Source organism: Meles meles, chromosome 3 (assembly GCF_922984935.1).
Source record: "Meles meles chromosome 3, mMelMel3.1 paternal haplotype, whole genome shotgun sequence".
Taxonomy (NCBI): Eukaryota; Metazoa; Chordata; class Mammalia; order Carnivora; family Mustelidae; genus Meles; species Meles meles.
The window spans coordinates 59305943-59450121 of NC_060068.1; the positions used below are offsets into that span (position 1 = coordinate 59305943).

The following is a 144179-nucleotide window of genomic DNA, read 5'->3' on the forward strand; positions in this document are numbered from 1 at the left end:
TGGGCCCTCTACTCAGCAGGGAGCCTGCTTCACCGCCCCCTGCCCCCCGCCCAGCCCATCTGCCTCTCTGCCTACTTGTGATCTCTCTCAAATAAATAAATAAAATCTTTAAAAAAGGAGGAGGAGGAGGAGGTGGTGAAGGAAGAGGAGGAGGACACTCTAACCTTCTTTGTTCCCCTGAAAGCAAGAAGTGAATCTCCCCTGTGAAAGGTACCCTGCCTGTATTAGGAGTTAGAAGACAATCTTACCATCAGAGTTAGTGATGTCAAGGCCTAGCAGGCTATATAAATAAATCTTGTTATTTCCTCACTAATTTACTATCCAAAGCTCAAAATTCTTTGTCTTGTCAATTTATCACAAATTTATTTTTTCTTTATCTAAAAGTATAAAAGCTATTTGCTTTGGTCATTTCTTTGAGTCTCATATTTTTACAAGCTCCTCTATGTATAAAATTAAGTTTGTTTTTCTCCTGTTAATCTGTCTTATGTCTTTAATTATTAGATCAAGCAAAGAATCTAGAAGGAAAGAAAAGTTTTCCTCCTCTACAAATCAATACTTTATGCAAATGACTTGAAAACATATTAACTTATTTTGTTTTAATCTATAAAGTAAGAAGATAATAATAATACAAGGTTTCCAAAGTCTCCCTCTTTAACTCCTTGACTAGAGGTTGTGAATAGCTGTACCATGATATGAAGTGGGTAGTTGAATCAACTCATTGTTTAAAGTATGTTTTTGCATTTGTTCTACCATTTGTCAACAGAGAACCAATGATATAAGGCTAGTTTTGATGCTTCCTGTGGGTAACTGCATCTTCAGAGGGATCTCAACATTCATGGATAAGAATTATATAAAAAATTATATTCTATTATAAATTATAAAAAACTGCCCAAACATCTCTGCTCACCTCAACAGACATATGGAAGATATCTATAATACCAAGGACACACATTCAAAACCTTCATGCATTCTATGATAGTCTCCGAAAGAATTCTATACATTAGAAATGTTATTTAAAAAAGAAATGTTATGAGAATGAATGAGAATGAAGACAATATCGGTCCAAAACCTATGGGATACAGCAAAGGTGGTCCTAAGGGGGAAATACATAGCCATCCACGCCTCCCTCAAAAAAATTAAAAAATCCAGAATAAACCAGCTCTCTTTATACCTTAAAGAACTGGAGAATAGACAACAAATTAAGCCAGCCCCACACACAAGAGGGGAAATAATCAAGATTACAGCAGAAATCAAATGGCCAAGCTAATCCAAAAGAAAAGAGAGAAGACCCAAATTAACAAAATTATGAATGAAAAGGGAGAGATCACAACTAACACCAAGGAAATAGAAACAATCATCAGAAATTACTATCAACAGTTATATGCCAATAAGTTAAGCAGCCTAGATGAAATGGATGCATTCCTAGAAAACTATAAACTTCCAAAACTGAACCAGGAAGAAATTGACAACCTGAATAGACCAATATCTAGTAATGAGACTGAAGCAGTGACCAAAAACCTCCCAAAAAACAAGAGTTCAGGACCTGATGGATTCCCTAGGGAATTCTACCAAACTTTCAAAGAAGAAATAATACCTATTCTTCTGAAGCTGTTTTAAAAAACTGAAGCAGAAGGAAAACTTCCAGATTCTTTTTATGAAGCCAGCATTACCCTGATCCCCAAACCAGGCAAAGACCCCATCAGAAAGGAGAATTTCAGACCAAAATCCCTGATGAATATGGATTCTCAACTAGATCCTAGCTAATAGGATCCAACAGTACATTAAAAAGCCACCATGACCAGGTGGGATTTATCCATGGGATGCAAGAGTGGTTCAACATTCGCAAATCAATCAATTCGCAAATCAATAATAAACTTTGACAAAGCAGGAAAATATACAGTGGGAAAAAGACAGTCTCTTCAATAAATGGTGCTGGGAAAATTGGACAGCTATCTGTGGAAGAATGAAACTCGACCATTCTCTTACACCGTACACAAAGATAAACTCGAAATGTATAAAAGACCTCAATGTGATGCAGGAATCCATCAGAATCCTAGAAGAGAACATAGGCAGTAACCTCTTCGACATCAGCCACAACAACTTCTTTCAAAATATGTCTCCAAAAGCAAAGGAAACAAAAGCGAAAATGAATTTTGGGGACTTCATCAAGATCAAAATCTTCTGCAGAGCAAAGGAAACAGTCAACAAAACAAAGAGGCAACCCACGGAATAGGAGAAGATATTCGCAAATGACAATATAGACAAAGGGCTGATATCCAGGATCTATAAAGAACTCCTCAAACTCAACACACACAAAACAGATAATCATGTCAAAAAACGGGCAGAAGACATGAACAGAAATTTCTCTAATGAAGACATACAAATGGCTAACAGACACATGAAAAACTGTTCATCATCGCTAGTCATCAGGGAGATTCAAATCAAAACCACATTGAGATACCACCTTACACCAGTTGGAATGGCCAAAATCAACAAGACAGTAAACCTGTGTTGGAGAGGATGTGGAGAAAGGGGAACCCTCTTACACTGTTTGTGGGAATGCAAGTTGGTGCAGCCACTTTGGAAAACAGTGTGGAGATTCCTTAAGAAATTAAAAATAGCGCTTCCCTATGACCCTGCCATTGCACCACTGGGTATTTACCCCAAAGATACAGATGTAGTGAAAAGAAGGGCCATCTATACCCCAATGTTCATAGCAGCAATGGCCACAGTCACCAAACTGTGGAAGGAACAAAGATGCCCTTCAACAGATGAATGGAAACGGAAGATGTGGTCCATATATACTATGGAGTATTATGCCTCCATCAGAAAGGATGAATACCCAACTTTTGTTATCAACATGGACATGACTGGAGGAGATTATGCTGAGTGAAATAAATCAAGAAGAGAGAGTCAATTGTCATATGGTTTCGCTTATTTGTGGAGCATAAGGAATAACACGGAAGACATGGGGATTTGGAGAGAAGGGAGTTTGGGGAAATTGGAGGGGGAGAGGAACCACGAGAGACTGTGGACTCTGAGAAACAATCTGAGGGTTTTGGAGGGGATTCGGGTGGGAGGTTTAGTGGGCCTGGTGGTGGGTATTATGGAGGGCACAGATTGCATGGAGCGCTGGGTGTGGTGCATAAACAGGGAATTCTGGAACTGAGAAGAAATTTAAAAAATAAATAAAAATTAAAAAAATAAATGGGAAAAATGTCATAATAATCCATTCACCCCTGAGAGTTCCTATAAGTTCATTTCTCTATCAAAAAAAAATCATCGGTGAATAAACCCAATAAATACAATCTACTCTCTTCTTCATATCTCCATCTAACACATGTGGTCAAAGGTAAATAGTTTTACATCCAGGTCATACAAGAGGTGTAAAATTCCCAGACATGTGGATCTTCCCAGTAGAATTTTAAAATGTATTTCTTGGTTTTTCTAATGATAGGAACATAATCATAACCAATATAAGTTATCATAATTTTCATAAACTATGTATTTGTAAAATGTGTTTAGCTGTAATACCTACGTTATCCATAGGTATTTACATAAATTTTTCCAGTGAAATGCTGGAAGTAGGATTGCGGTAATGCAGAAGACAGATTAATTATTTATATTATGAAGTACAGGTCAGATGTGAACTAGACTCATTATTATTCCTTTATTCCCACAGGCTCCCTCCAATAAGTATCTATTGATTCATTCTCCCAGAGCAACTTTGTCCAGCTGGCACAGTCAGCAGGCATTGCTAGACTCAGCAATCAAAACTTTAGTTCATAAGGGCTTTATTTAGTTATTTGCTCAACTATTTACTTTATAAAAGCCAAGATTATAAAAATTTCAGTTCATTAAACAGGTAAATCATGAAATGTATATCCTTAATAGAATTGTTTACTTGAAGTATTACAAGCTCAAATACATATGGAGACCGAGTAGATAAAATAAGTTAATAAATTCTGGAATGAACAAAAATTAGAGGGAGAGATGAAACAGCTATTTAATCCCACTGAATTGTTACCACTAGAGTAGGTGAGTCTGGTATTAACAACTCTTACAACATTTTTGAGAATAAATTTAAAATATTGCCAATTCATTGTGTATGTGTTTGTGTGTATTTAATTTACTTTATGAGAAAACGAAAGTCTTCTATGGGCTTTACCTGTTAATAATGTTTACCAGTTAAAGTTAATAATGAGTTCAAAAGTATTTTTCTTTAGAATTTTGAAATAATAAACAATAATGAATCATTTAAAATGTCTGCATCACAATATTTGATTTACATAGGACTGTTCCTTATTATAATTCTGTACATTGAAATGATATTTTCCAGAGATACTCCTTGTATACTATTATAACTATAAAAGCAATTACAGAGATGTGTATATGTATATATACATACATTCACACACACATCTATATATCTAGAAAAAGATAGACCTATAAAAATAATTTAACAATTTGAACATTCTCTTTTTCTTTCATTATGATGAATTGAAAGTAATATAAAAGGAAGGTGCATTACATTAAAGAGGAAATTAAGTGGGTGACTGCACTGGGCAAGAGAAGAAAAGAAAGATAGTAAGAGAGGAGGAAGAAATTGCATCTAATTCAGATATAAGGGAGACATTTAGAAAGCTCACAAAGATTAAAGAAATTACAAGCCCAAATAATAAACTCTCTAGATAGCAACATAGAAAACTATCAAGTAAGTGATCAGTATGCAGTAGGAAAGCTGTTTGGGTAGTTTTTAGCCCAAGTTACTCTTTTCCTTCCATTCTGTTCCTCCCATCACCAATGAGCACAGTAAACACAGCAAAAAGAGAACACAGAAAAAATATTTCTAGATAATAATGTAGATCAGTGAAGATTTCCCAAAAGATGTATAGGATAGTGTATCTGTTTATTTTAACATTTCAGGGATCTGTGCAATACAAAATAAAACAGCAAGAGCTAGGATTATAGAAATAAAGAGTTAAGAGTCTATAAACAACTAAAATGTGGACTATGAGCACATGAAGCGTCCATTCCCAATTGGGGTATATTCGACTAGCGGTAGTTAAAAGATGTCTCAGAACATTTCAAATGAATATTGCAAATTAAAGAATATTTGATTAACAGTAGTTAAGAATTGTCTCTTCTATGGATATTCATGATTAAATAGAGATCAAGTATTAAATGCAAAGGATAATATAAGTACCATGGGTTACATAAAGGGGAAGAACTGAGAATGGTAATGATGGGATTTATCCTGTTCCAGAAATTACACTAGATTCATCATTTTATCTTGCACTTAAAGTCAAGGTCATCCTTCTGTTGTAAACTTATTATATTTGGTTATTAAGGATGAAAACAAAACATAAGTAACAGAAAGACAATGAATATATACATACAGAAAAACATTTGTGAAACTTTTATGGCTATTTACATAGGTAAAATAAATTAATTTAGAATAATTTTTTAAACTAGATGTTTTGTCCAGAAAAATATAAAAGAGATTGAGCTGTCTAGTGGTGAAAAGCTGAATTTTCTCATTAATATGCTCCTTGCTTTTCTTGATCATTGATTCATAGGTAAAAGTGTTTGCATGGATAATTCTCACTATATTTTAAGAGAATAAGGCCATTCAATAAACTGAAGGCCTTAAGAAAAAAACAGACTGAGTTTCCCCAAGCAGGAGGGATGTCTGCCTCCAGATGTTCTCAGACTTAAGCTACAGCATCAATTCTTCCCTCTTCTCAGGTCTCAAGCCTACCAGCCTCCTCCACAGTTCTGGGAATTATCAACATCTACAATCACATGATCAATTCCTTAAAATAATCTCTTTCTTTCTGAGGAGACAGACTTGGTTCTGTTTCTCTGGAGATTATTGACTAATAAGCCAACATTCCCATTATTAAAATGTCATAGGCAGGGGTGCCTGCGTGGCTCAGTGGGTTAAGCCTCTGCCTTCGGCTCAGGTCATGATCCCAGGGTCCTGGGATCGAGCCCCGCATCGGGCTCTCTGCTCCGCAGGGAGACTGCTTCCTCCTCTCTCTCTGCCTGCCTCTCTGCCTAGTTGTGATTTCTCTCTGTCAAATAAATAAAAAATATTTTAAAAAAATGTCATAGGCACTACTAGCAAAGAACAATTGGAATTTGAAATGAAAAAAAAACATATTTATATTTGCATTTGGAAAAATGCAATAGGTATAAATATAACTAGATGTGTACAGAAATATGCCAAATTCTGAATCAAAGAATGAAAAAAGGAATGAATCAAGGGAAAGTTAATCCATGTTCATGTATAGCAGACTCAATATTGTCAAGATGCCAATTCTTTCTAACTTGTTCTCTAGATTTAATGTAATTCCAATCAAAATACGAGCAAGCTATTTTGAGGATATTGCCAAAGTGATTCTAAAATTTATATTGGGAAACAAAAGACTCACAATAATCAACGCAATTGCAGGACACCAACAGAGGATTGACATTATGAACCTTCAAGACTTACTATAAAGGTACAATAATCAAGAAAATGTGATATTGGTGAAAGAACAGACAAATAGATCAATGGAACAGATAAGTGCTCAGAAATAGGCACAAGTATATTCAACTGATCTTTGACAAAGGAGCAAAGGAAACAACAATGCAGAAAAGACAGTCTTTCAGCAAATCGTGCTGAAACAGATAGACATTCACATACCAAAAAAAAAAAAAAAAGAAAGAAAGAAAGAAAGAAAAGAAATTGGAGGGGCGCCTGGGTGGCTCAGTGGATTAAGCCGCTGCCTTCGGCTCAGGTCATGATCCCAGGGTCCTGGGTTCGAGCCCCGCATCGGGCTCTCTGCTCCGCAGGGAGCCTGCTTCCTCCTCTCTCTCTGCCAGCCTCTCTGCCTACTTGTGATCTCTCTCTGTCAAACAAATAAATAAAATCTTAAAAAAAAAAAAAAGAAAAGAAAAGAAATTGGAGCTATACCCTACACCCCTCACAAAAAATAACTCAAAAGATAACAGACATAGCTATAAAATGGGAAACTATAAAAGTCCCAGAAGATGACACATGAAAAAATCTAGATGACCTTAAATTTGACAATGACTTTATAGATACATTAAAAGAATGATCAATGTAGGAACTAATTGATAAACCAATCAAACTTAAATAAACTTAATCAAAATTTAAAATTTCTGCTCTATGAAAGACACTGTCAAGGTAATGAGAAGACAAGCCATGAAGTAGAAGAAAATATTTGCAAAAAGAAATATGTGATAAATTATCTAAAATACACAAAGAACTCTTAAATTCAGCAGTAAGAACAATCCAATTTTAAAAAGGACAAAAGATCTGAACAGACATCTCGCTAAAGAAGATATACAGATGGCAAATAAGCATATGAAAAGATGTTCCACATCACATGTCATGAGGAAAACACAAATTAAAACTACAATGAGATACCACTACACACCTATTAGAATGCCCCAAATCCAAAACACTTAAAACACCAAATGCTGATGAAGATGTGGAGCAACACAAATTCTCACTTATTGCTGGTAGTTTGGAAAACAGTACAGCCACTTGGAAGACAATTCAGCCGTAAAAACAAGTTCCTTATAAAGCTAACAACTATCTTACCATCTAGCTCCTTGGTATATACCCAAACTGCACATGGATGTTTATAGCAGCTTTACTCATAATTGCCCAAACTTGGAAGCAACCAAGATGTCCTTCAACAGGTACTCAAATAAAGTGTGATATATCCAGACAATGGAATTTTACTTGATGTTGAGAGAGACAGAGAGAGAGATTTTAAGCTGTGAAAAAACATGGTGGAAACTTTAAAGCATATTGCTAAGTAAAAGAAGCAAATATGAAAGAGCTACATCCTGTGTAATTCCAACTATATGACTTCTGGAAAAGGCAAAGCTATGGAGACAATAAAAATCAGTGATTGCCTGGGGCTGGGGGATCTTGGGGGAGGTAGGCATGAATAGCCAGGACACAGAGGATTTTTAGGGCAGGGAAACTGTATGACACCGTAATGGTGGACATAGGTCATTATACATCTGTCAAAGCTCATAGAATGTACAATACCAAGCTTGAAGCCTAATGTAAACTATGAACTGTGAATGACAACGATATGTCAATGTAGTTTCATTGATTTTAACAAATATACAACTCTAGTGTGGGATGTTGATAGTAGGGTAGGCTATGCATGTTTGGAGGAGAGGGTATAAGGAAAGTCTTTATACTGCTTGCTCAATATTGTTATAAACCTATTCTAAAAAATGACTGATTAAAAAAATATCATGGGCCATTATAACTATGAGACTGCAAGTGTCTTCCCATTTCTTTCCAGCTAAAGTAGACGGCACAGCCGGCAATCAAAACATGATTTACATGAAGTTAAAAGATACAGTAACATTTTAAAACCAGCTGCCATTACTTGCATTATTTATTCATCAGGTGCTGTGTAATTGCATAATTGTGCTGAATAAAGAAAAATGTGTTCTCTTTATTGAAGAACTTATAGACCAAAGATAGAATGGAAATTTAGAAACAACTTTAATTTCTTAGGATCAACAAAAGGGGGCACTTTAATGGAAGGACTTGAGTCCAAAAGACTCTTACATTGATAAGGCTTCTTACACAATATTTAGGTTTATGTTGTTTTGTTTTTTGTTTTTTTGTTTTTTTGTTTTTTTTTTTTTTAGATTTTTATTTATTTGACAGAGAGAGACACAGAGAGAGAGGGAACACAAGCAGGGGGAGTGGGAGAGGTTGAAGCACACTTTCCGTCTAGCAGGGAGCTCTATGTGGGGCTGGAGCTCAGGATCCTGGGATCATGACCTGAGCTGAAGGCAGATGCTTAACAAATGAGCCACCCAGGTGCCCCTAGATTTATGGTTCTTAAACCTAGTTGAATATTGAGAAGAATCAGACTATCCTTTGTTTGGTCTAAGTGTTGGTCTATACGTTTTTGTTTTTTGTTTTTTTTTAACCTTGCATATTGTTGTGGATGCATATTTCATGAATCTAATCATATTAAACAAATGACACTATATTACTCTCTAAACTCAAAATTGCTTAACTATGGGAAAGGGGAATCTCTTGAGTCTCACTAAACCATTATCAGTCATTCAGAAGTGTTCACCTTGATATAGAAGGTGTTATGCTTAATGAATACAGAAATAGCAGCATTCTACAGCTAGAGAGTCCATTTTTCTTCTCTTTTATCAGTGTTTAAATTTCTTATGTATACACGTAACTAGTTCTTGGTGTGCTTTGGTTTTGCTATTGGTGGGTTTATTTTGGTCTGCTTGGGCCAGAGGAACAGTTCCCCCTAATTTAACTTGAAGTTAATACATGAATTAAAGTAAATACATGAATTAAACACATAAAGTAAAAACATGAATTAAACCCACTTTCCTCTTGAAGATTTTCTTGTTGCAACTTCCCCATTACAGAAGACAATCTGACATTACAAAGCTATAGAATATTATGATCCCACTAAAACTTATGTCCTACTCTTTCTTCTCTTTTCCCACTTTGTGTTCTAACAGTACTGAACTACTTCAAAGTTTCCCAAAGCATCAGCTTTCTCTTCCTCTCTAGGGTGCACATAATCTTTCCTCTGATTCCTTTGCCCAGTTTACTCCTTAATTTGCATACCCCAGTTGATGTGTGCCTTCTCCCAGGAAGATCACTTTCCTTGCTCCCAACAACTTAAACATTCCATCTGCTTCTACCCTGTAGTGTACCCAGACAGGAGACACATACTTAAAATGCTGGTGTTAGTTCATGGTGCCACATTGCAAATTAAATCTTTTACAATCTGTCTTCCCCACCATCATCCCACAGTGAGTGAACGTCCTCCCTAGTTAGATGCTGTATTTTATTCATCTTTGTGTTCTTAAGTCCTTACATATTGCCTGGACCATATTAACTTCTCAAAATATGTTGTATGAATTTAATTAAGTGATGCATATTACTCCATCCCTACCAGCAAGTATTTTATTTAGAAACAAAGTATCTTGTTTACTGTTTAAAAATCAAATGTTAACCTAAAGAATTTAATTAATTAACCTAAAGAATCCTAATCATGCATTGCCCACCCTCTCCCTGCCCCAATTCCCTTTTAACTTAAATGAGAAGCTGTTTTATTCTTGCAGTTTCTGTTAGTTGAGAAGTCAGTGTGATAGAGATGCTAGCGGGATTTGCCCAGACATCAATAAACTCCAAAGGCTCCCAGAGGGCCACTTGTAGTGTCAATAAAAGCTCATAATTACTTGCTCCTTTGAGCATTTTAGACGCAACCCCCCAGTTCACTCAGCTGCGAAGATGAAGCTTGAGAACTGAGAGGTTCTTAACTTCTTAAACCCTAGACAAGGAAAGGCAAACATTAGCAGGGACCTCAGGATCTTACGCAAAGGTGCTGGCTGTTCAGTTGTTATCTTAAGCCCTCAGGGGGCTAGTAAATCAGAACTCCCCTTTTTGCCCAAGGAGTGGTGGTGGGCCTCATCATTTACGGGCTTCCAGGAAGTATAAACCCCCAGGGCCCAAGAGTGGATGGCAGCTGGAGCCTCTGCACAACCTGAAGGAACAAGTAATTCAATTGAGAGAAGCTGTTGGAAATATGGGAAAGGGGTAGAGAGGGGAGAAGGGGGGGAACTTGGTAGATGGGGGAAATTCCCGGCTTCCAGACAAGATTTCACACTAGGGGTGCCTCCCCACCACCGATTACCACCTGCCAAACCAAGGCATAGGTACAACCAGAGCAGCAAGCTTCTCTCTCAGTGAGGGCAAGACCACAGAACAGTAAAGAAGTACTCAGTCTGAGGGTTAACCAGGACTTGAAAGTACTCCTGCCACACAATACAACAGGAGTAAGAAAAACAGTAGGAGGTGAGGAGACTGGTGAAAACCCGAAGTTAAATGCACATCACTGAGACTTTTGAGGAAGAACTTGCCCTTCCTTCTTTCCTTTCTTATCTTCCTACCCCCCCCCCCCCCACCCTTTCTTTCTCCTGTGTCTGGATGTACTTGTATTTTAAAAGGATGTCCTTGGTGGCTGCTTTTTCTCAGAATTCTGTTTCTCCGCAGTGAAGTTTAAGGAGGATTGGAGTTTCCTTGACTCCTGCGTGAGGAGTTTCCAAATGGCAATGAAAAAGAGTCACACAAATATCCACAAAGCGCCTGACACCTCTGTCATCACTTGTTTCCTGCTAGGTCCTGAATCGGGGTGGTCATCCACCACCCACCCCGAGTGGGCGATCGGCTAATTGGTTCGTGTGTGCATTTGTACTTTCCAGATTGAGCTGTGCACTGAATACAAAACGTCCTCCTCCTTCTTCCCTCTCCCTACCCCGATTCACTCTACTTGGGAGGGCGTGTATATGCGCGTTCACGTGTGTATGTCCGAATGTGTATGTTCAGCAAAGGCGCCAGGAAGAAGCTACCCCTTCTGCACACACACCCCCACCTCCACTGTATACGAAAACGAAAATGAAGCATCTCTCCAGCAAGCTGCGTTTCTCATCTGTCCCCAGCTGAGATGTCCTCGCCACGCGGATAAGGACAGACCATCTTGGCGCTCGTCCGGAGAGATGATGCTTTGGTTTCCCCGAAAGGCGACCTGAATTCCTTCTGGCGCGCTGCATTCTCCCCTTGGTGTGCGAGTGCTGGTGCGTGCGTGCGGGCGAGTGTGTGTGTGTGTGTGTGTGTGTGTGTGTGTACACGACTGCGAGCTTGTAAGCTTCCTCTCCCGGCACTGTGCAGTCAGCGCCGGCGACGTTACTCTCCAAGCAGCCGACAGCAGGCGAGGCAACCGCAGCCTCCGCCCCCTCAGTCTGGTGATTGGCTGGTTTTGCTCATCATTTCCCTGCTAGGAAAAGGGAAGGGCCAGTGACGCCCCCGAACCCAGCTGCAGAAGCGGCCGCCACCTCCAATGTACAAGGTGTCTCATCTGAGAAGAAACCTGAGCCCCAGGGAGGCGGCGCGGAGCGACCGGGGCAGGGCTGGCGGGAACCCGGAGGGAGAGCGCTGGGCAGCGCTCAAGGACCAGCGGGAGCTCGGACGCAGAGGACCCCTGCGACCTGTTCCTGAGATCCCGGCTCCACGTTCTCCTCGAATTTTACAGATTTTCCCCCGCGACTGTTTCTCCCCAAAACGGAGCCTTTCTATGAAGAGAAGGTGAGGGAGCTGGGGCAACCAGGACTTTCCCGGGCACCCAAGATGCGCTCCATTAGGAAGAGGTGGACGATCTGCACGATAAGTCTGCTCCTGATCTTTTATAAGACAAAAGAAATAGCAAGAACTGAGGAGCACCAGGAGACGCAACTCATCGGGTAAATGCAAAGCTTCATTTCAGGATATAACAAAACAAAACAAAAAAAGTCAAGCCATAATTGAAATGGGAATATAGTCCGTAGAGTGAGGGTTGGGATAGCATGTGTGTTGGGATGAGCTTTTGTGTGTTGAGTCTCATGAATTAAATAACAAAGGCTGTTGTCGAGGTGTGTGTGCTTCTCCAGGGCATGTTCCCAGTGTGAGTTCAACTTGCCCTGTGTGGTGGTAGTGACAGTTTTGCTGGCGCTGGGGTTCGCACGCCCAAGGAGAAGTCACTGCAGAAGTGTCAACAAAGAACGTGTGCCCTTGTCCTTTTAAGCCCTGGGCAGAACTCAGGAGAGATGTCTTCATTGCCCATGTGGTTGTGCTTCCTTCTTTCTCTGCCCTATCGCTCTAAGGAGATAGTAGAGAGAGCCAGCTTCCTAAAAGGCTGAAGTTAAAGCCCAGAAAGCAGAAATGTGTCTCCTCTGTTTCTTACCTCTTCTTTGGCGTTGGGTAGATCTGTGTATCATTTGAATTAGAAACTCCAATACAAGCAAGGATTCTTCCCTATTTGCTCTTCTGTGGGTAAAACGCATGGGCGTCATGGTTACAGTTTTAGAAACCGGGTACTGTAGCTTCACACAGACTATATTTCTGCTATTTCTACAGTTTGTCTAAATGAGTTCAGAAGCTTCCCCCACCCAGTAAGTTCTCTAAATATCGCACTTCCTTCCTCCCTTCCCCTGGCCTCTGTTGCTTTGAAGTTTACCCGGGAGGTGGCTGCAACTTTGTGTTGCTTACATAGCTTGGAAGCGTTTTCTGAGGATGTGAACCTGGTTGTCAACTCTGTTCAAAGTCCTGTTTCGGAAATCCTCCCTTATCCGGAGGCGTCCGCTATCGGAAACTCCACGCTGGCCGATGCCAGCCTGGTTTTTATGTTCCCTGACATTTATCAAAACGAAGATAGAGCCCTTGCCAGTGTGTGTGTGCGCGCGCGCGTGTGTATGTGCATGTAAGGACTGGTAAAACGTGCACGCGTGCACACACACACACACAAACTTCAAGCACTCCATTTAATATTCCTGCTGCTCCCTAAGTAATGAGTATTTAGGTGAGCAAGACGGAAGCTTATACTTAAAGGATTTGCTGTTTTATAGAAAACTAAGATAGCAGAAGTACAGTCGAAAGGGACTGGAAGGGAATGAAAAAGCTAATAAAGAATGAGAGGGATGGTCGTTATGCATCGACAAATCTACAAACGGTCTATTCTGGAAAAGGAAAAAAAAAAAAAAAAGAAAAAGAAAAGCCTAACTGTATGAGGTCGTGTACACAGAGAGTGGGTGGCTTGAAAACGCAGCCGAGCTCAATTGTCAGCAAAGCAGGACTTTGGGCGGGGGCGTGGGTATCCACGGCAGACCTGCGCTTCCCAGGCAGACAAAGGGGTCTCGGGGAAGGCGATAAAGCGGCGCGTGGGGGAGAGGCGGAGGTTGGGCGTGGGGGGTCGAGGCTCTTTGTTCCCTTCCGGGCTGGTGGGCTCCGAACGGAACGCGAGCGTGAGCCCAGACAAAGCCGCCAAGCCCGGCCAGAACTCCGAGGGTTCGGGCCCTCTGCTAGCTAAGGAGCAGGAGTGGGCGGACCAGTGAGCGACAGGAGGCGCCCCATGCAGTCCAGGAGCCCTCTCCGGGCCTCCCCAAACCGCCGCCAGGAAGCGCACCCCGGGTCCCTCCCAGGGGAACAACCGACCTGGGACGCTCCACGTTTCCCGGGCAACATTTGTCCTGCGGCCCTTCCCTGGACGCCGCGGGCGGGCGGGCGCAGACGAGGAGCGGGCGGCGCAGGCACGCGCCGCGGTCGGGCTAGCGCGGCTGGGTTCCGCTCGCCCCCTCTCGGGGCTGCGCTGCTGTTGCTCCCCTGCTCCTCGGAGAAAGAAGGAGGCGGGTGCGTGCGTTAATCAAACAGGAAGCGAGGTGCGCACGCACCGGCTATCTCCGCTCCTCCGCGAGAGCTGGCCGCGAGGGTGGGAGATCGAGTGCGGGGACAGGTTAGAGTCTATTTCGGAAGTCAGGTCCCCGCTTTAAAAAAAAAAAATCACTTCTACGTCTCAGTCGGCAGCCGGGCTCCTCCTCCTTAATTAAAGCCCGCAATTACGGTGGTGCGGGGGAAGGGCTGAGAGCCGCCTGCGGGCGCCGCGCTTCTGGCGCCCTGCAGCTCCCGGGCCCCGGCGGCCCCGCGCCCGCCTCTGCCCTCCCTTGGCGGACTTGGCGCTGCTCGGAGACTGCGGACCCAGCCAGTCCCCGGAGCGCTCTTTCCGTTTTCCCTCCAGAGGAAACGTTCGCTTCGTGATTTCGTTTCAACTTCCAAATAGTGCTTCTGGTGGAGTTGACTCAACCAACGACCCAGTGATCTCTTTGACTTTATGTCAACCCCAGGCCGTTTAGAGGGGCTCGTTCTGAGATGAGTAAGTGGAGCTTGGGCCCCAGAGCCCTGGTCTGATATTCAGAAGTGAGGTAACAGGCAGCCTCTGACCTTTGGGAGGCACTGCGCGACTTGAGAGTGGGCAATAGGTTCAGTCCTTGTACCTTAGAATCCTCCCCCCACCCCCGCCAAGAAAAACCCCCCTCATATTTAGTTTCCCTGCTACCATTTCCAATAGGCACCCCCGCCCCCCCCCCCCCTTTAACTGGAGGTCCCATCTAGAGTCAGTGCAGCGTTGTTCTTATATACAATATGGAACAGTCATTCCACGCAGAGGAAAAGAGAACACCGGCACAACTTTCCTGCGTTCCATCCACATTCTCATACCTGCAGAGAAATACTAAAAGCATTTTTTAAAAGATTTTATTTATTTGTTTAACAGAGAGAGAGAGAGAGTACAAACAGGGGGAGCAGCAGAGGTAGAGGCAGACTCCCCGCTGAGCAGGGAGCTGATGTGGGACCCAATCCCAAAACCCTGGGATCATGACCTGAGCCAAAGGCAGACACTTAAGTGACTGAGCCACACAGGCACCCTAAAAACATGGTTTTTCTAAGGAATTGAGAATGGGTCAAGTAATTATTGAAAATGTATCCTTTCATGCAACCCTATTAATTGCCTGGTATGATTACTAGTTAATAAAGTTTTAACTCAAAAGGCATGGGGCTATAATGTGGTTTATTCTTGACATACATACATATATACATATATATGTATATTTTTTTCCATAATGGGAAAAATGACACTTGCCTCACCATTGGCCCATGAGTTCACTGACTTTGTGCACTCTTTGGGTATAATGGTGTTAACTTAAGGGTCCTACAAATAAAAACATGTGGGTGTGCTCGTTTAATAAGGTAGTGTATTTGAGAGTGTGGCATAAACTTTAATATCACACAACTATTTGTTTTAATTGCAAGTCTTTAAAACTTGACACATACTGTGCTCTTTGATCACAAATGAAACTAATTTTCTTATCATTTAGAGATTTCCTTTTTAATTTAACTGTGTTCTTTTTCTCACTGAATAATTGTCCATATTAATTCTGAAACTTATACTACTGACAGTAGATATAAGCATTCATAGTTAGAATACTGCCATTGTCAGCAAAGTTAGTTCCAGTTGACGCTAGGGTAGAGCACACTTTTACCAATCAGGAAACCCAGGATCTTCACTTTGTATGCTTCATTTGGAATTCTACTGAAAACTGTAGGCAGTAGGTTAAGGTAATACATCTCATCTTTATTTTTAGTTTTTTGACACGTAGGGAATGAAATCACCAAATTGCCTGCCATTGGCACTCAGACTTAGTTTTCTTTTGAATGACTTTCATAATTTTATAATAAGGAGGAAATTTAACCTAGTCCATGGGGATCACATTCATTCCAAAGCCAAGTTATGAAGAATTTTTAGTGGGGTTGAATGCAGGGCTTTTGGGACCTAATCTCAAGAAACACAGGTAATTATATTTGTTACATACTCCAGAATTAATAGAATAAGTTGTAGTAATGCCTGGCAACTCATATTTCAAAGAGAAAAATATTTGTAAAAACTAGCATAACTAATGATTAATTTGTGTCACTACTATCATTGTAAGTAGGTTTTCTTAGCTCAACATAAGCAGGAATACTTTATAAGATATCCTGCTTTATGCTGCCTTATTTCCCTGATGCGCTTTGTGATTTTCTGCTTAGAAGTGTATGTGGGATCTTCCTGTGTATAGCCCCTGTGCAAGAAATGTTTTCAGGGCAGCTGTTTAGTAATTGTGTTTGATCTGGAATGAAAAAGTACCGGGGGGTGGCAACATCCTTCATGCCTTGCATTGAAGGAAAACCCTTTCTAAGTCAGAATACTACCAAGGTCACAAATGGAAACATCCCATGAGACCCATTTAACTTTATGCAAAGAAATTTGCTCCAGAGACTCTGACAGCACTAAGCCTAGCCTTCTTACATAGGAATTCCATCTACTTCAAGAAGTGGCGCTAGTGGTAGCTATTTTTGTTCAAAGTTCTTTCCAGGAATGAAACTGAATTTTGGTTTGTTGTCAGTTCAATGAAAATGGTTCAAAGAGTGGAGTAATATGGTAGTATTTCATTAATATGAAACTGATTTAGACGTTTAAAGCACTCTTTTTTTTAAGCCTTGGAGGTTCTGAAAAGCCTCCATATAACTAAGTATATCACAGCAATTATTTTGCCATGCAAAATGTGCCATTAGCTGTATGTAAGTGAAACAATCTTCCACAGATATTTAAAAATGCCAGCCCATGTGTATTTTTACTTCTATGAGAAGTTTATTGGGGTAAAAAATAATTGTTATAATTATGACACTCTGTGGTTAGAAAAAGATGGTATTAACAATCCAGTTAACAAGATGAAGATAGGAAAAAAATCTCTACCCTTAGAAATGGTGAGAGTTTGTACCCATATTCTTGAAGGCATCTCCAAAAGTGTGAAGGTTAGCTTCTGCATATATTCATGTTCTCATTCATATCTAGTTATTACCATTAAACACGTAATATAAAAATTGACTTCTGGGCCACTGAGTAATAAATTGCAGCCTATGCTTCCTAGCATCTTAAATGACCTCTATAAGATGATGATTATTGACCATGCATAGGCATGCAAATGTATCCTTTTCATCAGTCGGATAGTTTAAAATACTGATTTTTATAGAGTTCTAAATTTCACAAGGAGTAGTTGCATATGATGCTTTGAGTGCTTCACATTGGAACTACATGTTTAAAAAAGAATGCAAACCAAAATACCAAACTATAAGCCTCTAATTACAGAATTCATCTAACAGCTGTTACACAGGCAATGTTTCCATTGATAGTAGGAGAGGATTGCCTACATAATAAACACAGTTTTAGACTTTGTGACTGAGCAAATAGTCGTATTACTTTTTAACTCTATTTCTGAGATTTAAAAAAAGAGGTAACATGTAAAGAAATAAATACATGTACTGGAAGGGCTGTACCATAAACGGGTAGCATTTTGTTTCTGTGAGTCTGGATTTGTGGCTAAAATTACTAAGAAAATAGTCTATTGAACAATAAACTGGTTTCGCTGTAACTGTCCTGGTGATACAAATGCTATCATAGGTTATCTGTCACTATCATCAACATGACCAGCACCACCATGCCACCTATATGCTTGCCTGACAGCATTGATTGAAAAGGATGGCACAGTTGATTTTGTGTATGTGATGTAATAGAAAATACCATTAAAAATGACTACTGAATGAGTTTTCTTTCTCCTCATTACAGTCTCTGTCTTCCCACCACCAACTGTCAGGAAAGTGTCTCATTGTTGAGATGATTTGAGACTCAGTGTAATTTTGGGAATTAGCACTTCTATAGTGCTTTATAAATTACTTTCCCATACAGACTCCTGCTGAATTCTCACAAAGTCATTGCATGGCAGATAATGTTATTGCAATTTTCAAGATAAGGCAAGGCCACTGTGGCCTAGAAAGAGAATATTATCCAAGGACATATAGGTTAGCAAGTGAAAGAATCACCAGCATGCCCAGATCACCTGATACTCCAAAACAAAATCTCTTTTCATTGTAAAAATAAAATTGCAATCTTGGGAGTCACAATTATACAGATGCAAGAGAAGTGGCCAAACTTCCTGTCTCTATTGTCTAAGCACAACAGGGAGGGAGGATAGAGTTTGAAGACAATTTTTTTTTTCTTTAAATACCACAAAGGCTTTTCTTTATGTAAAAAGTGTTTTTATTTCAAAGAGAGTAAGTGTAAAGATATCCTGATAAAGTCATAGTCTCTTACTTCTCATAATACCTTTCCTCAATCTCATACCTCTTCTAACCATGTAGAAAAAGTTGTCACGAGTAATCCAAATCAAATTATGTATTATGCTACTTAGCTAAAATGCTTCTTTCTTTCACAGAGCTGGCATTTTTGTTTTGTTTCAGAGATGGTGAACTGTGTTTGAGTCGATCCCTTGTCAACAGTTCTGATAAAATCATTCGAAAGGCTGGCTCTTCAATCTTCCAGCACTCTGTAGAAGGTTGGAAAATCAATTCCTCTTTGGTCCTGGAAATAAGGTGAGTTTCTCTAATAAGCTGTAATAAATTTCACATCATGTTCTCAAATACATTGGGCTTGGCAAACTTATGTTGAATGCTTGATTTATAGTTTAGGTATGAATCCTTTAATAAAAAGAGTGAACCAGCTCTACTTAATGTTGATCAATGAAGGATATGAAACCATAAAACTGAAATCATTATGCAGTCAGAAATTTAAGGAAGAATATGTGAGTTTTGAATATACTGTCTTTATTCTAATAGAATAAAATATTCAACAGAATACTAACATTTAATAGACTTTTTATTCTATTCCTCAGGATGGACATATATTCTGAGAATTATCTTTAACTTCTTTATTAAATCTTCATAACTATCTGTGTCTTTTCGTACTGGATGAAAGTAGAACCTGTTCAACTCCTATTTTGCTGACTATTCAAATAAATTTTATTTACTCTATAAATGTGTATTTCCATGTGAGTTTCTGTAATAAAAGTCTCAATAATTATATCCTAAATTGGCAAAAGTCAGAAAATAAATTTTCTTGAGTACTGCTTTATTCTTTGTAAGATTTTGGCATTTTGCCTGAAACAAGCTCTTGAAATCAAACTCCATGCCTGCATGTATCTATTATATCTTATTTTCTTCTAGCACAATTCTACAACAAATAAGTTTAGGGTCAGACCTTCCTGAGCATGGAGGATGCAAACACATCATGTTTTCCTATACCTACAGTGCTATATTGGTTGATATGTTGAAATCAGAGTAAATCAAACTCAGAGAACGATCCTTTATATAATAAAATCATTGCAATTTCATATTGGCAAAAGGCTACTTATTCAGTGAACAAACATTACCGCCCAGATTTTGTAAGTGGTTATGAGGATAAGCTGTTGATCTGTTTGTCTGTGTTTCTGTCTACTCATTTCTTGGATCATACCTCCATGTAATGTAGATCATGAGCAACTTGCAGGAAGAGTCTGCTAATACTCATCTTCACAGTATGCACTGCAGTTCCTAAAATGCACTGTGGCAAAGACACTCACTCCCTGTGGAAATACACTTGAAAGACTGGAAATTTTTTTAAAAAGATGGGTGCCAGGGAAATGCAGGAATTCATTTGTTTTGAAGCTTTGGAAGTGGCTGGAATGGGAAACAGGAATTAGACCATGGCAATGTCAAATAGTGTGTACTTGGTTGCTTTTAATTATAGGAAATTTTGTGTATTTGTAGGCAGAGTACAAGAATGAGGAGATGAGTAAGGTCTAAAGACAGAGTTTATAAATTGGTGTCTTTGGTGTAGAAAATGGTCAGTAAACAAGATTTATTTCAACTGGATAAATAAAAACCCTTAAAACCAGGATTAAAATTAAAATTAGGAGATTCCTTATAAAAGAAAACTTTCTCTATACTCTTAAGAAAATGAAAAATTTGACAACTCTGGACCTGTATGCCTTCTGAGAACTAGTTGGCTGAGGTCAGCTCTACCCATGATCCCTCCAGCTTAACATTTTTCCACCTGGGGTTCCCTTCTTTCTTGACACATATTATCTTCCTCACTATCTCACTTCCCTAAATACACATTTGAATTTAGAAACCCTAAAAGAGATAATTATGAGAGAAAAGCTACAGAATATGGGAGTACATGAGGTCATAAGTACAGGCTTGGTTTACTTTAGAACAGAATAAGGATTCACATTTCTTGGAGGTAGATATTGGAAAGAGAGAAATATGGGTGATTTAAAGGGAAATTTTTGATCTATAAGGCTGTCTCAAAAGGAACTTTCAAACTGAAAGATTTGGCAAGAAGTGAGCCAATTAGGTAAGGCAGTATAGATCAGGTAAAGGAAAGTAATGGAAGAAAGTAAAGTAAATTAAGAAATGTTAATAGTTTAATATATCTAAATATTAGATAAGGTAAAGTCTAATAAGTAAACTCAAAAAGTAATTAGCAATAATTTAATTAACATATATGGCCATGCCTTCCTAGTATCTATACAAAAATGAGGCTACAGAGGTACATTCTGCTATTTTTAATATATTCAAGTTAAGGGTATTAAACATGTATTGAGCCAAGCAAATCATTATTGCAGTTTTACAAATTAATGAAGATTGCATTCATATCTGTGAAGGTGATCTGTTTTCAATTATAACAGATGATAATATATATGAAATGTTAGTACTCTCGTCACATGATTCTTCTTAAGAGAGAAAGAAGTAAACAATAAAACATTGAGCAAACATTGAATTATACATATAAAATTTGTCACTTCCTTACAAGGAAATAATAAATTTGTAAAACTCTTATTCTACAACATGAAAACAGTTCATAAAAATTAAAATTGCCTATAGCATTAGTGACTTGTATTTAACAGCTTGACACCTGTTATAAAAAATTTAGTATATGAAAATGTCTGATTGTTAGCTTAGCTCTTGTTTTTCATGCCAGAAACTTACCATAAACTAATTTGGATTATTATCTTTCTTTATTTCTTCCCCACATCTATAACATTTATGAAGAACCACATTACTCGGTCTCTGTGAGTGGATGTCAGCATATTTTATAAGTTTTTTTTTAAATTCTACTTTGAAGTTTTGATTAAGATACTACAACTAATCAATTTTGATCTTACATGATTAAACCATGCTTACAAATCTTGCTCATTTTAAAAATCTCATTAAACTTATAATGCTCTTGTGACATTCTTAATAAATTATTTATCTATTTGCATTAACATGTGAAACAGTCACTGATGATAAGTTGTTTTTCCCTACATTTGTAGAAATGATTTTTTTCTTATTACTAATTTTTTCAGCCCTATATATACTCTGGTACTTTCGTAAACACATCAAGAATTAATTCATGTATGTTCATCAAGCAACCGTACCTCTGGGGAGTTTTTTGAGAGAGGTGGTTCCACCTTCATTGTGCTTTGGAAATTCATCAGTGATTTAGAAGAGTTTATCCATTCCACAGCCAACTTCACAATTAAAATAATTACCTTGGTTAAGGACTTGATTTTACTGCTAGTAGTTTGTTCTTTGTTACTGTAAGCTAAGAAATGGCACACCTGTGGCTTCTGGGTGGCTCAGTCAGTTGAATATTTGCCTTTGATTCAAGTCATGATCCCAAGGTCCTGAGATCTAGCCCCCAGATCCGGCTTCCCACCCAGCGGGAAGCCTTCTTCTCCCTCTTCTGCTCCCCCTGCTTGTGCTCTCTCTCTTTTTCTGTCAGATAAATAAATAAAATTTAAAAAAAAAAAGAACATATTTAAGATGCATCAGATGTTTGTGAGTAAATCTATAAACATTGTACAAAGAGAGTATTTGGTCTTGCCCAGCACTTGTGACTTCACCCTTTCTTCCCCATCTTTAGGTTGTTTCTTATCTTTTTCCCCCCTCATTCTTCATATGTTGAATAGAAACCCAAGGAATCAAAATACCAAATATGCTCCAAAGTTCATTGTTTCTTTGGAACACTGAAAAAAGTTAAATTAAATTAAAAAAATTTTAAAAAATACCAAATGTGGACACATAGAGATGTATGAGCTCAGCTACGCATCAACACACATCATAATTAGAGTATTTTCGAGTCAATGTCATCACCTGTGAAGGTTTTCAAACAGATCAAACTTGCAGGTTGACTAAACATAATCGCAAATTTATATATGCTTTTCTACCAAAAAGAACTTGCTGTTGCAGGTATGGATTTACTTTAAAGAAAGGTCCACATGCAGTTCTTCTACTTACTTTGTTAATAAGTAGCCAGAGGAGAACATCGTGGGTCACAGAATTTGTTAGTGGCAGAGTCAAGCTTCAAAGCTAGGCCTAACTAGAACCAAAGCTCTTATCATGAAACAAATTTCTTGGAGGATTCTATGTTAATCCTAAAACTGTAGCCTTATGAAGTACACAGAGTGGAGAGTTTTTCTGCTCCAAAATAATAAAATATATTATTCATCCAGTACTACTAAATTCTGGGTCAAATAATCAAATGGCCTTCTGCGGAGCAAATTAAACTAAAAGAAATGCTTTTCTCCAAGCATTTTGAGACCATTTTGCCTTTTCATTTGGCTGCGTAGGATTTTTCTTTGATACTAGAATATCTTTTCGTAACAGCTGGGACCCTAAGCTCAGAAGCCCTAACAAGCTACAGGTTACGTTCTTCCACTGCTTTGAAGACTGTTGCCTTGCGAAAGTAATCTTTGAGACAAAAAATTGTGTGTCCTCTCTGCTTTTTTGTAGGTATAATGAAACACTCGGTGCTTCTTAAACCTTTTAAAATTTCTTTTTAGTAAATCACGTTAGTAACAATTGCATTGATTTGGGGATTTTTGTCTAAAGTCCAAAGTTTGCAAAACCTGATTCCTAATAGATGTATCATAACCCAATTTGCTTCTCAACTTGTGATGCATTCCAGCTGTAAGATTTGTCTTAACAATGCTCGCTGATGGAGTCAACAGTGTCATTTAGATTAAATTTTAGTTGCCGCAGCACGTATGCTCGTTGTTGACAAGAAACCTACAGAGAAGAAAGAGTGGCACCTGGTGATAGGTTAGCTATATTTAACATTTCACAAGTGAAAACAATGTTTAGTAAATTAATTCTCTGGAACTCTGCAGCTGCTATTTCAAGTGATGTGTGATGTTGAAAGGGAAGTTCTAGTTGAAAATTCAGTTGAAAAGTTTCTGTATAGAATCTGTTCCTGTTAGTTGAACAGTCTCAACCAGCCTTTCAGTTTAAACCAGCATTGGCTAACAAAAAATAATCTTTATGACTAAGATTTTTAGTCTCACTGAAAGTGAAACATATTTTCAGATTCTTTCAGTTATCGTTAACCTTAAAACAGTTGCTGAATTTAGATTTTTGCTTATTAATAGGGTTTCAAAAGTTACCTTATGCCCACAGAATGACAGTTAAAGACCGATAACGGATCCTTGTTGTTGTTGTTGCTCTTTCAGTCACACACAGAAAACACAACCCCTTGCTTTAAATATCTGGTAACGATTTGATCACTTAGCAGGAAAACTAGTATTGAGACAGCCTGAATATTAAATTTTAGCTTTGGTTGATTCATGTTTCTTTAGAACCCAGAAATTAAACTGAATTTCCTTTCTATCTCTCATTTTGAAATAATTTTGTTAACTCTCTTCACTTACGTCAGTTATCTGAGCAAAAGCATATATGTTCTTCTTGGTGATAATGAAAATATTCAGTTCACTCAAAGTTTTTCATGCTTCCAATGACATTTAGTTAATTATATTTAAGACTAGTTTTCTTTTATTCATATACCTACAGTGTGAATAACAACTAGACTTAGCAAATCCACAGAAATTTTTATACTCCATTACATCTATAATCCAAAACATGCGATCCCTCAGTGGCTCAGTTCATTAGGTGTCTGCCTTGGGCTCAGGTCATGATCCCAGGGTTCCTAGGATCTAGCCTGAGTTGGGCTCTGTGCTCAGCAAGAAGTCTGCTTGTCCCTCTCCCTCTTCCTCTCCCATTCCCCACGCTTGTGCATGTTTTCTGTCTCTTAATTTAATAATTAAAATTCTTTTTTTTTTAAAGATTATTTATTTATTTATTTGACAGACAGAGATCACAAGTAGGCAAAGAGAGATGCGGGGCTCGATCCCAGGACCCTGGGATCATGACCTGAGCCGAAGGCAGAGGCTTTAACCCACTGAGTCACCCACGTGCCCCAATAACTAAAATTCTTTAAAAAATAAAATAAAAAATTACTACAGCTTGCTAGGGAGGAAAAAAAAAGACCCTAACCTTTCCTTACTGTTTTCAAAAAAATGTTAAGCATTGAAGCCACAATATTGCTCACTCATTGTAATTATTTTCAGTTTTTCTTGAATCCTACACCAGGAATCTTAGCTCAAATAATATTCCATGCATAGATGTAAGCCCTAACATGGAAACTAAAAGTTTAGTTCAGTATAAGAAAAAAAACATACTGGAGACATTCAGGATTTCCTTTCACCCTTCTTTCAGTTTAAAAATGCAAATACTGCTCTAACAGAATAAATAATCATTGAGCCTATAAAACAATATTGGAAGAACACATAGTCTTATCTGCATTTAATAATTATGTAATTTATCTCAAGAGTTAGGCAATGTGGTACCCTTAGAAATTTTGCTGAACTTCTTTTTTTCTTTTTAAAGATTTTATTTATTTATTTGAGAGAAAGAAAGAGAGAGCATGAGCCCAGGGAGGAGCAGAGGGAGAGGGAGAAGCAGGCTCCCCAATGAGTAGGGAACCCTACACAGGGCTCAATCCCTGGACCTGGTATCTTGACCTGAGCCCAAGGCGGACACTTAGCGAACTGAGGCCCCAGGTGCCCCTGAAATTTTGCTGAACTTTTATTGTCCACTTTTTTTTTTTAATATCAATTTTCCCTAAGAGTGAACACATTAAAGATGTTCTGTTATACTCAGGAATGTAGAAGACCTGTGTTTAAAATATTTTGTTGTTAAATTTCTGTAAGACAGGGATGCCTGGGTGGCTCAGTGAGTTAAGCCGCTGAGACCTTCCGCTCAGGTCATGATCTCAGGGTCCTGGGATCGAGTCCCGCATCAGGCTCTCTGCTCGGCGGTGAGCCTGCTTCCCTCTCTCTCTCTGCCTGCCTCTCTGTCTACTTGTGGTCTCTCTCTGTCAAGTAAATAAAAAAAAAAATTCTGTAAGACAGCAAAGATGCTATTATTGGAAAGTCCCTTGTACCATCAGGGGACAAGCATAGAAGAGTTAACTTGTTTTGTGAATAAAGGGATTTTCCCTTTCAGATTTCCAAGTTAAAGAGTCTTCTTTCAAATCTGAATCTCTGGTCTATTCGCTTCACACTTGTAAACATTTCACTACTTGCAAGTTACATCTTTAAGTATCTACGACGCACCCTTTAAACTACGTTCAAAGGAAAATGATAATACGAGCTAGTTTGGTGATTTGACCACATCCGTGAAATTTTTATCTTAGAGCCAGCCTTGTCATTTCCACAGGAAATGAGATTATTTTTTGAAATACAGGTGTTTTTTTTTTTTAAAGATTTTATTTATTTATTTGACAGAGAGAGATCACAAGTAGGCAGAGAGGCAGGCAGAGAGAGTGAGAGGGAAGCAGGCTCCCTGCCGAGCAGAGAGCCCAACGCGGGACTCGATCCCAGGACCCTGAGATCATGACCCGAGCCGAAGGCAGCGGCTTAAACCACTGAGCCACCCAGGTTGGGCATTACTAAAATTTTTCCCCAAAACAAATGGTAGTTAATAAGTAGATACAGAAGTTTCTATGGATTGCGTTCCTGGTGCTGCTTAACTTTTGTGAAGAACTAAATGTGCTTAACATAAGGCAAGACTTGTCAGTTTTCCACTATTCATACACCTGAAAGTTGTTGATTACCTGGCAATTGTCTTCATATGTAATCTGTACTTTGTTAAGATGACCTGTCATGGTGCCTGATAGCATTACTATTAATTTTTAAATTTCATTTGTAGGCACTTATACAAGCTTTCCTATATAAATTCTACTTAACGAACCTGATACTCTGATTGAAGAAAAAAATTAAAAAAAATATTTTCTTTTCCAGAGAGTTAATGGATGTATCCCTTATGTATCCCTTATGAGAGTTAATGGATGTATCCAGTATGTATCAAACCTGGCCAAAGTTTTCAGCCAACTGGTTTTTACAAATTAAACTGGGACCTATTTAAAGCAAACCAAAATAAACAGAAAAGAAATATTTGAGTTATTTTCTTTTTTTTTTAAAGATTTTATTTATTTATTTGACAGAGAGAGATCATAAGTAGGCAGAGAGGCAGACAGAGAGAGTGAGAGGGAAGCAGGCTCCCTGCTGAGCAGAGAGCCCGATGTGGGACTCGATCCCAGGACTCTGAGACCATGACCCGAGCCGAAGGCAGCAGCCTAAACCACTGAGCCACCCAGGCGCCCCTTGAGTTATTTTCCATCTCTTCTTGGCTTGCCATGTTTCTGGCTCGCACCTGGGACTGGGAGAATTGCCATTTTGGTGGAATAATGCAAGTAGGTCATATTGTGCTCAGTACTAAAATTTATGAATGTGATAGAGCTTAAACAGTAACAGCACTAAAGGAAACGATGTCTGTCGTATCCTAAATGTTGCAATAATGGTATTGTTTTTAGCACTCTGGAAATACAAGCTTGCAATAAGAGCACTTCAGTAAATAATATCCAATCTCCAGTCTGGAGAGGGTTTTCCCAGATTGCTTCTAGCTGGTATGTGTTTGGTAGCTGGAGAATGAGGTGGTCTCAGACTTCTGTAGGCAGGCTCATAGTTTCTTTGGCTATATAATTCCCTCAAAAACTTAGTAGGCTCCTGGGCCATTTCCTTGTACTTCATTCCTGGTATAAATAACTGCACCCAAAGATTTCACCTGAATAGTTCTTCAGTCTCTGACTCTCCCTATTCTAGCCTAACCCTTTTCTCCCTTCATTTTCCTCCTAACTTATTTGAATCTATAAACGTCGGTGGGAAGGCAATGACTCTTGCTCCTGGAATGGCTCTGATCTATAGTTTTATCTCTTGCTAACTGGGGTATTAAACACATTTTGGAGGTCTCAGTTTCCACACTTTCCACAGTCTTCACACAGTTTACATACAGGCCATTCATTGCCAGAGACATTCCTATCCTTCCGAGCCTGCAACTTGGCTGTTTCATTCCTGACTTCACTTTTTTTAGTGCCTTGCTAAAAGGGGCAACTAACATGAAACAGCATACAAACACTTTTTAACCATGTCTCCAAGGGCAACAGGCTTATTAGATATAGGATTTGACTGCCAAATTACTTCAGACAATCATTTTATCAAGTGCTTTGCTATAAAATGCCAAGGTCGCTAGCTTTCTAACCAGCTATATCTTTATTTTCATTTTCCACCATCTAACTTAGCATTTACCTACTTGTTTATAAAACATCTCACATCTGTTATCAGTTTCTTTTTATTATGTGTGGGATAGGCTAAGTTTCTGTAACAAAAGAGAGTGATATTTTAAAATACTATGGTTCAAACAAGTTGGAAGTTTATTTCTCTTTTGTATAGCCACGCACATGATCTACTCATATCCCATGTAAGAAAACTCACATGACCAAACCCAGATGCACTTGGGTTTGTAAACTTGGAGATTTTCTAGTTGAAGATTCATGTGCCTCAGTAAAACTTAGAAGATACAAATACTAACAGGAAGACTGGAAGGAGGAACACTACAGAGCAATTAGCTATCTCTGCCAGGCATAGTGATGTTCTGTCTATCCATTTTTTTCCCTCTAACATACCCATTTTTCTTCCTGGATTCTTGAGCTTCAGAGGAAACTTTCAGATAGTATAGTTTTAACTCTTCTTCAAATAATTGTAATATACACGTGATTTGGATTAATGTGTATAAATTTATTAGGAAATTTAATCCTTTTAATAGAATTAAGTAAGATATGATTCCAAACCACTTTGAGTTATTTCTATTTACCTTAACTAGACAATATTAAACAAAACAAAATTATTATAGAGAATTAATTAAAGCTAGCAGAGTATCTAGTTATGCAAAGCCAAATCATGGTATTTTCATTTTATTTAATAAACTAATTTTTCTTATTTTTTTTCTTCAAGTTTTTATTTAAATTCTTGTTAGTTAACATATAGTATAATCCTGGTTTCCAGGAGTAGAATTTAGTGATTCATCACTTAGATGTAATACCCAGTGCTCATCACAATCAGTGCCCTCCTTAATACCCGTCACTCATTTAGCCCATCTCCCTGCCCACCTTCCTCCAGCAACCCTCAGTTTGTTCTTTATAGTTAAGAGTCTCTTTTCTTCTTTTTTTTCTCTTCCCCTATGTTCATCTGTTTCGTTTCTTAAATTCCACATAGGAGTGAAATCATATGCTATTTGTCTTTCTCTGACGGATTTTGCTTAGCATAATATACTCTAGCTCCAACCACATTGTTGCAAATGGCAAGATTTCATTCTTTATGATGGCTGAGTGTATATATCACATCTCTTTATCCATTCTTTATCCATTAATCAGCTGATGGACATTTGGGCTCTTTCCATAATTTCACTATTTCTAACAGTGCTGCTATAAACTTTGTTTATAGCTGCTATAAACTGTGTTATGCGCCCCTATGAATCAGTATTTTTGTATCCTTTGGGTAAATACTTGGTCATGTGATTGTTGGGTTGTAATATAGTTCTGTTTTTAATTTTTTGAGGAACTTCCATACTGTTTTCCACAGTGGCTCTACCCAAATAAACTGTATTTTCTGTATCTTTTTTCACTCTATAAATGGATGTGTGTTCTATATTTATTTACCAATCGTTGAGAAACTCTATGCAAATGATTTCTTAAAAACAATTTCAGTATCAGTAGAATCTACTTAATTGGTTGAAGTACCGCCTAACAATTTAAGATTAGTAATGTTCAGTTTACACTTTCTCATATCTTATTTTGTACATGATAGTACCAGCTCTTGGATATGTTGTCATTAATGGAAAACTTCGCTTGTATTTCAATATAGGAAGAACATTCTTCGTTTCCTAGATGCAGAAAGAGATGTCTCAGTGGTCAAGAGCAGTTTTAAGCCTGGTGATGTCATACACTATGTGCTAGACAGGCGCAGGACATTAAATATTTCTCAGGATCTTCACAGCCTCCTACCTGAAGTTTCACCAATGAAAAATCGCAGATTTAAGACCTGTGCAGTTGTTGGAAATTCTGGCATTCTGCTAGATAGTGAATGTGGAAAGGAGATTGACAGTCACAACTTTGTAATAAGGTGAGCATTCTTCTGTTCCTAAAGATTGTAGTTTATTCAAAGATGTTTTACTGAGGTGTAGAAAACTGACAGAAATGTATAAGTCTAATATGAATATTAAGGATTATTGAAAGTTCAAGTACTTATTTATGATATGTTTTTCTGTGTAGTATCCAAATTTACATTTACCCTAGGATATAAAATTAAAATTATTGTATCACTGAAAGGAAAGGAAATTATTGTATCTTATTATAGCACTAAGATTCACAATAGCTTTTTTTTTGCCAAATGATAATTCTATTAGATTTAATACATAGGAAAATGTATTAATAGTTTTTCTTTATGTCCATTAATTTAATATAAATTCATTCACTAATATAGTTAATCGTTATTTATTAGTTAATTAATAGTTAATTTTTATATTGGTGAATGGATTAATTCATTTAATCCACTTAATTGATAAAATTTGTAATCCATTTTACATACAATAAATTATATTTGAACATTTCTGTGTAAGGATGTAATAGATATAAGTAATTTTACCCTTTTAATGACAATTATTTATCGGATTCTAAGAATATGACAAGTTTATAAAGTTTTTAAAAAGTACATAAACAAGTTTACATTTGATATCTTGCACCAGATTGCCTGCATTATTCTTTATATGTGGTATTTGTGTATGATAGTATATTTTGGTTTTTGAGTTTTCTCAATAACTAAACATACCTGTTTTTCACTGATGGTCAGCAGATGGTTGATGAGTCATGTGTTTGGTTAACTTTAGATGAACTGAAAGAAACACAGCAATAGAAATGGGATTGTGATGACAACATAGATACTAGCTTTCCATTTCCAGTTCATGCATCAAGACATATTTTTGACTTTTTTCGTTCTTCGGGAAAATTTGCTGAATGAATGAAGTATGTATGTTGAAATGTGAAATGGTTCAATGTGAAGATAGACAGGAAGGTATACCGATTTGCTCTGTTGATGGCCTGGAGTCTTGAGGTTATGCTGGAAGTCAGCCTGTGAAAGTATAGATCTTGAATGAACTATTTTGAAATATAGTCTTTAAAATAAATATAATTAATTATATAAGTATTAATCATAAATAGGCAATTTTTTTCCATAAAACAATAATAGCCATGAAAAATTATTATAATAGAACACTACCAGGTGAATAACAATGAATATAACTATGAACATTTTACTTTATTGTTTTACCTTTTCTCAGTTGGAAGCAGGATCAGAGATTGATTGTAGATCCAGCTGAGCCTTTAAAAACCTGAACTCTTAAATTGATTGGACTGAGTTGTGATTGAGGGAGAGGAGCTCTGTCAACATGTAGATGTACAAATAAAATTGTCTCCAAAAAGGAGGGAAATATTTAATTAGGGAATGACACTGGAAATGGAGGTAATGAGCTCCAAACATTGAAGTCTGTGTGAAGATAGTTGTGAAGAAAAACTAAGGAAGGCTAAGATGCGTGGGTGGCTCAGTGGGTTAAGTGGCTGCTTTCAACTCAGGTCATGATCCCAGAGTCCTGGGATGGAGTCCCACAGGCTCTCTGCTCAGCAGGGAGTCTGCTTCTCCCTCTGCCTGCTGTTTGCCCTGCTTGTGCTCTCTCTCTCTCTCTGACAAATTAAAAAAATATATATATATATATATTTTAAAAAAAGAAAGAAAGAAAAACCAAGACTTCTAGAGTTTCTGAAGAGACTAAAAATCAGAGGTCAGGAAAAATGAAGTAAAGGTTTTATAGAAATGGAAATTAATTCCAATGTAAAGAAAAGAATTTTTGAGTTTAATACAGGATCTGCATGTGACTGACTCCTGTTCTTATATCCCTCTAAGTTTTAACCCTGGGCTCTATATAGTTTATAGTTTATAGTTTATAAACTATAGTTTATAGTATATAGTTTAAACCTTGGTATCTATATAACTTACCGGGTTCAGCCCCATTTCTGATTCTGAAGTTAAGACTGTAGTCTTTTTTTTTTTTTTTTAAAGATTTTATTTATTTATTTGTCAGAGAGAGAGAGAGACAGAGAGAGAAAGATCACAAGTAGGCAGAGAGGTAGGCAGAGGCAGAGGGAGAAGCAGGCTCCCTGCTGAGCAAGGAGCCCGATATGGGACTCGATCCCAGGACGCTGGGATCATGACCTGAGCCGAAGGCAACCGCTTAACCAACTGAGCCACCCAGGCGTCCCAAGACTGTAGTCTTAACACTTCTGTCAGTTCACATAATTACCACTTCTTTCTAGTAATAAGAACAATTAAGATCTAGTATTTTAGCAACTTTGAAATATGTATTACAGTATTATTCACTATAATCACTATATTATGCATTATATCTCCAGAATTTTGTTATCTATCTGTTACAAGTCACTTGCTGGTATTTGACCAAATGGTATTTGAACAAATTGGTATTGAGCAAATGGTGGAGTGTTTTTAGGAATAGAACTTCAAGAAGTTATTTATACTTTTCTAAGCTATAATTATTTTTAAAACTTATTTAATAAGAACAAAATAATGACCAATCCCTTCAAAAATGAGGAAAATCATCTTAATGAAGACATGAAAATTATCACCATAATTATTTTTATTTTCCTTTCCTCCTGGTTTTTACTAGCTTCCAAAAATAGAAGTTGGAATATTTTAGATTAAAGTATGTATTAGGGAAGTGTTCCTGATTTTAGGTTAGGACAAGGTTTCTGATTTTATGAGGAAAACTTAGCAAGAGTCCAGGATTACGTTTCTGATTTTACAAGGAAAACTTTAGCAAGAGTCCACTCATGATTAGAAACAAAATCTCTGCAGGAAAACAATCTTAGTTGTATCACAGCTGTTTAGGGAGTTCATTCATTTGAGTCTCATGGACCCAATAGTCCTCAATGACATATCATCATACCAAATTTCAGTCCTTTCTAAAGCTCTTGTCTTTCTCATGGAGTTTTGTCTCATCATCTATGTGCTAAATACCTATTCCTACCCCACGTATGTTTGGCCATTCATTATTATACACATCTCTCTTGCCCTAGAACACTGTGAAGGATTTTTCCTGTAAAACTCCATCAGAGCCTCAATCCTTGCAATAGTCTCCCATCCATATCAACCTGGTTGAAGTTGTTACAAATTTTAGTAACAATCTTTAGAATCTTTCAAATTTCTCACCTTCTTAGAAATGTGCTGTGTCTGTATCTGCATATCTATAGATACTTTTGGTTATTTGATTGCATGTATAGCTTGTGTTCCCAGGTTGTTTGTTTTCCACTTCTCCTGTTAGTAAGTTTGTTAAGAGAGGTATATCATGACTGGACTGCTTGCAGAAGGCACTAATTAGTCTAGTGACCCCTCAAGGATCAGGTTCACCTAGGCATTACATTCAACCTGACCTCTATTTTAATAAACCCAAGCATTACCTGTAGAGAAGATCTTCATTTCACATTAATTAAACTTTAAGCCTCATGTTTAGTTTTTTCAAAAGGACTTTATAGGAATAAAATGCTGGTCTTTTTTGTATAATGACATACAGTGCATTATTATATGCCAACAGTTATCTATTCTTCCAAGCAGTTGTAGTATTGGGGGAAGAGGGCATGGCATATATACGTGAATATGATTTTGGAGAATGCTATTTTTAATACCCCACATAAGTATTTTAAAATTATTCTGTGCAAAGTGCCTGTTTGTGTGTTTGCACATATAATGGTAGCTATTCATAAATACACACACACACACACACACATCATGCATTTTCTCTCCTGAAAAATAGACTCCTTTAGTGGCAGTTTGTATCATGAATTAATCAATTAAATTAAATGTTGGCTTCAGTGGGACATTACACAAAATAAAAGCTCTGGTCAATATGATCTTTAAAGTAAGAGAAAGATAGAAAAATAAGTTAAAGCCTAGTTTAGATTCTCTAATGACTGACTAAATACTGAATTAATTTGTAAAATCTATGTGTGTGTATGCATTTATATGTGTGTGTGTTTGCATTATATATATGTGTGTGTATGCATTATGTATATATAATATATATTTTATAGATATATATTTTTTTCCTTAAATAACAGGGAAATGTTCTTAAGCAACAGAGTCCACATTAAGCAATATACAGTGTTTGTGTTTCTCTGACTTCACTCAGCAGAGTATCCTCAAGCTCAATCCATGTCATCACAAATGGCAGGAAGGGAAATATTGTTTCAATATTATTCATTAGACCTACTTCTCTGGATATAGGCATTTTGAATTCTCTGAATCTGCCACTTGAAACCAGAGGAGACGATGACTTTCTTTTATGTGCCTCTGCATCCATGGAGTTGGCACAGGCCGGGATCTATACAGAAAGAATGTTCTGTGGGATGTATAATTTTATCTCCAATATTCTCTTTTCCTGTCTGGGATAAGCTCTTCTTCTCTTTAAATAAAATCTCTATCTAGGGCATTTTTAAGAAAAGAGAAGTACAATTTTAGGCCTAATGATAGCTTTATTTTATTAATTAGTAAAAAGAAGGCATTCAGGATACTCAGTTGGCTACTGTTACACTTCTAACATTTTAATGTTGTGTATAGACCAAGAAGGAAAAAATATGTGATTTTAAAATTGTGAAACATTCCTTTATACCGGTATTTATAGAACCAGGAAATTTAGAGGCCTTCACAAATGATTCTCTCAAATTCTTCTCCCATCCAAGTGCCGTACTAACTATAATTCTACCCATTGAAATACATTTGTTTGGTATTATTCTTATTGTCATTACATTAAATTATTTTCTCAAAAGTACTAGTAACTTACTACATTAGTTTATTCATGCAACAAAACTTTATGAGTGCCAGGCACACCTGGGTAGCTCAGTCATTAGGCATCTGCCTTTGGCTCAGGAACTGACCACGGAGTGCTGTGATCGAGCCCTGCCATCGGGCTCCCTGCTCGGTGGGAAGCCTGCTTCTCCCTCTCCCACTTCCCCTGCTTGTGTTCCCTCTCTTGCTGTGTCTCCCTCTGTCAGATAAATAAATAAAATCTTAAAAGAAAAAAAAAACACACACAACTTTATGAGTGCCAACCATAGGCCAGTCATGAGTGGAATACAATTACAGAATGATTATCTGATTATCTTCACATTACATTCCTTCTTGCGGGAGGCCTGTCTCTGTGGGGTCGGGAATAATCACTGAAATGAGAAGTTTCTAAAGACACATGGTAAAATCTAAAATATTTATCTTTGGCCAGCATTGGTACTTTAAATTATGCAGAATGATAGAAAATATTTGAAAGAGAATATGAGGTATGCTTCCTGTACTGAATGAGACTGTTCAAACTCAGAATTTTACATGAAGTCTTTGAAATATTCCAGAAGAACTCTAGATAGGTAACAAATCTTTGGATGTCACACATAATACATTCTAAGAAGACACCATAGGGCATTACAAGACATTAGAATAGTGCCATGAACTGTCTGACAGCCTGTCATACCAAACAGCTACATTACATACTTTACAGAATTAGCTAAGCCATCAATAGACTCAGTCACATTACGAGATACGGAACAAGATTCCAGTCACTCTAAAGAGCCTGTGACTTCTTCTATAGTTGCACTGTAGGATATCCGGGCCCACTTTTACACTTTACACACAATCTGTGGGATAGTCTGAATAGCACTTTCTCTGAGCCAGATTTCATTCCAGTAGCTCTTTATAATATCCCACGAAGAAGAAGATCACTAGACTCTTCATCACTACATTAAAAATTGGTAAGCATTAGAGAAATTATCCTACTGATATGAATGTCTATATTTTGTATTTAGGAGGCTTGACATATGCTAACTGTTGGAGAGAGAGAATCAGTGCTGCATAGGAAAAGCCTTATCCAGTATAGAGTTCAAGTGCAAGCAGAGTTCACTGTAATGATATTCATTGAAGTTGTACTTCTTTCTGTGCTGTATTTTACTAATTTAGAAACTGAGATTATTGTATAAGCTGTTCTCTTCATCTAAACTGTTACAATTCCCCTACTCACAGAGCCCACAAGTGATAGAATTGCTCTACAAAGTATCTGTCCTGTTTATTCCACATGGACATACCTAAAAGTATGCTGTAGAATTTCAAGAATTTAGAGTCTAGAATACAATATATATCATTTCCATATCATCATAGACAAAGGAAAATAGGTTTAGAAAGCTACTTTTAAACAAAAACAATTTGTTTAAAAGTATCCTTTAAATCTTTTTTTTTAAACTTTGTTTAGTAGTAAAATTATTATAACAGTGTATATCTTTTTTTTTCCATTTTATTTATTTTTTCAGCGTAACAGTATTCATTCTTTTTGCACAACACCCAGTGCTCCATGCAAAACGTGCCCTCCCCATTACCCACCACCTGTTCCCCCAACCTCCCACCCCTGACCCTTCAAAACCCTCAGGTTGTTTTTCAGAGTCCATAGTCTCTTATGGTTCGCCTCCCCTTCCAAATTTTTTTTTTTAATAAACATATAATGTACAGGCCCGTACCCCTGGGGATAAAAATACATTATATGTTTATTAAAAAAAAAAAGTGTATATCTTAACACTAAGTAGTGAAAATTGTTTTGGATTTTGGAAAACAGTATTTAAAGTGCTTTTAAATTCTCCTGAAGTTATTTTTCAATTTTTTTCAGATAATTTACTCCCATGTGAATTTAGGTTATAGTACGTTCTAATATTTGTGCTGTCCATTCTCAAGAATTTTATAAGTTTAGCAATAGTGATTTTTCTAATGACAAAAATATTCAGGTATTTCTTAATATTGATAATGAGCGATGATGAGGAACAAACCCTCATTCCATCTTCCGTAATCTTCTCAACCCCGCTTTGGTGTGGGAAAATGATTGCGCGTTCGTTCCTTTTTCTGGGTTATCTGGTGATTGTAGGAAATGTGAGGCAACCCATCCTTACTTGTTTTTCGTAGAAGAGAGGCTATGTCCACTCTGATAAAAGTAAACATGGTCCCGCTCTGTACTACCTTTGACATTATGTGGAATCCTCTGAGGAAGGAATTCATTAACAGTTGCAACTGGTAACTGTTATTTTTTAACCATCATCTGGGTCTCCTCACTGTGCTTAAACAGATATATTAGGAATCACAAGTATGACTTAAGTGATTAAGAAATGGTTAACTAAGAACTACAAAACACGTTTTCTGTTTGGGATAGTTGGAATTCCAAATTTAATTTTGTTCATTTATTTTTTTCTTTGTACCTCCTTTTTCTCTGTGCTATCCTGTCCCCATCTTCCCTCCAGCCGACATCACCATCTTCAGTTTGCTTGGTTTCTCCTTTGTTGTTCATCATCCTTAGTTCCTGCCCTGGTTGACCAGCTCCCTCCAAATTTACTTTTTGGTTCATATATTTTTCTAAAAATACAAAACTAGCAATGAGAGATCAATTAAAATTATCTACCTACCTATGTTTGTTTATATATGTTTATATAAGTAAATCTGGCAACTCAAATTGTCATTCTGAACTGCCAGTGTTGGTATCACCTGGAAGCTTGTTAAAAATACAGAATCTTAGAACTTGTACCAGACCTGCTGAGGTCAGAATGTGCATTTGATCACAGTGCTCAGGTGCTCTCTTCGGCAGCACATATACTAAAATTGGAATGATCACTAAAATTGGAATGATCAGGTGATTTTTACGTGCATTAAGTTTGCAGATGTATTGGACATCTCTGTATATGTGGACTCTAAGCTCTAGGCAAGCTGGAAGTCCCAGTATGTTTATTTAACCTGTATCTTCAGGATCTAGCACCAAAATTGATATGTTGAGGTATATACTATTTATTTACGGAATGAACAAATTAATGTAGGACTTAAGAAAAATGTGGTTCATGTGCATGTATTATTATACACTGAATTTCAGAAGTAATATGTAAGAGGAGTCATATATAAGTAAAGGTCATTTAAACGCTTACAACTAAAAAAAATACAGAAATATGAAGAGCAGTATAGTGAAATGCCCTAGAAACTGGGGGTCAAAGAGCTGGGTTCCTGGTAGTTAATAGAAGCATAGAAGCATAATATTGGATAAATACCTAAACATCATTTTCCCACTGTCCAGTGATGATAATAATAAAGGCCTGTTATTTCAAAATGTTTTTCTAAGTGTTAGTTGGAAAATATAGTAAAGAAATGCATAAACTATAAAGCTTAATATGATACTAATGCACATTTTGTTTAAGCGTCGTAGTTGAAAATTAAATTTGTCACTACATTTCCTACACTTGATCTTAGTCAAAAGGCCGAGAAGCGATTGTCACTACATTTCCTCATAGCCATGGCCATTGACTAGAAAAGTAAATTCTCACTGTCTGATATGAACAAGAAGTATACTTTCTTCAAATTTATCAAATATGTGTAGAGTTGACACTGAATAACATAAGGAAAATATGGAATGCAAAGAGACAGGAACTCCTCTCAAATAGGAGTGTCTGTAAAATCTGAATATGTATTATTAGGAACAGCTGTAGTAAAGACATATATTTCTTCAGGAAATTAAAGCAATAAGATAAAAATGTTTTATTTTGGGGAGCCTGGGTGGCTCAGTGGATTAAGCCGCTGCCTTCGACTCGGGTCATGATCTCAGGGTCCTGGGATCGAGCCCCGCATCTGGCTCTCTGCTCCACGGGGAGCCTGCTTCCTCTTCTCTCTCTGCCTGCCTCTCTGCCTACTTGTGATCTCTCTCTCTGTCAAATAAATAAATAAAATCCTTTAAAAAAAGGTTTTATTTTATGATCATCTAGCTTCCTAAGAGAAGGGATAATATGTTTCAAAAAAGAAAAAGATGGAGGAATTGACTTCCCTTGACTGATACAATGCATTTTATGACTCAATCAATTCTTGATTCTCCACCAGTGGGTAATTTAGGGCAAACTTTAAATCATCCTCTTGAACTATGAATGCTAATTTGTATAGCAAAATAGAATCTTTCTAGGAAAGAAAAAAATGTTTCTGCTTTTCAGTGTGTTCATAAAAATGACCTTCATTCTTTCCTCTTCACTCTCCCAGAGAATATGTTTGTCCTTAACTCAAACGTTAATGATAAACAGTGAAGGTTCTAGTAGTGAGCCAGATCCAAGGCATTAGAAAGATTTTTTAAAGTTTGTTTGGATTAAAATACCCACTTACTATTTTAGGTTCCATTGCATATGCAATATTCACTCCATTTAATTTCTGCCATGTTTTTACTTAATATTTTTTTTAACTTTTTAAATTAACTTATTTATTTTTTCAGCAAAACAGTATTCATTGTTTTTGCACCACACCCAGTGCTCCATGCAATAAGTGCCCTCCCTACTACCCACCACCTGGTTCCCCCAACCTCCCACCCCCGCCCCTTCAAAATCCTCAGGTTGTCTTTCAGAGTCCATAGTCTCTTATGGTTCGCCTCTCCTTCCAATTTCCCTCAACCTCCTTCTCCTCTCCATCTCCCAATGTCCTCCATGTCATTTGTTATGCTCCACAAGTAAGTGAAACCATATGATACTTGACTCTCTCTGCTTGACTTATTTCACAAGTTTATAGCTTATATAAAACTAATTACCTTTGTGATTTCCATTGATATTAATCATAAAATTTATTTTCTAAGGAAAAATCAGAATTCCCATTTTATTATAATTATTTATAATTTCTTATGATTTTTAAAATTTAACTTAAAGCCAAATATGGACTTCATTATGAATTGTGATCTGAAGTAAAGCTCTAAGTTTTCCCCCCCAACCATATAATTCCTTGGATGAGAAGATTTTTTTTTAAGATTTTATTTATTTATCTGACAGAGAGAAATCACAAGTAGACAGAGAGGCAGGCAGAGGGGGAGGGGAAGCAGGCTCCCCTTTGAGCAGAGAGCTGGATGTGGGCTCAAAATGTGATGAAATCCATCTCATAGGACAGAGTAAGATGATAAACTAAGCTTAGATGCTATAACTCATATTAATGTAAAATGTTGTGGAAATTATCATTTCCTGACATCGGTTGAGCATTACCAAATGGTCAGTTGATCAGTCCTTCTGCAGATTTTTTTTCTAAATAAGGGTTCAGTTTTGGGTTTAAAGTATTTGCTATTTTTCAACAAAGTCATCTATAAATAGACATACGGCCAAAATATCTACCCCAAAATTAAATACAAAGTTTTTAGTACCTATTATTTCAGTGATAAATAGCATAACTTTGATCTTTCTTATAATTTATTCACTAACTCCTTCAGTCTTTTATCCATCTACTTATGAGGAACTGGAGCTGCAAAAATGAAAAGCAAGTTTGAAATGATCATCGTCTAGTGAAGGAGATAAAGTATGACTAATAACTTTGCTTTGTTAGAGTTATACAGAGAAGTAAGCACTAGTAATGAGGTGGAGAGGAGACATAAGCTGGATTCAAGGATGATTTCCTGAGAGAAGCAGCACTTGAGTTGACTGAGAAAGTAAATAGAGAATGGAGGGAAAAGACAGTGAGACCAAGTCCAAACTGTATCCATTACGCACAAAGGGGCCAGAGCATGGAAGAAGTGGCTTTTCCAGCCTGCAGGGGGTTTCAGCATTCTGGAATAGAAGGTCGTGTGGGCCAATGGAACCAGGTGAGGCTGGAGTACGAGGCTGGGAGACAGGTAACACAGGGTGCATGGTGCCTTGCTAAGGAAATTGGGCTCATTTTTCCCGCAGTCTATAAAGCTACTCTGTGGAGGAATGACATGACCAAACTTAAATTTCAGGAAGATTTCTAGGTGATAGATAAATTAAGAAGGGAATAAAAATGGTGCTACTGGAAGCACTCTAAAGGTGGAGATAATGAGGGGCAAAGTAAGATAGTGACAGTGTAGGGATAGAGTAGAAGGCAAATTGAGAAAATAAAGGAATAATATGAATTGCATAAAAGATGAAAAAGGCAAATGGTAATAAACACGAATGTGCTCCATTTTAAAATGTGATGTTTTTTGGATACCAGAAAATGAATCTTAAAGAAACCTAATTGGTTCTCATTGGTCCTTTGAGTTAGTTAAGCTTAGGTTAACAAACTCTATTTTTTCAAAGAACAGAGAGCTTGAATGGCTTTCCTGAGTATACATAGTAAGCTAGGAAAGGAAGCAACAGTAGAGCTTTTTCCTCTCCTTCTCAAAGTTTAATTTTTTTTTAAGATTTTATTTTTTTTAAGATTTTATAAATTTTTTTTAAGATCTTAATAAATTAAGAATTTATTTTTAAGATTTATTTGACAGACAGAGATCTCAAGTAGGCAGAGAGGCAGGCAGAGAGAGAGGAGGAACCAGGCTCCCTGCTGAGTGGAGAGCCTGATTCGGTGCTCCATCCCAGGACCCTGAGATCATGACCTGAGCCGAAGGCAGAGGCTTTAACCCACTGAGCCACCCAGGCGCCCCTAATATTTTATTTTTAAATAAAGATTGGAAACATTTTTCAATTAGAAATAATAGTTTGGACCATGTTGTGTTTCTGAGTAAGCGCGTGGGCATGTGTCTATTTCTCTGTTTAGAGTAGTGGAGCAAATATCCCTTGGGTCCTGAGATTTAGGACTTCATCAAAGCTTCAAGACAATAAAAAATGCCCCAAATGGTAAAAAAAAAAAAAAAAAAAAAAGAAATAATAGTTTGTGCTGTATTGATCAAGAGGTTTTTAATTGTATATTTACTCTGAAATAAGAAGACCAGTGAGAAATTTTCTTTATTAGGGTACATTTCAAATTTTGATGACTTAGCATGTAAAACAGAATAGGAATGCCATTATAGGGTCGCTGGGGTGGCTCAGTTGATTAAGTGGCTGCCTTCAGCTCAGGTCATGATCCCAGGGTCCTGGGACTGAGCCCCGCATCGGGCTCCCTGCTGGGCGGAGAGTCTGCTTCTCCCTCTCCCTCTACCTACCTCTCTGCCTATCTGTGCTCTCTATCTCTCTGTCAAATAAATAAATAAATAATCTTAAAAAAAAAAAAAAGAGTAGGAATGCCATTATAATGTCTGATATTCCACAATGGCACTAGCCATTCTTCAAAGTAGGTTTAAAAAACAGATCAAACAACATATAAAACCACACACACACACACATAATAGTAACTATGAGGTGATGCATATGTTAATAATCCTTGTTCTGGCAGGTATTTCACAATATATATACATACACCAAATCATCATGTTGTATACATTCAACCTACACAATATTATGTGTCAACTGTATCTTAATAAAAGTGGAAAAAACAAACAAAAAAAACCAACAAGAAATAAAAAATAAATACTGACTTTATAGTGTTGAACAGTTTCTCCAGTTGTGACTTACGGACCATCTTGTGGGAAATTCTTTTCTTTTAATATTTACTTGTTGGGGGACCCAAGTGGCTCAGTCAGTTAAGCGTTCAACTCTTTTTTTTTTTATTTTAAGATTTTATTTATTTATTTGACAGACAGAGATCACAAGTAGGCAGAGAGGCAGGCAGAGAGAGAGAAGGAAGCAAGCTCCTCCCCGAGCAGAGAGCCTGATGTGGGGCTGGATCCCAGAACCCTGGGATCATGACCTGAGCCGAAGGCAGAGGCTTTAACCCACTGAGCCACCCAGGTGCCCCTAAGCATTCAACTCTTGACTTTGGCTCAAGTCATGATCTTGGGTCCTGGAATTGAGCCCTGCGTCGCTCAGCACAGTCTGCTTGAGATCTCTCTCTCTCTCTCTCCTGCTGCCCCTCCCCCCACTCTCTCCCTCTCTCTCAAATAAATAAAATCTTAAAAAAAGGGTCTATTCACTGTGTGCCAAAAGTATGCCAGAATATTCTAAGCTCAGATAAGTGAGGGGGAGACTGAGACCTTTTGTTTCAAGGAAATTAACCCTTTAATCAAGTGAGATAAATCTTTAAATCAGGTGGATCTGATTTCAAGTTCCAGCTTTTCCATTTAATATATATATTCAACCTTAACTAATTTATTTACTTCTCCAAGCCATGGTTTCTTCACATTTAATATGAAGAGAATAGTCCTCATCTTCTATTTTTTGTGGGTATAGAAATAAAATGAGATGTGTGAAACTGACTAATATAAACCCAAGTACAAACTATTTATTCAATAAGTGTAAATTTTTCTTCCTTCCGATGGTTTAAGATTAATGTATTTGTAGTATATTCGTGGCATGAAATTATATCTGTGACCTAGGTCACAGAAGATGTAAATATTTGCAGTTAAATGGTCATTGTTGCTAAGCAGTTACATTTTCTCCCATGAAGTATAATTAAAATAATACTCATTTGAGAGTTCAGAAACCTGGATCCTCCTGCAGACACTGGCTCTAAATATAGCTGTGTGACTTTGAATAAGTAATATAAATCACTTTGGGTTTCAGGTTCCCAATATGCCAAATGAGGCAGTTGAACTATATGGTCTCATAAATTTCTTTCTGGCTCTGAAACTCTATGACTCTATTTTCTTATGATTCAGTAGACACCTTTGGAATAGGTCCTGTCAACTTGCAGTGTTGTTTCATTTTTTTTTTCTTTCTGGTTGCCATATTTTGTGAATAAATTTCCTTCTCACCAGTCAATTTGTAGAAATAACATTTTCTACTTAATACTGCACCCTGTAATCTGGCTTTCGTTTCCTTTGGTCCAGGAGTGTTGCCTTTCCTCCTGATGAATTCAAGCAAATGTTAAGCCTCAAAATCAGGAGAAGAGTATCACTTCTTAGCAAAGGAAAAACAAAACCCAGTTTTAATGATTCATATGGATTTTTGTAAATGTGATGATGTCAGGCCTTGGGAAGTCATGGTACCTAGAGAATAAATAAAGAAGAACCAGTAAATATGAGTATTATCAAAAGGGAGAGAAGCTGTTTTACATCAACTTCATTTAGTATAGTTTTGGGGAAAGGACCCAGACATTTTTCTGAGAGATAAGACCTTCCACTTCCCATATCTACTTTACTGGCATCCACCAGAATTCTTGGAACCACAAAATCTTTTCGGTGTATTGACTTATGCCATTACTGGAAATATTATTTTTTTTAGAATATTAACAGTCAGTATAGTACCAAACGTTAACAGTGATTACTTTTTAGAGGGAGAGTTAAAAGTGTTTTATGTTTGTATTAGCTTAATTTCTGTTTTTGGTAGTGATTGTATGTGTGTATCCATTTCCCCATGCAAATACTGTTTTTAAATTGGGAACAAAACCAATTTTACTTTCAAAAAAATTTTAAAAATTAAAAAAAATGTTAAATGAATGTTTAACATTCAACATGAGTTGAACTCATGTTCCAGCTGTAAGACTACCTGAGTGATTTTGAGCTTGAAGTATATGTGTGTGTGTGTGTGTGTGTGTGTGTGTACGCGTTTGTGTGTGTGTATATATTTTTTAAGCAATACATAAAACCTCAACTTACAGAGTTTTGTACTCTGTAGTTTTGAGTGTTTTCTCATTAATGACAAGCATAGTGTGTGTGTGTACATGTGTGCGTAAGAGAGAGAATATGTGTTTTGGATAATCAGAATCATTTGAAACTTTGGTATTGTGCTATAAATTTTGGATTCATGTTGTTTTGTTTTATTTACCTCCGTTTTATTTTGTACCTTCCTATTATTTATTTACTTATTTATCTATTTAAGTACATTTGACACATAACATTACATTAATTTCAAGTGTTCAGCATAGTGATTCAACAAGTTTATACATTACGCTATGCCGCAAGTGTGACTGTCTTTTGAATTTGCAGTATGTTAGATTCAAGGTGGGCTTCAATCCCAGCTTGAAGATGTGTAAACTGAAGGTGTTTTCCTCCTCATTTGTAAAACATGATTACAGGTAGCATAATTATATTAATGTTCCGCAAAATTTGAATAACTTAGATATAAATGATATATGACAAAAGGCAATACCTGATAGTTCTTATATTTAATGAATTAAATAGATGATCAGATTGAACAACATGTCAAAAACATGGTGATCTAATAAAAACCCAAGAATGGTTTTTTTTTACTGTGACTCATAACTTGTTCAGGAACGAAGTTCAAACTTAGAGTCCTGTAATTATTTTTTGCGTTCTGGTGTCATCTTTGGCATAAATGGATACCTCTTAAATATGATCACTTAAAAAAATAAAAATAGTTATTTGAAGTTTAAAAATAGAAACAGTAGTTCCATTAATTTGTCACATTATTTCAACAAATATTATTTTATTCAACAAACAGTTATCAAGCAGCCAGTAGGCTCCAAATCCTGAGGGACTGCCGTAGATATTAGGGGAAATAAAGATACATTACATGGTCCGTTCTGTCTGGAGTTTGCAGTCTGGTGGAGGAGCTAGAGGCGTAAGAAAGTAGTACAGTGACCGTAACCATAGAGCTAAGAACAAAGCGTTGCTGCCAGTGAGACAGAAGGAATTAATGATAAAAATGAATGGAACTAAGTTTTAAGACAGTTCTATTTGGAACAGGAACAATAATTCCCTTTCCAAGAATGTTGTATATTTGTGGATATTCTTGTCATTATTCTTTTTGCACATCATCTTATCAAAGTATTGTGTCAATGTGCTTTTTGTGCCTTTTAGTTTCAATGATCAGGATCATTAATAATAATCCTTAGTTTTTTAGCATGTATATATGCATACCTTGGCCTTCACTTCAATTTTTCAAATTCCCCAGGTGTGACCTTCTATATGTAACTTGGAAGAGAACTAGTAATATTGAAATGCTTAATTTGGAACCTTTTCTATTTATGATATTTCTGATCTATTTTTTAGTTACCTGAGGAAGATAATTCTAAGTCTTGGGCAATTTTAATGCATAATAAACTTTTAAGCTTGCTTCAGTATTTTACGTTAAAAAGCAGAACATTATTTGGTTAAGGGAGAACTGGGAGTTTCATTTTTACAAACCACAAACTGAAAGTTGTTATGTATTAATAAAGGAGGAGGAATCCTAACAATTGGAAGAACGATAAACACTGTAGTTTCTTGTTTCCACTAATCCCCATGTGCTAACTCTTCTGACTAAATTCTGACTAGAGTTGTTTTTAAAAATCAGAATGAAAAAATACTATGTCTTTAGAATTTCTCCAGTCTTCCTAACTTGTTTTGAATGATAATGGCTTGGCTTACAGGAAACATCAGTTACCTAAAATAGGTACATCAGTGGAACAGATCACCTTTCTTATTTTCGGTTAAATAATTCCAACTTAAAATGATGATTTTTCTTTCAATATTGGTCTGTTTTAACTAGCATGATTTCTAACAGTTAATATTTTAACAGTTACAGTTGAAACCCAGTTTTCAGCTTAACACATACTTATTAGTACTGCACCTTTTGTTTTCCTTATATCAACTCTAAAACATATACTCTATCATATTTCTACTGAGACATCTTTAACATGTGTAACACAACTAACATGTTAAAAATAAAAATTGAAGTAATTGTACAGGTATCAGGAGATTTGGTACAGAGTTCACAAACTGACAGCCTGAGGGCCCAGTCTAGATTCTTTGGTGTGTATCATCACAAGCCCAGAAGAGCCTGTCCCCATTAAATGGTGAAATAGTCAAGCAAAATTGCCCATTTTCCAGAGTTGGGTTAACCTCTGACTCAGCACTGTGTGTGTTCAGGTTCTAGTTTAGAGCATCAGCAGTGTTCTTAAAAGACTGAGAGATCAAATACCCATACACAGGTAACCAGTTCACATACACAGAATACACAGAGTAACTCTCATTATTATCATGGTGGCTCTACTAATTTCATTAAAGGTGTCAACCCAATACAAGCAACTAAATATGATGATAGCTTTTCATGTCTGGTAGAAAAAAGGTATGAGTAAATATTTTAGAACAATGCAGTGGAAGCAATTAGTTCTGCCAAAGAAATAATGTAAAACATTGCAGTGGATATTAACTTTTGAGTTTTAAGAACAAGTATGACTTTTGGGTTAGAGACTGAAGTCTTGGAGAGGGAGGTCATTTCAGGCAGAGACATCATCATAAATAAAGGGACATAGACAGAAAAGACATAGACTACACGGAGTGGTCTGAAGCCACTCAGATCTAAGATAGGCAGTGGGCTTTCAGAAAGAAAATTATGAAAAGTAAGGGTAGGTCCAAGTTATGAAAACCCTGGACTGATATCACTAAAGATTTTTTGATTAGGATGGCAGTGTGATCAAATGTGCATTTTATATTGCATGGAGCACTGGGTGTGGTGCATAAACAATGAATTCTGTTACACTGAAAAGAAATAAAAAAAAAAACTAATGATGTACTACGTGTTAGCTAATTGAATTTACATTAAAAATTTTTAAAAAATTTAAAAAATTTTAAATGTGCATTTTAACAAGGTGATAACATCTTTGAAGCAGAATAATAAATTTGGAGTCTGTGTTAAAGAACTGGTTAGAGCAGTGTTTTTCAATTCTATTTAATAAAGATGCATAGTAAGAAATAGAACTTACATCATGTTACACTCCTACTACCGCTTCCATTGCTACACCACACAGACACACACACACACACACACACACACACACTTCACAACAAATTTTCATAAAATTATGTGTTGGAAACACTGTTGTTTTCAATTATAATCCATTCTGTTCTTTCACATTCTTTAAAAATTGCTGAACAGGGACCCTAAATACAATTCATGATCCACCTGTGGGCCTCCCTAATAGTTTGAAGATAATTAACAAATTGTTGCAACAATAGTTGAAAGAGACATAGTGGTACATAATCTAAGTTGAGAAGATATCAGTAGGAATAGAAAAAAGAATATATTCAGGAGAGATCTTCTGAAAGGAACTTTTTGAATCAGATACGGAGGATAAAACAATTATGGAGATGAAGGCCTTTCAGCCAAGTCAGAATGTGACTTTCTACTAAAATAGAGTATGTGGGGCACCTGGATGGCTCAGTCATTGTCTGTCTTTGGCTCAGGTCATGATCCCAGGGTCTTGGGATGGAGCCCCACATCAGGCTCCCTGCTCTGAGGGAAGCCTTCTGCTTCTCACATTCCCCTGCCTGTGTTCCTTCTCTCCCTGTGTCTCTTTCTGTCAAATAAATAAATAGGATCTTTTAAAAAACAATAAAAATAAAATTAAAATAAATAAAATAGAGTATGAGAAAGTTCTACTTAGAATAAATATGATTTAATGAATGTGAAGGTGCCTTGTCCTATTCTGTTATACCAGAAAATAAAACATTCATTTTTATTCACTCATAATTTGACAATATTTCTGTATACTTGATTGGTACCAGAATGCCTAAATCCTCTGAGCATTATACCAACTGTCTTTCCAGGACCATGTGTTGAATAAATCATATATACTAATTAGAAATTATGTTTCAACCTTTGGTTATTCTTTCAAAAAATGAAAGGAAAAAATATATTCATAATTTATAATGACAAATCAAAATATTTTTATTTTTTATTTTCTTAAATGAGAAAATTAAATGTCAAAGCTCTGTTGCTGTGACAAGTTTGATAGTATAATCACTAAAAGTTCAAAAACTCAGATGTGTTTCCCAAGCCACTGAAATGACCACAATGTATATTGTTTATTAACACCATGAAGTGCAAAGAGAAAAAGTTATGGTTTTTCTGCCATGGTTTTCTGGCATGAATGGTTAAAATATCAGCCATAATATTTCATGAATCCTGTTTGTTCCTTTTTAATGCACAACATGATTTTTAAGGACATAATTTCATGCTGAATCAGTTCTTCCCTCTGTAAAACAATAGTGAGTGTTCAGCAACCACTCATCAGTGGAGTGGCCCAGTTCCCCTGATTATGACAAGAGTACTCTTGTTTTTTTTCTTTTTAAAGATTTTATTTATTTATTTGACAGAGATTACAAGTAGGCAGAGAGGCAAGCAGAGAGAGAGGAAGGGAAGCAGGCTCCCTGCTGAGCAGAGAACCTGATGTGGAGCTTGATCCCAGGACTCTGGGATCATGACATGAGCCAAAGGCAGAGGCTCTAACCCACTGAGCCACCCAGGCACTCCATGAACATTACTCTTAAGAATTCTTACTTGGTTTGCAACCCCCTAATCTTAATACCAGTCACGGTGTGTTTTGTTCTGTTTTGTTTGTTTTTTGTTGTTTTGTTTTTTACTCAAGACAATGAATAGGGAATTTCTCAACAACTGCCATAATTTTCTCTCTAACCCTCTTCAGAGAAATAAAAATGATTATTTTTTTAATTGCAAAGGAAACATTTAGATGGGTTGCTTAGTATTCATTCTATATGCAATTTCAAGAAAAAACATTTACAATAATTGAAGTAAATATTAGTCTCGCTACTCGCTTACTAATTACATTAGTAAATTATATTTAAATTCCTTTAAAATCTGTGTAGTATAATGACAGGTTTTTTAACAATGCTCAGTAAGTTTATGAACTTTTATAAGTATATTATCAAGCCCCAGGTGGAGAACAGGAGTCAAAATTCCTTCCAATGTATTGTTTAGTACAGACAACCATGCATTGACAACCAGAGGCTGGGAGAGTTTTTCTTACTTGAGAAAAATATATTTTTTAGTCATTGCCCTTCCAATGTCTTTCTTTTCTCTTTACTTCTCCTATTGTTCCTTTATTCCTTTTATTTATTTTTTTTCTTTCTTGAAAAATAGGTAATGACTTATAAGAATTCATACTACTCAAAATGAGGTAGGCTCCAAGAGGAAGAATGGCAAATGTCAAGTTTGAGAATTGATTAAAAATGGCAGAGTAAAAAGCTGACTCTCACCACCCTTCCTGATCTCCCAGACTCTTGTCTCTTCATACGCTAGAGTTAACTGTGGGAGTCTAGGCAGAGGCGTATTGAGTCAAAATATTGTCCAGAACTAAAGTCTTGGAATAAGTTTGCATATTTAGGCCTTTTTTAAAGTGCTTTATATAAGAGGAGATATTTGTTTGTTTTTTTGTTTGTTTGTTTTGTTTGTTTGGTTTTTTTGCTTATTTGAGACAGAGAGAGCATAAGTAGGGGGAGCAGTGGGAGAGGGAGAAGAAGACTCCCCGCTGAGCAGGGAACCAAAGGAGAGGCTCATCCCAGGACCCTGAAATCATGAAGGCAGGTGCCACCTGAGGTGCCCTGAGATATTTGTATTTTATATTACATTTAAATTTGTTAAAGTTACTGATAGCCTTCTATTACTCTCTATATTACCTTGAGATCATTTCAGTATCCTCTCATTATTTTAAGGAACATTGAGGATATTTGTCCTTTCAGCCATAACACTTGTTCATATGTAGTTTTTCATAATGAGAACACTTTTTATAAAATAAAGCTTCAGTAGAAAAAGAAAATGAACACCTGAATAGTTCGGTGTATTTATTTCAAAATTAAACTCAAAATTAAACTTTACTTCTCATTCTCACCTAGGACAATTTCCCATTTTAGAGAAAAAAATGTAGTCCAAGAATTTTACCATAGGGTCTCATTTTGAATTTTTGTCCTGTGCTTTTAAATGATACCATCTCTCTGCTGCCTTCTTTCCTTCCATTTTCCCCTCCTTCCTTTATTTCTTCTTCCCTTCCTCCCTTTCCTTCCTTAGTTTACGTACATCAACTTTGAATTTCCTCACCTTCCTTCAATACTCTTCTGGTATGAAATCTCAGAACTAACCTCCCTCCCCTTCTCATTCCTTTTCATGTTTACTTGCTTTGGTGGTTTTTCAGAGGATCACAGCTATTTATATATCCTTGCTGCCAAGGAGTAACAGGGAATGCTGGGTCTGTCATGTTCTCCCACCCAACCCCCACCTTTGGTGAAGAGTGTTTACAGGAGAGTGAGGAAGGATGTGACTTCCTCACTTCCCTGAGCCAGCCAGACCTTCAGACCAGACACGTCAATCAGTGAAGTCACTGAGATGATAGACACAGCTGTATCACATTTAAATGCAACTGAACTTGAGACCAAGATATCTGGCTGGATTTGTTTGTCTAGTTCTTCCTTTGCATTCACATGAATTAATAAGATGCACCATATGAAGAGCTTAAAACCTTTCTTTACTCCTGACAAGCTTTGTAAATGCATGCAGCTTACCACAACTCAGTTTATTCATCAGTGGAGAAGCATAATGATAGTGCCGTCTCATGGGATTAGTTTGAGACCTGCATATGATTACATGCCAAGCAAATAGAACAATTTCTGGCACATAATGAGTACTCAGTAAAACTTAGCTATTATTCTTCTTACTGTCATAATAAAAGATCTTCACTACCTTATATAAGAATTGTGTCAAAGTTCTAATTGCAGAACTTTATTCTAGTTTTTCCTGAATATATGTGTCATATTCTCTTTCTTAAGTATGCTTAGCCATGTCTATGAGTTTCTCTATTTTTCATATTGCCTATGAAGATAGACTTGTTTTGTCTAATGTTCAAGAGCTTCTTCATCAGTCATTAAATCAACCATTCAAATCCCAATTAGTTTTGGCGTGGGGGGGGGGGGGTGGCGCAGAGGGAGATGGCTAAATTCCAGACAAAATGGTTTGTTGAGTGTGTTATAAATAAACCTTTTTTTAAACACCCTCCCCCCCGCACTCTTGCTCTGTAAGTTTTTTTCTTTCTGACACACTCTTTAATTTCCCTGCATCCATTCCTTTTGTCTCTCACAGTAGGTTGCAAAAGGAAAGGGCATTTAAAAAAAAAATGACTACCATTAGCTAATAATTATTACCAACTCTAACCAAGCAATGCTGAGAGGAAATTCAGATATTGTGTTTATTTAATTTTCTCAGTTGCATTTCAGTTAGTGTTAATAGCCTGATTTATAGAAAAAGTTGGATCTCAGAGAGTTTAACGTGCCTGAGATCACACTGATTGGGATGTGAACAGCAGTGCCCACATAGCTACCATTTAAATGATGGCTGAGGGCAGAAACTAAACTAAATTCCTTTTATTCTTAAGGTTTAAACTATAACTGAATACATAGTAGGTACATATGTAATATTTTATTTGATTTCAGCACAACGTATCCATTCATTAGCATAGCTTCCCCATCCCTCACCCCAAAAAACTAAGTCATTAAATAATTATCTGTGTAGTTACAGCAACTTTGCTCAGTAACTCCACTTTGGTTTTGGCAGAAATGTGGGAATGACACAGCCTAACACAATTCTCAGTATTCATCCTTGTGTTTTAGAATGAGTTTGAAAATTTTTTTTTTTTATTCTGTGATTTCCCTGGAAATAATAGGGCACTGTTCTTCCCGCCTTTGCCAGTAATGTAAACAAATCTGGGTTTGTGAAAAAATTTCCTCTTCTGTTTTGTCACGTAGTTATTTTCATGACATAAGTGTCATTTGTATTTATATCTGTCAAGTTGAGCATTTCATTAATTGTTACTGATCAGCAAGCATAAAATGTGATATGTGTATGTGTGTTTCTGTATTTCTGTAGCCATTCACCACACTGCAGTGCAGATCTTCAACATATTTTATCTCTATTTCTTGCACTTCGTTTACTACATAATGGTATGCCATATATAAATTAACTAATAATCCTATGCTTCATATTTCAAAATATCACATCCATTTGGTATTTAAAATTTTTATCAGCATTTTAAAATTCCTCTCCTTCAAGATATCTGAGGTGTAAGTATTATTTTTATGGTTTAGACACTTAAAACCCTAATAACTGCTCAGAGGATTTGGGGAACATCATGGCCAAGTGGACTTGTGTAATATGCTTAAGTCCTGGAAATCTGCACTCTTTCTCCTACAGGACGGTTGGGGTGAAGCATGAACATACTGACATTTCCTCTGGTTCTGAACCAAATCTCCTGTCCTAAAGTCATTCTAAAAGAGTTGTGCTTTTCTTTTATGTGCACTGTGTCCTTGGACATGTTTCTTAAGCACTCTGACCTTGGTTTCTCATCTCCGAAGTGGAGATAATACAACTCCTTACCTCAAAGCATTGCAAAAAATATTGGTTTTGGGTCTATTTAGGGCCTACACCCTCACTTGAGAAAGTCAGAAAAACTAATAGGCTGCGTAATTTAGCTTCCCCTAGCCACTGGGAGAGGTTAACCACAAAACCTTGTGGGGGGGGGGGGGGCGAGGGCAGGTATCAGAGAGTCTTTGTTCTCTTGGCTCTTCAAGCTCAAAAGCAGGGAGAGAGCAGTTAGGAACCATAAGCTTCCCCTGGGGGGAGAAAAGAGAAGAGGCTATCTCCCATTTCATGCTCTGTTGTTAAATGTGATTCTCTTGGTAATGATGGCTTAGGCTGAAAAATTTCAGTGTTAATACAGGGAAATACACATACAGTGAGACTGGCCAAAAGAGAAAAAAGAGTGTTAATGAGGTGTTTGGAACTTGTTTAAACATTAAGTGGTGAAAAACAATAGAGTATGGTCTGTAACTTACTCATGACTGTTTTCTTCTCATTTAATCTGTGTTATATGTGTAAAAGAAGTAATTAACAACCTCCTGTATCACAGTGCTCACTGTGATATACTAAGGTCTTACCTTAGTATCTCGGATGACTTAGTATGCTATAGCTAGCATAAGTGTATAACACACATCATGGGATGGATAAATGCATAGCTAAATGAATGAACATTATCTTACTGATATGACTAAATAATGGTCAAGATTATTTTTTGGCTAGATTATATCATTGTAAAATAGCACAAATAGTAAAATAGTTGGAAAAAGAGTTCTGAGCATTTAGTATGTAGTATTTGCACAATGAACTCTCAAGACCTATCTGCTGAGCTATTGGAAGGGGGACCTCCTAGTTACTTAGACTGTTGAGCTGATACTTAAGGGAAATGCGGAGAATGTTGACACACCTAAGAGACACATCTTCCTAGGGAATTCCTTAGGTGTTAATACACAAAATAAGCAGTTCTTTCCTTAAAAAAACTCAAATGAATTAAAATGAAAATTACTTTAAAGCATTTTATATAGCCTTGAAAGAAATGAACATTTCTATCTTCAATTCTGCGTAAAAGAAATGTTGAGAGACAATCCCATCTGGTGTGTGATCACAGAAGAAATTTCAGAGGTCTAGAGTACATTCCTGCAGGTTTTTAATGATGGAAAATAAACACAAATAAATTTAAAATTGGACAACCTAGAGTAAACAGGGGTTTGGCCTACATTCCCAATTCGGAATATATGTTTTCATGTTTTTGATATGTCAAAAATAGTTGGACAGTACAAAAATTTAATGTGGCCAAAGAAGTAGAGGTCAAGTGTCTTAAATACTCGTATGTACTCCGTAGTTTTGACTTACAAAAATCCATCATTTAAAAATTGGCCACTCATCATCAGTTTTATGGGATTAAGAATAACATGCGAAATAGTATGTTAATTCATAAATGCTTACTACACATTCTGGATACCTTTGAGTATGATAATCCCTAAGAAGATTTTTAAAGAGAAAGGGGAAGGATGTTTGACTGCACATCTATTCATGGTCTTCCTCAGTCAGCAGTTTACGACTAGTAACGCTATGAAGTTCACAGTAAGTCTACTGAATGGCTGGAGTGTGACACAGCTGGTCGGTTATTTTGGGTTTCTTAATGCTTGCCCTGATTACGTGGCATTCAGCTAATTATACGACTAAATATCTGACTCAACTACAGAGTAGTTAATTCACTGACCACATGTGGACACAATGTTAATCTTTCCTTCCAGTGAAAAATTAGACATAATAATCCCAAGGAAAATGAATATACTGGACTCTTAGAGCTAGCATACATTATATTTTAGGATGTGTCCCTCTGTCATGCTATTTTCAGTACCTCTGTTTCCATCCCTCACAAAGCTTGGTTGGGCTATGCTTAGGTCATAAAAACTCTTCAATCAAGTTCATGTGAATCAATTACTCTTTGATCTCCTGGTGCTCTTTTAGTTAGCAATACAATCATTTAGCATTCTTTGCAGCATATACATTGGTTTGTCTCCCAGATCAATACTATTCTCCAGAAATATTCTTATTCTCCTAGTTTACTTTTGCTTCCTAATGGAAAGTACCTGTCTTTCAATATCCAATTTCAGGGGCACCTGGGTGGCTCAGTGGGTTAAGCCGCTGCCTTCGGCTCGGGTCATGATCTCAGGGTCCTGGGATCAAGTCCCGCATCGGGCTCTCTGCTCAGCAGGGAGCCTGCTTCCCTCTCTCTCTCTCTGCCTGCCTCTCTGCCTACTTGTGATCTCTCTCTGTCAAATAAATAAATAAAATCTTTAAAAAAAAACACACACAATATCCAATTTCACTGATGAATCTCTTGTTTGTTCTTAAAAGACACGTGGCCAGACAGTTATGTTTTAGGAACATGCTGAGTCAATACTAAAAGTTAATCCTAAAATCCTGAAGTGTTAACCAACATGGGAGTAAAGGCGTTTTTAAGTAAGTGATAAGAAAAAGTAATGAAAAACGTAATCAAGTGACTTTTTTCCCCCTGAAAAGATAATGCAGCAAAATGTTATTTTTGTTCTGCTTAACTAGGTTGGCTCTGATTATTCTTATAGTTCTAGAGAAAATGAAGTATAGATGTATTTTTCTATCATAGAAATCCTCTGAAAAGAATTGCTGAGGAATTGTTTTAGTGGAAAGATTATATCATGTTAACTCTAACGTTAACAAGTGTTGTCTATTTTTACCTGAGGAAGAAGTGTCTGTAATAGTGATGTTCAGAATGCATTTTCCCCACAGTATCCAAATTTGTCTCATAATTAACTTGGTTAGAATTTTAGATTATTTTTAAAGTTGGTATGGAATACAGTTTTGGACTTGAAAAATTAGCATGTCCTTGATATTCCGTGAATTCCATAGAAAGATGTTCATTTTGGCTTCTGTTCACATTAGCTATTTTCCAAGGCAGTCCCATTCATAATATTCTTACTCTGATGGGAGTGAATAATACCTAGTCTCATATAATGCACAGATCATGGCTAGAACAAAAACTATATCATATGATATAGGGGGTATAATTAAATATATATAACTTAAAAATTGTTTCTAAATAATATGTGGGTTTTGTTGTTGTCGTTGTTTTCTCTGAGGAGCTCGTCTTAAATAATGTAGACTTTGCTTAATTGTATGAGGTGTTTGTTGTGGTGGCTAAATGCTGTCAGAGATCTAGAAAGTAATAAGATATATTAATTAAAAGAAATAAGGAGAGACATACAAGCCGGTATTTTTAATAGCAGAGCACACACTTAACTCTTCAATTAAATCTAACTTGTTTGAGAGCTTAATTAAAGTGGCAAAGAGCACAAGGGAGAATATTGTGAGAAACTTTCATAATGCAGACAAACCTGCAAAAATACAGAAAGAATAAATCAGTTTATTTCTCTTTTACATTAAAGGCTGATACAAGGAAAGAAAAGGAAATCGTGTGTATGTATGCGTGTGTGATTTCTTGAAGGGGTAGATTGAATAGATGTAAATGATTTTTTTCCAAATTAGCAAACTCTTGTTTATTACAAATCTGACTTTTCACTTATTATGTAACTAAAACTTGCCTTGTTTTTAGCAAATTAAAAATATTTTAAGCTATCTTTTACGTTGGGAATCCAAAGATCTGTGTGGTAGAATCAAAGAAGCGTCACAAATTGGTTGAAGACAAAATTCAAGGTGCTTTTCAGAGCTCCCTTTCAGTATAAGAATGAAATCAGGTTACAAGAATAAAATTGGGTGTAAGCACTTTGTAAGGCCCTGAAGCTTCAGTGGAAAGAACAGGACATCAGATTCTGTCCCTCCTCCGCAAAGCACAAAGCATATGTGGCATGTTAGCAAAGGCAAATAGGCATCGTAAGGATGTGCTCAAAAAGAACAGAAAGATACTTGGTCGTAAAGGCTTTTCTGAATTATTTAACATCTCAAAAAGGCATATTAAATGTGATAATTCCACTTTTCTAACTTTCCTTTCCCATTTAGGGCAGTAGAGGGCAATTGCAAATATGTTTGTGGAAAATACTATAAGGAATTATACTTTCAGTTGACCTCAGGGTACAGAAAAGCCCCCTTCACTTGATTTGTTTATAAAGTTGTTAAGACTACTTAAGCCTGACAAGTCGTGCAGATTGGAACATCAAGTTCCAGTTCTTAGGAATGGAATTCATATCCTGTGGTTCTATGAAGATAACAAACAGCAAAGAGTATTCTCAGACAATAGGTTGAATTAATCTGACAATTCGAGCCCTATACTAGGGAAGCACATCATTATTGAAGACAGTATTCTTGAATGTGTGGTAACTTTCTGAAATATAATTTTACCAGGCAGATTATTTTTTTTTTCCAACCTGGTGAAAAGAAAATGCTTGTTCCCCATTCTTCTTTTGATGTGCACCTTTTTAGGAGTGACTGTTTCATATTTATTTTTCATTTGTCTGTTAATTTTTCCCTCTTCAGGTGTAATCTAGCCCCTGTGGTGGAGTTTGCTGCAGATGTGGGAACTAAATCAGATTTCATTACCATGAACCCATCAGTTGTACAAAGAGCATTTGGAGGCTTTCGGAATGAGAGTGACAGAGAAAAATTTGTGCATAGACTTTCCATGCTGAATGACAGTGTCCTTTGGATCCCTGCTTTCATGGTCAAAGGAGGAGAGAAGCACGTGGAGTGGGTTAATGCATTAATCCTTAAGAATAAACTGAAAGTGCGAACTGCCTATCCATCATTGAGACTTATTCATGCTGTCAGAGGGTAAGTGTCTGGAAAGGACCAGTCTGTCCTTGGCACAATGGAACACATAACTAAACATTTTCCCTAGACAGGAGAGAACCTCGGTAAAATCTTCCGATGGATATATGCTTCTACTTTTTTAATATGGCTACTTGATTCACCAACTTGAATTTTGTTTATGTACCATATTATTTTAGCTCAGTCTCTTTCTTGAAAAAGCAAATATTTGAACTTGGCACTTACTTATGTGTGGTCATGAACAAACTACTGGTTTTTATGTTCCGCTGTGCTGAAGAGACCAATAAGGATTCATAGTACAGCTGATGAATTTCAGGTAAGAAAGCTACCAACAGAAGTGCTAAATGGCTGCTGGGCAGTACTGTGGAAGAATAAATGTTAGATGTATTCAAGGAGCCATTAAGTCCCATCTGTAGTTAAGAGGCCTACAGAGAAAGAGAAGGCTGGCTGAGATGACATGCCTTAATGCTCCTCCCACCACAAATCACAGATGCCATTTTTATGAATTCAGTCAACATTTCCCTTTTATTAATACAATCTCAGATGTAAAACCTGAAAAGTAGAATTTATTTGAAAGCGCAAGTGATCAAAAGGCCAAATTCAGTCATGCATATGTATAAATGTGTAAAAATATGTAATAAAAATAAGCAATAACCTGTCTTATGGAATATTTACTGTTAGATATTGGAGACAGAAAAATGAAGAAGGCCGATCAGTGCTTTATTAAAGGAACATGTAGGTTCTACAGTAGAAACAGGCCCATATACAACTAGCTAGGACATAGACACATGGTAAGGGGTATATTGTCAGGAGTGTAGAATTTGTTTTCATGTTAGCAAAGAAGACTTAAAAGTCTAACATTTGAACTAGACTTGAAGAACAGAATAGCTATTCTTCAGGAATAAAAAGAGAAGGAGACAGAAACAGGAACAGAGAGATGGAGATAGTGACAGAGAAAACCAAACAGAAGGAAATATTACTGCATTATTAGAGTGAACGGAGACAAGGAAATAATTAAGTACACAATAAACTTGTGAAATAATGGAGTCCGTTGTGAAGCATTGGAACATAAAGTTGGAAAAAATAACTTGTGATCTGGTTAGGAAAAGAATCAGTTTTATTTTGCATAAGGCACCGTTATATGGTGAATTTAGAAGTCTAAATCTTATAACAGCCAACTCTGCATTAGCGAGAAGAGGTGCTAGATGTATGAGGACCAATTGGACTTTTTTTGATTAATTTACTCATAAGATGATAAAGATGTAGGACAGAATCAGTGGCCATGCGAAGGAAGGGCAAGTTCAAGGGACCAATTAAGCAGAATGGCTGGAACTTCTCAAAGAAAAAAAGGTTTCCAAACAGAGTTTCATATACTCTGCTTCATATACTGTGACTGGGGCTGTGCTAAGGTGTTTCCAGTTTGTTTTGTTATTATGATAACTTTCCTTCCAGAATTTGCCATGGCTTTGGTTAAGAGTCAAGACAGCTTTTTGGATCCTGTTATTCTGCACACAATTAAATTGCATTCTTATAATTAGATCTTAGTTATTCAACATGCATTCTTTTGATGTTTGACATGAAGCTTCAAAAAAGTAAGATAAAATACATTCATTTGGAGGATAAGTAATTTTTTTTTAATTACAAAATTTCCTGGTACTCTGACTCCAAAGGAAAAAAAAATGTGTTTTTAACAGGGTAACTTTATAAAAGCATTGTACTAGGAACACGTCTTATTTTTTGACATGTTAATGTTGAGTATCATTTGAGTGTGAGAAAATGTTGAAGATAACACTTTAAATCTTACACAGAGACACACTCTGACACACACATACACATATACCCGCACACTCCAGTGATGGGTAAGATTTAAAAAATATTTTGAAGTACTCCTTGATTATTGGAAACTAATAAAATTTAAGATTACTCTGATTTAGTATTTTTTTTTAAAGATTTTATTTTTTACTTGACAGAGAGGGATCACAAGCAGACAGAGAGGCAGGCAGAGAGAGAGAGAGGGAAGCAGGCTTGCTGCTGAGCAGAGAGCCCCATGCGGGACTCGATCCCAGGACCCTGAGATCATGACCTGAGCCGAAGGCAGCGGCTTAACCCACTGAGCCACCCAGGCGCCCCTAGTATTATTTTTAATAAAGTATTTTTAAGAGCAGTTTTAGGTTCACAGCAAAATTGAAAGGGAGGAAGGAAGGGAGGGAGACTTCCCATATCCCTGCCCCCACACGTGCAGAGCCCTGTCATCAACATCTTGCGCCAGAGCTGTACACTGGTTACAGCTGATGAGCCTACGCTGACACAACATTATCATCCAAAGTCCGTAGTTTGTACTACAGTTCGCTCTTAGTTTGTACATTCTGTGGGTTTTGACAGATGTATAATAACATACATCCACCATTACAGCATCATACAGAGTCGTTTTGCTTTCCTGAAAGTCCTCTATGTTCAGCCTAATCATCCATCCCTCCCCACTAGCTCATGGCAAGACTGTTCGTTTGTTTTTGCCTTCAAAGTACAAATTTATTGCTGAGCAATTTTCCACTGAGCTGATATATCATAATAATTGAGACATTTACTCATCTCATATATTTAGATTTTATGTAGTTTTCTGTTACAATGTCCACTGACTGTGTTCTTTTTTAAATTATGTTCAGTTTGTTTGTTTTTTTATGGTCTCGATTGTTTTTGCCTTTTCTCAACTGTCATGTAGAAATCACACAGTATGTAGCCTTTTCCGATTGGCTTCTTGCACTTAGCAGGAAGCGCTTAAAGTTCCGCCATGTCTTTCCATGGTCTGATACTCATTCTTTTTTGTACTGAAGAATATTCCATTGTCTGGATGTACCAGTCTGTTTATTCATTCGTTTCCTCCGAATTTTGGCAAAGCTGTTATACACATCTGTGTGCAGCTTTTGGGGTGGACATGGTTTTTAACTCATCTGGGTGAATACCAAAGAGTATGATTGCTGGATTTATGATAGGAGTATGTTCAGTTTGGTAAGAAATTGCCAAACTGCTTTCCAGAGTGATTATGCCATTTTATAGTCTCGGAAGTAAGGAATGAGAGTTTCCGTTCCTCCACACCCTCCCCAGTTGGTGCTCTCAGCGTTCGGGATTTTGGCCTTCCAATAGTTATATTGTGCTATTTCATTGATGTTTCAGTTTGTACTTCTCTGATGACCTATGATGCAGAGTATCTTTTCGTATGTGTATTTGCCATCTTTATCTCTTAGTCAGTGAGAGGTGTGTTGAGGTGTTCGGCCCATTTTTTAATCAGGTTGTTGGTTTTCTTGCCACTGAGCTTGAAGAGGGTTTTTAAAATATATATATATTTTTGGATAACACTCCTTTATTAGATATGTTTTTTGCAAATATTTTCTCCCAGTCTGTGGCTTGTCTTCTCATTCTCTTGACAGTGTCTTTGACAGAGTGTAAGATTTTATTTTTAATCAAGTCCAGCTTATCAATTATTTCCTTCATGGATTGTGCCTCTGGTGATAATATCTAAAAAGTCATCGCTAAACCCAAAGTTATCTAGATCTTCTATGTTCTTTTCTTTTTTTAAAGAATTTATTTACTTGAAATGTATTTATTTGAAATTTATTTATTTATTTGAAATTTATTTATTTATTTGAAAGAGATAGAGATAGTGACTGAGAGCATGAGCAGTGGGGAGAGGGAGAAGCAGGCTCCCCAGTGAGCAAGGAGCCCAATGTGGGACTCAGTGCCAGGACCTTGGGATCATGACTGAGCCACCCAGGCGCCCTATCTTCTAAGAGTTGTATAGATTTGCATTTCACATAGATCTATCATCTATTTTGAGTTAATCTCTATGACAGATATAAGATCTCTGTCTAGTTTCTTTTCTTTATATGTGGTCGTCTAGTTGTTCTAGCACCATCTGTTGAAAAGATTATCTCTGGGGCACCTGTGAGGTGCACATCAGAGGACAGGAGCAAGGTTTCGGCACATGTGCAGGCTGGGTTCTCCTAGCAACCTCCAGCACAAGACGGCACCCAGAGGAAAAAAAAAAAAAAGACTACCTTTGCTCCGTTGTATTCCATTTACTCCTTTCTCAAACATTGGTTGACCATATGTGTGTGTATCTGTTTATCTATTTCTGGGCTCTTTAGCTGTGCTGTTGATGATCTGTTTGTGATGACCAACATCATACTGCCTTGATTATGTTAGCTTTAGAGTAAGTCTTTTTTTTTTTTTTAAATATTTTATTTATCTATTTGACAGAGAGAGAGGTCACAAGAAGGCAGAGAGGCAGGCAGAGAGAGAGGGAGAAACAGGCTCCTCACTGAGCAGAGAGCCCGATGCGGGGCTCGATCCCAGGACCCTGAGACCATGACCCGAGCCGAAGGCAGAGGCCTAAACCACTGAATGACCCAGGTGCCCCAGCTTTAGAGTAAGTCTTAAAGTCAGGTAGTATCAATACTCTGCCTTTCTTTTTCTCCATCAATATTTTGTTAACTATTCTGGTCTTTTGCCTCTCCATGTAAGTGTTGGAATTAGTACTTTTGTTCCCTAAATTGTATTTTCATTGACTATCAATGTCAAAACACAAAATAAGAGGTATGGCTGAAATGGAGGATGTTCAATAAATTAGAATCCAGATGGAGTTTTACATGATAAAGAACTGTGAATTCATATATGCTTTTTATAGACTTTCCTAAATATAGAAAGTGCAGAGCCTTTTAATAACTAGTTCATCAGTACTCTCCTTTTGTTTTGCTTTATCCACTTTCCTTCCATAACCATTATAAACTACTTCAATAATTCCTAAGCATTTTATCCCAGAGTAACAAGGCCAAACAAACTTCTGACCACTGATGAAGTTAATGGTATACATTCATTTGATTACTGTGCCTTAGGTGTTTTCAACAAGACTTATTTTGGATCTCCAGGAGGAACTTAACCTTGCTACTTTAATGGTTATATATCTACATTCTCCCCCTCAAGTGACAAGTGATTAAATTCTAAAACCTGTGACCGAGGATATACAAAGTAGCTCTAGAGTTGCCTTTCACCTTACAAATACATTGGAAATTTGTACACATGGTATATGTGAAAAGTAATTTCATTTATGGAATTAATAATGTGTGCAGTGTAGCATTTCAACATAATGTTTGTGCTCTACAAGGCTACTGAAACTACTGAAATAAGGAAGTATGAATGCTGATGAGACAAAGATCCACATGATATGAAAGCAAGAGCAAACTCCCCAAAGATCTATTCTTTAAGTATCTGTTTTACATCTCTCTGAAACACTGTGGTTAATAAAATTCAGGAAAATAATTTAGAGAATTTCATAGCCTCTGTTGATTGTTGGAGTTTGTTGTCTCTAATAGAAGGTTTGAACACCTAGTCCACGAAGTATAGTGTGCATATAATCACTGTGTTAAAATGTGAAGGGCTCTCCAAGTACTGCAGGTACAGGTAGAAAGTTTAAGTGATTTGCAAGGCAAAAGGTTAACACAATGAGAATTGTTCTGATAGTTTTCATATGTCCAAGTTTCATTATTTAAATGATTTTCCTTTCTGAAAATTCTGATGGCTTAACTAACTTTAAACATCTATTTAATTGTGTGGTTTTTTTTTAATGCCCTAAAAATACAACCATCAGTTGAAAAATTAAAAGAGATTCTTAGATTATGTTTTAATGAATGGTCATTCTTCCCAAGCCATATTAAATAAAATAAAAGGAAAAACTATAGCTAGATTCTAATTTTAAAACAGTCTTACAAAATAATGAAAGGGTAATCTAATGGGGACAGACAAAAGATATATTTACAATTTTAAGAGACTACATGAATGTATTAAAGTGGTTGGGATTGCAAACTTTTCAGTGGTATTTCTTCAAAAGCTACACATGATTACATATTTTAATTATCATTTTGTAATTTTCCTTGTGAAAAATGGAGCAATTTTCATAAGACTTTAAGAATGAAGACAAGAGTTTGAAACTTTAAAATGACTTGTTGAAACTTTAAAAATGTGACTACAAGATATAAAAAAATCAAAGTTCTTTTACATTTATAATAAAATTATCAAGGGATAGCCTACAATATCCTGAAACAAACATTTTGCCCAATGGCATCGTTTAAGATACAATTTTAAATGATAAGACCTATCAACAAATGTTTTTTAAGATTTTATTTATTTACTTACTTTAGAGAGAGGGAAGGTGAATGCATGTGGGTGGTGGGAAGGAACAGAGGCGGAAGGAGAAACAGACTCTCAGGCAGACTCCCTATGAGCACAGAGCCAGATCCAGTGCTCAGTCTCACAACCCTGAGGTCATGACCTGAGCCAAAACTAGAGTTTGATGTTTAACCAACTGAGCCATCCAGGCCGTGAAAATAGATAGATAGATAGATAATAGATAGAGGTTGTTTTTTTTTTTTTTAAAGATTTTATTTATTTATTTGATAGAGAGAGAGCACAAGTAGGCAGAGCAGCCCACAGAGGGATAGAGAGAAGCAGGCTGTCCACTGATCCACCCAGACACCCCCTAAAATATATATTTTATAAAATATTTAGTCTCAGCAAAAAAAATTCCTATTTTTATAATTGCTATAATTTGATTCATAGTAGCCAAATGTTGTTTTATTGACTGGGATGGTTATACTTTAGTTTCTTATTTTGTGAAAAAAAAAAAAAAAATCATTATGCAAAAAGTAGGTCCTTAGTTCTACTACCAAGTGTGATAGATAATTTCTTAAGAATTATCCAAGGAAAGAGATTAGATAAATAAATATATTTTAAAATGATGTCTTATATGCATAAATATGTTATATGCCTTATATGCATAAACGTGTTATATATAAATTGCCAATTCTTCATTAGAATTATATGTAGTGTTCTGCCTCTTTTTTTTTTTTTTTTTTGATGTTGGTACTTCAGGAAGTTTGCTCTTTTAGTTCTTGTCTCTATCATCTAATATCTTAATTATAATTCTTTTACCTTTATTCAGATAAAGGTAAAAGAGCATATTTAAGAGCATAATTAATTTAAATTTATTTAAGAGCATAATTAATTTAAATTTTAGATTTATTTGCAATCATTCTGGAAAATGTATTCATTTATAGTTGAATCCTTTACCCCCTAATGATGATTATGAAGCATTAAAATATTTAAGCCAAGGGGCACCTGGGTGGCTCAGATGGTTGAGTGTCTGCCTTCGACTCTGGTCATTGTGTCCCGGGATTGAGCCCTGCATCAGGCTCCCAGATCAGCAGGAAGCCTGCTTCTCCCTCTCCCTGTGCTTATGTTCCTTCTCTTGCTGTGTCTCTCTGTCAAATAAATAAATAAAATCTTTAAAAAATAATCAAGCCAAAAATTAAATATTCAAGTCTTAATTATTTTATAAATTTATATGATCCATTAGTTTTATTACTTTTAATTCTACTGTAATAAAAATAATTTATCTATCCTATTTTGTCATCACACTGTAGTTACTTGTTTTAATATCAATATTTATACAATAGGAACTGTACTCTCATTAAGTCGATAAACATTTTGTACTAATTGAGATAAACACAGATTAGGGATTTGCTTTTCATTATTAAGATTAACAAGAGTACATAATGTTCTATATGTTGGTAATTCTAAAGTTATCCAACAATTCTGTAAACAACATCTTCACCAGAATGATTTTCAAGAGAAAGATACATTCAGTTCATGTAGATTTTTAAAATTTTTTATGACTTCTACTGAGGAGTTTTGTTCTTTATCTTTTAGTGAGAAATACATATGCTACCCTTATATTTGACAAATCTTCCAAATGTTTCTTATTTAAAGGATAATTTAACAACTACAAAAGAAATGTACAAGTGTGAGATAAAATGACTACACGACTGCCTTAAATTTGCTTGGAATTAAAAATTTTCATTTGAGGGGCGCCTGGGTGGCTCAGTGGGTTAAAGCCTCTGCCCTTCGCTCAGGTCATGATCCCGGGGTCCTGGGATCGAGCCCCGCGTCGGGCTCTCTGCTTGGGGGGGAGCCTGCTTCCTCCTCTCTCTTTCTCTCTGCCCGCCTCTCTCCCTACTTGTGATCTCTATCTGTCAAATAAATAAATTAAAAAATCTAAAAAAAAAAAATTTCATTTGAAATGGTTGGTATACCCCATGACCTATAGCAGTGTTTGTCAGGCTGGAGTATTTTGCAAGTTCTGAGAAAATGTTCTTAATCTCTTTAAAACTTGTGTCTACATTGATCCAAACTCAGAACACTGGCTTGAGAATTTTTAAGAATTATTTAGGAGTTTGATATAAAAGGAAGGTCAAATAAAACTTCAGCTCTGTCCAGGGATAGACTATTTACATCCCTCAGGCTCAAATCCACATCCTTTAAAAAGTGAGTGTTGACATAAATAATCATTTAGATTCTTTTCAGTGCTGAGTTTCACCGGTTTTATACTTTAATTGTTCTTACTGAAGTGAATATTCAAAGCACCATGATACACATTTGTACTTAATTTTTACAGACATTCTCAGAAACATCTTCTCTTAACCTAAGTAAAAAGCTTCATATGATAATTGAGGTAGCTTATGAAAATATTCCTGCTTCAAAGTCATTTCTCTTGGAATTTAAATATTCTTTATATTTTTTAAAACCATATTTAAGCTAATATACCTTCATCTAAAAATTTCCTTTTGCTGGTAAAAGATACACACACACACGCATGCAGACACAAATATGTACACCCACATAGATAGATATATAGATAAGATAAATATATATATCTAACAAATATATATATATATTTGTGTATATATATATTTATATATATATATATTTGTTAGATATATATATTTGTTAGGGAGCCATTTAGCCTACTGAGTTTATTCTTTCTTTAAATTTCTTTTTTTAAATTCTTTAAATTTCTAAAATTATTTAAATTCTTTAAATTTCTAAAATTATTAAATTTATTATTTAAATTCTTTAAATTTCTAAAATTATTAAATTTATTATTTAAATTCTTTAAATTTCTAAAATTATTAAACTTTTAAAAAAGCATAGCTCTTTCTATTTTTTATTATTTAAATTCTTTAAATAAATAAATAATTCTATTATTTATTATTTAAATTCTTTAAATTTCTAAAATTATTAAACTTTTAAAAAAGCATAGCTCTTTCTATAAATGCAAATTATTTAAAATCATTTCTGGAGTGGTATTTATATGTTGTATATGGAAAAAGTGAAAGTAATACATATATGCTATATATATACACAACATATGATAACATTAAATATTGTATCAATATTTTATATATACTTACATATGCAATACACAATATAATATACTATTTTAAATAAAAATATAACCTATGATTACTAATAGTATTCCATGCAAGTTGCTTTGCTAGAGGTTTTGCCTGTTAAGCACAGTACCAGTAATACATTGGCTTTGCTTATAGTGACAATTCATGTTTATTCACGTTCGACTTGTCACTTGGGATTTTCAAAAATTGGTTTGGTTTTGCCATGCTTAATATACAGCAAGAGTTTCCCACTTTATATTTATTTGTTGGTACTTGTTGTGCTATCTTGAATTTATTCCTAGTAATTTTATCTTGTGTTGGGAGGATAGGTATTCTTTTCCACTATTTCTGTGACTAAAAAACTTTTGAATTATTTCCTCTTATTCAGAATGTAAGGTGATATTCTAATTGATTTGCATATTTCATGAACAGTATACGTCTTCATTTTGTCATAAATAAAAAACAATGAAAACACAAGAAAAAAAATGGAAAATCTCTTAATATACCCTCTTAAGTTTCCCAGGATTTTACTGGATCAATGAGGTTTTCTTTTGGCATGCAATTCCTAAACTAGCAGGCTGTGAGTACTGCATTCACAATTTAATGATCAAGGTCATGATTTAAAGCTTGTGGATTTAAATGTTGGAAGGAATAATAAGCCTTGCGGAAGTCAAATCAAGTGACATCTCTAGTTCACCTCTTATCTGTCTGGTTGTCATTCTGTTCTAAATTTTTCACTCGGCAACTATAGCTTTCCTTTTATTTATTTATTTATTATTTTAATTTTTATTTTAGAGAGATGAGAGAGTGCTAGTGTAGGAAGGGCTAGAGGAGGAGGGGCAGAAGGGGACCGAGGGGGACCGGCAGACTCTGTACTCACCGTGTGGATCCCAACTTGGGGGCTCAATCTCAGGACCCTGGGATCTTGACCTAAGCTGCAATCAAGAGTCAGATGCTAACCAACTGAGGCGGCCAGGCACCCCAAAGTATATGTTTCTATTTAAAGAAGCACACATTAGTTGCTTTGTTAAATGTATGATTTGTTTGCCTTAATTTTTATTTGAATATAGTTGATATTCAGTTACATTAGTTTCCATATACAACATTGTGATCCTACTTCTCGGTACATTATGTGATGCTCATCACAAGTGTAGTTCCCACCTTTCACCGTAGGACACTGTTATAGTATCATTGATTATATTCCCTATGCTGTGACTTTTGTTCCCATACTTACTTATTCCGTGATGGGATGCCTATATTTTCCACTTCCCTTCACCCATTTTGTCCATCTACCCACTCCCTTTCTTTCTGGCAGCCATTAGTTTGTTCTTTCTATTTATAGGTTTGATTCTACTTTTTGTTTGTTTGTTTATTTGTTTTTCTTAGATGTTGCATATGAGTGAAATATCATATGATATTTGTCTTTCCTAGTCTGACTGACTTCACAGCATAATACTCTCTAGGTCCATCCATGTTGTTGGAAATGGCACAATCTCATCCTTTTCATCTCTGCATAATATTCTATTGTATATATGACAATGTATGATTTTTAATGTGGTTCTTAACAAATAAATAGATTGTTCTATCTTCACCTATCTTTCAGCATTAACTTTTTTCCCGCACTGTTAAGACTAACACAAAAATACCATTTTTCAGATATTAGTTACTGCACTCATCTTTCAGATGTGAAAAGCTTTCAATTTTAAGTAAGTGTAAAGATAAAAGGTTATATAAAATTAGGGTAATCCTCTGCAGGCTAAATTCATATGAATGGCATGAGCTTGCAGAATTTGAATCAGACCAGGCTCCCAAAAGAGTTTCCAGTAAAAGTAGAGATCGAAATAGACCTTTGGTAGGAAATAGTTCATCACTATTATTCAAATGGATTGTTTTGGAATATTGGACCAAGTCAAAGTCACACAAGGAGAAGTAATTTTAAAAAAACCCGAACTTTGAATATCATGACATTCACTCCAAATGCTTTCTGAAAATGACTTACTTGTTTTAAATTTAGTCTTATGCCAAAAACATTTCCAAATTGTTTCTATTTTGACCAATGAGAAACACAGCTGTAATACTCCTTTTAAAAAACATGCATCTTTCTTTAATGTTTTTGGGTAGCTAGACTACTGCATAATAGGTATTTTAAACCTCATGATAGTTTCATGATGTAGTATTTCTTCCCTTGCTGGGGATGGTGATATTTACCCTTCTGGCGCTGCAGTGTTTCCTGAAATCATAATCCAGTTCCCCTTGTGTCACAGTATAATTTCCTAGCAGCTCCTATCATTTATATTTCATTGTGGATGTGAACATATAAATGGCTTATATCTGAGTACTCATTCACAGGTATATGGATGAAAAAGGAAGCTATTGGAAGCACAGCTGATAGGCTGCCTTTGGCCAACATACTTCCCAATACTTGGTTCTTTCTCGTTCAGACTAAAAAGTTCTGCAAAGTATCTAAAATGGCTTTTGAGCAGTGGAGAAGCCTTCATGGCAATCAGTGACCGTGACATATTCTAATTATTTTTCCTTGGTATGCATTTTGTTCTTTTCTTCTTCTGGATTATTTCTATTCTTTCTTCTAGTCTCAGTTTAAAGGTAAGTTCCAGCTAGGCACAATTCTTCACTCTTGTCCCTTTCTTAGAGATTGACATGGGTGTCTTTTCTCTATTCTCTTTATAAAGGATCTTATGTATCTAATAGAACAATAATCAGAATGTATTATTACTGTTCATTTTGTTTTCTATGTTGTAAATCTTGTAGGTGCAAAGACTGATTTATCTATGTCTTCATGTAACTAGGAAGAAGGGTGAAAGACCTGTATTCCTAATGGTGGGGGTTGGGACACAGGTGCAGAGATGGAGAGAATGGAGTCATGAAAAAGGGCAAAGTTGTACTGAAGAAAGACTTTGAGGTCTGATTCATGTTTGTTCTTTTTTTTTTTTTTTTTTTAAAGATTTTTTATTGGGCGCCTGGGTGACTCAGTGGGTTAAGCCGCTGCCTTCAGCTCAGGTCATGATCTCGGGGTCCTGGGATCGAGTCCCGCATCGGGCTCTCTGCTCAGCAGGGAGCCTGCTTCCCTCTCTCTCTCTCTGCCTGCCTCTCTGTCTATTATGACCTCTCGCTGTCAAATAAGTAAATAAAATCTTTAAAAAAAAAGGTTTTTTATTTATTTATTTGACAGAGAGAGATCACAAGTAGGCAGAGAGGCAGGCAGAGAGAGTGATAGGGAAGCAGGCTCCCCGCCGAGCAGAGAGCCCGATGCGGGACTCGATCCCAGGACCCTGAGATCATGACCTGAGCCAAAGGCAGCAGCCCAAACCACTGAGCCACCCAGGCGCCCCTCATGTTTGTTCTTTAGAGCAATCAGCAGGTCAGCAAGCTTGATGGAGGAAACTTTTTGTTTTTAATCAGTCTGGGTACCATTGGAAATCATATTTACCAGTTAGCTTATGGGGGAACAGAGGAGAACCATACCAATAAGGAAGGCTTCAATCTCAATAGACAGCTTATCTTCCCAGCATTTTATTAATTAATCAGCTGGTATATATATATCAAGAACCAACTTGTGCCTCATACCCCCATAATTGTAAATCAATGCTTTTACTGAATTAATACCTGCCTAAGGTATTGTTAGAATGAAAATGTAAGACTAAATTCTGATTAAAAAGTAAATGAACCATAACAATGGATTGAGACACTTGGGAACATCCAGAATGAACATCTATAAATTCATCCTGGCCACCTGAGAAAGTTGCCTTAGTTCCATAATTTAGTAACTTAGTAACTTAGAGTTATTTCTTGATTATTATCTTGAGCATTATCTTCCTAAACTGTATATGTATCTGATTTCTTTTTTTTTTAAAGATTTTTTTTTAAAGATTTTATTTATTCATTTGACAGACAGAGATCACAAGTAGGCAGAGAGGCAGGCAGAGAGAGTGAGAGGGAAGCAGGCTCCCTTCAGAGCAGAGAGCCGGAGGCGGGACTCGATCCCAGGACCCCGAGATCACGACCCGAGCCGAAGGCAGTGGCTTAAACGACTGAGCCACCCAGGTGCCCCTATGTATCTGATTTCTTAAAATATTAATTTATTATACTGTTTCCTAGAAGAAAAATGTCTATTTTAAATACTTTAGCAAGGGAAACAAATTGATTGTCATCATTTTTTAAATTTCAAGACTGAAATTTAGTATTTGGAGCACATGTTTATACTGCTATATTTAAGAGCTACAGTAAAAATTCATAAATTTATTTCATAGGTTTATTGCCTTTCTACTTTCAAGACCCAATCCTGTAATGAGTGTTAGAAAGTATATAAATAACCTTAGAAATTCCCTTGTTTCTCTGAACTTTCAGGAAAAAAAAAAAAAAAGGAACACTGATCAATATGCAAACTATGTATTGAATTAATTTGCATAAAGCTATTCTAATTTAAGTTCAGGTGCCTGGGAATTTATTACATTCAGGGATTTTTATATATACTAAAACATTTGTGAATTTAAAATAAAAAGCAAATACACTGTAATAAAATTTTAAACAGTGAGCATGACTAGATACTGAGTTCTCCAAGGAAGGTTATTGAATCAACTATTCCATAAAGCTTTAAAAAAAAAAAATGTAGTTTCTTATTTCCATAGAATAACTTAGATGTGATTTAGCTTGAAGGGAATACTTTAGATTGGGTGTTTCTATATAATTGATCACAGTCAGTCAACTAACACTAGTTCCTAATATGGTTGATTAGATGATCACAGTCTCAGGCTATAATTTTCAAATTATGGCTTAGATATTTGAAATGCCAAGATACCAGTAATATATGAGAAGAGAATAAGGCAAAAGACTTGGGACTTGGGTACTAGAATTTTCATGTAGGAACAAGTTATTGACAGAGTTTAACACATATTTCAAAGGCCTATGTGACAGTATACCATGATCCCTTGTGGCAGGAGATCAAGGAGAGGGTCATCTCTCCCTTTTCTCTCTTCTCAACACTCTCACCGCCAAATGATTTAAAAATCTGGGTGAGTGAGTAAGCATACTCAGAATATCAGAATAAGGGCTTTGACTATAAAATATAGTCATATAGGTTTAAATATAGGTTTAAAGACCTTTTAACAATTCCTTTTAGTTATGGGTTATATAAAAACCAAGAATTGGAAAGCATGTTGGAGCAGGCTAGAAACTCTTTTCTACAGTTTTCAGTTGGAGCCATAGGCCTGGGAATGACTTCTCACAAGTAAGACATTTATATTTTCACAATCCATAGAAGAAATAAGTCAAGAAAAACATTCAGGGAGACAAGAGAAAGAGCAAAATTATAAAACCCTAGTAAATACCAGTATTTGGTGGTGGGAAGGGACGCCACACTGCACAGGTCAGTTTAATAATTCCCCCAGCTTGCCCTCACCATTATTCATCCCAAAGAGTCAAGGGCTATTCTCTATGCCCGACTGATATGCTGAATGATGTTCTTGTTATGCATTAATAAATGAATATGCTCTCCCTCAATATAGGACTTGTGGTTCAACATGGTTTTCTGAAGGCTATATTTAAACACAATGTATCTGTTGACATATATGAGAAATAGTGTTCAGTGGTTTATTTTGAGAACCAATCAAATCACATTATGTAAGTTGTAAATTCTTACACTTCTTTTCAGTGTTCATGGTTACAATCATTTCTGCCAAATGGGGGATGCAGGTGCTGTCACTCCAGGGGCCTAAATGAAAGTAAAATCCTGAAGTATTTTCTCAGTTCTTAAAAAAAAAGATAATTGTATCTTAAGAACTTTGGCCTTCTGTATGTTGTATACCTGAAACAAATATAGTACTGTATGTTAACTATATTGAAACTAAAATTAAAAATTTATTTAAAAAAACAAAAGTCAGGGCACCTGGGTGGCTCAGTCATTAAGTGTCTGCCTTCAGCTCAGGTCGTGATCCCAGCGCCCTAGGATCAAGCCCCACATGGGGCTCCCTGCTTAGCAGGAAACCTTTAATGGGCTCCCTGCTTCTCCTTCTCCTATTACCTCTGTCACTGTCTCTCTGTCAAATAAATAAATAAAATCTTTTTTAAAAAGTAAAAAAAAAAAAAAAAAAGAACAACAAACTTTAGCCTACCGATACACCATTGCTACTCCTTGCCAATAACTTAGGGCTCCACCACGATCGTAGAATTTTTATATGTGCTGTGAAGGCTTTCTCATTCCTTAAATGACCTCACTTGTATATAGTTAGAACAGATTTTAGTTTCAATAAGAAATAACCGCCTAAACGTCAAATACTCAGGACAGAGAGGATAAAGTAACTTAGACAAACAGTAAGGTATATGTAACTGATAGCTAATTCTTACCTAATGCCAAATAATTCTTAGCTAATGCCAAATCTTACCTAATACCAAATTTCCCGCATATGTCAGTGGGAATAAAGGACGTCATCATAAAGGCCCAATGAACTAATCTAGGAAATTTGGGGAGTACGAAGTGGAAACAATCTGGGTGCACAAGTAAGTACTGCTGATTTCTGTCCTCCCATTGCTCCTTGCTCTGAATCTTTATCCTGCTGCATCATGAAGTTAGGCGTTGAAGTTAAGGTCAGCACCGAAAAACTGCACAATCACTGCTCTGTTAGTGGGTGAATGCCCGCTGCCTTCTTGTTTTCACGTGAGTTTGTACCAAACCTCATTACCTCAGCGGTCAGATTACTTAACTGTATTTCCTGATTAAGTTTTTCTGGGCAGAATATCAGTCACATGCTTCACATGAAGAACTCAGTTACGGTCACCTGATTCTATCCTGCCTCCCCTTTTGTCCTCCAGACCATCATCCACTGTGAGCATGTTGGTTGTCAAACAGAAGGTGTTACAGAGAGAGAATGGACTGGCAGTTGCTATTTTATCATTAGTTTCTTACCAAAGAATAAATTGGTTTTGTTTCAGGCAGTATACATTTTCATTGTCAACACCAGATTGTTGTCATAATAAAAGTATGGTTCATTTTGTTTATCCCATTCTGTCATCCCTCCTTTGAAGCACACTCTTGAGGGGAATATTGCCCTTTGATGTCACCCTAGGGATAGTAGAGAATCCATTTGTCCTTCCGCAAAAAAATAAAGTCATGAAGTGATTGTATGATAAAGGAATTAGGAATTCTTTGGTACTTGGAGTATATAGAATCCATTAAATAAATTACATAGATTGTGTTTCCTTGGCCTTTATTATATTTCAGATAAATTCGCCAAAATTAATTAAGCTGTAGTACCAAATAACTGAGTTCAGATTGAGAGCTTCCTTGTTTCAGATATCCAGTAATATTTGTGCAAGTTAAAAACTTGGACAAAATTAAATAGTTAAAACAGTTATGTGGCATGTAGATATTCTTCACATAATCTAAAATGCAAGGGATTCTATATTACACTGTTAGTATTTTGATATTTTGGTTTAATAGCAACTCCATTTTTTCTTTTCATTTCCTCTAGTGAATCTGACTTAAAGTAAAATTATTACCTGTAGCTAAAGTTATGATTTTCCATTTTATTCCATTGATCTTTTCCTCTCAATAGATCTGTGAACTTTCTGCGGAAATTATTTTATAGCCACATATAAAATTTTCACAGTGTGACAAGCTGATCTTACATTAAAATATATATTTTTCAGCAGTGCTTGAGAAAATTGTACAGTCGTATAAATGTTAGACAGTATCATTTTAAAACAACAAAAGCTAAAGAAACAATGCTGTGGTGGGTTGTGGGCATCTTCCTAAAACTCTTGTGTTTCTTAATAGTCATCATTTAAAAAAAAAAAAAACCAAACTAAAAGGACTAGATACTTTGTAGAATCCATATGTGGTGTAGTCAGGTTCCCATTAATAAAAGTCACTACTAGGAAGAATCAGTGTGCTAAACACATTTTGTAGATTCTTCAGCTGGCAAATATTTTCTGTTTTTTTTTTTTTTCTCTAGACCAGATGCCTACAACAAAATTGCTGTCAGTTTCAAAACTAGTAAGTGGATTATTTTACAGAAAATAATTAACACAGAATATGTTTCCTACAAATATTGTAGTAATACACATGGCACTCCTATTAGAATAAAAAATGAAATAAGAATTTTTCATTAAAAAAGTTTTTATTGAAGCAGCCAAGTACTTTAAATCACATAATTCCACATTTGTCCACATTTGGCGAAAATGAATTAATGTGTTTCTGCACATTCACTCCTTCAGCAACATTGACAGAGTGCATCCTGTCCCAGAGGTTGGGCTAGGTCTGGGGTTGCGAAGATTACAACAGGGGCTTCCTTAAATGATGGGCTTATAAAATACAGAGGTTATGGAAGGACAAAGTGATTGGGGAATGTTAGCCCAAGGAATTGGCAAATGCTTAGAATACATGTGATGGGATATGTGAGTGAGGTCAATGAGTAGAGATACACAAAAGAGTTTCCAAGCAGGATTAAAGGTCAGCTGAGAGTATAAACCAAGAATTCATAGTACTGCCCATTTATAAGTTTTATCAGAGTTACCTACTGCTAAATAGTCCTTTTTTGAAAGACCTAATTATAAGGACTCCAATACCCGTGGCTTGATCTTAAAAAAAAAAAAAATGTTAATTAGAGTCCCAGTTTACAAAAAGCTTCAGGATCCAACCAGTGTTCCTACATGCTAAAATTTATTCTAGAAAAGGATGGAAGGTGATAAAAGGAAACAGTTATACAGCTACTGAAATGAGTAATCTGTTTAGAAATAATTCAAAGTGACAGAACAAAATTACATTCGAATAGATTTATAAATCTCTCTTCTTTCTCCGCCATGATATATGGCGGATTTGACGTTTCCCTTATTCCATTTTTCTCATTTAACTTGGTGTTCACAGGAACTAAGTCCTTGAATTTCTCACTGTGTGTGAGACACTGAATATGACAATGAGGAGGCATACTGTGACAGCAACTAGATTAGGTGGAGGGCAGAGACTTACTGGAGAATAGAACAAGAATAAGCTATTAGGAAAGAAAAAGCTGACAGGCTGGAAAATCTATCTTCATTTTGTTTTATTTTTTGGATCTGGGTAATAGAATAACTTTGGAGATTGGTTTTCTTCTGTCCTTAAGTAACCAAGCACAAGAATGTTACAAGAGCAAATGAGGCCGATCCATCGCAAAGAGACCCAGAGACAGATAAGACTGTTTAGTAGGATAGTGCTCTGACTGGTCAGGGGCTGATGGAAACATGAGGTTTCCTCTGTAGCAGTTAAGAGTGTTAGGAAATAACTTTGCATTGCCCAAGCGTTATGACTCATGATGAAATGCAGTGCTTGGGGAATTTGACGTCTCTCCTCTATGTTTTGAACCTTTTAACACCTAGGTTTGATTGGGGACTTTCTAACCAAGCTGATTTGATGATGATATTACAGAACATTTTCATAACTTGTGCTTTATTCCATTACAGTAAGACATTGAAACATGTTTTGTAGTTTCTTTGAAAATCCCCTGCCTTTACCCTAGAGGAAACTCTATATTGGCCATGTATTTATATGTGTTCATCAGTTACAGCTTCTGCTTTGAATTTCTTTATAAATAGCACTACAGTCCTCCCCAAAATAAGTAGAAAATACTTGAAAATGTTGCAAAAAGGTGTGAGGACATTCATAACTGCTTAGAAAAACTTAAACTCATTTGAAAATCATTGAAAATTCTCATTTCATGCGTCAGACAATTTTTCTGTGTCTCATTAATAGAACCATAATAACATAAAAGTAAAGGATCAGGAATATTTAAAGGCAGATTTTAGGTATAGATAAAAATATGTAAATGATGTCATCATAAAAATGTGTAAATGTATTCCATTGTGTGTGTGTGTGTGGTATATATACCCATTCTTAGTCCATGGACAAGGAGGCAGGTGGGGGATGGGCTAATGGAGATTAAGGGAGAGTGCTTGTGATGAACACCAGGTTTCGCATGGAAGTGTGGAATCACTAAATTGTATGCCTGAAACTAATATAACACTGCATGTTAACTAGCTGGAATTTAAATAAAAGCTTGGAGGGAAAAAAAGTATAGAAATATATTATCCATAGCTAATTAATATGTATTGATTGCAGTGATCCTTTGATATAAGCTCGTTAAACTTCTCCCTTTACAGAACAGGTATTAAGGCCCCAAGTCCCATCCAAGGAAACACTCAGTGGCAGAACCAAAATCACTGATTCTAGAACAGCTCACTTTCCACCAATATCTCCATAGAAGAGTATCACTTTATATTATTATGACAGATTTTGTCATTTTATAATTCCTTTTTGATGTATTATTTTCAATTTAATAATACATATTAATTTACATAGCCCTGTACGCTTTGCCAAAGTTACATTCAGAAAGTGAATGCATTCCTATTTATATAACTTATCAAGGATCTTGAGTTGTTTCTGGCTTGTGCTTCCTGACCAGAGATAAAAAAGATTATTTTTCACAAACAAGAAGAGGAAACACCTATATAAACTACCTATCTACTAAGGATTTATATCCCAACTTCAGACACAAGTTTTTAAGTAATTCTAAAATAGAATTCCATTTTTTTTCCAACTCAGAAAGAGAAAACATGAATTCTATAGCTGAGCTCTGAGCGTTTCATTATATTTAAGTTCATTTATCTACTCAGGCTCTCAGCTGACATCTGCAGAGCAAAATCAAGATCTCTTCTAGAAAATTGATTGATGGTGTGCCATATTATTTGTGAAGCTCATGCCATCTAAATTTGAATTATTTTAATTTAAATAAAATTTGAAACACATTAAAGAACTTCAAAATATGTATTTGGCTAGAGAACAAGTAAAATTTGTACCAAAACTAAGTATCAATTCTTGCACATTTTAAGTAGTTGAAAGTTTAGAGGAATAAATAGCATCTGTTTTTAGAGAAAGCTCTGTCAAAATGGTTTAAATAAATTTTCTGGGAAGTTTAGTGTGGACAACACAGTGTTAGGATCCAAATGTTGCTGTTTCACAATTTGCTGAAATTACCTAGTGATAATCTTTTCTATTGTGCATATTTATTATCCTATACAAAGCAAATATGTGTAAGGATATACCTGAGAAAAGTGCCAAAAAAGTATTTTCTTTTTTTTTTAAGATTTTATTTATTTATTCGACAGAGAGAGAGATCACAAGTAGGCAGAGAGGCAGGCAGAGAGAGAGGAGGAAGCAGGCTCCCTGCCGAGCAGAGAGCCGGATGCGGGACTCGATCCCAGGACCCTGGGATCATGACCTGAGCCGAAGGCAGAGGCTTTAACCCACTGAGCCACCCAGGCGCCCCGAGAAAATATTTTCTAACTACAATGCTTATGATTTATACTTGAGTCTCTGGACTCAAATCTTCATGGTAATTCTTTATTTTTAATTTGGATTAAACAAACTTCCTTCTTAATACGTAACCAAGTGATTTGTAGTACTTTGACTTTTAATTCAGTTTTAATTTACCATTCTTTTTCTCTGGTGCTCTCTGTTACTAACTCCCTCAGTTACTTATGTTTGGACTGGAATGAGAAAAGGATAACTTAGACATACTTCTGGCCAAAACAGACTTTTAAAATGTGTTGTTTATTGTATTTACTTGGCCCTTATTTATTGGTTGGCAGTGTGTGTAATATAACGTTGGTCTTTTAAAATCCCTAATTTCTTTCACTTCTCTTGTAGAAACACCCTATTGCTATTTCTGTTCCTCTTCCTGATTGTAGAATAGGGGTAGCAAACTGATGACTAACAATTTGATGACTAACAAAATAAATTCTGATTTCCAGCCTACTGACCTGTGTTTAACAACACATATTTAAAAATGAAATTTGTTGCCAACATTTAATAGCCATCAGCTTTCAAATAAAAATTTCATTTTTTTGTTGTTGATTCTTTAAAAAAATAGGAAGACCTGACAGCCTTTATTTGTGGTAATTCCGAGCCACGGCTCAGTTGTTCTGTATTCAGTAGTCTAGGCATTGTTATCCAGTTCTTCAGAAACTGCATAACCTGGGGTCCCGTCCGTTCTAACAGTCAGCCTGATGCACTCATCCTTGTTCTGCTTTTTCCAGCTCTTAACCATTAGTTTCATTATTCTACCTTTGGGGAGGAGAATAAGGTAGAAACATGTAGGGTAATTGATTCAGACCGTCTTATAAGTGGAGAAGACTTTGCATGTCTTCTAATCAAAAATCTCATTAAAAATAATGACATTAAAGCATATTTGGGCAGGTTAAGTGACCTCCTAAGACTCTAAGCAGTTTGGCCTCAAGCATACATCCTTCGACACCAAATGGTCTGCTCTTTTCACTAGTTTAAGAAATTGATGGTGGAATAGTTGTAGAGAATTACACAGTGTTTCGCCAATAGAGATTCTTTTCAAGCTGTGTGGCTAGTAACTGTTTAAGAATCAGCTCTCTGGGAAAACAAACAAACCTGCATTATACCATTTGCTGATTTCCATAATCTAAATACTGCCACCAGGTCCACTTTCAAGCTATGATGCAATGTCAACCACCTTATAAAATTCAAGGTTTAACACTGGCCTTTGTGAAGCAGTAAAAGCCAGTTCTGGCCCACCAGACTAAATGTGTGATTCAGGAATTCTTAGGTATCTTACAGAGAAATTCAGGCCATTACCATATATGCTTATTGAATAAGATCTTTTCTATCACCCTGGCAACTCTATCAGAAATATCTCATTTGTTAGAATATTTTCTTTTGATTGTATCTGTTATCACAGTTTAGATTGGCTAATGAAAATGCACTGACATCAGTGACATATAAAAGCAAAATCAGGGAAGTCTGGGTGGCTCAGTTGGTTAAGCGGCTGCCTTCAGCTCAGGTCATGATCCCAGCGTCCTAGGATCGAGTCCCACATCGGGCTCCTTGCTCGGTAGGGAGCCTGCTTCTCCCTCTGCCTCTGCCTGCCACTCTGTCTGCCTGTGCTTGCTCTCTCGTGCACTCTCTCTCTGACAAATAAATAAATAAAATCTTTAACAGCAACAAAAAAGCAAAATCAATAACTTTCATATAATTCATATTTTTCATTTACTATACTAATCAAAATAAGCTTATATTATGGATATTTTATATAATAATCCCGAAAGTGGAGTCTCTGAATGTTATTGACTACAGAAAAATTACTCAAATTCTTTGCTCTGTTATTGAGTTTGGCCTGGCTAAATGCTTTTGAATAGTTTTTGGATTTTATGATGTCTGTCAGAAATGAGTATTTACTTTAAATCTATTATTATTGACCTACACATTCATCATTTTTTCTAAGATACAAGAGCTCCTAATCTCATTAATAAGTTATGATATGGCAAAATTCTTATATTCTGATTTCTCTCTTCTAAATGCTTAAAACCTTTTTTCTTCAAGAGAAATAAATTTGTCCATTTTATTCCAGAAAGTTGGTAGTTTGCTATGAATTCTTAATAGGTAAGAAATGTGCTTATTTACATAATTGGAAAATTTTGATTTCCTAACTATTTAACAAAAAAATCAAATGATGTTAGGAAAAATGATAGTAACTTATCTGAGAAAATAAAATTATATTAAGTTTCCCTTAGTAATAACTAAATATATAGGAAGAAAAATAATTTTTGGTAAAAGATTTATAAAGAAAACAAATAAGTTTCAATACTTGATAATGCATGATTAAAATATTATATATAGATATGTTTGTATATATATGAATATGTGTGTGTCTATTCCATTAATGCACAACCAATTCTGTATATAATGCCAGTATTCTAATGCAGGATTTAACTGAATTACGATTACAGAGTAAGATTCATTTCTAAATAGAAAAAAAGAAATATGTGTGCAAAGTAGCAGTTCAGATTTTTAGAAAAAATATTCATCTCACTTGTCATATGTTCCCATAACTCTCGGGGATCTATTTCAAACATGTTTTAAGTTAAAAAATGGAAATATTATTATTTCTTCCTCATTCCATTAAAAAAAGTATCTCAGCACCACAGAGAATTAGAACCTTTACAATGCTTGAGATCATATATTGTTTATATTACTCCATTTTCTAGCAGTTTAAATCTTATAATTGAAGAGAATGATTTTGTCAAGAAAACAGATTTTATAGAGCTGTTTTGGCAAAATAAAATAGTAGATGTTTCCTCTTAAATCTCTTAAATTCTTTCCCATAGTTGAATATGGTTCTGCTGCAACTGTGACATCTGAAATATTTCACCCCTCTTGCAAGAAGATGATTTGCCCAGAGCCACAGAATTATTAAATGTTACAGATGGTGAATCTGTGCCATTTGTTTCTGTTAATTTTCTTCTCCAGTTGAAAGAAGCAATAAGGAAACAGGCAATTGTAACATTTAATTTAGGGGAAGTGAGGAAAGATAAGATTTGGGAATAAACATTCAAATACTAGGGAGAGGTTGGGGTTACTCACAGGACGGGGGACCCCTACTTACTCTATCTATTGACTGAGAAAAGACTTGCAAAATGGAAGAACTTGGGGGTGTGTGTGTGTGTGTGTGTGTGTGTGTGTGTGCGTGTGTGCGCGCGCGCGCTGCACTGGGAGAATCACTTGGAACAGTTGTTGAATTCTGTCCTCTATTATTTACAGTTTTTTACCCATAACATACAGTTAATTATCTGTTTCACTCAATGGTTTGGAGAAGGTTAGGACTTGAGTTTGGGTTGAATGTACGAAAAATAACGTAAGAGGAAAGTAAAATAACCTGTGTCCTAGTACTCTAAAACTATCCTCAAGTCAGAATGTAGGAGTAGAAATGGATGCATAAGACTAAGATAGATATATCGGCTAGTTATTTAATGTGTTTTCCCCTAATTTAAAGAGAAAGCGTGGTAGGGAAAATAAAGCAGCAGAAATCTGTCTAGCCAGCTCACTAGCGACTATCTACCTAGCTATCTATCATCTGTCATTTGTCTTTTTCTTTCTCTCTTTGTAAACCAGTTCAACACTGACTCTCCAAGGCACCTCTTAAGATGACTCAGATTTTACAAGTGGAAAGTAGAGCTAATAATCAGAATAGTTTCATATTTCCCTCAGTTATATGGTGTGTGTGTGTGTGTGTGTGTTTTGGCACTAATGAGAACATTCCCTAGACTTCTTTAGAGCACCTGTGAGTAAAGTCAATAGTGATAATAACTGGCATGGGAGTATTTTTACCTGGAATTGGAAAGTAAGTCTCCAAAGTATTTCTTTTTTTTTTTTTTTTTTTAGTATTTTATTTATTTGACAGAGAGAAATCACAACTAGGCAGAGAGGCAGGCAGAGAGAGAGGAGGAAGCAGGCTCCCTGCAGAGAAGAAAGCCCCATGTGGGGCTCGATCCCAGGACCCTGGGTTCATGACCTGAGCCAAAGGCAGAGGCTTTAACCCACTGAGCCATTTAAATGTTAGCACAGAGCGGTTTTCTCTGACGGTTTTTTTTTTTTTTTTTTTTTTTTTTTCTTTTCTAAGCATCAGTATTCTTTCTGCCCAGTCCAGGTAAAAAATAGAATCTGGAGATGATAAAACACTTTTCTAGAGTTTTTTTCTTCTAATTATGAGTAGTTCAAATTGGTTGACTACATTTGTTTTTATTTCTAAACATTATCCATCCCCTTCAAATATATGGAATGATACCTTTGATCTGACAAGTGGAAGCCAACATGGGATGTAACATTTGCCATGGAAAACTAGAAGTTGTTTAATCCCAGGTGACATTCAGTAAGGAGTACCATATATGTAACTAAGAAAAGCACATTAACCTTCTTTATTACATTTTAGAACGTTTCTACTTTTCTGTGTTTTTTTTTTTTTGTTTGTTTTTAGTTAATGTAACATAACTAATAACTAATCTCAGAATAATACTCAATGAAGTTATAAAAAGGAGTACTGGACCTTCAGTGACATTTTTCCTTTTTTTAAATTTAATTTTAAGATTTGAAATTAGGGGCGCCTGGGTGGCTCAGTGGGTTAAGCCGCTGCCTTCAGCTCAGGTCATGATCTCGGGGTCCTGGGATCGAGTCCCACATCGGGCTCTCTGCTCAGCGGAGAGCCTGCTTCCCTTCCTCTCTCTCTGCCTGCCTCTCTTGTGATTTCTCTCTGTCAAATAAATAAATCTTTAAAAAAAAAAATTTGAAATTAATGTGGGGCACCTGGGTGGCTCAGTGGGTTAAAGCCTCTGCCTTCGGCTCAGGTCATGATCCCAGGGTCCTGGGATCGAGCCCCGCATCGGGCTCTTTGCTCCGCAGGGAGCCTGCTTCCTCCTCTCTCTCTGCCTGCCTCTCTGCCTAGTTGTGATTTCTCTCTGTCAAATAAATAAAATATTTTAAAAAAAGATTTGAAATTAATGTAATGCCAACTAAAAACAGCATGACCAAATAAATTAGTAGCAGCACTGAGATTCACTGCAACGTCATTTTTAGGGCACATTCTCTGGTGGGAGATAATTTTCCAGCTCCACAGCTTACCAACACTGTGACTTTGAGCCAATTCTCTGTTTTCATGGTGCTTTAGGTTTCTAACCTGTAAAATGGGGCTGTTAAGAGTAAAGAATATAGAACAGCGCCTGGCACATTTGCAAATGCTAAACAAGGCTTAGCGCTTAATAACTAATTAATGGGTCACTGAAAAATAGGTTCAATAAATTGCCTTTTGGGTAATTACGAAAAGTTCATTTCTTTCTCCAGATATTCCCCTCTGTAGGGATTCCCTCGCCTCCACCTTTCTGCTGGTTTATTTAAATTAATAGTGATTGTGCCTAATAAAATATATTGAAATAAATTAAAACTTCAGCCAGAAAAACCAATAGCAGACCCAGTAATTACATCTTCTGCCTTACCCCAGTATCTAAATTACTCTACCCGAGATGTTCAGGTTTATCTTCTTCCTTACTGCTTTTTCGCAGTTTGGTTTGGAGTCAACTGATGTTTATCTTTCCCTTCTGGTGAATATTAATAATGGATGAACCGTCTAATGAATGCCCCTAAGAGGAAATACCTCCATATTCCAAACCTGGCAGATTTATCAGCTGTCCATCAGCGGTTGGTAAATCTCTGTTGTCTTTTACTGTGTTATTTCTTAAAGACTAATTGGCAGACATAGTATCCATAACAACTTTTTCCATCTTAAACCTCATTTTAAACATTTGGCAAGTGGCAAGTATAATTCTGATGACAAATTTAGTATGAAAGAATATGAAACTTACTTCAACTACCAGTAATGTCAATACTACAGAAAGCAAATGATCCAGTGTTTACTTTCTATAACTCTGGATCTGTTCCAATTTCAAGTGGCTACATTTGTTGGGATGGAAAAAAAGGGGGGTGGATTTAAGAAAATTAATGCTTTTCCCCATGTATTTTCCTATGCATTTTCCCACATAATTTGGTTATGTTTGAAAAAAAAAATAGTAATTATCTTTCAACATAGCACACCATGCTTGGCTATCAGGGTATTTAACATTTCCAGGAACAACTGACTAACTCCCCACATGGTAATCTGTTGTTTTCTGATACCAACAATCAGTTCTCCAGTTCCCTGGACATCAACTGGTTGTTCAACAGCTAGGTTCCATTTTGACTCAGTCTGCCTGGAGTTAGCTTTAGATCCCACAAATTAAGGGGCTCGGGCCCATATGCCTGCCTCCACTTCAGACGCAATTCCAGATCCCCTGCCATCTCCATTTTTCACCGCTGGCTATTAATGGAGGGTTCCCACTACCTCTTCCTCAGGTTTGATAATATACTAGAACTCACATGACTCAGGGAGGTGCTTTACTTACTATTACTGGTTTATCCTAAGGGATATAACTGAGGATATGCCAAATAAATGGAAGGGATACATATGGCAAGATATGATTGAGGTAGGAGAGAGGGGAAGAGGGCATGGCTGGGAGTTTCCAGCTTCATGGTGTGTACATCAACCAGGAAGCTCTCTGACTTTCCTTGTTCAAGAGTTTCTATAACCCAATCTTCAGTCCTCTCCGCCTTTCAGAGGTGCCCACCCTGTAATAATTGGCTTTTTATCCACCAGCTTAGGTGGCCTCACAGAAAGTCACCGCATGAGTATGAACTCAGGTGTAAGGGAAAGGGATCCTTTATGAAAGATACTCCCATCACTGAGGAGACTCCAAGGGTTTTAGGAGCTCTGTGCCAGGGACTGGAGACAAAGACTAAATATATTTCTTATTATACCACATAACTAAGAGAGAAATGTCACTTTGTTGAGTTAATAAAATGACCGGTTGCAAAAAAAGCTGAACCTTCAGGTCTTTTTAGAATTTGGATTGAGAACATTGTGTACAAATTGAAAAGACCAAATTAGTGTCATGTCTGGTATGTGAAAGTGCTACAGTTATAAATCCAAGAATATAAATTGGAAGATGTCTTTCTATTTCTCTGTTTTTATGGCTTTGAAAAAAAAAATTGATCCAAAGAGGATGAGTCAGTTTCATTACGAGTGACAACTGGAGATGAGAACAAAATAAAAAAGACACAAAAATATTTTTTAAGCATTCAGAAATTCAAAACCATCAAATTAAAATAAGTGACACAATAATGTCTTGCAGCGACTGTGTCCCCATTAGATACCATTACAGGCATTGTCACAAATAAGGACTTTTTTAAATATGAGACAGAGAACCACGAAGTTACTATATTTAATATCCAAGTAAAGTTTTAAGAAGTGCTAAGTCCTAAGCTGCTCGACTCTGTTTCCATCCTGCACAAACTAACAATTGCTCCTTTGTCACTCTAAGTTTTCATGCTTTGTTTTGTTTTGTTCTAAGATTTTATTTATTTATTTGACAGAGAGAGACACAGCAAGAGAGAGAACACAGAAGAGAGAGTGGGAGAGGGAAAAGAGGGCTCCCCGCGGAACAGGAAGCCCGATGTGGGGCAGGGGCTCGATCCAAGGACCCTAGGGTCATGACCTGAGCTGAAGGCAGACGCTAAACTACTGAGCCACCCAGGCATTCCAGGATTTCATGTTTTATTTCCCCTTATTATTCTTTCATTTTTAATTTTTCTAATTCTATTAAAAATAGACCTCTGTAGTATATATCCTCCGATACATTATATATGTATATATATATTTAGCTTGTGTTTTATAGGCATCTCCTTCATTATTATTAGTGCTCACATGGTTAATATGATTTCCTAAACTTCAGTTTTCTATAATTCTTTCATTTATTCATTCAATTTATATTGAACATATGCTATATGCCAAGTACTTTGCTAGGTCCAGGGTGCAAATTTGGATTAAATAGAAACAATTCTCACCTTCACTTGATGTTTATGTCGGTACCAGAAAATTGCAATATGATATAAAAATTGCACTGATGGGGGGAAAGCAATATTGTGGTGGGTGGGGTGGGGGAGGGTAACTTCTAGAAGTGACAGTGGAAATTGATTAAGAGAAAAAGACCTGCTGGAAAAACTGATGTTTTAGTTCATGCCAGGAAGAGGGAGTAAGTGTCTCAGGTAAAGAAAATGGCATATGCCTTTTTGCAATCTTTTCATGGTATAATATTGGGTGAGACATAACACTCACTCTGTGCCAATCATTGTTACAAGTGATTTTCACTAGTTAAACAGCGCTATGGGCTAGTTCCATTATTACTTCCATTTTCCATATGAAGAAACCAAGGAAGTAACGAGTTAAGTAATGTGCTCAAGTCTACACAACTGGTAAAAAGGGAATCCAGACTCAAAGCCAAGGAACTTGATTCCATAATGTGTACTCACCCTCTCAGTTCCATATTGCACTTGACAATGGACATATATTAAAGTAAAAATTTAATTTATTATACTAGGCATTCCTTTTGGAGTCCAAGAAAACCAGACTTACTGTAGTTGAAAGAGTATAAATCACCATAAAGCCTGTGTCATTTATCATGAATCAGAATTCCATGACAGATTAGGAATTCACTTCACTCTGACAAAGATTTATTGTGTTCCTCTCCATGCAAATCTACTAGGACCCAGGGACATAAAGATCAATTAGTTTAATCTCTGCCCTCCATGGGCTCTCAATTTTGCCTACAAGATGATATGTTAACCAATAAAGAGTATATAAAACCTAAGACAAATACAACCGAGCAGACATCTGAATGATATGAGAGCAAAGAGTTTACCTTATTCACCTTTAGATTCATGGATTAGATTTCCCTAATGGTAGAGTAGTAGGGTAAGTGAAACCTGTTTGACCCATGGAGGAGAGGATGAACAAAATCATTAGAGTAGAAAAATAGAGAACTAAGTAAATACGGTGGGAGGATTATCTCAAGAGCTGACTGTATAAGATTCCAGAAAGTCTTGAATGACATAGAAAGGAGCTTTATTCTTTTGAAAGTGGATAATCAGACCAGAAGTGACAAGATCAGAGCTGTACTTACTTAAAAATTAGTGTTGTATTGGGTAACTGGAAACTGTAAGAATATCTTAGATGCTAATTAGCTCAACTGTGTACAAATTAATGATGATGTAAAGCAAGCTGAGAAAAGCAAGAAGAGAAGGAAACAAAGATGTGGGAGTTAGTCAGGGGTATATTGAATTTTTAGGGTGCCGCAGTGCATGTTAGCATACTAACCTGTATTAACTGAGAGTCACACTTTGAAAATAAGAACAATTTCTTTCACTTCATTGATGAGAATAGCGAATCTTTCTTCTTATTATTACAGTTGCTGTGGTCCAAAGCATGTTTGAAAATGAGACATCTGTGGTACTGAAATATCTTCAATAAGGAAACATCTGTGGCACTGAAATATCCTCAATATTTTTTAAGAATTGGGAAGGCTTCCCTCAGGCATATGTCCCAGATATACAGTACCACACTTTAGGCGTAACTACAAAACCTCTGGTCCCCAACAGAGCCCCAAAAGTAACAACTAGTCACCCTAGAGTTAAGGGGGAAAGAAAAAAAAGATAAAATCTGAAGCATGGACTGATTCATATCTCTTTAAGTATAAACGAACACAACACATTTAATTTACCCAATGTGAAATCTTTGTTACTGATATCCAGTATCTGCTTAGAAAAAGATGGTGTTTAAATGAAAACAGACTCTGTTTAGAACTCCTAGATAAATTCTAAGTCTTCGCCAGAATCAATATTTTAAACAAAGTTATGGTTTCAGATTCTGAGAGACACAAATACTTTGCCCTTGCACGTATAGATTCCTATCATGTCTCAGGTTCTTTGTTACTCATGCATCCCCTATTGCAAGAGAAGAAAAAAATGTAGAAAACTTAAATCAAGAGTCAGAGGAGAAGAATTTTAAAAAGTAAAATGATTTGTTTGCGGCACTCTCAGAGATGACCGGAACTCAGTGATCGTGGAGCGCTTGATCTGGTTAAGAACTGGGTTCCCAACCCAGTGGAAGCTTAAGTGGTAAAGCAGAAATCCTGGGGGACAGAGGACACATAAACGTGATGCAGCAGGATGGAGATGAGCAGATAGGCTGGAGATCTGTGCGTGTCTGCGTGGGGGAAGTGAAATAACCATACTGATAACTCCACTGACTGAACATTTATCTTCTCATTTAATCCTCAGAAAGAGCCCATTTGATAAATCTCTTTAGAGATGAGAATGGTTGAGTCTCAGGAACTTGATTAGAAATCCAGGTAGGAAGTTGTAGAATTGTGAAGTGCTTTATCTCATAAGATACAACCCTCATATTTTTATAGCCACATTTTGGAACTTTTCCACATCTGGCCCTGCCAGGGCATAATCCACACCCCCTTACTTGGCTTATGAACAGCTCACTGAGTGTTCAGTTGTAGGATGGAGATTGTCACCTTCTCCAGGGTGGTGAACTATGTCTGTCCTGTTCTGTACTTGTTCCTCAGCAAGCTACCTGGTGAAGAGGAGACCTCAAAACCCAGTGGTTGCTGGAGGACTGGACCATTAAGTGAACAAAAGAGAGAAATCTTTCCAAAATTAATTTATATAGACAAATATAATTTCATAACGTAAATAAGGATCCAGTGGTAAAACCCAGCAACTTCAGTTTCTTTTTCTTTTCTTTCTTTTTTTTTTTTTAAGATTCTATTTATTTGTCAGAGAGAGAAAGGGAGAGGGAGAGAGAGAATAAGCAGGAATAGCGGCAGGCAGAGGGAGAAGCAGGCTCCCTGCTGAGCAAGGAGCCAGATGATGAGAGACTCGATCCCAGGACCCTGGGATCATGACCTGAGCCAAAGGCAGATGCTTAACCGATTGAGCCACCCAGGTGACCCCAAACTTCAGTTGCAACTCACGTTATGGTCAATGGACACTTAAAGCAAGCCCTATATATTATTCACGGCAGGATTTATTTGGAGAAACTATGGATCTAAATTTTAAGGACTAAGGTGTTAGCAATTTGTTATTAAAACACTGTACTTAAAGTTAACCTAAGTAACATAATAAGGTAACAACTTAAGGAAACATAATAAAAAATACTTAGATTTGAAGTCATATTCAATTATGGCTATATAAATAGGTGTGACTATCTCTTAATCCTCTGTAGAACTCATTTGTCTGAAAAAAAATCATCTACCTTTTTTGAAATTAATTTTGGTTGCATTTGCATACATACACTTTTTGCATGTCTATACAGACACACACACACACACACAGAGACAAATATAATGCAGCCGTCGAAAAGGATATTTTTGCTTAAGTAACACAACAGCGATATGCCATGTTATTCTGGACAAAATATCTTTGACTCTTTGCCTAAACTCATGAGCAGTATTGCAAGATTTTATCATCCAGAGGTATTACAAGACATAAAATAGGTTTCCTGAGTTTGAAAAGGTATCCTGAATTCAGGAAAATACAACCTTTGTTTTACATAGATATTTGCTGCATATGCACAGTTTTCAACTTAGAAATGGATTGAGCTATAACCGGTCCTTACTGGCTGTTGTTTTTGTAGATTTTATCAGTTATTTGGGGATTTTTGCAATAAATACATGTTGATCCATTCCTCTGTGTCAGATTGAGTGTTAGTTGGTAGAAATACATTGGTGAATACCACCGTGATGGACAGTTTGCTGTGTAGCAGGGGAACCACTAAATAATTGGACAAATTATTTGTATTAGAATTGGGTAATTAGTACAGAGGAAGAACGGGTAAAGTATAGGGATGACCTCCCTGAGCAAATGATAATAAGCTAGTCCTCTCTTATTGACTGTTTTTATTCAATAATAAATAGGGCAGTGATATGTGCCAGGCATTATTGGCAGCACTCTGTAAATGTTAACTTATGTAATCTCCATAACAGTCCTACAAGGTAAATATTATCCCATTCAACTGATGATGACGTGAGACACAACCCAGTTAAATACCTTGTATGAACTCACCCAGGAAGTGGTAGCCCTGGGCTTGCCCCCCACCTGACTCCAGTGTGCCCATAATTACTGCATTGTGATGCATCTTGTTAAGCTCTAATGCCTTTCACTTGCTTGTCCCTTGGAAAGGTCTTCTTATTACAACATTTTACTAATTTCTTTTACAGAGCTAAACTCCTGACTAGGCTGCATAAGATAAGGGGCTTTATCTTTCACAAAGATAAAGATAAAGCCTTATCTTTATTGTTCCACGTTTGTGGTCAAAGATTCCAAAAATGTCACTATTGCACTTTTAATAGTACAGCATACATAAGAAACAGATGACTTTTATCTTTTTATTTTGTTTAATTTGTATTTTAGAAAGATCAGTTTTACTTGGAGGAGAACATGTTGCCAGACAGAAAGACTGTGGTACCTCTGAAGGATAGTTCAAGCCTATTAAAGGTGAAGGACACAAGCAATTTATTATGTCCACTTTCTGTTTTACCTTTGACTTTCCTTTCCCTGTTCTAGATCTATCACTGTCAGTATCCTTTGTTTTCCAGCCTTTCCTTTATTACTCTAAAGTAGAATTAAGGCAAAGGAAAAAACTGCAAGTAAATAAGAGTAAAACATTTTGGGTAATAGTTGGAAGGAGTCAGGGAAAATGGATATAAGAGATACACATGTTTGAAAAAGGATTAAGGCCAAATTTCTAATCCGTGAGAGGAAAAAAGAACAAAAAGGAGAAGGCATAATTGCATTGAAGAGAGAAAGACAGTGCTGGGAAAAGAGTTCTTGGTCACACAGCTCTGAGGGCCTCCCCTGGTTCTCTGCTCACTGGGATCCTGTTGGCAATTATCCCACAAAGATGGAGCACGGCAGGGCTGTGGCGCGCATCCGCTGATATTTCTATGTACAGGATAGTCACAGTTCATGAAGAAACTCTGTGACATGGGAATAGTCCTGCACCTACAAATCCCTATTCCCACATCAGCCGTTGGAGGATCACTGTCTGGGCTCAAACAGTGTCTGCATCGGAATTCATTGGCGTTTCATGGTAGGCGGCTTGACAGGGCTTTGTCCTTTTTCTGAATGTAGTAATTAAGCAAATGAAAATTCTTCTCAGTCTCAGACTTGCTAAGACATTTCACAGGAATCTGGGTCTTTGAAAAAGCTGAACTCCTCCTTTGTTCAATTAGGGAGGATTGTTAACTGAAAGGCCTTTCCCTTTTTTGACTTGGATCAACACCTGTGGACTAAGGACCTCCCACACCCCATGCAAACTGCTGATCTCCTGTATTAGAAGTTGAGAGCTTTCTGTCTAGGTTTTTGATGGGCACACTGCAGATTTAATACGGAAACATGGCCTTAGATGTCTTCAGAGTCTTGCAAGTCAGAAAATCTACAGCACAGTCTAGGCTTTTGACTTGAGAGGAATCTATTTGCAAAGATGTGTTTAGACATCTTAAGCTCAACCTATATACCCATCTAACACATTTTTTTTTTTTTAAATTCTGTTACAAGCCATTTTCAGAGAGGTTTTCAAAGAGGTCCTACTTTTTGAGATCTCAGGGAGTGAAAAGTAGAGCTCAAGTTTACAGAAGGAGTAACAGAGGATTGCTTTCTTGGGGGCACTGGGTGAATGCCCCAAACTCTGCTTGCCTAACACAGAGAAGAGACCCTGAGGGTGCCTGGGTGGCTCAGTGGGTTAAGCCTCTGTCCTCGCCTCAGGTCATGATCCCAGGGTCCTGGATTCGAGTTCTGCTTCCTCCTCTGTCCTCCTGCCTGCCTCTCTGCCTACTTGTGATATCTTTCTCTGTCAAATAAATAAATAAATTATTTAAAAAAAAGAGAGAGAGAGAGAGAGAGAGAAGCTGAGGGGACCAGTCCTCAAGTCAGGACATATTAATTTATCACCCATCAGCTTATTAGGGTTGTGCAGTGGTTGGTTTATGCAGGCCCCAGTCGGTAGTGAACTCACAAAGTGTAAACTCACCGCCAGAAGGAAGCAAGGGCTCACGCCAGACAGGTAATTCACATTCCCAGGAATGGGGGTGGGCTCATGTTCTGTTGTTACAGTCACAGCTTTGCTCTGATTGGTGAGATGTCCCAGAACTGTAAGTTAAGGTGTTTGATTTTTATGTCAATTTCTAGATCTGTAAATCCATAGATAAATGGGTGTAAATAGAGATTCAGTTTGAGACTTGAACCACTTACCTGGTGTTTATAACCGGGATGCATGGCGCTGATCCTGCCCGTGGCATCAGGGGAAAGTGCTACCACGGGACACAGGGAATCTGGGATCTTAAAAGGCGCCTCACACTGTTCTCCTAGAGTCACGGAGACTGCCACCGCGAATGTCACTGCTATTCAGGGAGTAACCAGAGTGACAAAGGTACATCCTGCACTTGTTAGAATGGCTTGTAGCCACACGTGCAGCTTGTCTTGGAAGCCAGGGAGGGCCTGATTAAATACAGGGCCCACCTGCTGTGAGGAAACTCTCTGGCATCCCAGCTACCATTCAGAATGTGAAATCCAGAATATGACCTGTCAAGAGGAGCCACTGCGGCGCATTGTGGCAATGCAGCTGTCACTGAAATACATAAATCTCCAGAGAAAGACATTCAAACTGGTTCCAAAGGGGAACGCATACAAATGCACCGCCCCAGTCACATTGAATGCGACTTCTTCAACAGGATCATCGCTGCTTAATAAGCAGATGAGTGGAAATGACCCCAGTACCTCTTCTTCTCTTTGATTGCTAAGCAATTTCTGGAGGCAGACTGGTTCAGTGTTCCTCTTCGTCTGTGTTTGAGAGGGGCAGGGAGTATTGGCAAGTCATATACACGTTTAAGTTATGCACTGTTGTCCTCCTCTTTCGTCAATGAGGATAAAAATTGTCATAGATCCCCCAAGATATTTCAGTGAAATGTTTGCAAAAGAGACAGTTCCATAACCCAGATTTTAAAGAATTATTTTGTATTTATTCCTTGATACTGAACTTATCCTATTCAACGTTTTTATAAGTTTATACCATTAACACCAAAATTTATAATAAAATTTAAAAACTTCCAGCTTGTTCCATTAATGTCAAGAGAAGCTCAGTGAGTGAGATTAGTGATTATATAAGCATTTTCCTAATAAGGGATTAATATATATCATTCCCCAGGTGTGTCCAAATAGGTGGAAATAAATCAGTTTCAAAGCAGATTTCCTTTCTTGTAATTTTGTATTAAAAGTCTCTGAAAAGTAGGAAACAGGGTCAAGTAACAAATTCATGATTGATTGAATTTGGTACATTCTTGATAAAAGTGGCTGAAATAAGTGTAAAATTGCCCCATCTTAGGCCAAGTTTTATTAGGGATCGTACAGATCTGCATTTTCAACCAACAGACTTCTAAAAGCAAATGAAAATGTGAGAAATACTTGATTCAACTAAAAATACAGTCATAAAAGTCTTGCTATCTCTAACTATTTTTTGTTTTAAGGCAATATTGTCAACTCCGTATTCTGATATTTAGGTAATTATAACATACCTATGGGATGTTTATGTAAATATGTCTCTAATTTGCTATGCAAATGTGTATATACTTAAACTATATATACATATCATATATCATTGTTTACATGTGTATTTCTACATATTAGTGTATCACATCTCATTATACATGTATATATAATATGTAACATATAACCATATGTATTATATGGCCATACTTAGTATATAATGTATAGAGATTCACTTTTTCAAAGTATATTTATTTTAAGTAATCTCTACACCCAGTGTGGTACTCAAACTCGTTATCCCAAGATCAAGAGTCACATGGTTTTCCAACTGAGCCAGTCAGGTATCCAAAGATTCACTTTTTTAATTGGAATGAAATATCCTATTTCCTTTTTTATTTGTTTATTTTCAGCATAACAGTGTTCATTGTTTTTGCACCACACCCAGTGCTCCATGCAGTACTTGCCCTCCCTATTACCCACCACCTGGTTCCTCAACCTCCCACCACCCACTCACCCCCGCCGCCCCTTCAAAATCCTCTGGTTGTTTTTCAGAGTCCATAGTCTCTCATGGTTCATCTCCCCTTCCAGTTTCCCTCAACTCCCTCTCCTCTCCATTTCCCCATGTCCTCCGTGTTCTTTGTTATGCTCCACAAATAAGTGAGACCATATGATACTTGACTCTCTCTGCTTGACTTATTTCACTCAGCATAATTTCTTCCAGTCCCGTCCATGTTGCTACAAAAGTTGGGTATTCATCCTTTCTGATGGAGGCATAGTACTCCATTGTGTATATGTACCACATCTTCCTTATCCATTCATCCGTTGAAGGGCATCTTGGTTCTTTCCACAGTTTGGCGACCGTGGCCATTGCTGCAATAAACATTGGGGTACAGACGGCTCTTCTTTTCACTACATCTGTATCTTTGAAATATCCTATTTCCTAATCACAACCTATAATAATTCGTTTCACGTGTTTATCTCAGAAACTCTTGATTCCAGTAATTCATCAGTTTATTTAATAAGTATGTTCATGCTTACTATGTAAAATTGTTGAGATTATTGTTTCTAGTTTGTATGTATAGAAATTCAGAACCTGCCTGCTGCAGAGTACCTGAAAGTCATCACTGAACCATGAGGTAACCTTGAGACTTTCCCACATGTCATTTCTCCATTGCTCTGTGACAGATATTTTTTTCCCCAAACACCTCTCATGTTCCCCAGATGGCTTAGACATCATCCCTGGCAGATTATGAATAATGTTTTAGGTTGAACAGATGTAAGCAATTTGTGATTTTTCCCCTTTCTGAACCAGCTTTGTTTTGATGAATCAACTGGAAATTGAAACTTATGTAGAACTTCTGTTTGAAAAGGAGCTATGTTTTCCCACAGTGGAATATGCAGTTAGCTCTTAAGTATGGACAAGGGACAGGGAAAGGGAAACTGGCCAAAATGTGTGACGATAAAAACTGGAAGATCATCACGTAGCCTTGCAGTGCACTTCCCATTTCTTTCATCTAGTGAACCACATACAGAAAATAGTTTCAGGTCATTCCAGATCAACCCACTTTCTACTAGCTTTTGAAAAGACAGCGAAAGTATCAGGTTGCCTGTGATTCTCTCTGGTCAGAAAACTCTTCTGAGAACTAGTTTGAGAAATGTAGAAGTGCTGATTAAATGTTAAGAGAGAAGGAAATAAAGTACTCTTCTGGCAAGGATTTGTTTACTCTGCCAAATTACATTTCACATAAATTATACAGATTACAATTATATTTTGACCTCCGTATAGTCTCCTTAAAATGAAACTTACTGGCAATTCAGTTTTAGGGAAAACACTCTACAAGATATAAATTAGTTAAATAACCCTTTTTGTTTAAATAAAAAAGATGATAAAATATCTACCTGAGACAGGTCCACCTTTAGAGCTATAGGATGCATTTCTATTTATATACGGATATTCCATTTGTAAACAATATGAATTATTTTCCTTACCCTAACCAGTTGCCAGACCTAAAAGACCACTTAACCTCTTGCGTTCAGTCACTGTGCTGCACATTCAGAGCCTATCTCGGACCTGATAATTCTTGCTGTGGGAAAAACAGTCATAGTATTTTTTGTTTTCTTTAAATTAAAGTCTATGAGACCAAACTAATTGGCAATTGGTTTGGATGAGCTAACTCTGAATTCTCAAATGCTTAAGAATTTGGACACTCAGGGCGCCTCGGTGGCTCAGTGGGTTAAGCCGCTGCCTTCGGCTCAGGTCATGGTCCCAGGGTCCTGGGATTGAGCCCCGCATCAGGCTCTCTGCTCAGTGGGGAGCCTGCTTCCTCCTCTCTCTCTGCCTGCCTCTCTGCCTACTTGTGATCTCTCTCTCTCTCTGTCAAATAAATAAATAAAATCTTTAAAAAAAAAAAAAGAATTTGGACACTCAAAAAAAAAATATTTTGGAAACTCCATATGCTTCAGACAGAATATGATAACCAAAATGTGAACTATTAAAGACAGCCATCAGTGTACTACTTATTTTTGTGCTTATTACTGCATTTCAATATCATTGACTTGGAAAGTTTAATGTTAATATTATAGAATATTTTTAGGTAGAATTCACAGACCATTCTCAAAGCTTTTGCTTCTTTTGAAAACCGGAAATCTTATGCCCTCTAATTATATTTGGAATTTCAAAATCAATAGTATGACTTAAACCCAATCAAAACAATTATAATATTTATTATGCTGCTTCTGCTTCCACACCACTCCAGAAATCCACCTGTTTCCCCTTCTTCAGTGAATAATCTCTGACTTTAATAAGCTGGTTAAGGATCTTATCTGGTCTCTCATGTAGGCAGCCATTTGTATTTTCTTAATTAAGGAACTCTACAGGATGGCCTACATTGGCTCCTTTTTTTCTCTTAGATTCTATAATTTAATGTACTTTGGATTTATAGCTCAGTCCCTAAGTTCCTGTGTTTTCTTTTATACACAATTGATAAGCCAAAGACGAAAAGGCTTATTTTCATGCCAGTACAAAATGAAGGACCCTCTAGACAGCTCTTACAGAATGCCCATGAATTTTAATGATTTGCAGCTTTTTGGTGTTGCATTTCATTTAGCCTCTTTATTTGAAAGTATGAACATTAAGATAGCAGCTGAGATATTTGAGAGGTGTTTTATGAGCTAAGCAAGACCATTAGAGATCCAGTGTGAACTTCTGTAATATTTTAAACTTAATGACTTTTATTCCAAAATTTAAATGTAATTTACTTTCCAGTAGTGTACACTCCTTTTCTGAACCTGTACATTCTCCAGATTTCATCCCTTGCTTTCTATATTCTATCATGTTTTGTGCATCAAGAACGCTTATAAATGAAATTTGAGTCAGCATCCAAAACAATATGACGTGAATGTACTAACACAAAGAGAAACAGATGGTCAAGAATACTGTACACATGCTTTGTAAACCAACTCCCGCGGATTGCCTGTCTTCAATATTTTATCCCCCCAAGTAGAATCAATCATTAGATAAGTGATTTTGGATTCTTTATTATGGAAATATTCCTCTTGAACAACAACAAAAACAAAAAGCCATTTCAATTACATTTCCATTTTAAAGAAAGTTATGTTTCACCCTCTTGATAAGTTTATTGTTATGAAGTCTGAGCTAATTATCTCTATCAACTTACATTCTCATTCAGAGAGTCAGGAAAAAAGTTTTGTGACTCTCATTCCTGAATTTCTATTATATCGGTATAACTAAAAGAAAACAAATCATTTAAAATAAATGGTTGTCTTAGGCAATGCCTCTAAACGTGTGTGAATTTCATGATTGCTATATTCAGTTGAACTGCATAGTTCACATTCTAAGTGGAAACCTTATGACCATTTCTCCCTGCTTTTTAAAATTTATCAAGTTAAAAAAAAGTAACTATTGTGGGTTTTTTGTTTGTTTGCTTTGTTTTGTTTTGCTAGGTGACTTGGCCCTACTTGCATAATGCAGGCAATAATCAGTCAAGTTCTTTAAACAAAAACAAGAGCTAAACTAAATTCAAATTCACTAGTTAAGTGAATGTTCTTTTTTTTAATTTAAATTCTGTTAATTAACATATAATGTATTACTGGTTTCAGAGGTAGGGGTCAGGGATTCATCAGTCTTATATAATACCCAGTGCTCATTACAACACATGCCCTCTCCAATGTCCATCACCCAGTTACCCCATCCCCCACCCCTCGTCCCCTCCAGCAGCCCTCAGTTTGTTTCCTAAGATCAGGAGTCTCTTACCGTTTATCATCTTCTCTGGTTTCGTCTTGTTTCATTTTTACCTTTTCCTCCTATCATCCTCTGCCTTGTTTCTTAAATTCCACATATCAGTGAGATCATGATGATTGTCTTTCTCTGATTGGCTTATTTGGCTTAGCATAGTACCCTCTAGTTCCATTAAGGTCGTTGCAAATTGAGGGGCACCTGGGTGGCTCAGTGGGTTAAGCCGCTGCCTTCGGCTCAGGTCATGATCTCAGGGTCCTGGGATCAAGCCCCACATCGGGCTCTCTGCTCTGCAGGGAGCCTGCTTCCTCCTCTCTCTCTCTGCCTGCCTCTCTGCCTACTTGTGATCTCTCTCTGTCAAATAAAAAAAAAAAAAAAGTCGTTGCAAATTGAGTGAATGATCTATAGGCATGTATATAGATAATGTGACTAACCTTCCTAATATGATTCCATCAGCATATTTTAAACTGATCTTGTATGTAAAATTTATAATCTTATTATACTGTTATTTGTATGAACTGTTATTTTTATCAGATCATTCAATTCCTACAGTATTCCAGAAAGTAAGATGTTTTGCCTCAAATTTACAGATCAGGAAACTGAAACACAGATAAACAGATATTAGGGGTGGGGGAATTCTCACTAAACTGAAACTTGGCAGGATTCTTGCTAAGCACTAGACTCAACAAGCATGGATGCAGAAGGCCAAAATAGACGCCTAGTTGAGAAAAGAGCTCAGAAGAATCTAACTAAATTAAGTTGAGGAGAGAATCTTCTACCTGGGAGTATGATTGCTACATGTATAGTAACTTCATGTTTAACCTTTCAAGGAACTTGCTGACTGTTTTCCAAAAGGTCTATACCACTTCACTCTCGTGCACAGGTACCAGCAATGTATGAGTGTCCAATTCTATAATATCCTCAATAACACTTGTTACTTGTCTTTTTTATTATAACCATTCCAGGTGGTATGAAAAAATATCTCACTGTGGTTTTGACTCACTTTTCCCGGATAGCCAATTATATTGACCATCTTTTCATATGCATATTGGTAATTCGTCTATCTTCTTTGGATAGATATCTCTATCCATCTAAGATAGATATTTCTTTGGAAATATCTCTGCCTTTGCTCATTTTTAAAATTGACTTTTTATTTTTTTAATCATTGAGTTGTAGTTTTTTATGTATTTTGATGCAAGTCACTTACCAGATAAACAATTTACAGATACTCATTTCCATTCTGTTTTTTCACTCTTTAATGGCATCTTTTGAAACACAAAAATTTTTAGTTTTGATTAAGTCCTTTTTAATTTTTCTTTTGTTGCCATCTAGTAAAATCTTCTCTAAAGTCATGGTACTTTACTCCTGTATTTCCTTCTAAGAGATTTAGAGTTTTAACTCTTGAGTTAAGGTCTGTGATCCATTTTGAGTTCTTTCTTCCATATGGTATGATGCAGGGGTGCAACTTCATTCTTACAATACTGGATTTTAATTGAATATTGTAACAAACATCATAATAGGGGCACACCTCAGTCAAGGTACAGTTTGTGACATGATGGTCTGATTTTGTAGTACTGTTTTCACTTTTATACTTCTCTATCACAAAGAATAGCATATTACCTAGTGTAGCTGCCTTTACAGATGTATTTCACTGTTTTATTTCCTCAGAAGAATAAGAACATGTTTTTTTGTTGTTTTTTTTTTTTAATTCTGCTAATGGGCTTCCATTTGGCAACTATTTTATAAATGTGATTTAAAATTAAATCAGTCTACCTAAAAATACCTTGAAGGGATTGGTATTAAGTGAGGCTGAAAGAGAGGAAAAGAAGGAAAATTACCATTGATTGCATCAAATTGGGGTTTCATCAAATATAGATTGACATCTGGAGGGAAAAGACCCAAGTATTCATTGATATTTGATGTAACAAAAGTATTATGTACTGCCTCATAGTCCTTCAAAGTTTCAGGGATAAAAATATAAAATTTCCCATAATTAATCTTGGGGGCAGAATTATAGCAGTAGTATTTCTAGTGACAGGTTGCTTTGGAATAAAATTCAAATCCCAAACCTGCATCAGTGGCATTGCCCTGGCAATATTCCTTCAGGAGGGCTTTCCCCTTGGCTGGAAGCCCCTTTATCAACTTATATGCTCACAGAAAGCCATTTATTGAGTGATAAATTTATGTCAAGGACAAGGAAATTGTCTAAATGGGCATTCCCTTTAGTATTGTACACTTTATGGGAGGAATGAATATTAAAAAAAATGATCTAAATTTGACTCACTTCCCCAAATGCTATTCTTCTGATACTTGCTGGGAAGACTATAAAGAACTACTTTGAACTTGCATATAGCTATCTTGATTCTGTTCCTTCACTGGCCTTTGAGAAGTCTGATCTTTGACCTATGTTTAGTTTGTATACTTTGCTAGCAAGCACTTTACATTATTGAATGGATTATAGATCACATCTATTGGTCTTTACTCCTCTTGAAATAGATTTTAGCACAATTCCTATTTGGGAGGTTAATGTAACCTGACTTATTGATGGAAACTGGGCATACTCATTTGTAAATTGTCCACATCTAGCTAAAATAAGGTCATCAGACCATGAGAAGAGTTGTTTACATTTTATCATAGTAAAAAGGACTTTTATCAGGAAGTTGTCTTTATGTTATCTGGGAATGTGGAAATATAATCTCTAAGTACCTTATTGGAATAATGTTTATGAAAAGAAAAAATTTGCATGGACAAAATACTGCTATCATTTTCATCTTTCAATATCTAACCCATTTTGGTAAGCTTTAGGATTACCTTCCCCCACTTGCTTTTAATTATTTCTTTCTTTTCTTGTAGGAATCCACATCTTCTGATCAATGGTTTGTTTCCTTTTAATCTTCGTAGGAAAAATGCAAGGTTTCCATAATTTTTGGCCTTCAGAAAGCAATCTGATCTCATAGTGGGAATCATACACAAGGCATGTTAGCATGAACCTTATTTAATTCTATCATCGTATTTCAAAAGACCATCCTCCTTCTGTTTCCAGTATTTCACCTTTTAGACATCATCACCACTTCCTCATTCTGGCAGTTCAGGTCATAAATTTCGCTTGTCTTTCAGAGTTCAGTTGGGTTAAAAAAGAATGTCATTAAAACCTGTGGCTTTACATCTACTTCCTTTTTTTTTTTTTCCACAGCCCCCATGCTCCAGTTCAAGTTAAGTATAATCTTTGAGCAGTCCCCAAAGATACAATCTTTAATACCTTTTTTTTAAGATTTTATTTTTAAGTGATCTGTACACCCAACGTAGGGCTCAAGCTCACAGGCCTGAGATTAAGAGTTGCATGCTTTGCCAACTGAGCCAGCCAGATACCCCATCTTCCATAGATACAATATAGAATTCATCTATAATTATTTTTTCAATTCCCTTTCACCAAAATCTAACCAACATGTACTACATTTTTGGAGTGATCCATTTAAACTCCATTCGGATTTATTTCATGCAAATGAAGTCCTTTAAAGGATCCCCTCTGTTTTTAATTTTTCTCTCATCTGAGCAAGATCCCATTCTCTTTTACTTTATTCTCTTCCACTAGTTTTATCTTTGAAATTATGATGGATAATTTTATGATTTTTAAATAGTCAAAAATCAATTTATGATGAATTTGTAAGTAGAGAAAATGTTCTGACCTCTAGATACAAGTATTATAGGAAACTGGATATGATGTTAAAATTTTGGCAGGGATGATTTTATCCAACAGCTCTATAACATTACTGAAAGGATATTCTGCATGTGATGTCAGATCATACATTATAAAAGTGGGAGTAGTCAATTACTACAAGCAAAACATAAGACTCCAGCTGCAATTGGAGGAACTCTCATGTCTCTCAATCTGAATTCAGATTATTTGTGGCCTCTTAAAAATGAGAGTTGTAGATGTAGTAGAAGCTATATTAAAAATCTCATTTTATCATTGAGTAAACTAAAGCTGAATAAGTTTACGTGGTTTGCCCAAGACCATATATTTAGTTTAAGGCAAAGCAAAGTCAAAACTCCAGCTTTTCCAGTGCTTATCCTATTAAATACTGTCACTCAGAGAATGCCAAACCATGAGTATATTCCCTTTTATTAACACTAAAAATCTCTGGAACTCCAGCAAGAATAAATTAAATGTGCACTCATTAACTGTCTGCTGTGTATCCAACGCCGTGCTTAAATATCTTATTTGAGAGATAAAAATAAAAGACTCATTCATCTCTTTCTGTTTTCATTGTATGATAATGTTAAACTTCTCTATTATAAGAAGCAAATTATACCCCATCTTCTCTTTTTACAAATGAGGTGTATACAAATAATTACCCGGGAATTTTTCTAAGGCAAGTTTCTTTAATGTTGAATTTTCTTGTGCAAGCTTTATGGGGCTACAGGTCAGGGAGAATATTTTCTGTGTGTTCTACAGCTGGTGGTATACTGGAGCGAGCTGGTGCTGGCTGCCAAGAGTGGATGGTACCATCTCTTCCCTCTTCACTGTTCATTGATGTCAGGTCCATAGCTTGAACTCAGGCCTGATGGGAGTATTTACACTACAGAAGTTTGCAAAGGCTACAAATCAGCAATTCCTTCTGTCCTAGTTAGTGTCTGTTGTTAAGCAGTTACCAACACACCAGTGGACAGCTCATTGGCTGAGCCAACTCAGACAAAGAATTTACCTCTTGAACTTTCCACTAGATCTACTGTGAAGTAGAAATTATGATATATACTACAGCCTCTATAATGGGATTTTATGAGGACCATGTAAAAATACTTTAAAACTGTGAATATGAATAACCAGAGTTATATTTTCACTAATAAAATGCAAGACACTTGGCAAAACCAACATAGTATAGATAGATCTTGAGTTTTGTAATGCTATCAATGCTTGACCAGGCTATGTATCTGGCTAGACAAAAAGAAGGCTGAAAGTCAGAGTTAAGGTCAGAGTCTGATTCCTGTAGTACACATAACACAAAAAGAATATAGAGATTTGGGGGCCTAACTTAGTATTCCTGTTCCCTTCTCCATGCCATGAGAACTCTATGACTCTGATGAATCAGGTTTTGAAGGTCAGTATAATCATATAGAGCTCTACATGCAAAGGATACCTAGAAAAAATAGTGACAAATTGACCCCTTGAGGTCACGAATTCCTGCTTTCATTTTAATAACGCTTCCAAATTCTTTAAGAAACTTATTCATATCTGCATGGAAATCCCCACCCTTTGATACAGTGTCACTGCCTTTGACATTTGCAATGTGGTTAAGTAAGTTATATATTGAAACTACAAAATCATCTGACTTGGAGTACTTTTCAGAGTGTTCACGGGGAAAGTGGGTCAGCTCTTATTTACCTTTGAAAGAAACAAAGAAAGCCAGAAAAGCTCCATGTGTAAAACACACAGACTGTCAATCATCAGAACACCATACAGAACTATTTTTTTCCCCATATGAACCCTATGTTGAAAATGTACCAAGGAAATTACTATTCTAAGCTGAATTCTCTTGAGAAGCTAAACAATCCTGTTCCTTTTTAGTTAAAATTGAAGACATCATAGCCAGCTAGGTGTGGGCTTAAAACCTGGTCCTTTCACCTATAATCTCCATGACCTGAAACTGGCTGTTTAACCTGCCCAAGACTCAGTGTCCTCATCTGTGAACTATCATCCATCCATTCATGGGTTTGTGATGAGGGTTAAATGAAATAAACAGCATAGTTAGAACTCTTGACACGGTCTCCAGTCCTTTATAAACACTCAATAAATTAGTATTACCATTGCTACCTTGTATGATATCGCTTAAGTGTTTATTCCTGGATTCACTCCTAGCTTGCCAAAAAGCATGAAATATGCCTCTCTCAGACCCTTGTTTCCTCATATGAAAGGGAGATCTAAGATCCATCGCTTTTTCCTTTCATGGGATACTATAAGAGTTAATTCATGGTGGACTGCTATTCTCTGTGAGTACAGTGCTGGAAGTTTTTGTTTTTTTTTTTTTTTTTTTTTTTTTAATCATCACCAGCCCTACTGTTACAGAAAGACAAATCTATTCCATAATCTTAGTAAGAAGTTTCATAATCTTAGTAAGAGGTAATAAAACAGTTCTATTTATTTTAATTTTTCCCCATATAATCACATTTAATTGTTGTCTTTGGATATTTTCATTCATCTTTATTTTTTTTTTAATTTAAATTCAGTTAGCCAACATACATAGTACATCATTAACCAAAAGAGTTTTAAAACAAAATGAAGTTTTCTGCACTTTAAAAAGTAAATTCATGAGATGGAGCATACCTCAGACTGGGGATACAATGGAAGGATTGTGTGAACAGCTGAAACTGAAACAGCAGAGATGCTCCATTTCAATATGCCCAGGGATGACTGCCTTAAGTTTTATATTATACAGCCTATGCACATGTCCTTTTTCTAAGAATGATCCAACAAACATATTAACAAATATGAAAACTTGTGTATAATATGCAGGTATGATTTAAAAATTTGTTTTGCAGCATGAAGTATAGAATTGGAGAGATGAACCCATCTTCTGCAAAGATGAATTATAAAAAGCTAATTCTTTTATAGTAACTCAAACTTCTATAGATCTCAAATTTTTATGGATATTTCAGACCCAGAAACCATATTATTTATCCTTAACAAAATCTTCCTGCAGGACAAGCACAAAGCTCAGTTGTGGGAAGGTAAATAGGAGAGAAGAAATAGTCTTCCCAGGCACCCTATGCTCTGTACTTCATATCTCATTCCAGAGAAAGGAATTGCTGGGTTCATAAATAGAAGCTTTGCATATAATATAATACTAAAACTGGCACAGTGGGATTCCACATTCGAGAATATTTTATATTATATTTTATATTCTTCTAGAAGTTTTCATGTTTGAATTTTAGAGGAAAAAAATACTACTTCTAAATTTGTAGACTCCTTTGTTTAAATATAAATGCAAATTAATGTTCCTTGTTTGCCAAAATGTTGAGTGTGAACTGTCATAAGTATATCAAATGCTGAATGCTGTTGAAAGTAAGTTTTTTTTCTTTTATTTTGAAAATGTTATATTTTATTTATTTATTTATTTGACAGACAGAGATCACAAATAGACAGAGAAAGAGAGGGAAGCAGCTTCCCTGCCAAGCAGAGGCTCGATCCCAGGACCCTGGGATCATGACCTGAGCTGAAGGCAGAGGCTTTAACCCACTGAACCACCCAGGTGCCCCATTACCTAATTTTATTATGAGATAAAATCTAATCTAGTGTGGGATTTAATATCAAAACTACTATATTTAGTACTTTCTTTGCTTTCAGTATATTAAAACCTGAAAAAAGTTGAAGAGAACAGAATGAGGAAAAGGTAGCAGAGAAGAATCAAGAGTGTTTCACCCAGTTTCTAGCAGTGTGCAGTTTCATGCAGAAAGATGATTTGCAACAGCCATAGAATCTTACAGATAGAGGAAACCCCAAGGCCATACAATCAGGTGTTTTTGTTTCTCAACTAAGGAAACATGCCCATTGAGGTTAAATGACATAACCACAATTCTCCAGGCAATATGTAGTTATACAAAGCACCCAGAGAGAAGTGGGATGTGTGAGTGGGACTGAGGAATGGGTTATGGATATGCTAAAATTCAGTTAATATTATTTACCGTGTGTTAAGCTTGTACAATGACCTTCACTTCATGTCACACTGACCTTCACACCTCTCTTTTGCATTATCATAACAACCTTATAGGTTAAATATTAGTAACTGAGGTCCAAGGAAGTGAAGTAGCTTTCCCAAAGACTCAAGTATCAAATCATAGATTCATACTCACATCTTGTGACACGGATTTGGTAGGCAAACATGGCAAATATTGAGTTAATTTGGAATAAGAAATGGGATGGATATGTTGGAGGAAAGGGAGGTAAGATGCCTTGTTTGGCAAGAACAGAGCTTCCATGATGGGAAGTAGTGAGACCGATGGAGGCTATTGCATCTATAAAAAGTTAGAAATGTTCGGGGCGCCTGGGTGGCTCAGTGGGTTAAAGCCTCTGCCTTCAGCTCAGGTCACGATTCCAGCATCCTGGGATTGAGCCCAACGTGGGGCTCAGCAGGAAGCCTGCTTGCCTTCCTCTCTCTCTGCCTGCCTCTCTGCCTATTTATGGTCTCTGTCTGCCAAATAAATGAATAACATCTTTTTTAAAAAAAAGTTAGAAATGTTCAATTTACACTTAAAATCCAGGGTGAGTTTGTTTCGCCCAACAAGACAGAGTATTCCAACTCTGTAGCAGAAAGAAAGGGAGGGAGGGAGTTAATAGTATCTGAAATAACACTTTGCCTAGCTGGTGAAAAACATTCTGTGTATGAATGATCATAATATATATTAAGATCCAAAGCAGCCAGGGAAACAAGAGGATGCAGCACATTATAACAGTAATTATCACTGTGTAGTTGGATTATAAGGAATGTTTTTCTTCCTCGTTCATTTCTTTTTTCTTCAAATTTTCTACAGGGAGCCCACATTGATTTTATGATGAAAAAAAAAATCAATCTATAAAAAGAAATACATACATGGAAACTAGATTATTTGCTGAATTGAAAACATTGCCAATTTTAAACTACAACGGAAATGAATTTGAGATAAAATTTAGAAAAGCTTATACTGAATTAGAATATAAATAGTTCAATATTTTATATATGCATTACTTTCAGTTCTTTTTTTTTTCCTAATTAGGGTTAAAAACTTAAGTTAGCATTCTATTTTTGATTAACTCTTTACAAGAAATTTGTGGTTTTTAAATGTCAGCTTGTACATACTAGATACTTCCAGATACAGATTTTAAAATTGTTCTCTGGATTTTGGCTTGTAAAGTTGGCAGATATTCTCTAACTGACTGTGCTAATAGAATTTAAAAAGAATATCCATTTTTGTCCTTTTCACATATGGAACGTGTTCCCGGGCAACTACTGAATATCAGTAATTTATGTTAGCCTATACAATTTCAAGCCCAACATTAGATTTATAATGAGCACATAGGAAATTCTTACTGACTATATTCGGATCAGTTCTTGTTTCTTTTTAACTTCACAGAATGTTATTAGCTGTAGCCTTAGTTCTCAACCTGCTTTCAAGTTTTGTTTCAATTTATCTGTTACATGTTGATACCATTTATTACGAGCTGTTTGATAAATGGCATTTATTGTGTGCTTTTTCTCCGAAAATGTCCTGAAAATGGGTAGTTTATTATTTCTTTGAGATTATTCAAATTGTTACAAGTCAAACATCAGAGAGTGTTAGGAGTTCTAAAGCAACGTTTTTTTCACACCAGTCTTTGAACTGCATAGATTAAAATAACATGTCTCTAAAGTCTCTGTACCCATTATTTTCAAATAGGAGGCTTTGCGATTTGAGTTTAGTTTTCAAAACACTGTATTTATTAATATCAATTAATTAATATCGTGGGTATATCTTCCCTATTCCCAAAGCCACAAATTTATTTCCTCTATAAAATTTTCCCTGAAATCGCATCACATACTTGAGAATTGTCCCAAGAATCACATTTTTCTCTCGCTTTCTTCTGGTGACGTCTCCATTCAGCTCATGGCCTGCTCTGCTTTTAGATGTCAGGTACTTGAGGGTAAGAAGATTTTCTGCTTGTGGTGTCACAAGTGGTGTCGCATATCAAAAAATGTTGAGTGACTGTATATCTCTGACACTATTTTAAAACATTTAAAACATATAGGCCATGGGGCACCTGGGTGGCTCAGTGGTTTAAGCCGCTGCCTTCGGCTCAGGTCGTGATCTCAGGGTCCTGGGATGGAGTCCCACATCGGGCTCTCTGCTCAGCAGGGAGCTGCTTCCCTTCCTCTCTCTCTCTGCCTGCCTCTCTGCCTACTTATGATCTCTCTCTGCCAAATAAATACATAAAAACAAAAAACAAAAAACATTTAGGCCAATAATTTTGCCTTTGGCATTTTTTTCTAATATTATAACTGCTGCTTAGTATTACATATAAAAGTTCCTTCGGGGGGCGCGTGGGTGGCTCAGTGGGTTAAAGCCTCTGCCTTCGGCTCGGGTCATGATCCCAGGATCCTGGGATCGAGCCCCGCATCGGGCTCTCTGCTCGGCAGGGAGCCTGCTTCCTCCTCTCTCTCTGCCTGCCTCTCTGCCTACTTGTAATTTCTGTCTTTCAAATAAATAAATAAAATCTTTAAAAAAAAATAGTTCCTTCGGTATTTTGTCTATGATTATTCATGGTTGAGTGGCTATCCAGGAAATCTCTCCAGAAAATGTAAAGGGTGTATTTATAATGTGTTCTTGAAGTCACATATAATGTGACCTTGGAGTCCCCTACAAATAATATGCAGTATATTATTGCCTGACGATTTTTTTTCCCCCTCACTTTAGAAATAAGATAATTCAGCACGACCTTTGTATGCTGGACTATTCCCAATCATTGACATTCCCCAATACAAATAATCATTTTTTTGAGTTTGAACTTACCTCAGCCTCTTTAAAAATTCATAAATACATGCATTTTTTAAAAAAACTAACGAACTTTATCAACTGACATTTGTAATCACATACAGATCACATTCACAAAATTTTCCAATGATCATCATTTTGTGTTAGAACATCTGCTTTCTCAAAGCTGAGAAGGCTCTCGGCTATATCAGTCTCTTCAAAACCTTCAAACTGTAGTGTAAGCTCCTTGCACAGAACCAGTATCTGTGGTTTCTTCATGATGCTAACAATGTAAGTGCTATGGTTTTTGTTCATTAGCTACCTTTGTGCTGTGGAAAAATTCTTAAATAATAATCTGTGAAAACTCCTTATAAATCTCCTCTACTGAAAACAGGCTTCCTTAAAACACTTTTGGTAACAAAAGATCGACCATGCTTTCATATTGCTCAAAGGCACGTGGCCTTTGAAAGGTCAGGGGCACCTGGGTGGCTCAGTGGGTTAAGCCTCTGTCTTCAGCTCAGGTCATGATCACAGGGTTCTAGGACTGAGCCCCACATGGGGCTCTCTGCTCAGCGGAGAGAGTACGTCCCCCATCCCCCTCTGCCTGCCTCTCTGCCTACATGTGATCTCTCTCTCTGTGTCAAATAAATAAATAAAACCTTTTTTAAAAATGTGAAAGGTCAATCCGGTTCAAAAGGGCGGGGGGAAGAGGAGTGATAGTTCATAAGTGTATTTTCCCTATTTGGATGTAGGAATGTTTCAAAGTCCAGTATTTGTTGGTCAACTTTCAGTAGACCAGGTGTATTTGGTGTCCCCTGGAAAGCTTCATAAATTATTTTTTAAAAAAGACAAAGAATATTATATAAAATCTAAGGCGAATATGTAAATACAGAAATGACTAGAATCTAGTAGAATCTTCCACCTTACATTTGAATGGCAGGCAGGGTATATATATCCCCAGGTAAGAGACAAGAGTTAAAACAAAACAAAACAAAAAATACATATTAGCTTTATTCTATTTGTAATTGGGCAACTTTGAAAGTTAAAGAAAATCTACACCCTTCCTCTTTTACCTGTTTCCACATAAGGTAATGAGTATGCCATGAAGTATTGGAAACCCCCTTCCTCGCCAGGGGTGATGATTAACTTGTGAATTTGCATGCTTTTCAGGTGAACAAAGTTTAGCAATAATGATGGATCTGAACATTTTGGAGTATTTTATTGCCTTTGAAAATGAATAGTATAAAATACTTATTAAATTTATTTTACCTGTGTAACAAAATGTTAAACTAAGTGGTGAATTGTTTATATGTTATTTGTTTTATGCTGTTTTTCTGTGGGTTAAGACAGTATTTTTAATTTTGTGAAATGGGATTTGGACAATTGAAATTAAATAAGTCAGTATAAGGCAAGTGAAGTATTTGTTTGGATTTTTAATTGAAATATCAGAGATTTTGAAAACTTATGGGTAAAGTTTCAAATTCTCTTTTTCTAGAATTACCTAATCTCTCCCCAATTACTGTGTCTTTTACAGTGATATTTAACACTTTCTGAGAAGATTCTGTTCTGTATATTATTACAAATGTTTGCTTTGAATTCATTTTGAATATGATATTCCACAGTAATATTTACACACTTTCTGGACACACTTTATATGAACTCAAAAATAAGCAAGGAAATAAAGAATAAGGAAAAATAAAATACATATATTAAATTCTCTAAGTGCTTGAGAAATATGTTATTTCTGTAGCAGTCTTTCGAATGTTACTCATAATGATACTTTTCAAATTTAATTTTACTTCCATACCACATAGTATATACTTTGCCATAGGGTATGTTGTATGTTTCTCTAAATTCTTTTCTGTGTGTGTTTTTTCTTTTCCAGTTACTGGCTGACAAACAAAGTTCCCATCAAAAGACCCAGCACAGGTCTCCTCATGTATACACTTGCCACAAGATTCTGTGATGAAATTCACCTTTATGGATTCTGGCCATTCCCTAAGGATTTGAATGGAAAAGCCGTCAAATATCATTACTACGATGACTTAAAATATAGGTACTTTTCCAACGCCAGTCCTCACAGAATGCCATTAGAATTCAAAACATTGAACGTGCTGCATAATAGAGGAGCTCTGAAACTAACAACAGGAAAGTGTATAAAGCAATAAAGCACATTTGAAAACATACAAACTGAATACGCACTTCTTCTCTGAAGATGCTTCCTAAAATTTGAAAATGGGATCCAAAATAAGACTGAGTTTCAGCATCCACCAAGTATCTAGATGCAAGGTGATAGAGGACATTTATGAGAAATCTGCTACCAGCTGATGAAATACCTGCAAAGTGCTCTAAAAAATCACATATTTTGACTTCAAGGGTCCTTGTAAGTGCCACTTCCACTAAGAACACAGTTTGAATGTATAATCCGTAGTGTTTACAAGATCCAACAATGCACTTGTCATTAGTTAATGAGGCAAATGTGTTCATCACTGTTGGGCTGCCATGGCAACGCCAAGCACATTAGAAGAGTGGCCCAGGAACACAACTCAGCCCTGGGGATTAAACCATCCTTGTCAGCAGAAATCGAGATGGAAATAGTTTGAGCAGTGAAATCCGTAAGATGAAACAACTCAAGTAAATGCCTTCAGTCAGGACTCTGAGTCTGATCATGAACTTTATGTTTTTGTTTTTGTTTTGTCTTCTGGAGTCTCTTTTGGTTTGGGTATAGGGTGTTTAGAAATCTTTTCTGAGATAAATATGAATGAGATAAATAACCTTCAAGGAATCATTTTTAAAGTTCTTATATTTTTAAAGAGCAATCACATGATGACTTTGTAAAAGAGTTTTATTTTGCACAACTCTAAACCTCCAGATTTTTTTCCAGGGGTGTAGAAGGTACCAGCTAAACTGTACCATTCAGTCATCTTGAGCCATGCTAAAGGAAAGATGTTCTATGTCATCTGAGATGGTAAAATTAGCAGAAAGAAAACAAGCACTTTTGGTACCAAAGATTGTGCTGATGTTTCTACACAACAAACCATTCTCCTTTCATGAAAATAATGTATTAATATATTATTATGCTACTAATATGGAAGTTGTCTTTAGAGATATTAAAGCTTTCAAACTCAAACTTTATCTTTATTTGAAGGAAGACTTCCATATCTTTTACATTTCGTAGTGATTTTGTGGAAGCATTTTGCCCTTTAGAGTAAGTATTAGACTGATAGGGCTGAAATGAGACTTCCAGTTCTTTGATATTCCCCTTGTTCTTCAAATGGAAAGATTGGCATTCTCTTTACGTCACTGTTAAATTTTCTTAGTGCAGAAATAACATGATTAGTAGAATGTTGTCTTCATAACAGATGATTAATTTTAAGAGGTTTAATAAGGAATCTGTGTGTCAGTATTTGCACCTCAAGTGAATTAAATTGGCCAATATTTTCCTGTGGTTAAATTTATTCACATTATCACATTAATGTGTTTTCAAAGAAGCACATGAGATTATTAAGAAAGTGATTCAAAAAGTTTTAACATGTGATAGAATTGACCAATAGGCCAGTTTCCTGTTAACTTATACTATACTGGTAGTAATCCTAATGGCAAGTTGTTTAGAAAGCAGGAGTACTATGTTCCCACTCCTACTCTTAGCCTGAAACATTTACGTGACTTACTGTTTCTTATGGAAAGCAGTCTGAGGAAAGAAGAAATAGCGTGGGAAATATGTATGTTTTGTTTCTTAGGAAAGACAGTCTGAAAAAAAAAAATAACATGGAGATTTTATATATCTATATATTTATAGATATATAAATATATATATACACACACATACATGTTCTCATAGAAAAGGATGTTCACAGTAGGACAGTTCTTATATATTAATAATATGTGGTATAATTTTTAAAAATATGAGAACCTTGGGTTTCAGAATACTATTTTTTAGAATTCATGTGTCTCTAAGAAAACAAAATAGAATGCATCAAGGAGATGCAGAGCTAAAAATGAACAGAACATGATGCACTTTTGTCATTAACCTCTTATCTATTGGAAATCTTAAAAGAATTAGGCACAAATTCTGAATGTAAAGATGAAAAGTCTGATCCACGTAACAAATCCAAAGTAGGTGATTTATAGAACCTTAATTTTTACTACTTTTGGGTAAGTTTTTTGAGTAGGCTTTAATTTGAATTCAATAAAAAATTTGAAGTTACAAGTAAATTCTGATAGTCAAATCCACCTCAGAACTCCTTCAAAGTATGTCTTCAAAAGCAGCAGCAAGGATCCTTGCCATTTTCACTGCATTATCAACAAATGTGTTTAAACAATTTTAAGGCCACAGCAAAAGCATCCCAGCCACTCACTGTTTAGTGCATTAATGTTTATCTCATAGATGCATTGAGTAGTGCCTTTTTAGCTTCACATTGCTTTGTTGCCCTATACTTTGTGTTCTCTAAATAAATTGCCCAGTTCTAAAAATGTTCAGCATATAAAAAGGGCTTCAGTATTGACTGAGACTACTTTTGTTCATCTCAGGGAACTTTCAATACTCAAGAATGAATTCAGTTAAAGGCATTTAGTGTTCAAAGAAAACAAACTGTACAAGACCATTCCATTCCCTATTGTATAGCTTTCCATCCGCCCCACCACCTTCACAAGCTACTGTGGCCTTCTTACAGGGATGAGGCAAGGAGATCGCTGAAGGCTAAAAGCAAGAAGAAGAAGAATTCCATTTAACCAATATGGGGCCCAAAGGGATCATGATAATATCAAATTACAAATACATACTTGAAACATCTGAATTTTCTTCTTTTGAGACTATCATGTGTTCACAGCTTTAATTTTTTGTTTCTTTTTCACAATTTCCCCCTGTACCTGGCAATGCTCAGGCAGCTGATTGTGAAATATTCTTGTCCATTAGAGAATGTGGTTGTTACTGTGCTGTTGACCTGAATAGGCCATGGAAATATTTTCATCATTATTACCCAGCCTGTTCTATATTCAATATTAAGTTGCTGGAATTAAAAAAAAAATCAGTAACAGATTTTGGGGGCAAATCTAGTGATTCAGCCCACAGGACTGATGAAATTACCGTGGAAGTTTTTCTGTCTGAAGGAAGGTGCTGGGCATTCAAATGTCTTTATGTATTGTATATCATATGAAATGTATATCAATTGCTAATGGAAATTTCTACATATATGCTTACAAAAGCAATTTATTTATGTGATGCTGGGGGTAGTGTACATACCAACTAGTTACTAAGCTTCTACACAGGAAAAGGGTGAACAAAGTAATTTATTTCTAATTGAGCCAGTTAGTCATTACTGCACACAATGTGGTATTTGGTTCATAAGAGTTGTTTTCATGTGCTTATTGTTGGGAGTATCTATAATTGTGGAAGAGGTATAGGAAAAGTTATGTATAGTTAGTTGTTACCTCTACGAGTTTGGAAGTTTTCCCATTAGACCTTATCAGTATACCAATGTTTTAAAAAATTGAGTGAAAGAGGGTTATTGTTCCTATTTGATGACAGAAAATCCAAATAAAGCCCACCTAGACATAGATATTTTATTATATATGTGCTATAGATATATCTATATAGTACAAATAGACATGTGTGATGCATATATACAATGTTATATATGTGTGTCTGTGTTATCCACACAGAGTCTGTAATATACACACACTAGATTCGTGTCATGCTAACGTCTTCAGAGGCTGTACTGTTAAGCAGTCTGGAGATAAGACTACTTTAGAATAAAGAAGTTCTTTTGAGACTTCAGTTATTAACCTGCTTTAAGAGGGATCTCCTTTATAACTGAATTCTATTGTTCATACTTAGAGTTTCAATAAGGGTCTACTATGGCCAAGTCTTAAAAAAAAAAAAAAAAAAGAAAAAGAAAAATTTTAAAAAGTTTTCAAGCTGGCAATGTATTTAAATTGCAGTTTCCAGTGGCTCCCAGGCCCTGTGTCTCCCATTTAAGTAGCACCTTTTAATAAATGTTTCTTTGCGTAGGCAAAAGCACAAGTGTTTCAAATGTATATAGCAGGAAAAATAGAAGAGTTTACAGAGAGAGCACTGCGGCACAGCATAATTGCTACTGAGTATTTCTTATATCATTTGTGGAATTGAAAGGTGAGATTTAGTCTGTCAAGTTCATTCTGTTCAACACTGTTTCCTATTGTTTATGTATAGCAATTGGGTGTTATTGTTTTATTATTTGTAAAATTGTAAAATAAATTAAATCTCCCCTTTTTTTTTTCCCTAATTTTCTCTTATCTCTTACATCCAAGCCCCCCGGTTCCACTTTGTACAATAAGAGGACAGTTTTAACCAAAATGTAGCTAGTGCTTTTGTCTTCCCTGCCCCTCTGCCAGCCAGCGACAATCTGGCAAACCATTTATTTTTACAGCGTATGCACAGAAACATGAACAATATCTAAAGCCCCATAAACATCAGGAAATCTTTAACAATTTTTGTTAAATTTGGCACATTCTGTTTCTGGTTCAGGAAATGGAGTGTTACACCAGTTACATTTGTATCCAATTTATATTCCCACTGACTGCTGTGAGCGGGTCAATCTGGTTTCATGGTTGGAGAGGTCCATGGCTCCTCACAGGCCGCACATTCTTGTGGCTGCCCTTGACTTGTGATTTCAGCTGCTGTTACATCCACTTACTACTGTTTGCAGTTCACATTCCAGGAGATGATTCTGAAAACCTGCATATTTCAGTCTTCTTCCACGACTTTATCTAACTGCCAAATCTACATTTTCAGACTCTGTGCTGTTTTCTCCAGAACCTAGTATGTCTGTTTTCATGAGGTCACTTTTAGCGTTCTGCAATTTTAGAGTGTTTGCTAGACACCAAGAGTGTACCATTAACAATGTTTAATGACAATAGATCTTATTTGTATTTACACAATTACCTTTTATTTTCAAGGATCCATATACAATGGGTAATCCCTGTTGATTCTTGGGACAAAATGAGAACTCAGCATGAACCTATGCAACAGATATGGCACTACCTCAGTTTTTCAGATGAGATTGAGAGGTTATGTGACTTGCTAAGGGTGACACAGTTCAGAAGTAAAAGAACCAGGACTGAATCCAGCCAGTCCGACGTCAGTGCCCACCTTCTCGTCACATTTTGATGCTGTGTCTTTTTAACTGACAAGAGGTTCCCTGCGAAACTAAGTTTGCAAACAGTATTATTTAATGAGCACAATGCTAAGTGAAACAAGTCAGAAAAAGACAAATACCATATGATTTCACACGTATGTGGAATTTAAGAAGCAAAACAGATGAACATATGAGAAGTGGAATAAAGGAGAGAGGAAACAAACCTTAGGAAACTGAACGATAGAGAACAAACTGAGGATTACCGTAGGGGTGTCGGTGGGGGATGGGCTAGATGGGTGAGGGGTATTCAGGAGGGCACTTGTGTGGCGCACTGGGTATTGTATCTTACTGATGAATCACTGAATTCTAGTCCTAAAACCAATATTACACTATATGTTAACTAACTAGAATTAAAATAAAAACTTGAAAAAAATTATTTAATGCGCAAAGATTAGAAGTATAAGTAGGTATTTAGGAGGGGTATATAACTTAGACTTTGGGACCATCTAATAAGCTATCCGTGTCTTCAAATAGAGCAATTGTCTCCAATGACAAGAAGATCTGTGCCTTCCAGGTCAGTGGCTCTCTCCAGGTTGTACTGCATAACCACTACCAATTCTCACTCCAACCTCTTCCCACATCTTTTTCATGCAAGTTTCATTACTCTTATGTTAAAATCTGACTTTATGTATCACAAAATCTATTACATTACAGTTATTTAAAACTCTTAATTATGAGATTCCTAAACAAACACGATTGAATTTTGGTGTTTCATTCATCTCTTTAAAAACTACTTAACTATCTTAAGGTTGAAGTTCATGCATTTTACATGTTTTTAGAACATTTTTCACTAGTTTCTTTCTATTTATGAGCATGGAAATAACCTAATATCCAAATTAACAGAGCAGCTTAATGATCTCCGCTATAAACGAGTTTCATCATGCATGAGCCCATGAAAGAAAAAAATCTTGAATATAAAAATAAAATTATTGTTTTATAATATATCAAACTAAGATATATCTTAGTCACTTAGTTGCTTAATTTCTGGAATCTCTATAAACAAATTATGTGAAATAAGTAAATGCTAATATAAATCTTTTTTTTAACTTTTTTCCTTCCAGATTGCTGATTTCTGACTCAATCACCAAAGTAAAATTTCTTAAGTAAATACAAGAGAATATTAGTCCAGGATATGTTCCAGAAAAATATGCTCATTGAATGAGAATTCTGTATATCTCTTCCTTGGATACTCTGAAAATATACCCACATACTAAAACATCTGAGAAATCTTACAATAAAGAAATTTCTTTTAGGGGCCAGGTGGGGGGTTTGAGGGGTAGGGAAGGGAAAAATGAAACAAGATAGGATTGGGAGGGAGACAAACCATAGAAGACTCTTAATCTCACAAAACAAACTGAGGGTGATGGGGGGGGCGGGAGGGGAGAGGGTGGTGGGGTTATGGACATTGGGGAAGGTATATGCTATGGTGAGTGCTGTGAAATGTGTAACCCTGACGATTCACAGACCTGTACCCCTGGGGCAAATAATACATTATATGTTAATAAAAATAATTTTTAAAAAGACATAGGTAATTTGTATGTAACTACTATGAAGTGTGAAATTATGTTCTTCACAACACACTTTGAATAATACTTCAGAATGTAACAAACAATGCAAAAGAATAGAACATGTAAGAGCTTCAGGTAGAAATAAATACTTCGTTTATTCAGTGTTTTTTCCCCATAGACCAAATTTTACCTTAATATTTTCAAATATGAAAAATATTTTAAATTGATATATCTATTTATTCTCTAAACTTTCTGTATCAATTTTTATAATAACAATTATTCTTTTTTCTAAAATATTAATCAGACCATGGCTACATGTTAAAAAGCAGTCCCAAACATAACTTTATTGCTCATTCTGGGCAATGCAAACAAATCAGTTCGCTATAAGGCATTAATAGCACAGGAAGAAAAAAAAATGCTATGAGGTGCTAATTTGTGCTATTGTAGTACAACTCCATGTACTACAATAAGCTCTCTCCCAACTGTCTGTCCAGACCAGCTTCCTCACCTCTAGCCTCCTACCACCACTCAAATGGGCCGTATATGAGCACATCTGCCAGGGCTGTCAAAATGTAAACACATTCAGCTGGTAGCAGACGTTTTCCAAGAAAGATCACTACACTGGACTTGTTCTGCTGTGGATTCCATGTGAGCTGATCTCCATGATTGGGTGTAAGGTCATTGTATTCAAATCATTTGTTTTTCACATCTAGAACAATAACGGAGTAGATCCAAGCCCAGCTGTTTGGTATTTAACATGTACATATATGGAGAAATGTTTCTAAAGGCTCCGTTAATAAGCCAAATTTTTATTTAGCTTTATTTTACTTTATGTCTTTATTTGTCTTTATTTTAGTCTTTATTATTTATTTAGTCTTTATTTTAGGTCTTTATTTTACTTTATGTCTTTATTTGCTGAGCTCTTCAAAGGTAAAGCATAGACTTAGTAAAAGAAAAATAAGTTATTTTCAGTTTTTCTGTGGTCATTGTAATCTTGTGGGTTGTTGTAATAATTGTCTATATTCGTAGTTCTCAGTCCTGTTTTTTAACACTATACTAGACATTCACTTATAGGGTAATTTTATTTAATTTTGTAGACACTGAGGGTATGTTTTTCTTATGTGAGTTTATAAACTCATTTCATATATATGCATTTGCAAATCCTGATGGTATGTAAAATCAAAAATACTTTATAAACTACTTTTATAAAGTAATACTACTTACAAGGCGGTCTACTAAACATGAGGTTAACCTGGAAGAGACATACAAGAAAATAAGAAATCATAACCTTTGGTAACAAGTATTCCATTTCTAGAGTGCCCATAGAGTTCAGAGAGCACAACGGGGCAAGGCAAAGGACACAGGCTACTTTGAGCATGGTTTATAGTCAGGCAGTAAAATCAAACAAGCAATAGTCCACTAACAAAGGATTAAAGAACAGAAACCAGCTGCCCTTCTCAGTGTGAGAGTGTGTGTGTGTGTGTGTGTGTGTGTGTGTGTGTGTGTGTGTTAGTAACCATTATGCTAAAAAACTGCTTATGGAAACTAGGTAATTTCCACTCCCACTCCTGGCCAGTACAGTATCATTGTTGAATTACAAGTTTAAATAAAACTGAAGTCTACCCTAACCCAAACACCTACCAAGGCCAGGTAAATGAAGACTTACTGAAATTGAAATTACCCATTGTATAAGACCCTCCACTTCCAAATATCTCTGTGTTAATATTTACTTTGTTTCCAGCTTGATGGAACCTACCATTAAAAAAAAAAAAAAAAGTCCTTTACTTGCCTCCAAGTAATGACTTTGAACAATGACTTATTTCTATCACTTTGACACATGCTTCCAAATTATCATGACTTTAAAGTTTGATTTTGGGGTGGTTCCAGAATTTGAAAATCCACCAGCCCAAACTTTCCAAAATATAGAATGTGAGCTTTCTAATGTTCTTATTCAGTGACCATACCCTCACTTTCCTCTGTGGGCTTGTGCTTTCGTGTCCTTATTTAAAATGTATTTCTGAGGATTTTTCTTCAGTCTTCTCCTTCTTTATTTCCCTGCTTGAGAACTTTATTGGTCCTGGAGAAAGGAAGATGTGTGGGGCCCCACCTCCTGCAGACAATGACAATGTTCTCACTGCTTCCTGGTGTGGTTGATAGGGATCTTCACATGCTGGGCAGAGGCCAGGAAGGACTTGAGCTCCAGCACAGGGCTGAGGCACGCCACATAGGCAGAGAGCAGGGAGAAGGAGTCCTGGCAGTGGGGTTCTAGGACCTGGTAAATGAGCAGCAAGTTCAGCAATGTGTAGTCCAAGAAGGAGATCCAGTTGCCTACAATGAAGACCTGCCCCTCCCTGGTCCTAGGACAGCAGGAGCTCAAAAGACTTCAGGTACCCCAGTCGTGCCTTCATAAACCCCTTCTTGCCTGCCATGGGGCTGGCATAGATAAAGACGAGGTATTTGCAACAGAGATCCTCCATGGGGCCATTCACCACGTGCACCAAGGCGGCCTCCCTCTGGTCCTTCCCACCAAGCCCAAGAGAGTAGCCCAGGCATTGCAGGATGGCATTGGACTAGTACAGGGCTAAGGTCTCCGTCCTGGAACTCAGAAAACTTCCCTGGTAGACAGGAGGGCTTGAGTGAGCCCTGCAGGCAGGTCTTGTTGGTCACCACCTCTTCTTCCAGTTCTGGCCCTGGTCAGCCAGCAGCATGCTTATGGCCTTGCGTCGCCCTCCAACAGGCAAGGAGACAATGCTGTAAGGTGCCATGGTTGCAGTGCCCCCAGCCTTGGCATTGGAGGTGGTGGTGGCAGAGTTCTCTCCAGTTTTCTTCTCTCTACACCGCTAGAGATCGTACCCACTCTGATGTTTTGTAAACTTGGCAGATGTACAGGTATATGGGAATAATAAATTTAAGGAATCTATTCAGAGACAAAATATGCATATTCATGTCATATTCATAGCATAGGTTCCCTTTAATACACAGCTCAAGGGGGTTTTAATGAAAATAGTGTATTGGGCAAATGCTCCCAGGGCGTAAAAGTGAGGAACAAGGGTGCCATAAACTGAATGTCTATGTCCCTCCAAAATTCATATGTTGAAACCTAATCCTCAAATGGTGGTATTTGGAGATGGGGACTTTGGGACGTGATTAGGTCATGAGTGTGGAGACATCATGAATGGGATGAATGTCCTCGCAGAAGAAGAGCCCACGAATGCTCCCTGACCTTTTATATCATGTGAAGACATGGCAAGAAGATAGCTGTCTTTGAACCAGGAACCAGGTCCTCAGCAGACACCAAATCTGCTGGTGCTTGATTTTTGGACATCTCACCCTCCAGAACTGTGAGAAATAACAGTTTGTTGTTCATTAGCCCCCTTGTCAATTATATTTTGTTACCACAGATAGAATGGACTAACACATAGGGGGAGTATAACAGGAAAGAAGAGAAAGCCTATATAAAAGATAGGTTTTAACAGTTTTCTGTGGAGACTGACTGCTCAGTCCCACCTGGACTATCTGAAGAAATTTATTGTAAGGATCTCCAGATTCAAGGACTAAAGAAGAAACCAACCCTCCATTGAAAGTTTCTCCATGAGTGATAAACTTCTTGAACTTGTGGATTGTACATGCAAATTCTTAGCTAGCTCCCAGAGATGACCTAAAGCATGTGCCAGAAAAACACTCAAGTAGTATGTGAAAGCAATGCATGCTTGATACTAGGCATGGTCTACACGATATTGTTTGCTAAGTCAATGACTAGAATGAGTCATGAAGTGGAGAAGAAATGGGGTAGTGCACAAGGTACTTAATATAGTCCTCCTAGCATACCACTTGCATAGGCTGGTACCTTCCATTAATTCCAGTCCATAATCAACTCTCTAAATTGTCAGACGGCTGTAAACGATTAGTTTGGCAACTATAGTCCAAGCATCTGTAAATTATTCCAAGTCATAATTGATATTCGTCATCTCCTTTCTCAGAGTTGCCTCACTTCAGCTAGTGTGGGTTTCTTGTATGAGAGGTGACCTGAATCTGAGCACGTAGTTGATTTCTCCTGGATAGATGCAATTTTCCATTTAGATTTATGTCTGGACACTGAAGCAATAAGAGACACCCAGTGAATCTGCTGAGTTCCAGACACAGTTTCCTCTTTCCCCATCATATAGCACCAACTCTGTCTCTTTGTCATGATCTATGTCAATTACTCCTGCCAGTATGATAACTCCTTTCTTTGCCTATTAGCTCATTGCTACCTTCAAGTTTAGTGGGACCTTTACTGAGTCCACTGGAAAAAAAAATTCCCCCATTAGAAATCAAGACTTATTAGCTAATGGAATTTGAATTGTGAATATCAGAAACAAAAATTTCTAAAATGAATTGACAGAGGTATGAGAAAAAGAGCCAATGGTACTTTTATCACTTGATTACAGGACTGGCATTCTAGATATTTGGGACACGGTGCCATATACTGGCCATTAGTTTAAAGGAGATTACACATCTTAAAATACAGTACACCAGAACTGCTTGGTGTCCTGGCTCTGAGTTGTCATTTTATTGAGCAGTTAAGAGGCTATCGTATTATCGCATTAGGTTAACACTTTGTGGTGTTAGGGTGTAGAGTGAAACAAGTAGATTCCACGGTAATGGTAATACATGCACTGCCTCATGTTGTTTGCCATAAAATTGTCTTGTTAATCTAAGGAAACCTTGATGATCCCATTCTAATGAATTAGGGATTTTTTAAGACCCTGGATAATATAAGGTTGATGAAGTACTGAATGTAGGAAAGCAAATCCATATAGACAATTATGTTGATTCTGGTAAGTTTAAATTGCTGTCTGCTGAAGAATTGAAAGGGTCTAATTCGAAAGGGTCCAAAAATTCCACCTTGTATCATTTCAACATGCCTCCAAATTGTTCAACTTGAGTTAGTACCGTATTAGGGCCCACACTGGTTGCTGCCGTTGACAGTTATACATTTAGCAATGGCAATAGCTTATCAGTCTTAGTGGGAAAGAACCCCCACTGTTGGGCCCATGCATAGTTCCATCTCAGCCCCCAGGGATAACTTGCTCATGGCCCCATTGTGCAAACACTGCACTGGCTGAGAAATGGACTTATGCTCATCAGCAGCATGGCCCATCTTGTCCACCTAGTCACACGGACTTTTTGTCATTGTCAACCATTAATATGAGACAAACAATAATCTACAAAATTTATCCCAAATCCATCTGAACGTTAAGACTCCAGACTTCCTCTTTTTCCCTATGTTCCAATCTTTGCCTTTCTAGGTCCCTATTCAACGAGTCAAATCATGTGTCACTTTGATTCAGAATAAATGACCAAGCATACTACTCCCAACTCTACTCACTGGGAGGGCTTCCTCTTATCACTGTCCTGTAGGACCACACTTGGATTGTGTGGAAGTACAGTCAGATACACATTTTCAGAATTAACTAAAGCTGAATTATCTGATACTTAGACATGAATTTTCCCTCTGGCATTTAGTCCTAGGGAACCTCCTTAGAGGCCATAGAAGTGATACTGGAATATAGATAGTATACTGGAAATAGAGGGGAAATAGCAATTTTAAGGACAATAGGATCGAATGACTATTGTTAAACACCATAACTGATGCTCTAGAAAAATATAATAAATAGCTACTACTAATTAACAGGCGATTGAAAAGATAGAGAAAGGGACTCTCTGAGAGTTCACACAGATACATTCTTCCCCTGAGGAGGGAAAAAAAGAAAAAGCCAAGGACTAGGACCAAAACTTAATCATCTGAATAGCCCAGCTCCAAAGAAGGTAAAATGCTCAACCAAGGAAGCTTGTTTTATCAAAATCAGAGCCATGTTTGGGGAAAAAAAAAAATCAGGGACACATAGATTGCCACCGCCCCAAATATTGAATTTGTAGCTTTTAAAGTGTTCAATAGCAACATAAGGCTACATAATGACTATTGACTTGGACAGCATGGTTCAAGACCATCCTACTTCAATAGTTTGGGGGGGAGTTTTCACAGTCAATGATCAGGTTATGTCTACGGAGAAAGGACCTCAGGGCTACAGACAGAAAGGCCTGGTTTAACCCTGACTCTCTCACTTATTTGCTCTGAAATCTCTAATTTTCAAATTATCTGTTAACTGGAGAAAGTAATAATACCTTCGTAGAGTTTGACACTTAGATATGCTAAGATGTGATAATTGGTGGAAATAATTTAAATGGTGAGGGTTTGTAATACACTATACGCTGAAGGTACTTGATATTGGAAATATAGTAAAAAAAACTATTTTCTTATAACAAGTAAATTATACAAACCTTCACATACATATTAATGTGCGTTTATGACAAAACAGAATCTAGAACCCTTAATTTTCCATGATAATTTTACCACGTTTATATCATTAAATAATATATAGTTTATTATACATGGCTTAAACTTAATAAAAGTAGACTCATACTTTATGTATCATCTTACCATGGGATTTTTCTCTTAGATGATAATTTTACCACATTTATATCATTAAATAATATATAGTTTATTATAATGGCTTAAACTTAATAAAAGCAGACTCATACTTTATGTATCATCTTACCACGGGATTTTTCTCTTAGTATATATTGAGCCGGTACTAATCTTGATGCATATAGCACTCTGATTCATTTTCACTACTATTTAGTATTCTGTTGCGTGAATGTAAATTTAAAAATTCTGACTGTTGAAATATTCAGATGAAAGAATGATTTTCAGACAGCATCCTTCCTCCAGCTTTCCAGATGCAAAGTTGAAGCTTCTCTGCATGTGTCAAGATGTACTCTCTGTGCATACCTGTCTATCTCAACTCAAAAAGTTCTGTTAATTACAGGTTGCTCCTCCAGGTAAACATTTTCCTTACAACGAACATTTAATTCCATTTCACTTCAGAGGAAACAGCGTATTTCAAAAAGAAGATGCACTCAGGGTGACTAGGACCCTGACTGTATTAAATGATAGCTATTATAGATCTCAGTGCAGTTTTCTATTACTCTTGACTTATCAACCCTTCAGGAACTTGAATCTTTAACACTTAAATTTTATGAACCAAACCATATGTTCTAGCCATACTAATTTTTTTTTTTTTTTTAGCACCATCATTTCTCCATTTCCTCTGGCCAATCCTTTTAGCTAGAACACCTTTCCAGACACCCACTACCTATTAGCTGGCTAGCATCTGTTGATCATTTGGGTATCAGCTCAAACATCAGTTTGTATTTCCCATATCAAAGCACTGTCCAAACTCTATTATTATTACTTATTTAATTTTCTTTCTATTTTGTAAAACTGTTGACAGCGTGGGGACAGAGATTATATTGTATCAGTTCTGTTAGGACTAGAGTGCGTCTCATAGTAGCTGACACCTTGTAGGTCGGTGATTCCTTTAGTTAGATGAATTATTTAACTACTATATTTAGTTGATTCCAAGGCACATATATTTTAATATTCTAACAAGTCTAAAGTTAGAGTGCTGTTTAACATCTGTCTTATTTATAGATTATTTGGAAGATTTGCTTTGTTTTTTTTTTTTTAAATTTCAGCTAAAATAATAGAGTCTTACAATTAAGGAGGTATTTGATTCTACAAAAAGATGGTAATGAATGATAAAAATTCTTGGAGTCTTAAATTATCTTCTCAATGTAGTGTTGATGTTTAATAAACAATAAGTGTACTAGTGGTGTGCAAATGAGTTCATTATTAGCCATCAATTAGTATTGACCAGATCCTCTCTGACTCATTCGTATTCTCAAGATAAGTTGCTTAACTATTTCCTTCATGCTGCATTAGCTTGTTCTTATTCCACAAATTGCTACAACCCCAAATTTTCATCAGCAGGATCTCAACATATCTTGGTGATAGCATAATGTATTAATATCACCAGGTTGTCCACAATGAACATCTTTCCAGCTTGAGAAAGAAACATAAGTTAGCTCTAGCTAGACAGAGAACCTAACCCTAAAAATGTAAAATGTGTTTCCATATATAATCAAAAACTGAAACACTACTATGTAGTAAAATATTTGGAAGAAAGTAAAATAAGTAACTAAGATGGATTTATACTTTTTTAAAATTAATTATCAAATTCTTAAAACAAAACAAAACAAAACTGTGTCCCCATCAGGCTGGCTGTCTTCCTATTGAGTAATCTAACATTGGCCCAAATCCTCAGGCCACAAACACCTGTCCTTTGCATCTGAAAGGACAGAAGATGCTTCACCATGTATTTAAATCTAAACCCCTTTATTTGCAATTATGAGTAAAACAAAACAAAACAAAACAAAAAATAAAAAACAACAAAAAACAAACAAACAAACAAAAACTTACAAGCCACCTGCAAGGAAAGAGAATGCCTATCTTTTCATCTGAAGGGGAGGTGTTGTGGACTCCCTTTGAGGCACAAAATCGCGTGTCCACATTAATCTTTGAGCTGGCCCAGGACACAGGCACCCCTGGCAATGCCTTGATCTCATATCCAGACCTCCAGGGGTCAGTGGGCAGGAAGTGCTGATCTTCCTGTTCTGTGGTGTTGCTGCCAACCATGGGCTCCCTTCTGTTGGGCTCCAGACTTCCCTGAACACTCAGACACCAGGGGTTGAGCCTTAAGTCTAGCTCTGAGAGGAGAATCTGGACTCAGGGGCATTGACTCCCACTCTCATCTTTCCTCTGCTCTTGCAATCAGGACACCTCACTGAGGAGCCTGTCTTGGGATTTTCAGGATGATCATTAGTATGAGGAAGACATCTTGGCCTTCTGGTCCAGTTTAACCTGATCTATGCAGTTTTAATTCCAGTGCCCTATATCAAATATTCATACTCTTAGAGGTTTGACAATAGGGGCAATAATGTGACCAAAACAAAACAATAAAATCCTCGTTTCTCACTCAGAGAGAAAGTGGAAGTCATGGGGAACAGCCTCGTTTTGAACTCTTGCTCCAAAGCACTAACATTCAAATGAATTTTGATGCTAAAATAAAATTTATGTATCCATGCTATGGAAATTCCCACCCCTCCCTGGTTCATTCAGACAGGAAGCTGGTCCTGACAGGGGCCCTACATGATCTGCAACACTGAACCACTCACATATGACCATTGTCTTCTTCCAGGTCACTCCAGCGGCTTCCTTGCTATTTTTCTGCCATATCATTTACGTTTCTGCCTCAGACCCTTTGTGCTGCTGAACCCTCTCCCTAGTGCTCCCTCTACCCGTGGATACGTCCATGGCTCACTTCCTCTTCATCTTTTCTTCCCAAAAGTCACGTTCTTAGTGGCCCTTTTCGTGACTATATTTTTAAAATATATACTTATCTCCCTTTCCACACCCAACATTCATCACCTGATAGCTATTATGTTACTTACTTTGTACTGTCTACTTCCCTTTAGTAGAATATTAGCTTTGGGAAGGCAGAAAGTCTTGCTTCTATTATTCACTTCTCTATTCTCAGCATTTAAAACTGTCTGACACTTAACAGATGCTAAAAAAAAAAATAGTTTTTGAGGGGAAGCAACATTTTTAAAATATTTGAAGATTTAGGGGTGCCTGGGTGGCTCAGTGGATTAAGCCGCTGCCTTCGGCTCAGATCATGATCTCAGGGTCCTGGGATCGAGCCCCACATCGGGCTCTCTGCTCCGCGGGGAGCCTGCTTCCTCCTCTCTCTCTGCCTGCCTCTCTGCCTACTTGTGATCTCTCTCTCTGTCAAATAAATAAATAAAAAATCTTTAAAAAAATATTAGAAGATTTAGAGTCACCATGATATTCAGGTCTATAATTTTGATTGCTGAACAAGAGACTGAAGTGGGAAAACATCTTTTTTTTTTTTAAAGATTTTATTTATTTGACAGATAGAGATCACAAGTAGGCAGAGAGGCAGGCAGAGAGAGAGAGAGGAGGAAGCAGGCTCCCTGCTAAGCGGAGAGCCCAATGCGGGACTCGATCCCAGGACCCTGGGATCATGACCTGAGCTGAAGGCAGAGGCTTTAACCCACTGAGCCACCCAGGTGCCCGTGAAGTGGGAGAACATCTTATGTCTAATTCAACACACCCATTACTGTGATGAAAATTCATAACTTTACATATGGGAATGCAGTGTAATATTGGATACTTTAAAAAAAAATCTAAGGCTGCAAATTTTAAACTGTTGAGCTCACCCTTCACACTTTCCTAAATTTCTTATACCATAATGATAAAGTAATTCAAGTTACCATTCATTCACTTGTTCCCTCTTTTAATATACAGTTGTAAAGTACCTCCTCTCAGTCAAATGTTTCCAACAACCTTGTGGTACACTACTAAATTTGGCTTATCATAGGACACTTTATCAAATAAAACAACAAGAAACAGTAGATAGAGCCAGTCTCAGTTACAAAACTTCACTGTGCAAATAAGAGAAAATAAAGTTTGTTTACCTTAGCAGTACCTACTTTTTCTTCATCCTTAATATTAGATGTGCGCTTCTAAGTGTATCTAAGACATAAGAGACTTCTAACTTTTTTTTTTTAAATATACGCCTTCTAGGGGCATCTGAGTGGCTCAGTTGGTTAAGCACCTACCTTTGGCTCAGGTCATGATCCTGGGATCCTGGGATAGAGCGCCACATTAGGCTCTCTGCTCAGCAGGGAATCTCCCTCTCCCTCTGCCTGTCCCCCCACTCATCCACTCTCTATCTCACTGTCTTTCAAATAAATAAAATCTTTATTTTTTTAATATTTTATTTATTTGACAGAGAGAAATCACAACTAGGCAGAGAGGCAGGCAGAGAGAGAGGAGGAAGCAGGCTCCCTGCGGAGCAGAGAGCCCGATGTGGGGCTCTATCCCAGGACTCTGGGATCATGACCCGAGCCGAAGGCAGAGGCTTTAACCCACTGAGCCACCCAGGTGCCCCATAAATAAAATCTTTAAAGAATTTAAAAAGAATAAAAATAAGTAAACAAATAAATAGGCCTTCTACTACAGGGAAGAACATAGGTATGCTTCTCAGATTGGGGAAGAGTGTGCACTTCACACCAATTTATAGATGTATAAAAACCTGTGCCCACACTAATGGTTTTGGTTACATTTCTTTTCTAATATTAATTTTGTTATTAATTTGTTATCCTGGATTTTAAGTTTCACTGGAAAAGATCTTCATATGTTTTCAACTAATATCAGATCCAGTTATGAACATAATTTTCATGGCCCAGTTGAATTTAAGTTGGAGTGTATCTTAGGGAAAACTAAAAAGGATGAAATGAAATCTTTTTTTTTTTTTGTTTTCGCTCCCTGTACCCCCCAAGAAACCTCTTTCTTAACACAATGGTTAGTTTTAGGAAGGTTCTAGTAGGGATTGAGGGAGGCTCTGCCAATTTCAGGTGAGTGGAGAAGAGTTTAAACTTAAGCAGGGTGCCTGAGTGCCTCGGTCAGTTGAGCATTTGACTCTTGGTTTCAGCTCAGGTCATGATCTCAGGGTCCTGTGACCCAGCCCCATGTGGAGCTCTGCCCTCAGCAGGGAGACTGCTGGAGAGTCCCTCTCCATCTGCCCCTCCCCCTGTATGTGATCTCTCTCCCTCTCTCTCTCAAATAAATAATTAAATATTTTTAAAAAGTGAATAATAAAAGTGAATTTAATCAAGTTTGTTTAGCTATCCCTGGCTGGATGCCAAGGAGTTCTGTGACTCATTAAAAAAAGAAGGCAGGAGCAGGATAGGAGTAGATTTTACTATACTTGACAAGTCTCAGACAATCATATCTATATAGAAGATAAATTTGTTTCACCAATTTACAAAACTCCTTAAACTGTTAAGCTGCATACAGTTTCATTGAGACTTTTATTCAGGAGTAATAGATTTAAAGCTACTTAACCAAATCAGTTCTTCAAGCTCACTTTGCCATTTGCACATGGAATTCATTCATAGTAAGCTGATTGTACAGTAATTACATAAAATATAAAACCTTCCATTTAGATAGATAGATATATGGAATTTTAATTACTACCAGCTAGATTAAAATGCTGCTCCAGTTCAGGGAGTTAAGAAATCAGTGGGATGCTATTTATGTTCTCCAGAACATATGATACAATCGTGTTTTTCTATTATCTATTGCTCTGAGAAGGCAATTAGTTCCAGGAACTATGCAGTTTATGGAAAAAAAAAATTAAAATGCCCCCACCTATCCCTAATTAAGATTAAGAGAATTCTTTGTCATGTTGAGTGTATTTAGGCATAAAATTACAATCATTTTGACATTAAATTCTCATTACTGTATTTCTCCAGAGTGATTTTTTTAACAGATAGTTGTTGAAATGCTGACTGATATCACTCTTCCTCTAAATGCCATTCTTTTGCCTATTTTTTCTTACTACCTCTACTTTCATTTCTCCCAACACCAACACGCAACCTCTTCTCTGTGATGAACTTTGAAATTCATGCAAGGGAAGTGAAAACAAAAACAAACACAACATTATTTCCCCAACCGTTTATGGAAGATGAAAAATTAAGGACCCCCCCCCCCCCAAAAAAAAAGAAAAAGACTGGTGGTAAAACCGTTCTCAGACTGCCCGGTTAAGGAGTCAGGAGACCGCCGAGGCCTCGGGACCGGCACTGCTGCAGGGCAGCAAGGAGGCAGGGCAGTTCCCCACACAGCAGGAACGTGTGAAAAGAACCCGCTGGGATGATGCCGCCCAGCGTCTGACCTGCAGTTGAGCTGCGCCCTGGAGCCTCTAACTGCCGCAGAAGAAGGCCTCTGGAGCGGCTGGGGGCATCTCCCTAACAGTGTCCTGAGAACTCGCTCCTTTCTGCTGGACACAATGGCTCCTGAACTTTTCCGCCCTTTGCTCTGGGGAAAAGCTGACATGCACAACCCAGACCACGGAGCCTAAAAGGAGGCATGCTAGCTCCATTGTCTCTTTTCAAAGTCCCTTCTGAGGGAAGTCAGTCCACAATGTCATTGTAGCTCCCTCTGGGACTGTAGTGCAAGGTCATCCCCGCAAAAGAGTCCTGCTCTGGAGACAGGAGAAAAAGATAAGAATATTTGACTTCCAATCTCCTGGTGATTTTCATTAAAAGATAAATCTACCTCAATCTATTTTGAGCCTGGGTTTTGTAACACAATAATAAAAGGGGCAGTGTGAAAAAGACTTTATTTCATCTACCACATTTTTCCTACTGCTCATTCTCAGCCTATAAATGCATTTACCAAGTCTAAAGGCAATCGGGAGTGTGTAGCACGTGGTAGCTTTGCAGCCAGGTGAAATATTGCTCATCAAGTTTGAAAATTCAAGATCCTACTCTCCCAGAGAGTGTCTTTGTTCATTTCTGAGAGGACAGCGAAAGTCAACTTATTCTCCATCTAAGTCTTTTCATGTCAAGTGACAACATGATCAAGAGCAACTTTGTGTGGAAACACACTAAGCAGCAGAATGTCACCTATCATTTCACAGCTACACTTCAGTGTACCTGAGAAGCTGAGAGATCCTGAGTAGGTGATTCAGTAAGGAGAACCTGCCTTCCTGAGGCGGAGTGTCTCTGAGCACACAGTTCAGTGGGGATATAATCACATGAGCAGGGTGTGATTCTGATGGGACAATCAATGGGCCACAAGGATAAGAGAATATTATAAAAATCTATATGCCAACAAATTGGACAATCTGGAAGAAGTGGATATATTCTTACATATGAACTAGCAAAACTGAAACAGGAAAAAATAGAAAATTTGAAAAGACTGATAAACAACAAAGAACCTGAATCAGTAATTAAAAATCTCCCAACAAAGTCTAGGACTGGATGGCTTCACAGGCGAATTCTACCAAACATTTAAAAAAGAGCTAATACTTATTCTTCTCAAATTATTTTTAAAAATAGAAAAGGAGAGAAAACATCAAATTCATTTTAAGAGGCCAGCATTACCCTGATACCAAAATCGGATGACTTCACCAAAAAAAGAGACCTATAGGCCAATATCCTCAATGAACATGGATGCAAAAATTCTCAATCAAATACTAGTAAACTGAATCCAACTATATATTAAAAGAATCATTCACCACAATCAAGTGGGATTTGTTCCTGGGTTGCAAGGGTTGTTCAATATTTGCAAATCGATCAATGTGAAATACCATGTTAATAAAAGAAAAGAACCATACAATCATTTCAATAGATGCAGAAAAATTATTTCACAAAGTATAACATCCACTTATGATAAAAACTATCAGCAGGGGCGCCTGGGTGGCTCAGTGGATTGAGCCGCTGCCTTCGGCTCAGGTCATGATCTCAGGGTCCTGGGATCAAGCCCCGCATCGGGCTCTCTGCTCTGCGGGGAGCCTGCTTCCTCCTCTCTCTCTCTACCTGCCTCTCTGCCTACTTGTGATCTCTCTCTCTGTCAAGTAAATAAATAAAATCTTTAAAAAAAAAAAACTATCAGCAAAGTGGGTTTAGAGGGAACATACCTTAATATAATGAGTGCCATGTATGGAAAGCCGATAGCTTATATCATCTTGGGGAATGGGGAAAAACTGAGAACTTTTCTTTTGTGGTTGGGAAGAAGACAGTGATGTCCATGCTCACCACTGTTATTTAACATAGTATTGGAAGTCCTAGCCACAGTAATCAGATGATAAAGTAATAAAAAGCATCAAAATCAGCAAGGAAGAAGTTAAACTTTCACTATTTGCAGACATGATACTCTAAATGGAAAACCTGTAAGATTACACCAAAAACTGCTATAACTGATAAATGAATTCACAGTATACTAAATCAATGTACAGAAATCTCTTGCATTTCTATACACCAATAATGAAGCAGCAGCAAGAGAAATTAAGGAATCAATTCCATTTATAACTGCACCAAAAATAATAAGATACCTATGAATAAACCTAACCAAAGAGGTGGAAGAGCTATACTCTGAACTACAAAACACTAAAAAAGAAACTGAAGATGAGACAAAGAAATGGAAAGATATTCTATGCTCATGGATTGGAAGAACAAATATTCATAAAAATATCTATACTACCTAAAGCTATCTATACATTTAATGCAATCTGTATCAAAATACCACCAGCATTTTTCACAGAGCCAGAACAAACTCTCCTAAAATTTGTATGGAAACCACAAAAGAACTTGAATAGCCAAAGCAACCTTGAAAAATAAAAGAAAAGCTGGAGGCATCACAATTCCAGACTTCAGGTTATATTACAAAATTGTAGTGATCAGAACACTATGGTACTGGCACCAAAAAATGGACGCATCGATCAATAGAACAGACTACAAAACCCAGAAATGGACCCACAATTATATGGTCAACTAATCTTTGACAAAGCAGGAAAGAATATCCATCAGGAAAAAGACAGTCTCTTCAGAAAATGTTGCTGGGAAAACTGGACAGCAACATGGAAAAGATGAAATTAGACCACTTTCTTACAACATATGCAAAAATAATTCAAAACGATTAAAGACATAAATGTGAAACCTGAAATCATAATAATCCTAGACATGAACATAGGCAGTAACTTCTTTGACATCCTCTATAGCAACTTCTTTCTAGATATGGTCTCCTGAGGCAAAAATAAACTATTGGACTTCACCAAAATAAAAAGCTTCTGTTCAGTGAAGGAAGCAATCAATAAAACTAAAAGGCAAGCTACAGGATAGGAGAGGATATGTGCAAATGACATATTGGATAAAGGGTTAGTATCCAACATATATAAAGAACTTATAAAACTCAACACCCAAAATATGAATAATCCAATTAAAACTGAACAGAAGACACAAAGAGACATTTCTCCAAAAAAGACATACAGATGGCCAATAGAGACATGAAAAAAGGCTCAATATCACTCATCATCAGAGGAATACAAATCAAAACTATGAGATAACACCTCACACCTGTCAGAATGGCTTAAACCAACAACGCAAGAAACGTGTGTTGATGAGGGTCTGGAGAAAGGAGAAACTTCTTACACTGTGGGTGGGAATGCAAATTGGTGCAGCCGCTATGGAAAACAGTATGGAGGTTTCTCAAAAAATTAAAAATAGATCCATCCTACGATCTAGCAATTGTGTCACTAGGTATCTAGCCAAAGAATACAAAAACACTAATTCAAAGGGATACATGCAGCCCAATAGACATAGTGGTATGATAATACAAGAGCCAAATTATGGAAATAGCCCAAATGTCCATTGACTGATGAGTGAATACAGAAGTTGTGATATATAACATAATATAATATAATATAATACACACACACACATATAGATATATGAATGAATATTACTAGCCATAAAAAGAATGGAATCTTGTCATTTGCAACAACATAGAGGGAGACATGTTTCAACAACATAGATGCAACAACAAAGATGGATTATGCTAATTGAAATAAGTCAGTCAGAGAAAGACAAATAACATATAATTTCACTCATATGTGGAATTTAAGAAACAAAACAAACAAGCAAAGGGAAGGAAAAAAAAGAGCAGAAGACAAACAACAGACTCCTAACTATGGGGAACAAACTGATGGTTAATAGAGGGGAGGTGGGTGGGAGAAGGAATAAAAAGGTGATGGAATTAAGGAGTGCACTTGTTGTTATGAGCACCAGGTATTTTTTGGAAATGCTGAGTCATTATATTGTACACCTGAAACCAATATTACACTGCATGTTAAATAACTGAAATGAAATAAAAACTTTCAAAAATTAGTTTGCAGAAATCTACCTTTCCACAGAGAAGACCCTTGAGATGAGAGGACGTTATTCATTTTTTTTTCCAAATCTTAATCAGTTTTAGATTTGCTGAATATCAGCCACATGCGGGATGCACTGCGCAAGGCACCAAATGTAGGCAAGCTACAGTCCTTGGCTCTCCTGCCTCCATTACTCTCCCTTCCACAGGCACTTCCTCTACCCACACTGCTGCAGGGGCCTCTTGACACTAGCATCTTTCAGCTAAGCTTTCAGCCCAGACTTGTCCCCTGCCTCTGGATTCAGATAGACAGCTACTTATTGGTGAGACTAAAGTACTTAAAGCTAAATATTTCCCCCCATTTCTATCCATTTTCCTCTTTTGATGTTTTCGAAATGAACAAATGGTATCATCGTCTACCCAGCTACTAAAGCCAAAATGTTGTCTTCTATTTTCTTTGGTCCCTACAAAGAATCAAACGTCATTATTTATAATGCTGAATACCTCTTAAATATGGAGATTTCTCTCCAATTCCTTCGCCACTGTAACAGTCTGAGATACTACCATACCACTAAAAGGTCCTTTGTGCTGGTCTCCCTGTCGCTACTACTCCATTTGCACACAGATGATTCAAAGACAGAGCCAATTATATCCACCCCTCGTTTGTGATGCCATCAACCTTCTGACAAATTCAAGACTCCTTAACCTCCTTTTGCAAAGCTCTCTGTTATTTAACCCCAAGTTGACTTTCCCATGTCCCTCAGAAATCCATGCATCGATCTCTAAGATTTATTCCTAAACAGAGCCAAATTGATTCTCATTTCCTTGTACTGTTTATTCTCTTTCTACGCATCAACCCCCATCTCTTTAATTTGATATACTCTTGTTTATCACTTAAAATTTGGTTTAAAGATCACTCTCACTTTCCATCTATTTTATTTTTAAGATTTTATTTATTTGTCAGAGAGAGAGAAAGCACAAGCAGGGGGAGCAGCAGGCAGAGAGAGAAGAAGACTTCCCAGTGAACAGAAAGCTAGACTTGGGGCTTGATCCCAGGACCCTGGGATCATGACCTGAGCCAAAGTCAGATGCTTAACTGACTGAGCCACCCAGGCACTGATCACTTTCCATATTCTATAATACATTATAAACCTGTAGGGTTTTTGTTTTGTTTTGTTTTGGAGCTAATGAAGGGCAATTAGCACAACTCCCTCTTTTTCCCTGTGAAAACTATGTCCAAATAAAACTTTTAAATCATCCCTAAGTTATTTTTGAAAATAATAGGGAAAACATAATTTCTTCCATTTATGGAAAGCTTACTCTGTGCTATGTATACTGCCAAATGCTACACATAAACAACTTTATTTAGTCATTAATTTCTCTTTAGTGTTAATATCTCATTTTACTCACGAGGACTCGTAGGCTATACTAGTGACGATGAAACTGAAACTCAAAGATGGGAAATCTGACTTCCGAGCTTACACTAGCTCTTGAGTTAGCTTTGCTTCCTCAGACAGGCCTTATTACAAAATAGCATAAAGGAAAGGACAGTAGCTGAGGCTGCAAAAGCCAGATGTCACTCAGAGAGACAAAGGAGTGTAGGAGGCTGGGAGTCAGCAAAAAATCAGAGATAATGATGAAGAGGGAACCCTGCTAACTAGGTTACCAGGAACTCAGACCGGGTTCTGATCCCTGAGGTAGCCCTGGCTTCCACTTCCAACCTTTAGATGCCCTGGGACTGAAACTGCTTTACTGGTACAGATTCCTTTTGTCATGGGAGTTGAGCAATTTCTTAGCAGGACTGTTCACGTGTGAGGGACATTGTTTATGTGGCTAGAGCCAGATTCCCCACAGACACCAGTGAGTCCACTCACCCTAACCGCCATCTTGATACTCACTTTCAATTGGGAAATGGCCTTCCTTGAGCCACCACTTCCACAAAACAAGAAAATAAAGTATGAAATAAATATAAAGGCATCGATAACACCTGGCCAAGCCAAAATTACTGTTGTTGACTCTAGGCAAACATATTTCCAAAATGCACTGACTAATTTAGATATATTGATGATTGATATATCCATATAGACATGTAGTTCACTCCAGACAGAATGACCACTAACGACAAACTGACAACATAAGCATACCAAATGCTTTGAGCATACTGGCTTCCCCCACCCCACCCCTCATAGAATGTGGTCTTGAGGCATGGACTGTTTGGTCGTCAAGGATATGCTGAACTTCCTAGACAGATTCACCATTCCAGATGTACCAAATACTTGGGACTAATACATACTGCCCACTTGAGCCTGGTTCCTAGATTGACACCATCTGCTCTGTCCCAGCTGTCCATGGGCAATGAGTTCAGAAGGAGGAGCTGAGGTCAGTTAGAATATCTAGGAGGCAATAGCATACCTTCATATTTTCCCCAAGTGAAACAGTTGTGGGTTTTATTGAACATTTGAGCCGCTGACTCCACTAGCTTCTATTAATCTCAGGAAAGCTATGCCTATTACCTCACAAATATAAACATTTATTTACATAATCACTTCTGAACTCCGTCTGTGAATTCCTATACTGTTAAACACATCATCTATTCTGAACTTTATCTAATATTTAAAGGGTGTATAAAATTGGCTGCACCTCTGGGTCTTTTACAAAGACATTCCTCTGAAAGCAAAAGTTTTTATCTTCCAAAACCCAAATACTGTGGGCAGCTACATTAAGTTTTCAATAAACCAGGTTCATAAAGTCTTATACCTAGTGAAGATTATTAATAATGTTAAGATTAAAATAGAATATATTCATAATTTGTTAATAATTACTAAGATTTGCTGAAACAGTATATTTTATGCTGGAAACAGGTATTTATTTGTTAAATCTGGCATGTCAGTGCTCTATACCTAGGTCTTCATGTTTTTTCAGGTATAAAATAGACAAAAACATCTGTTAAGTGAATGAATCAAGCAACAGTTCTAATCTCAATGAGTTTCTACATTACGTAGGGATATGAAAGAATGGAAATACAAGATAAGTGCCATAGTAGTGACACTAATATGTTAGACAAAAGACAACACTAAAGGAATGATTGCAGATAAGAATGAATTTTAAGTCACAAAACCTGATTTCAAAGCCCTGCTCTGTTACCAACTTATTAGATGACTGGGCATTTTTCTCTCTGAGCCTTAGATTTCACGCACGGAAGATGGGTATAATCAAAGCCCATGGTTGCCCTGACATTGCTACTGTAACAATTAAAATAAGATTTGAGGGCTAGGGGGAATCATGAAAGAGTCTGAAGAAAAACTGGGCTGTAAGGCGCGATTTTAAGAACATGTACAATTTCACGCCTGGGTGGCTCAGCGGGTTAAAGCCTCTGCCTTCGGCTCAGGTCATGATCCCAGGGTCCTGGGATCGAGCCCCGCATTGGGCTCTCTGCTTAGCTGGGAGCCTGCTTCCTCCTCCTCTCTCTCTCTCTCTCTAAAGAAAAAAAAACAAAAAAAACCAAAAACAAACAAAAAAAAAACCACGTACAATTTCAGACAAATGTAGAAAAAGGAAACGACTCTTGATTCTAGTCGTAGTGAAGAAATCAGTAGAGAAGAAAAGTGCTTATGTGGGGAAGTGGGTGCTCTGTGTAGTGTGGGGAAAGACAATCACACCTTCGAATAAATCAACAGTGAGGATTTGACTGTGTTGCATATGGTGGTGAGTCAAGGATAAGCACCCTGTTTCTAGTTTGTGAATCAAGACGGAGAGTAATCCAATTCATTGAAGCAAAGAAAATGAGAAAAGGATCAAGTTAGGAGAGTGCTAAATCAAGAGTTCTGTGCATGATAAGTTGAACTGCTACAGCTATTTGACATTAACGTCAAATATTATTATTTGATTATTTTGACTATATAATTTTGGCTATTAAGGAATCTGTTGAGTATATTGAATGTATTGATCTGGAGCTAAAGGTTTTAGAGAGGCGACTGGTATTAGGGAGGAGAATATAGAAGCAAAGACACCAAGGAAGGGATAGTCCACAAGCCCTGCATGATCAGAAATGTCTGGATGCCAGAAATATTACATAGGATGCATATGTGGAGTTTACAGATGGAGAGCTGACCTTGGAACTAGAACCATAAGAGAGGTTTGCTGCTGAAGAAATGGGTTAACATTTTTTCAACTTGGTTGTAATATTTGAAGCCCTAGGAGTATATGAAAAGCATGAGGGAGAAAGCATACAGAGAAAGAGAATGGAAACTTGGCAGAGGGCCTCATTTATGTAGCAGAAGGGAGAAGAGGAGCTGAAACAGGAAATGAAGAAGGCATGAGTCAGTGGGAGAAAACACCAAGTACAACTTCCTAGGAGCCGAAGGAAGAAAGTTTGAAGAAAGGGCCTGTGAACAGTATAAGAGACACCAAGGAGAATAGACATGCCCCATGAGATTGACAATTTTACCATGGTAGCAATGGAGGCTATAGTCGCTTTGTTGGGAACCATAAAATCTGTAGATATTTCTTAAAATATTCACTGATTATTTTCTGAAGAATCCAAAATCTTTCTAAAGATCACTATTTCTTTGTTTCTGGATTCAACAGGAGAGTATCAGGAAAACAAAATATCTTTTTATTTTTGCCACTACAACGCATACATGTTAAATATGTTACCAATCTATATGATGTTGGTAGTAGATGTTAACCATTCTCTGAATTACATCACGATTAGTATCTTTGTTTCCAGCTGAATATTCTAAGCTTAAAGGGACATCAAGTGACTTGTCATATTTGTTCCAGTAAATCAGAGAAAAAACGGGTCTATCATTTTACATGAATAGCATTGGAATGTTTTCCAATTTGCCTAAAAGAAGAGTTTCATTTTCAGAGCATTTTTCCACAATTTATTTTTAAACAAATTATAGCAAAGAAAAAACTGATTTTTTAAGTATAACCACATGTAAAAATTTGCTTCCAACAGTTATTAAAAGCATTCTTCTCTCCCTTAAATCAATGCTGACTTAAGATTCAGAGACAAAGTTCCCTTTTCGTATTCTGGTACTGTGTAACTCAGAAAAAACACTTTCTCATTCAGCTCTCTTATATGAGTATTATATTTACAACCATATATATATGTATATATATAAACACATATATAAAGATGTATATATGTACGATTTGTTTAAAAATAAATGTATACTGAAAAAATAAATTTAAAAAGTTAAATTACCAAAAAAATAAATGCATATATGTATAAATAGGTATGCATATTTATATAAATGTATTTTATGTATGTGTGTATATATTTATATATATATAATTATATGCAAGTGGAATTTTTTTTTTAAATAATTTAAGACATAGGGTAGAGTTGTGGTAGAGAAAAGCCTGTACTTCATTACCAATTTCCTCATTCCTGTGCTTATCTCTGAATGAATAGTTGCCTAATTTAAAAAAAAAAAAAAAAGCAGATTTTCTTCTACCCTGGGAATTTTTGCAGTATTTTAGAAGAGCAAAGCTCAGCTTCAAAAGAATTATCTTTGCATTTAGAGGATGTTTCAAACATCAAGCATGTCCATCCTCATATGCATTTGTAAGGAACTACAGCAGTCCCCCTTTATCTGTGGTTTCTCTTTCTGCAGTCTCTCTGACCCTGGGTCAACCACAGTGTGAAAGCAGATCATCAGAAGGTCAATAGTGGCCTCATGCTACGTCACAGTAACTACGTCGTTCACCTCACTTCACCTTATCACGCATAGTCTCACGTCATCACAAGAAAGGTGAGTCCAGTACAATATTTTCTGTGAGGGAACACGTTCACATAACTTTTATTCCAGTATATTGTTATAATTGGTTTATTACTAGTCATTGCAGTTGACCTGTTACTGTGCCTAATTTAAAAATTAAACTTTATCATTGGTATGTATACATAGGAAAAAAACAGTACATACAAGGTTCAGTACTATCAGGCATCCACGGGGGGTCTTGGACTATAAACCCCACAAATAAGGGGGGACTACTATATCAAATCTTCAGGCTTTCTCACCCTTTGGCTTCTACCTTAGCCCACGTAGTCACTCTGCGTGCCTCAGGGAGTATACAAAAGTGATCCTACCAGATGAGTTACTTGAAGTGAGAGCCTGTTCACTGCTACGAGAAGCCAAGCATTTGACTCCTGGCTCTTGCAATGATAGTCCCTTTGTTAAAAAACACTTTGCCAATTTTGAGATTAATCAAAAAAAAACCATGTTTGTTGTAAAAAAAAAAAGCAGTATATATTTTTTCTTTTTTTAAACTTTTATTTAAATTACAGTTAGTTAACATAGTGTAATATTGATTTCAGGTGTAGAATTTAGTGATTCCTCACTTACATACAACACCCAGTGTTCAACACAAGTGCCCTCCTTCATACCCATCACTCATTTAGCCCTTCTGCCTCCCACATACCCTCCAACAGTCCTCAGTTTGTTCTCTATGGTTAAGAGTCTCTTATGGGGGGTGCTTGGGGTTCATTCGTTAAGGGCTTGCCTTTGGCTCAGGTCATGATCCCAGGGTCTTGGGATTGAGCCCCACAATGGGCTCTCTGCTCAGCAGGGAGTCTGCTTCTCCCTCTCCCACTCCCCCTGCTTGTGTTCCCTCTCACTCTGTGTCTCTCTCTGTCAAATAAATAAATAGAATCTTTAAAAAAAACAAAAAGAGTCTTTTATGGTTTACTTTTCTCTGTCTTTTTTCCCCTTCCCCTGTTCATCTGTTTTGTTTCTTAAATTCTACATATGAGTGAAATCCTGTGGTATTTGTCTTTCTCTGACTGACTTATTTTGCTTAATGTAACACATGCTAGCTCCATCCACGTCACTGTAAATGGAAAGACTTCATTCTTTTGACGGTTGAGTAATATTCTATTATATATATATTCTATTCTATATATGTTATTATATAGAATGTATTTATTCTATATAATAGAATAACACACATTATATAATTCTATATACTAGAATACTAGAACATATTTTACATAGAATATAATTATATATTATATATTCACACACACACCTCTTCTTTATTCATTCATCAGTTGAAGGACATTTGGGCTCTTTCTATAATTTGGTTATTGTTGATAGTGCTGCCATAACCATTGGGGTGCATGTATCCCTTTAAATCAGTATTTTTATATGACCCATGAGATCATGAGCTGAGCCAAAAACCAAGAATCGGAGGTTTAAGGGAGGCTTAACCGACTGAACCACCCAGGCGCCCTGACAGGTAAATTTTATGATGAATTTTCTTGGATCTTTCATATTACAGCCCTGTTACATCTTCTATTCACCCAATTTCTCTGAAACTCTATAATTTTTGGTCATACTATCCCTCTTGGATAGTACTTTTTTCCCCCATCTTCCTTTCCTTTGGAAACAACTGCCATCCTAATCCCTTATCTCACCACCACACAAATTCCCTAAAATTTGATTAGCAGTGCCCTGTATATAATTCTCGGAAACTTCCCTCATCATGTCTTTTGTCTAAGAGATAGGAAAAAAAACCCAAAACTTTTCATATGTTCCATCTTTTGGGGGTAGAATATTCTATTATTGATAGAATTATTGAAGAGAAAAGCATATTATGTCAACGCCATTAAAAATTTTTCTATCTTGGAGTCAGTGCAGTTCAAGGTTGCGGCTAATGTTTTTATACTAGCTTCAAATTTTCTCTCCGTGTACTTTGTACTCTTTAACCTGCATCAGATATAAAGTATACGAGAAATAGGGAGAAATCGTATTTCACACAAATGTCAATAAATATAAAATACCATCCCCCCCCCACCCCAAGAGGAGGTCTTAGCATAAATGGATCCTAAAACACTCAGGATACTTGTACATGATGCAGCCATACACGGCAATAGAGAGAAGGTACAAGTGTTAGACCTTATTTTCAGGTTTGACTAAGGCGAGCAAGCATATTCTCCATGGTTCGACCCTCAGAATCCTTCCTGACAGCCAGACACTGAGTGAGCTGGCAGATGAAGATGGCCCTTGGTTGGCTCCCCACTTTGACTGCAATGCCTTGGTGAAAATGGACCTGCCAAACCACTGCAGGAGACTCATTTAATTCCACCCTGATCAAATTTTACAGGTCTGTGATTCAGATTATTCCACGTTGTCAGCTGCAAGACTTCATCAGGACTGAATTTGTTCTGCTTGGAATCCCTAGTTAGTATTCAGGAAAGACCTCTGTGATTAGCCAAATCAAAACCTTTCAGCAGCAGCCACAGCCACGCTCCCACCGAATCTCGGCAGCTGACTTTTCTAACAAAACATTATCCTCTCTTTAATCCAGGGCTAAAACACATGATTTTATTTTTCACTTTCAGGAAAGAACTGACCCATGAGCTATGAGCTATACCTGCAGCGACTGGGAGCCACAGCCTCCTCTCCCCAGGTGAGGCAGGCGCCTCTCCTCCAAGGCTCTCCTTGTAAATCCTCCAGGTTCTCTCAACCCAGCTCTGCACTCATAGCCACATCAGCGAAGCCTTTAGAATCCTTTCTGTCAAGGGGAGCTGTTGAACCACACAACTCGAATTTGTGTGAAATATCCCAATAGGAGCTCACCGGGGAAGCCTCTGCCTGACCAAACACAAGCATTTCTACCCCACTTAGCAGCCAGAGTCTGCTCTAGGTTAATTGCTCTGCTCATTTCCCAGAGCCTCTAAGAGCCGTAGCTTCTCTCCACAGTGTAAAGCATTGGGCACATTTCCCTAGGTCTAGACAGAGCTCCGAAATGCCATCTTGAAGTTGCTTCAACAACCCTCCCCACCACCCCACCTTTTTTAAAGCTCATTGACTGGCATCTTTCCTAGCTTAAGCTTGCATACAAGTAGAAAATTCTGATTTCTTGTTTCATGCATGGGTAGCTGTTTATTGTTATCATTTGCTGGTCCGCTAAGCTCTTCGATGACTTTAGAAGGCAAGTTAAGCACCGACAGTTCACAGCTGAGTACCTCGGCTGGCACAGAGCCGCGCTGGATGCAAGCTTATTTGGAAGTCTGGTGTTTGTTCATGCTCTTACTTCTGCTTCAAAAAACGGCAATTAATCAAGACATCTGACAAGTCCTCCGGGATTGCTTTATGACATCTAGCTGCCCAGAACCACCTGTGCCCCCGCCAGCCCAAAGGGAGCACCGTTCACTAATATTGTGGGAGATGGGTCATGATGAAGATCCTTGTGGTGCCACTTGTAACCGTTGTTTCTTCCTAAACATTCATACGCTGTGCCTGATTCTTTTTGTGACAAACAGCCGCCCGATAACTAGATATTTAAGGTGAAGTCCTTGACCATTAGGAAGAGTAACAATGATAATAAATAAGTGCTGTTTATTCATTTTTCTTCTTTAATCTTTATAATAACTGTGACAGATAGGTACAACTACTCTTGTTTTATTAATGAGAAAGTGAAGCACAGAGAGTTAAAATACAGCTGGGAAGAGTATAATATTATGGGTGGAATTTTTTCCTTGCTATTATTTCTACCTTTATCTCCCATACAAAGCAATGTGTTCATCATCATAGGCTGTGATTTGAGAAAAAGATACTTCCAGTCTCTGGCTTTTCCCACAATCTGCAGTTTAGTATTGTTAGCATGTGAGGAAAAACATCATGTTAGAAACTGCACCTTTGAAGGAGAGACACCAAATGAAGGAAGAGGAGGATACCTTGCCCTCCAGAAGAGAGAAAATTCCTGCTGGGTTAGATGTCTTTGTATGTGTGGTGGAACCAGAAATAAAGGGGGAAAAAAATGAAGAAAGAGGTCCTGAAGGGAGCATCTTGCTTTCTGTAAGCAGCCTCGGGAAATGTTAATCATTAACAATCTGTGCTCTACTTGGAACCCTGGATAGCCTACAGGAGATTCCCACATGATGGGTGCCAGGGGAAGATGACTCTGGAAGTTAAGTGTGAATGGGTAGCTGAATGGGTTTTCGTGACCAAGATGAGTATTCGGTGCTCATTATGTAGAGAACTAGTGATGATGATTTGGAGGGAATGTCAATTTTAACCTGGCAACATTGAGTTTGTGGTGACAGCAGGGCATGGAGCATAAGACATCTGGAAAGCAAATGAGAAACAGTACAGAGAGGGAGGGGAGATCTGAAGTAGGGGCCTGACTTAAGAGTTGAGTATCAAAATGTGACATTCCAAAGGCATTTAATATAAGCATCTGTTATGTTCCCCACTCATTTGTATATTCCCAATTCCTTAAACGATCCTTAGTATATTACTTATTGGACTCACTGGACCAATGTTTAAAAAGAATAGATAAAGAGGGAAAGAAACCAGATAAAAGGGGAGAAAAACCAAGAGCATAACGTGCCAAAAACATGAAAGGATTGAAATCTCCTTGAATATCAGGATAATCTTTAAATTGAGGGTACAGATTATTCTAGAGGTTTTAAACCTGGCTCTATATTCATACCACTTGGGGAGATTTAAAAGGATAATAAAAGAATGGCTGGTCAGACCACTTAAATCCAAATCTCTTGCAGCGGTGTACAGATAGCAGGATTTTTAAAATGCTGCTCCCCTTCTGATTTTAAGGTTCAGCCATAATCAAGAATCACTGGATTAGATGATCCGCATGCTCTCTTAAATCACGAATTCTAACTTACAGAAAAATTTTAAGTGCTTGCTATATTAAAAAATAGCTATTTTTGCTTTGATTTTCCCAAACTTCAGTCTACCG

The 144179-nt window shown here is 36.7% G+C and overlaps 1 protein-coding gene and 2 pseudogenes across 1 annotated transcript; 1 reads left to right on the forward strand and 2 right to left on the reverse strand.

Moving 5' to 3' along the window:
* Nucleotides 1–11904: 11904 nt before the first annotated feature.
* Nucleotides 11905–114951, forward strand: ST8SIA4 (ST8 alpha-N-acetyl-neuraminide alpha-2,8-sialyltransferase 4). The gene is given in 7 exon segments (XM_046000674.1): nt 11905–12047; nt 12049–12135; nt 12137–12327; nt 18725–18856; nt 29383–29640; nt 56979–57272; nt 109988–114951. Coding segments are annotated over 7 exon segments (1365 nt in total). The 5' UTR covers nt 11905–11927; the 3' UTR covers nt 110271–114951.
* Nucleotides 37771–37910, reverse strand: LOC123939393 (annotated as a pseudogene).
* A 3965-nt stretch (nt 114952–118916) lies between the features above and the next one.
* Nucleotides 118917–119550, reverse strand: LOC123939020 (annotated as a pseudogene).
* Between the last annotated feature and the right edge of the window lie 24629 nt (nt 119551–144179).